Here is a 144,179-nt window from a genome sequence, read left to right as displayed (position 1 = left end):
TTGGTTTTTTGTTTGTGTTTTTTTTTTAGATTCCTCATATAAATGAGATCATACAGTATGTGTGTATTTGTCCTTTTCTGTCTTTTTTCACTTAGTATAATGTTGCAAATGACAACATTTCCTTATTTTGAATGGCTGAATAATATTCAAGCACGTGTGTGTGCGTATATATATTGTATATATCTATATATCTATATACATATGATATTTTCTTTACCTAGTCATCCATTGATAGACGTTTATGTTATTTCCATATCTTGACTACTGCAAATACTGCTGCAATGAACATAGGGGTGCAAATATCTTTTTGAGTTTTTGTTTTCTTTGGATAAATACTCAGAAGTGAAAGTGCTGGATCATATGGTAGTTTCATTTTCAATTTTTTGAGGAAACCCCATACTGTTTCCCATAGCAATTTTTATTGGTAATTATTCTAAATAGTCATTCACATGAGTAAAGAATTTCAAGTAGAATGCTATATTCTGATGATATTGTATTTCCTAGATATAAAACACAAATTGACTTAAATAATATTGTGAAAATTAATCACCATAAATAGTACTGTGTTTTTATGTTAATTACCTTTTACATCTGAGTAACATTGTACTCTTGGTTCTGCCTTACAGTTTTTCAACTGCAGAGGGGAATTTTATCCTCAAACCTAACATATAACAAGAGAAGTTCTCATATCAGTACATGCTGAAACATATGCTGGTCACTACATATATTGGAGATTTAGAAACAATAATTTTAGATCACTTGGAAGTATTTTAAATTTAAAATTATAATGCATCTGTAATTAAAATGTATTTGTTGAATTAAAAAGCTAACTTAGTTATTGTCAAATTATTATATTATTTTTAATGACATAAGAATCATGATTCAGTAATTTCTAAAACTAGAATTGTTTTAGCTAATGTGTTTTTCCTCAGTTCTATTTTTTTATTAATATAAGTTACTGTGGCAAAACACTGTTGATTTTTAAGTAATAGTTTACATAGATTAAGATATGCCTCATTTATCTGTAATATGCTAAAAAAAATTTGCAAGGATTGTATAATTATAATAGGCAACCTTGGTTTTCCAGTTTATTTTCCTGAGAAGTCTATAAGGTTGGTACTCTTATTATTAAACTCATTTTAAAGATTAGGTATCTGTGACCCAGAGAGTTTAAATCAATTGTCAGTTTAAATCAAGCAAGCAAGTTGTGAAGCGGGGATTTGAATCCATGCTGTGCGTTTGCTAGTACAACACCAACCAGTTAAAATTCATATGCTTTCCCTTTATTCTTTATTTTTTATTATTTTTTTAATATCTTATTATTATTTTAAAATATAGAAAGTAGAAAAATAATATAATAGCCACCCATTTTATCTACAATTCTGATTTCACAGATAATGATATTTTGTTTCAGACCCTTATTTTTTGTATTGTTCTTATTTTGTTGTGTTCCTTTTGGAAGCAGAATATAATAAATGGAGCTAAATCAAGCAGCAAGAGGACTTGCCTACTTCTTGCTTTTCTATCCCCACAGCCTCAATCCTCTGCTATTTCCTCAGACCCTCTCTCCTGGACTACATCAACAAACTCACAGGCCTCTCCTTTGCTCTAGTCTGTCTTTGATCCAGTTGATTGCTTATACAATTGGCATGATAATGTTCTCCAAACATTGCATTTTTCCTGTCATCCTCCTTTTCAAGAATATACAGAGCCTCGTTATCTATTTTAACAAAAACGTAGCACTCAGAGCCCTATGTCACTGGGGCCTTTTTTAACCATTCTCCCAGATAAACTTCTTTCCTGTACATTCTAGTGTCATCTTACACCTTACAACTTCCCATGGCTTCATCTGGTTTTGTTTTTGTTGTGGTGGTTTTGACAAACCCCTGCTCTTAACTTTTTTTTGCCAACTTTATTACAAATCTTCCTCTTCCAGGTGGTATAACCCATTTAATTACATTGCTTCTCTTCTGGGTACAGCTTTACTATTCAGGATTTCATTTCCAAAAATACCATTTAATATTTTTATTGGTTCTGATACCTCTTGGTTCAAGATGGTGGACTAAGAACATTCATATGTTTTCTGGTCCTTACAAAACACCATTGAAATGAAAACAAAAGTGTATACATGTGAACAAACGCACAATAACAATGAAATATAAGTGAAGGCCAACACTGGACTATGGTATTAATATAATTCTGAAAGACAAAAAACAGACATAAGTGTGGTGACAGATGAAACAAAGCAGAAATAACATAGGACAGAATAAGCAGAGAATCAGTTTAAAAAGCAATATCCAGGGCTATTTTACTGGGAGCTCCCTGAAGAGCCTCCAAACAGAGCCAGCAGGTATGCACACAGCGCACTACCCAATGAGGCAAAAAAAATCTTGTCATTGTTTGACAACATCCATGATGTGTCAGTACAACCCAAGGCCTCATAAATGTAGCATGACTGTGAGCTTGAAATTTGCACCATAAGAAGAAAACCGAAGGACCGCACTCTAAAACTATTTAACTAATCTTCCTAGAGGTACTTAGGGTCCTAGCGTGACTTTATAAAAATGGAACATGCCACAGAGTAAAGGCCTTTTTGTTCCGATTTGAGGTGTCCCTGCTTGCTGTCATATAATAAAGTAAAATAAGCAATTCATGGAGTCATCCATGTGCCCAAAGAGTCAAAGATTTTGTAGCCATAAAATGAAAACAGACTTTTATGAAAAAATAAATAAATAAATAAATAAATAAATAAATAAAAATTTAATTATAAGAAAAAATTCTTAGAAATTAAAATATGACTGCCAAGAATGAAAAATGGCATAGTACTGATCAGAGATATAAATGAAACTATCTCCCAGATTTTAAAACCAAAAATTCAGACTGAAAATATAAAAGGCATAATATCCAAACACTGTGCTTGCCTCATCATGTGAACAAATCAAAATTACAACTAAATTATAAAACAATCAACCTGGAGAACCATCTGAAGTCCAGCTGAACAGAAGTTTTACAACTAAAGTTATAAAGAAGAAGCCATGTTGAGACTGGTAGAAGGAGTGGAGACGCGAAATGGGCTGGTCCCACACCCATGGGTAGTGGTTGAAAATCGGGAGAAATAACTCGGCCACAGAGGTTCCCCCTGAAGGAGATAGGGGCCCCAGCCCACCTACCAGGTTCCCCAGCCTGTGATACTAGTGCCAGGAACAGGAACCCCCCACAAATTTTGCCTATGAAAAATAGTGGGGATTCCAACCGTCCAAATGGGATGGAAGGTTGTGGGAAACCCAAATATATATATTTTTAATTTTATTGGGGAATATTGGGGAACAGTGTGTTTCTCCCGGGTCCATCAGCTCCAAGTCGTTGTTCTTCAATCTAGTTGTGGAGGGCACAGCTCAGCTCCAAGTCCAGTCACTGTTTTCAATCTTTAGTTGCAGGGGGCACAGCCCACCATCCCATGTGGAAATTGAACCAGCAACCATGTTGTTGAGAGCTCATGCTCTAACCAACTAAGCCATCTGACCGTCCTTTTGGCAATTTAGTGGCAGCTTGTTGTCTTTAATCTAGTTGTGGAGGATGCGGCTCACTGGCCCATGTGGGAATCAACCAGCAGCCCAGTTGTTCAGAGCTTGTGCTTGAATAACAGGCATCTTTTAAAAAGGCCCATGCAGGCACTTACCCTAAGCTCCGGCAGAGGGAGGGTGACTCTGGAGGCATTAGCCACTTATGGAGACTGAGTTGTGTAACTTCAGTGTGACTGGAGAGACAATCCCAATTTTCCTTGTGTGTGAGGCCCTTCTTTCATGCAGTTGGCAGACAGACACCATCTTTTCTGTGTTGAGCCCATCCCCACAGGCCAAATCTAAATATGATTGGCCCAGTGAACTCCGCTGTTCCACCCTGCTGACTCATTGAGATGTTGCCTCACCCAACTTGCCTACTGCAGGAGGCTTTGTCAGTGGCTGAACCTTAAGGCAGCCAGCAGGTGGTAATAGGCCTCAGAGTGTCTTGTTTTTTTACAGAGCTACCCCAGACCCAGTACTGGTGGTAGCCATCTTCATTTGGCAGCATGGCCTCTCCCATGCACTTCAAAGTAGAACACAGACAGCGACCAACCATGGTCACTTTGTAGCTGCTACCAGGGACTCCCCAGCTGGTCTCAAGCAGTGGCTGACCTGGGCCTGAACCAGAGCCCCACCCAAGAGACCCCAGAACTAACATACTTGGAGGTCAGCTTCAGATCATAGCAGAGCACCACCCAATTAGCCCTATAAGCAGCACACACAAAGGGCAGTCTTCACAGGCACCACAGCCAACTGGAGCCAATCCTGCACCATGGAGAAAGCCCTCTGCACAGCAGTCCATAAGCTGTGGATGTGACCAAATCCCACAGTCAGCCTGAGGATCAATACTACCCACTGATATGCCAACAGCAATCAAGACTCAACTATAACAGGAGGGCATACACAATCCACACAAGGTGGCACCCAGAGCAGGTGGCCAGGATACTGTGCCACTGGGCTCCACAGGACCCCTACTACATAAGGCTACCTGGCAATACTGGGAGACAGAGCAGCCCTACCTAATACATAGAAACAAGCACAGAGAGGCAGCCAAAATGAAAAAACAGAAAAATATATCCCAAATGAAAGAACAGGAGAAAACTCCAGAAAAAGAACTAAACAAAATAGAGGTAAGCAAACTACCAGATACAGAGTTCAAAACAATGGTTATAAGGATGCTCAAGGAACTTAGTGAGAACTTCAACATATGAACCAGTCAGAAGTGAAGAATACAATCACTGAAATGAAGAATGCACTTGAAGGAATCACCAACAGACTAGATGAAGTAGAGTATTGAATGCAAGACATAGCAGCAGAAAATACCCAATCAGAACAGCAAAAAAATCCAAATAAATGAGGATATTTTAAGAGATCTCTGAGACAACATCAAGTGTAACAACATTTGCATCGTAGGGATACCAGAAGGAGAAGAGAGAAAGCAAGGAATTGAAAACCTATTTGAAGAAATAATGACTGAAAACTTCCCTAACCTGGTGAAGGAAATCGACATACAAGTCCAGGAAGTGCAGAGAGTCCCAAACAAGATGAACCCAAACAGGCCCACACCAAGACACATTATAATTAAAATAGCAAAGGTTAAAGACAAAGAGAGACTCCTAAAAACAGAAAGAGAAACGCAACAAGTAACTTATAAAGAAGCTCCCATAAGACTGTCAACTGATTTCTCAACAGAAACTTTGCAGTCCAGAAGGGATTGGCAGGAAATATTCAAAGTGATGAAAAGCAATGACATACAACCAAGACTACTCTACCTAGGAAGGCTATCATTTAAAAATTGAAGGATAGATAAAGACCTTCCTAGACAAGAAAAAGCTATGGGAGTTCATCACCACCAAACCAGTGTTAAAGGAATGTTAGAGTATCTTCTTTAAGATGGGGGAAAAAGATAAAAAATATGAATAATAAAATGGCAATAACTACATATATATCAACAATTGCTTTCATGTAAGTGGATTAAATGCTTCAATCAAAAATATACGGTGGCTGAATGGATAAGAAAACAAAGCCCCTTACATATGCTGCCTACAAGAGACTCACTTCAGATTAAAAGACACATAAACTGAAAATAAAGTGGTGGAAAAGTTATTTCATGAAAATGAAAACAAAAACAAACTGCTGGGTAGCAATACTTATATTAGACAAAATTATCTTTAAAACAAAGGCTATAACAAGAAAGAAAGAAGGATCCAGTAATCCTACTTCCTGGCATTTATTCAAAGAAACCCAAAACACTACTTAGAGGGTATGTGTGGTTCCTATGTTCATTGCAGCATTGTTTACAATGGGCAAGATATGGAAGCAGTTTGGGTGTTTGTCAATAGAAGAATGGGTAAAGAGGAGGCAGTATGTATATACAATGGAATATTACTTTGCCATCTGCGTCAGCATGGATGGACCTGGAGGGTATTGTGCTGAGAGGAGTATGTCAGACTGTGAAAGACAGATGCAATATGATTTCGCTTATATGTGAAATCTAAAGAACAAAATAAACAAACAAAACAGAAACATATATAATCTGAGTGCTGTGAGTAAAGGTCTTCAGATTAAGAGGCTGCTAGACAGCTAAACGAATTATAAACAAACAACAATTTTTAGAATTATTTTTATGAAATTTCATATCTCCAAGGATAAAGAAAAGATTCTAAAATCCTTCTGTACTTAAAATATAACTAAGTAAAAGTTTTTTAGGCAGAATATTTAAATAGGTAACTAAGTGCTCATCAGCCACACTTGTTGGTAACAAAGTAATGCTTCCATGGAAAGAGAAGATTCTGCTATGTCCTCTTCACCTGAGTCCCCAGTTTTAGTTGTTTATATAGTTTATGGGACCATATAAGTGGTTGATATTTGCTGACATGCCCAAAGGATATGAAGATGAATGAGAATTCCCTCCAGCCAGAGGGAACCCTTTAGCTCTTCTACTGATTATATCATTGTTAGTTATTTTGTCTAATATAAGTATTGCTACCAAATTGTTAGTAGGATCTGGAATAGTCCTCTATTAGAATTACCAATTTCCTTCCAACTGACAATTTAGCAATGCATCTTGGGTATCTTTCTCTTTCAGCACATAGAGATTAATCTCATTCTTTTTTAACAGCTTTTTTGGGGATATAATTTCTATATCCTATATTTTACCCATTTAAAATGTACAATTCAATGATTTTTAGTGTAATCAATCACAATATGTACAACCATCACCAGTCAGTTTCAGAACATTTTTGCCATCTCAAAAAGAAACCCTGAACCATTTTGGCCTGATATATTTAGATGGCCATTATTCAGCCTACCACAGAGTCCAATTCTAAGGTTTTTTTGTTCAGACCTATTATCTTGCACCTACTTTTCCTTACCCCAACCTTAAGCAAACACTACCTATATTCTGTCTCTTTAGATTTCCCTATTTTGGACTTCCATATGCATGGGATCATATAATATGTGGACTTTTGTGACTGGCTTCTTTCACTAAGTGTAATGTTTCCAAGGTTGATTCCAGTTGTAGCATGTATCAATACTTCATTCCTTTTTATAACTACATAATACATTACATGAAATGCCATATTTTGTTTACCCATTCATCTGTTGATAAACATTTGGATTACTTCCACCTTGTGGATGTTATGGATAATGCTGCTATAAACATTCATGTACAAGTTTTGTATGGACATATGGTTTCATTTTTCTTTGTATATATCTAAGAATGGAATTGCTGGGGCATGTGGTAACTCTATGTTTAATTATTTGAGGAAATGTCAGTCTGTTTGCTAAAACAGTTGTGCCTTTTTACATTCCCACCATCAGGTCAGAGTTTGGGGGTTTCTATTTCTCCACATCTTTGTCAACAGTTGATTTTATCTGACTTTTTGGTTCTAGCCATCCTATTGAGTGTCAAATGGTACTCATTGTGGTTTTGGTTTGCGTCTTCCTAATAACTAATGATGTCAAGTGCCTTTCATATGTTTATTGGTCATTTGTACTTATTCCTTGGAGATATGTCTATTTTTATCTTTTCCCATTTTTAAAATCGGGTTATTTATATTTTTATTATTGAGTTGCAAAAGCTTGTATATTCTGACCTAATAACATTAGGTGGACATTATACAGCTTAAGGAGGACTAGAGAGTATAATAATGAGGCAGTTTGTGCAAAAAAGGCATTTATATCCTTTGCTTTCAGTTAACAATGTGTGTATAACTGAAAAAATCTCTAATGTTAACCTATTTCATAAGAAGTTATGTAGACCTTTGATATTCATGAAAGACATATCTTGAGACTTTCTTGAATCTGTAAGTTTCTATATGCAGAGTTGTTCAATTCTCTTGAGTCTTTCCCAAATCACATTTCAACATGGAATCTTCCATTTGTTGAACATATAATTAGCTCTGAAGCTAATTATCTGTCAACAAATAGATATTCATACTAGAAGAGAAAATTTATACTAGTGGGATAATCACTGACATTTTTATTAATTATCTTAAAATTTACGTAAACATATTTGGGACTCACTCATGTCATACATCAGATTAAATTAAAGAATGAATTATCAAAATATTTTCTTGTGGCTATCATCATGACATACTTAGACCTTTTAGTGTTACTTTACTTCCAGTAGCACACTGGCAGTTGACTTAATTTTGTGTTCACTTTTCACTGACATACACGTACATACACACACATACTATAACAAAAGTTACCTTGCATCTGCACACTGAGGATTATAGAATCAAAAGGCTACATGGAGATATGGATGTTGGCTGCTCAGGTTTACTTACTCACTCCTACCCATTAACTGATTTGCATCTGTATGGCAGTCTTAGAATGCGCAAAATTCAAAATTTTCAATTAACAAAACTACAAATCACTTCACATCAAAGGCCTTTGAATTTTCTTTAAAATAGTCAAAATTATGGATGTTAAATCTTCAACCTAAGGAGCTTCTGAGTAAAAAAGTCAGGAATTGTGAGTAATAACACTGTCTTACTTTACACGATTCAGAGACATTTAGTAAGTAGAGCTTTTCCAAGGGAGAGTAATTAAGATGGTGAGGGTCTCAAGATCAAGAGAAATGGTTGAAGGATCTGGGATAAAACGATGAAAGAAATTTGATAACCGTCTTCCAATAATAAAAGTACTTCCATATGGATAAAGGATTATAGCTTGTTAGTTTAACTGCAGAGGGTAGAACTAGGACAAATTAATACAACTTTTAGAGAACTCGGTTCAAAGAAGTACTTTCTAAGAATTAGAACTGAATATTTTTAGAATGGGATCTCATAATAGGTAGTGAATTCTATAAACTGGGACATATTCAAGTCAAGCTTGGTCAATCCCTTCATCAGATAATGGTGGTGCTGATGAAGTGTTAGAATAGATATCTTTCCAGGTTTTCCTCATAGCACTGATTCTATTCTGAGTTTATACAGGCTATGAAACATTTAGGGCTCAATTTAATAATTACCAGAGGGCTGAATGTTATTCTTTTGTAATGACATTAAAATATTACTGTAGCAAGAAATATTAAAATTTTTAATCTAATCTTGTGGCCCTTTCTGACTTGATGTTATTGGTTTGGGGGAGGGGGCAGTTCTGCTATTTGTCATTTGAGAGAAGCAAAATTGAGCTATAATTGTCTTAAAGTGTTTCTGCAAAATATAATTTTCTCATGATGTTCATCATATAATTAAATTGGTTTTATAAAATATATAGTGTATGCTAGCAGTATCAACAAATGAAATGGCATTCTAGTCTGACATGAAGTCTTGCATATAAATACACACTTCGAACTTCCAAACTCTTTTAAAATGTGGTAAATACTGTAATTCACTAAAAACCATCTTATAAAAATTTAAAATTTATTTCAAATGATGCTTTTATAACATAATTACTCTTATTTTATATTATTTTGTTTGCCGTGTACTACATATACAGATTACTACATTACTAACAAATATTAAAGGACTGATTTTTGCTGGGGAGGTCTTAGAATTTTCACATATATACAGTGAATAATTTAAAAACAATAACGGTCTTTTAAAAGTTTTCATTTAGAAAGCAATTCTTATACTCATAGAAACAGACAATAGATATTATATTGGTACTTTCAAGAATGTGGATACCATATTTCCAGAAAACTAAGTCTCCCTATTGATCTATCTACAAATTATGTGTAATGGATGGTGAAGAAGAAGAGACGAAAGAAGATGAATTTTTACATTCAAATCCTTGGTACAACACTTATGTAATTGTAGAAACTCAGACAAGTCACATAATACCTCTGAGGTTCAGTTTCCTGAACTCTAATATAAATATAATAGTATTCACCATATAAGATTGTTTTAATTATCATAGATTGTCTATAAGATAAATATAGAATGTAAGACTAACATATAATAAGAATAGAACTCTTAAGAGTGTTAGACGAAATTGCAGGAACTTGATCAGTGGTTGCTATTACTGTAGTAGCTGTCATTATTACTAGTATGATTACTTTTTTTTTTTTATGATTACTTTTTAAAGAAACTTTGCAATGGGTGTTGGTTTTCCCTATCAACTGCCCTATCTCAGCCCACTACACTTCAATAAGATATTAAAGTATCAGAGAAAATCCATATTGATTATCCCTTTTCTTTATCTTGTAAATAAGATTGTTTGAAAAATGAATACTGATAAAATAAAAAATGGCAGCCTTGTTACTTAGGGCCAGCTCTTGAAAGTTAACACCAATATTGAAAGAAGTAAAATGTCTCAAAGTCCATATTTCTTTAAGAAACTAAGTGATTCTCCTACCCCAAATTCTGGTATTAGTTCTCAACTAACAAAAAGCTCAAATCTCTAATATATAAGAAATAATACTACATTATTTTTAATATGCTATTTTTGCCAATAAAAATTAATATATAAAATCACTGTTTTGTACATATAATATGCAATACTTTATGATGCTTATTCTTAAGAATCTTGTAAACTATTATGAAGAAAAACACACTTATAATTCCATTTAGTTCACTGCTAGAAGTAGAGAGGAACTGTGTTTGTTTGTTTTTAAATTAGGGTTTAGCTATGCCAGTTAAATTTTTTATATTTAACTTACTTTTTCTTACAATTCTTATTTTCTTTATGTTTCTTATATACCAGCTAACCCCACGTTTTTTGCTTTTTTGTGAAGTTTTTGTCTTACAGTTATATCTGTAGTTCATGTGTTGTTTTATAATATATATTCATACTGTATCATGTATACCTCACAGAGAAACTGGGTTAGTTATGTGGCAACAAACTAACACATCACTCTTGGGCAGAGTTTTCATGCTAGGCATATCTCACAGTTTCACCCATTATCAGTTGTCTTTGGGTGCCTATTCCTGATTTAATGGTGCCTGGATGATAGGGTTAGCATGACATAAAATATGGCAATTCATGGCTGCATTTTCCTAAAAGAGCACCATGGATATAGCAGGTATCTGGTACACCTATCCAGCCTAGATATCAGTTAGTGTAGATTTCAAACCCTCTATAGTATAGATCTAGCTCTTCTCAGGCACATCTTCCCTGCAAATACTACACCAGTTTACTCAAATAAACATGCATAAAGAGAAATGAGGGCAATACTGTTATTTTTTACAACAAATAAAGGTAAAAAAGGAGATGGCAACTAATAATAATATTTATTATAAAAATAGCAAACATTTGTCAATTACTTTCCAGAATTATGCTGCATATTGATAGCCATTATTTTATTTAATCCTCAAAACAGCGATAAGACATAGGTGTTATCATTTGTCACATTCTGCAGGTGAGGCTTAGAGAAGTTAAGAACTATGTTCCTTGTCCCCAGAACTAATAAGAAGCAGATCAGGGATTCAAACAATCTGTTTGATGTCAGACTGTAATACCAACCACCACACAGTAGTTTTCAAGGTATCGTCCACAAATCATGTGCATCAGAATGATATGAACTCTTACCAGGAATCTGCATTTTAAGGAAAGAATCTGGTTATCCTTAAAGTGTTACACATCATGTTATACTTCCAGTGTACAGGGAGAGAAATAAGTAAAGGCACGGTGAAGACATAATATAGTACCTCTATTTAAAGACTCAGAATGTGGACAACCTAGAGCAGTCTTTTGTTTAAAAAGTGCATGATGACATATTTCAGTTACCAGAAAGATGAATCAAATAAAGAACCCAAGACAGAAAATGGTATGAATATTGGTGGCTATGGAAATGAGCCTGCTCTTCGTGGGCAAGTTACTTAACCTCTCTGTCCTCAGGTTTCTCATCTGCAAAATGGGAATAATCACAGCTTCTCTGCCATGGAGTTGTCATGAGGTTTAAGTAAGATCATTCACAATATGCCTAGCAAAATAAAGGGCACTCTAAAAACGAAAGCTTTATCATATAGGCACGTCTTTTAAAATGTAAAAGAATGTATTCCAAAGGAAACCAAATTTTATGGAGGTGCAGTACTTGAGAGAACAGTCACCTGTGCAAAGAGAGAATTCAGCATGATGATTCACATCAGACCTGGAGTTTAGATAGGAGTGTTTGCACCGAATTGAGCAATTATTACTCAAATTTCTCTCAACAAATATGTGTCTTGGGAAAACCAAAGGCTGAATTATAGCTTGAATAGTGGTCTCATTGATTCCCCAGTAGCACACCTTCATAAGAGAACCCCTCTAAAACATTTACCTTCTGATTTCACAGAAGACAGCCTCACTGTTATGGCACCATGAGGACTGAATGTCTCTGGCCTGGAGGCCAATCATACGAGTTCTGACAATTAGGTTCATGAACTCACCCTAGAAAAAGTGCTCCATATCTCATTGCTGAATATCACTATGGTCACCTTCAAGGTACTCCCCTTGGGAAGCTATGCACTGATGCCAGTCAGTGCCCAGTCTACCATTCAAAGCAATTTTAGAACTTTTTTTCTGGAATGTCAATCAGAGCTGTTGTCATATTACCCTGATGTCCTGAATGTCATCAAAATGCCTTCCTTTCAATATTTCCTTTATCTTCAGGTAAAGAAAGAAGTCATTGGGGCCAGATCAGGTGAGTAGGGAGGGTGTTCCAATATAGTTATTTGTCTACTGGCTAAAAACTCCCTCACAGACAGTGCCGTGTGAGCTGGTACATTGTCATGATGCAAGAGCCATGAATTGTTGGTGAAAAATTCAGGTTATTTTTATCTAATTTTTTCATATAGCCTTTTCAGCACTTCCAAATAGTAAACTTGGTTAACTGTTTGTCCAGTAGGTACAAATTCATAATGAATAATCCCTATGATATCAAAAAAGTTTAGAAACATCGTTTGACTTTGATTTGTACTGATGGAACATTTTTAGTCATGGAGAATTGGCTGACTGTCATTGTGCACTTTGACACTTTGTTTCAGGGTCGTTTTGGTATCATGTTTCATCACCAGTGATAACACGACCCAAAACATCGCCTTGCCTCTCCAAAAGGTCTTGGCAAACGTTGACTCTCCTTTGCTTTTGTTCATCGGTGAGCTCCTTCAGGACTATTTCCGCTCACACCGTACTCATGCCAAAATTTTCAGTTAAGATTTTCCTTACTATTTGTCTATCAATGTTTACTTGGTCTGCTATGCTTCTCACAGTCAGCTGATGATTTTGACGCACAATTCAATAATTTTGCAATGTTTCTGTCAATTCTGCTTGTTATTGGCCATCCTGACCTCTCTTCATCAGTGACACATTCTCTTCTCTCAGAAAAATGTTTAATCCATTTGCAAACTGGAGTTTTCTTCGTGGCATTATCCCTATAAATTTGGACTAACATGTCCCTGATTTCACTTCCACTCTTGCCAAGTATAATAAGAAATTTAATATTTGTTCATTGCTCTAATTCAAGTTCAGACATTCTCACAACAGCACATAAAAACACGCAACAATAATGAATGCCACTCAGCAAGACACCAACACACGTCGACACGAACACAGCTGTGAGACAGATATAACAAGGTTATAAAGCTTTACTGAGCTGTTTGTACAATGCTACGAAGGTAAGTGCACGGTGGCAAGTTCGGGAACTTAAATGTCAGACCTCGTACATAGCAGCAGCAGCAGCAGCAGCAGCAACAGCAGCAAGAAAAGCTAACAAAAGCCCAGAGTCTGTCTTCAAAGACATCCAGTAGCTAGGAAGAGTAGATTACATTTTCAGAGTACATGTCAGATACTGCCTAGAGACTTCCTAAGTAGAGGTCAAGGTCCTACTGTTATACAGGTAGGGGTTAATGAGCTAGCAAATTAGTATATTAATATTAATGGAGCATCCTTAGTACCCACAGGCTAATGGAGTCTGGGGTCATTTGGGTTATATTAACATCAAACAAAGGGGAATTTTAGGCGAAAGGCATTTACCAGGATGAAGAGAGCAATTTTACTGATTAAAGAAAATAAAATATATAGTTATTACCTGAGGTGAATAACATAATATCAAAAATATAAAACTAAACACTACTAAAAATTAAGGAACAATTCATAACACAAGAAGAGTGTTTCTCAGTCTTTGACAGATGAATAGGGAAAAATATTAAATCACTTTATAGATTCTAAATAATATAATTAATGAAATCATATTCAAAGTAGATGTTTATAAATTTAGGTACTTAAAAAAAAAAACCTCAAATTTCAACAAAAGATAAATTCTCTAAGGCAGAAAAGATATAGTCTATGTTCTATGAGAAAGTTAATTGCAGGTCAAACTTTGAGGGATTTTAGGAAAGTCTGCAGCCTGAGCTGAGAGAGGTCATTTGTATGGAGGGGACACTGGAGGCAGCTCGAGTGGGCCAGCTAGTTGGGTGGGGTGGGCTCTTGGGAATTCAAGGGACAGAAGTAGGAGGATGGTGTTGGTCAAGTTGATGGAGACTTGGGCTTGGTGCCTGCCTATTCTTGCAGGCTGGGTGGTGGGAGAGCTGAACAAAGGAGCAGTGACATCTGCCAGCACTTCTGTCTGGGAAAAGGCTGCCCCTCCAGCACTTGCCCTGAAGCCAGGCAGTTCAGTTCCTCCCCAGGTGTCCCTGGCATCTTTCAAGCTGCTGGGTAGGTGAGTCCCTCAGAGACCTGACGATCTCTGCAGAGTGCCCAATGCAACCTGAGGACTTTCTGATGGATGCCCGTGCTTGCCCCCTGAAATTTGGCAACTATGTGTACCCTAATTCCGAAGTCATCTATGTTTGGACCAATGGCACCATGAAGTTGGTGGTGGTAGCAGAAGACGGCTCCAGGCTGAACCAGAACCACCCAATGGGGCAGACGGTGGGCACGGAGAACACCAGCTCCAGCACAGATGAATAAACCATCATGACAGTTCATTTTCACCTGAAGAGGAAGATTGGGTACTCTGTCATCCAACCTGCCTTCCCTGCATAATGACCACGATCTCCGTCTCAGCCAGGACAGTGTTTGGGGAGACCACAGGGCTGACCATGACAACCCTCAGCATCAGTGCCCAGAATTCTCTGCCGAAAGTGGCTTATACAACGACCATGGACTGGTTCATTGCTGTGTGCTATGCTTTTGTATTCTCCGTGCTGATAGTTTGCCACAGTCAACTATTTCACAAAGAAAGGCTGGGCCTGGGGTGGAAAGAAACCCTTGGAAGGTTCCAAGATCAAGAAAAAGGAGTATAAACTCATACTAAATAAGTCAACAAATGCTTATACTACCAGGAAGATGACCTATCACCCCAACATCCCAAAGGAGCAGCCCTGGCAGGGGTCTCCAATGCATTCTTAGTCTCAGTAAAACCTTCGGAAGAGAAGACCCCTGAAAACAAAAAGACTTAAAGCAGAATCAGCAGTATTGACAAAGTGTCCCAAATTGTATTCCCAGTCTTGTTGTGCACTTTCAACTTAGTTTACTGACAACATATTTGAATAAGGAACCAGTAATTAAAAAGGGGCTGCCTCTCTGAAATGACCTGACATGCTCTGAAACTCCAAGAGAGCCATACTTCCCATGGAATGGTACTCAGGAGAGGTTGAGCTCAGAAGGATTTTCCATATTTGGGCACTATCGTTCATGAAATTTTTGCATGTTTAATAATATGTACAAATAATATTGCCTTGATGCTTCTACATATAACATCAGATGTTTCAAAGATGTCACAGAAACAATGGCTCTGACACTCAGATACTCAATATCTTCCACTGATAGTTTACAAACAAAATAAGTATATTTTTCACTGTTCCAAGCATTACCTAACAATGTTTTTATACTTCAAATGTCATTTCATACAAAATTTCCCAGCAAATAAATATTTTAGGAAATGCTCCATGATTATTTCTTGACCAAATCTCACAAGAAACAAAGATCACAAAGAGCACATTTTTTATTAAAAAGAAACTGTGGGTATTTATGTACAAAATTAATTGCCTTTGATAATCCTTAGTGTTCAGAAATTAGAAAGTCTTGCATGACCTTACTTTAAGAAATATAATAGGCAAATACATATGGAGACAAATTTAATAATAAAAACATATGGTATGTTAGATTAAAGATAAAATATTTCCCCAAGGAAAAAAATTAATTGCTTAAAAATATCTTTTTTTTTTTTGGTGGTGGGGAGCATAAACTTATCCCCCTCCCCTCCAACCCTCACAACAAACATAACAATGACCAAGAAAAAAACATAACAAAAAGCGGTGTGACCACAATCTTGGCATTTGGCCCATGTGTTCACCATCTGCAACCTTGACCTCCTCTTGTTGCAGCCCGTGTGTAGTGCTTTAGTGGAGACAAATTGTAACTGAGTTATTTTCCATTTCATTTTCTTGTACACACTTCATGACTGACTTACTGCTCTGTTAGCTTTTGTAAATGAGTCTTAAATGTTCATTAAAAATTATAAAAATAAACTGAAAATAATTAATTACATATAAAATGAATAACAAATGACTAAGCATTCCCTAACCCCTTGGAAATAGAGTATTAGAAAGTAACAGTAATGAGAAAAGTATATATTAAAAACCTAAGAGAAACATATGCACTGATAAGAAAATAACCTCAAAGCTTTTTAGTATTTAGATAATTAGAAAAGAAAATATTTAGTTAACTTAATAAATTAAGAAGGGAATCATAAAATAAATCAAAATGTTGGAAAAGAAGCAATTAGTAGTGGTAAAAGAATTAATGATTTAGAACAAGGAGAATAACTGATATATAAGTCCTGGAGTATACTTTTTGAAAACAACAAAAACTAAACAGATAAGGTAAATGTGTGATATTATAAGAAACAGAGAAAACACATATAGAAAAATATGAATTACTAAATAAGAGTGTTTTTTCATTATGAAAGATAAATATATGACACTCTGTTCTAATAAATAAGAGAGTTTTCATGAAATGGATTATATCATATCAATCTATTATTTTAATTCTTCTAAGAAATCAACTAAGATTGAGAAAAAGTTTAATGAAACATTACTATATTTTTACTTCAAAAAATAAATCTTGTTTTAGGATTATCTTTAAAAGATGTTGAACTGAAATTGCCTTATCAATTTCAACGTGTTTTCAATTAATACTCTAATGTGTTCTAGTATATACTATTTATAAAACTATTTGAATATAAACATTTATAGTTCTTATTTATTTTTCATTTATGAGAACTTTCAGAACAATGTTACAATGTTAAGTGCAGGCCAGTTTCATTTATAAAAATATGCACAAAAACTTAAGTAGAAAATTGAACTCATCACTATGTTAAAAAAAACCTAATAATAATAAGTCATGACTAAGTAGGGTTTGTGATGAGTACAAGGGGACATTATATTAAGAAATCTAATGATATAATCATTTAATGGTTTAATATAATAAACTGTCTTGTTAGAATATCATATTTCCTTAATACATTGAATAATACATTTCAAATTGAGTCTATTATAGAGTTATATTTAGATGTATTCCCATTAAATTTAGAGGGTAACAAGTTTTTGATACTGTCTTTAAAATAATTTGAAAATAAAATGCAGATATAAGATGTAAAAATAAAATGTGAAATTATATAAATGAAAAAATATAGCATGAGAAATTATAAAATTGGGAAAAAACTATGTATGGTAGAGGCTTTCCAAGCAAACAAGAATTGTCAGGCTCCAAAAAAAGAAAAAAAATAGAGTTGATTATTTACAAATGGGCAAACACTATGAACAGGCAATTCACAAAAGAAACACAAACATTAAGTAGACATTTGTAAAAATGTTCAACCTACCTAGTGATCAAAAACAAATAAAATCTATAGGCAGACATTTTTATTTATCAAGTAGAAAATGTTTGAAAATGTGGGAAACCTGGTATAAGAAAATAGGTGTTCATGTACGCTGCTGATGGGAGCAAGAACAGTCAAGTTCATTTCGAGGGACAATTTCAATATGAATCAAAGTCTCAAAACATGAGTTTGAATTTAGAAGCTCTCCTATAGCCTAGTAATTTAGTTTCTAAGAATTTACTCTAAGGAAAAACTCATGGATGTAGGCAAACATTAGTCAAGAGTCATTTTCTTAATTAGTTATGATGTAGGGAGATTTCCCACCTACTACACAGGTAGGGTTTGGTTCGGTTGGCCACAGTGTTCTAACCTACAGCCCTTTCTGAATACACCACACTGCTTCACTGAGGACCAATCTGACTTGACCTTACATTCCATCATCCAATGGGAATGATGCTATTTACCACAGCCCTCCTTCTGCTCCATTCAGTTGATAGGAATTCATTTTCTTGCTCCATTGCTGGTGGGTGGCATTCCTGTGGAAGAGTGTATCATTTGTACAAATAATGATTGCTAGTGTTTTCTTGAGTGATACTGTGTCCTGGACATTGTTCTGATGTGCCTTTTGTATATTATCTTACTTACACTAAAAACAATCATAGGTGGTAGATATTTCCATAATCTTTGTTGAAAGATGAGGAACCTAAGACATAACTAAGTCAGGAACTGGCCCAAGATCATCCAGCGGCTATAACATGTCGCTCATTGCTGGTCCTCACAACACTGGCAAAGTGCTATCACTACTTGTATACACAGAGTTTGTTAAGAGATTAAATTTTTCCAAGGTCAGTGCTCCCAGTATGTTCTAAATTTAACCTAGAGCCCTCAAGAAAACTCTTTTGAAGCACATGTCCCCAACTAGTTCCAAATAGAATTCAAACATGTGCTTAAGGAGTGGAAGAGGATGAAAAGGAAACAATAATCTGGGAAGGCTGAGTAGAGAAAACAAAATTGAACAGCAGAGGGAGAAATCGAAAGACAGAGGTGTGAAAGAAACAAGAGAGGGTCTTCCTCTGGGTTGACTGTAGGTTCCCAAACTCTAGATGAAGTGTTAAAAATCGTTTCACTACTCTCAGGTCTCCAAGTGGGGAGGGAAGGAAGTGTCAGTTTTCTGCTCTCACGTTTCTGATCTCCATTAATGTTCTCAGTATTTGTAATTACAAAGAAGAATGAGTCTTCCTATAGTTCTTGCACATAAGAGGATTTAGGTTGACCCCCTAAGCATGAAACTTTAAATCACCATAACATGGATGAGAACGGAAGTACACAAATTCACCATAAAGAAACTGACTAGGCCAGCAAGATTTTGCAGATGCATTTCCTAAAGTGTATTTCTTGGAACATGGGTCCTATAAAAAGTCCTTCCGAAGAAAATCAAAGCTTTCCACATCCGTAATGTGGGGAGTCACAGGGCGCCTCAGTATACTAAAGGCTCTGAGGACTAACATAATTGATTCAGTGTTTTCTGCATTTATTTCTTAATATTTTTGCTTTTAGGACCTAGGAAGACTTGATAAATTATGCTCGCAGAAATAAGAAATTGTAGAGGCTGGATTATATTTAATACTCTAAAGTAAGCTAATCTTGCCCTAGATGTCATTATATTGTAGAATGAACATGGATTCTAGAATCGCTAAAACAGGATTCCTGATCTTGGTTCTGCCATATACTAAGTTCTTTAATCTTTGTGATTTTTCCTTTACTAACCTGTAAATTGGCATAAAAATACTATTTGTGCCTTTGTAAATCCTGTACTTATATTAAAGTCACTAGTGTCATATGAGTCAGGTATAAACTATTTTGCTGATTTTGTGGTATCTGGCAAGTTATTTTTGGAATCTAACAATTGATTTGCCTGTTACGGTTGAGCCCTGGTCTGGATGCATGTGTGTAAGGACGGGGAGTGGTTTTGTCTATGCCAGGTTTTTATGACCTTTTTCAGGCCAGTACTTCCCCAAACCTGTATTTTTATAATGTGCGTATTACCGACTACACACAGGGCCAGATTCCAATCTCTCCTTTGTAAATCAAGCCAAGTATAGGGCAGGAGGTTGGGGGTTGTACAGGGAAGTTTGTTTATTTTTTCCTTGTGATTTTAATTTTGATCTGTGCATGAACGCCAGATTTAATTTTTAGGTCTAGCTCTCTGTTTCTTCTTTAACTACTACTTCCATAAAACATTTTTTTTATTTTCTCGTGATAGCTTTGGACACATAAAGCCACTTGAGCCTGATTCTATACTTTATTTGGTTGACTATAGTACAAGATGGTAGAAGAGGTAAATTAACAAATACATATACTGGGAAAACACTAAAGCAAGATCACATAACTTTGAATGCAGCTTTTCATCTCTCTATCCATTACTGTAATGGAAATTCCTTTAGAGATGTTAGTTTAGTTTATTTAGATTATGTCATTTAAGAGTTTGAAGATAGTTCTAGTTTCACTTAAACATACAGCAATGTTTATAAAACTTCTTTAGGCCTTAAAGAAACAGCTGATGCATTTCCAGGACAACCAATTTGGAATTAAAGGCAGACCAAACTCCTCACAGCATTCAAGTGGATGGTTCTCCTGGTGGACAAGTTGACCAGTGAGAATAAGACAGTCAGTTTGGTGCTTTTTTTTTGAACTCTGATAGTCAAAAATAGTAGTTTTTTTAGATCACAGAGTGTGTCTAAGACAAACAATTGATTTAACCCCCTTAAATCCTTCTTGGAACAATAAACAAAGGGTCTTAGCCATATCCTGGTGGGAAGTCAATTTCTTTTTGAGAGTAAGTTAGTCTTTTGTAAGGAATGAGAACTTTTTAAGGTCCCGAAGATACCACTTAGCAAATTATGGTAGCAGTTTCCTTACTGATACCCGAGGGCTCAGAAAGATTTAATGAGCCTTCCAAAGTGCCAAAGTTACTTTTAGGGAGTAACTTATAATGGCAGGAATTTAGCTAACCGTGCTGGAAATTTTTTTTTGGATGGCTTTGTAGATCAAGGGCAGATAAAAAATGATGGATTCTAAATGGACAAAAGACTTCTCCTCCATGAGATAAGCTTTATTTTATCCTATCAGGCAGCATTACTAACAAAATGATATTTCCGATATAATATAATAGATGCCTTTGACATGTTGATTGCATGCCTGTATTTATTCTGTTGTCTTAAGATCGATAAGAATATAAATAGCATCTTTCAGGATTTGAGAGATGCTTTGGATATAATTATGTTAGTTTCTGTTAAGAGTGTTTAAGTCAGAATAAAGTAGTTTGGGTCATTTTATTCTTATACCACTGTGGTTTGGTTTGACAGCAAAGGTGAAACTGAATTACAAATAGTGTCTCAGGACTACAGGTATATTGGGAAATACAGAGGACTTTCTTTGTTTTTCCACATTTCAAAATAGAATTTAAGTAACTCAGAATAATTGTCAGCACCACAGGCAAAAAACAGTAAGTGTTTTAAACAGAGGGTCAGAAATTTCAGCCTCCTTAAGATCACACTGAAGTCACTGGCATTAGACGTAAATGCAGAAAAACATACGTATGTATTATATTTAAAGATATAGATATCCTCAAAGGAAGAATGCCTTAAAATCACTCTAATTAGATAATAACAGTAGATGTTTAAGCCCTTTTGGCCTCTTGAGAAAAGGGTAACCTCAAGCACCTTGAAAGAAAATCTGATCAGGTATATTCTATTGTAGGTATTCTATCTATTCAATCTTTGTTTATTCATGATTGCTACCTCAGTTTAGAAACTTCTTAAAATACAGTTTGCAGAAAGGTGCTAGTTATTTTCCAAAGATTTCCTTTTCAGACAAGATAATCTTGAATCACATATTAGAGGTAACTATAGGTACTCCGTGATTACTTTGGCACGCCATCAGCCAATCATCTCAGGCACTTCAACTTCCTTCAGCAAACAAAAATCTGATGGTAAGAAAATGTTAACAATATTTATTATTTCCATCGCTTTTCTTTTGATTCCAATGCCTCGTTTTTATCTTTTGGGGAATAAATTCACAGAGTTAAGAGACTGAATGCAGTCATGAAGGGAGCAAGACATCATGTGACTCTGATGGAACTAGTACCCTGCTCAGTAGCTTTGTGCTGACCTAGTTCAAGGTCTAGGCTTAGTTTGATCAGAGCCTGCAGTATGAAGATTTTATATGATGCCAGTAAAAAATCTGTGACAGAGCAGAATTGGACTAACAAACCCATTTTTCTGTTAAGAGGGATACTAGACTTATTGGGATAATCCACTTCATAAGTTAGATAAGTGTCTAATCACCATGCTTGTACACCTGAAACTAATATAATATTGCATGTCAACTGTAATTGGAAAATTAATAAATTTAAAAAGACACTTCTAAACATTAATTTCCAGAGATTCAAGTAAGCATCTGAAGGCTGCTATTTTCCCAAAACGTGAATTTAAAAATAGTCTTCAAGGGTATAACTCTTAATTTTAAAATTTCTTTTCTCTTTTCTCAGAATTTCTCTAATCTGATGGTTCTCACTCTTTATTGCCCATTAGAATCATCTGGAGGACTTTTAAACATCCTGAAGTCCAGGTTGTATTCCAAAGCAACTAAGCCAGAATGTCCAGAAGTGGAAGCTAGGCCTTAGTACTTTGTAAAACACTTTCCCATCATCCCAAACTGAAGTTCTGTACCTATCAAACAATAATTCCCCATCCCCTCTCCCCCTCAGTCCCTGGTATCACCATTGTACTTTATCCCTATGAATTTGACTACTCTAGATACCTCACAGAAGTGAGGTCATACAATATTTATCCTTCTGTGTCTAGTTTATTTTACTTAGCACAAGGTTTTCCATGTTGTAGCATGTGTCAGAATTTCTTTCCTTTCTATGGCTGAATAATATTCCATTGTATGTATACACTACATTTTCTTTATTTTTTCATCCATCAGTGGACACTTGTTTGTTCCCACTGTCATGCAGGGTGGCATGCGGGGTCTCTGGTCCTGCTCCCCACATAAGAATGCAGGACATGGTGAGGCCAAAAAGGAACACCCATGGAACCATAGGTAGGGGAGTCACACCACTATATTTTCGCTGGCGTCTGGGTTGGAGACACAGGAAGCAGGAGCCACGTGATCCGCAATCCACACTCCACGCTTGCTAGCCCCCATTTTGCTGCTAGCGTAGCCACATCAGTTATATTAGTGGCCAATGGCTCACTGGTTAAAGCTGACGGCCATCCAATCACAGTTGATGGCCATTTACTACCTGAGCCAGCACCTTTCTATGTGAGGCCAAGAGACTGGAAACTACTCTCTGGGGCTTTGTCCCCACACCCACCTTTGGCTATTATGAATAATGCTGCTATGAACATGTATGTAACACATATCTTTTTGACTTCTTACTTTCAGTTACCTTGAGTATATAGCTAGAAGTCGAATTGCTAGATCATTTGGTAATTCTTTAATTTTGAACTACCATATTGTTTTTCATAGCAGCTACACCATTTTACATCCCCAACCAGGATTGCACAAAAGTTCGAATTTCTCCATCTCGTTGCCAATATTTGTTTTTTGTTTCCTTGTTTTTAGTAATAGCCATCCTAATGGGTATAATGTGGCATAATGACTTGTTGACATTCAGTGTGTTTATCTCTTCCTTTTTTTCCCCAGGCCATCACCACTTTGGGTTTCAGTTCTTCCCTTATTATATAGCTTAGAACCTTGTGATTCAAAGTGTGGCTTATGGAACTCCAGAATAAACATCATCTGAGAGCCTGTTAGAAATGAAGACTTGGGGTCACTACTCCAAACTCACAGAATCAGAATCTGCATTTAATAAGGTCTCCAGGTGACTCATGAACACATGATAATTTAAGAAGCACTTCATTAATTCTTGACTTCATCTTCAAGATCTTTCCACCTTTGTCTTTCTACTGCACTCACACCACAACCCTGGGCTTTCAATTAATTCAAGCATCCACAATCTGGGGAGCTTTTGTTGTTACAAAGTCACGATTTTTACCCACACATGGACCCTCACCGCCTTCTTTGTAATGTCCCTTATAAATTCCATGCCATAGTTAAAAAAAAAAAAATTCTGATTTGCAATTCTCTCCTCTTCTGTTTCTCAGACTACCTTACTCTTTTCTGGAAGGACTTGCATTCAGTTATAATCCTGACTACATGGTTCTGAAAAGACTTCAGATAATCCATAAACAAATGGTTTTGTCCTTCTGGAATTCAACTATACTCCCCTTCAGATCTGAATGGACACCTGATTCTGACCCTTTCTCAGATGTTATTGCTGACCATGCTTTCTCTCCTCAAGTCAGTTTAGGGCTTCATCTTCTTAGCCCCATAACAGTAGTGCATGTTGTTATTACAGCACTTAGCAAGCTGCATTGTCATTATTCCCATGCCCATCTCCAAAATCTAGACAGTGAACAAATTGAAAGTAAGTATTCCTAGCACCTAACCCCATTTCTGGTGTATGTAGATGCTCCATAATATTTGAATGGCTGAATCAAGAAAATCCAAGATCTGAAATGCTCCAACATTCTGGCCACTGGCCCAACACCGGTAGCTGCAGTTCCCTTCTTGATGTGTGTTACCTTATAGGTAGTTCTTGGATCTTGCAACATGCTACATTCCCGTGTAACTGGAGGGTGTGTTTTCTGTGGCAGAGAAGAATCGTATAAGCTTTAACTTCCTAAAACCATGGTTTTCCTTCATGTGTATTAATTTCAAGCTTATTTTAAATGAAGGAGAAAAGTCTAACTTATTTGTAATTTTAATTAGCATGTCAAATATTTGGGAGATTTATAGTTACCAAGTAAAATTGGTTCTCTAATCTGAATTTGAAGCAATGTCTTTAGTATTTCCAAGACCAATGCTTCTTAGACCTTAATATGCAACAAAATTACCTGGGGATCTTGTTAAAACAAAAATTCTGATTTAAATTCTGCATCTATAGGACTGGGCTGGTTATAAGTTTCTGCTTTTCTAACATATTGTCAAGGGGTACCAATCAGCTGGGCTGGGGGCCACCCTTTGATTAGCAATCTTCAAGATCATCCCCTCAGTTGTAAAATCTCTGATTTTTACTGTGCAATGTATATCATTTCATGGTTAAACACAGGAAGTTATATGAAGTATCAATGATGATTGTTTACAATTAAAGATCAATTCTCAAATTGATTGTTCTTTCCTTTTCTGATACATTAGTATTTACCACTAGTTAGAGGAGATTGGTAAAAGAATGCCAAAGATAATCTTTTTCTGTTTCTTTTAATACTAAAAGCAATTTCAAACTATGAAAGATTAGTTTGGAGTGATTTATGACTTTGAACTTGAAGCAGTAAAATACAACTTTAGGAAGAGGAGAATGTGTCATCAGACACAGAACAAGGTCTTACTTTATGTCTTGCAGCCTGAGTTAAAATGTAAAGCATGACTATAGAGTTGCTTATCTCATTGGGCATCATGCATGAGTGCGTATTCAAAGCATCCTGGAGCAGGGGCAGGGTGAAATACAAGAGCAAGAGCATGTACAAGCACTTCACTTCTCAGGAGAGCCGCCTCAGGCCGCACACAGTAGGACATCTTGGGCCATATGGAAGGTGCCCTTGGTATTGAGCTGTGCCGTGACCTTGCCATTAAGTGAGGGTAACTGGGCCTGGCTCCAGGAGTGTGGCTAGGTAAACTGGTCCCGATTTTAAGCAACAGTACAGGTAATCCTAGAAATGGAGGCACAATGATATTTACTGAGCTGGACAATGGAAGATCCCGAGGGGAGGTCAGGATACCCCTAAATCAGCAGTTCTCAGAGTTATCTGGGCTACGTTTAAAGCGCTTTACAGCCAGTGTCACACCCTCACAGGTTCTGATGTGATTGGTCTGTGGTAAGGCTTGGGCATCAGTAGTTTTAAGTGTTCCAGGTGGTTATAACGTGCGCCATGGGTGGAAACCATAGCTGTAAGCACTCCCAGGATAAAAACCCTCCTTCCCAGATGTGGCAGAACGTCTTTCTCCATAGCTGGACCCCTTAATTCCAGTTGGCAGGCTTAGACTCATTCCATTCTCCAGCACAGTAGTCATCAAACTTCAGCAGGCATCAGAATGACCTAAGGAGCTTGTAAAACATGAATTGCTGGGGCCTCATCCCCGCAGTTTCCAATGCCTTAGCTCTGGGGCAGGGCTGAAATTTACATTTATTTTTTAATTTATTTTTTAAATTTATTGGGGTGACAATTGTTAGTAAAATTACATAGATTTCAGGTGTACAATTCTGTATTACATCATCTATAAATCCCATTGTGTGTTTACCACCCAGAGTCAGTTCTCCTTCCATCACCATACATTTGATTCCCCTTACCTTCATCTCCCACCCCCCACCCCCCTTACTAACAAGCTCCTTGGTGGTATCGATGCTGCTGATCTGGGTACCCCATTTTGAAGATCTAGGACAAGGCCTGGTTTTCTAATCTTACTTCCAGCATGAAACCCACATTGGTGTTATTTCAAAATCTTACCGATCCCAAATCTGGACTTAGGTTTTATTGCTATAACTCAGTCCTCATCCTATGTGCTCATTTAGAGGTCTGGCTTTTTACTAGTTTCTCATTTTTTTCCTAACTTGGAAGTCCAAACATGGGACTTTCTAATTCAGAATTACAAACCTTAGGCATCCCAAAGGTGCTAAGCAATGAGTTATGATTAGATTTGTCACTTAGAAAAATTACCATTGATTTTTTGGGGGGTTTTTTTGAGGATGGATTGGAGAAGAATAGCAAGTGAGGGTGGTAACAGAAAGACTGGGGGAGAAAAAGACCAGGAAAGGGCAGTGGCACTGGGATGGAGGGAAGAGAACAATTCATGAGGTATTAAGGAAATTATTTGCTACAATTTATTGTCTGATGATTGCAGGCTAAATTACGAGAGAAGAAAGAATCAAGGACAGTTCATCACAATCCATGTAATGTAACTAACAGTAATGTAACTAACAAAATTTATCATCATTAGTTATAACTTGATATATTTTAAACAGTATAGTAATTGTCACTAAATGGTCTAATGTAAAAGTTATGTGTTCATTACATATTTTATAGAAAGAGTCAAGGTGATAGCATGATGTGTCTAAATTTGAACCTGTTCCACTTTTATCTTTTTATAAAGGAACAGCTAAAAGCATAGATGGTTATCTAAGATTCCTCAGTGTTTTTTCACCAGGAGCTGTTATCATGTTATAGTAAGTTAGATTTCTTGGGAGAAGTACATTAATTCTTCCATGACATGAAGGGACTTCTATGTAGCTGAGATTAGAAACCGATCAGACCTCAGAGGAGAAAAGCTCAGAATTTCAGCAGTGCTCACCAGAAGAGTAGGAGCATTTTTCTGGACAATGTGATTTCTCATTTTTAGTACTCCCTTCTAGCACAATTTCATATTGTCTCATTCTACTTCATAGAAATGAACCCAATAAAATGGCAAATATGCTTAGTGAGCCAAAGAAAACATTTAAAGTTCAATTTTATGTCTTTGATTTTCCCCCTTTGTTTTAATTGCTAAATGACTTCTTTGTCTTTGAACATGAGGTTGGCATTAAATTAATAGAATGATCTAATCAAGTCCCCTTGGTTTACTGGTTCAGAGAATGCTAAGAAATGAATACGCAGTGTTATAGCTAAATTTTCACATGGCACGAATCATTGCAATTTCCTTTGCATTTTCTGGCTAGAAAAATAATACAGAACCAATAACAACCAAAGATGAAGTGTCAAAGAAAACAGGAGCTATGAAGTATGTAAGGCTTTATGGAGCTGCCTGGAAATCAAAGTTGTTTGTATAACTCAGAAGTAACCTGATCTGGTGTTCCCCAAATTCCTTAAAATATTCATCTAGAAAACAGAAGATGAACTCTGCATCTTGAAACACTTTCTGTCTTATAAGACTACATCTCCTCCAAACTGTAATATAGGATAAAGCTACATGAGAGCAAAAGGAATAACAGTTGGTGGAAATATAACAAGATAAAATGTACAAGACAGAAATATCCACTGTAAAATCCCAGATGTACAGAAGTGAGATGTAATTTCAGCAGTCATTGTTACATCTTGAGTTTTAATTTTGCATATTTCCTCAGAATTACAAATTACAGAATGTTATAAAAACACTGTTAATATTAGGAAAATTCATGTTTTTTTAATTTTTTATTTTATTTTAAGTGCATACTAAGTGGGAGCATACTGAAAGGAGAGAGGAAGATTTCTATATACCCACTTCCATTTTTCCCCGAATTAGTGGATACTATTTTTAAGATAATTCCATAAAACCTGGAAATTCAATTATCAATATAAAAGATCTATACGGCTTTCGAACCGAGGTTTCTCTAATTTAAAAAGTTCTTTTTGTGGTCCTATCAGAGATGTTCATGATAAACAACAAATTCCATTTACACAGCAGTCTCACTATAAGAATTCTAAACTTTTACAGAAAAATCTAATATACAAACAATAAGCTTCAAATGATTTTACCTGGGGAACATTTGTTCAGCTTTTCTTTTAATGGAGTATTTGCAAAAGAAAATAGAGAATAACTAAAATCAGAGCAAGCCAAGAAGAGGTAGTCTCATTAGTTTTACTTGCAATAAGGGCATAATAACCAGAAAGACCAACAAATAAACCTCAGATTATAACAAGGCTGGTATCTTTAACTTGCAGGTCCTAAATGGCACAGTTTTGCTTTGAAGTTGAACATTGCAAGTTCTGACGATGTTTGAAAGTCTTGAAGGAACTTCTGTGGTTGAGAATTGCCGAAAATGAATTAATGCAACTCTGATCATTCTATCTTGTCTTTTAGAATAATTTAATTGATAACTCTCTTCAGTAAACAGGTTTTAAGAAAACCCGAGCAATAATTATAGACTTGCCAAAGTACAGAATTAGACCTGGGTGTTTCCAGGTGGGTTTATGATATACTAAGTGTAGATGTTTCACAAGGCAAAACAGATGGACACGGCTGGAGGTCAGAAGACAAACTATGGCATTAATACAAATTTAGAATAATAATGAAGGTGGGACATTCAAGTGTGTTATGGAGCAAGGCTATCCCTGTGAAATAATTATGATGGTTCATCAGAAGATACTTAAATATTTAGGGTAGCAAAGTACAAAACGGATTATCATTTGATTTATAAGTTTCCTTTAAAGTGAGCTGCCCCTTATGCAACAAGATGAACTATTCTATGGAATAATACCAAGTCAGACTCGTACTGGACACATCTTGAATTACCCCATTACTCATTTGTAGCATTTTTGCTTCTGACTACCAGCAAAATGCGGCTTATCCTCACATTTTTTAGCACAATGTCTCCCTTAACATTTTCTTTCAGTTTTCATTCATTTCTTACAATAACACTATCATAATTCTTCCATGGCTGAAGGTCACTTCAGCTGCATTTCTGCTGAGTGTTTTTTATTTTCAAGTTTCATAGGATTTCACAGGTCCACAAGGGCCAAGCATTATGAACTCCACAGGATGTACTATTATCTGTATAATTAGACAAAGAGGTATCAGCTGACAGATAATAATAATGATGATGATCATTGTAATTATTTAGCTTCATATTTATATAATTATATTTTTAATTCTATATGCTTTTCTGTCTCTCACCTCTTTCAGACCTTATTAATATCCTGTAATATAAACACAGATATATATTGTTATCTCCATCTTCTCTTAAATGAGAATATTGAAGTTTTGTGAGTTTCAGTGGCCCACACTAAGTTAGTGGTACAGCTGGGACTAGCACCAATGTAATAGAAGTTGCAAAGTAACGAAATTTTCCAGACAAGAAAGATATGCACAAATTCACATGGTCTTCTGCATTCTCTCGATTACTGTGTGGGACTTGTAGAGGTGTGTTGGGGCAGGGTGTTGGATTTGAATTATCAAGCTGCCTCAGGTTTCATGCCATGGGCTGCATAATTTTGGCATGTACCTACAGGTCTTGTGCCCCTATAGAATAAAATACTCAGGGCAGTGGAAATGAAGATCTCATAGTGGGGAGCTATGAAGAAAAAAAGAATATGGAGTAGAATCTGCTTTACAATAATTTTGGTACATTTTAAGGATATTTTTATAATCGATAAAAAAAAGAAGTCAAGTATAAGACTTAAACTCTTAGAGAATAATTTTAGAAATAAAACCATAACATACTCTGCCCCTTTGCACACAGTATTCTGAAGTATTAAAACTAGATACTTGCTGCTCTGTTAAGATTGATTTTTTTTTTTTTTTTACAACTAAACAAAATATGCTGTAGAATTAGAATTAGTGCTCTTTAGATACTAAATAATGAACATCCCAGCAGAGCAGTTTCGTGAGTTACATATGATGGCATAACCATACATCAAAGCAATTCAAGTTAAGAAACAAGTATTACTTCTTGGGACAGAATACTCTCTTAAGATTATAGATAAAGAACATTCTCTTAAGAAAGGAATAAAAGCTAACTTGACTTTGAACAACAGTAGAAATTCTCTTTTGAGGATTTAAACACACCCTTTCTTTCTCTTCTCAGGGCTTTGATGATTCCTTCATTATTATTTTAATGTCTCTGAGTATCTGTGTATAGATTTTAAGTTTCTCAACTTGTTTTTGGAAGGAGCTTGCTACAGATGTTTTTTATTAATAGATGAGATAAATATTCTAAAAAATATATATGGTATTTGTCATTATCAGAAGGGTACAGAACAGAGGAACTATTGAAAGAGAGAGAAAAAGAGGACCACTTGAGCATTTAGATTTTGTTTTTTAGGCTAAATTGATGGGTATTATTTTTCTCTAAGCGGATGATACACCTATCTGAAAAAGTGGCCATTCCTGGTAATAAGCTTATTGGTAAGTGTTTGCTAGAGAGAGAGCAGAGTGTTCCAATGACGGCTTCATTTAATGACTGGATGGTGTTTGAATAGGAATAGGATGCCACTGACCATAAAATAGGCCCCTTGATTTGCTTTCAGGAGTAGTGTTGGGGTTATATGTAATGAGCAAAGTAACATGCACTTTGAAAGTCTCGTTTACTATTTTTGCTTGCTATTTAAGTTGCTAAAAATCATAATCCAGAACTGGTTTCCTAAAAGAATTAGTATAATATGAGCAAAATGTAAGAGGATGTCAGATCCACAGTTCTCTTTTCTCATTCTGGAGCTGCTCCTGATGGAAGGCATACTGAAAATGCTCTCTTCTTTGTTTCTTCTCACCCCTCACCCTAGCAGCCAGACCAAAAGGGACAATTTCCTCTTACCTGTGTGGCCTGAGAAGCTGAGGATAGAGGACGAGTGCTGCCTACCCCACAGGACAGTATTATCAGATTCAAATATACTAACTATGCCACAGGCCCAAATTTACCTCAACAACATGTGAGAAAAACTTGCCTATTACCTGTTCACAGAAGGAAACTAAAGCTGAGAGGGTTAAGTGACCCAAAACTCCTGTTTGTACATCTATATGGCCTCAGCGGATCACACCCACTTAAAACAATAATAATAATAAAAGCATAGAAGTATTAAGGAGCAAATCAGCAATAAATGGAAGAAAGATACACTTATAAAATTCTAAAACCTTTTACTTTGTCTTTGAATGCCAATTTAACAGGTGTTAGTGTGGCCAGGTACGGCCCTAAATTTCTTAGTGCAATTAACTTAAACTCTAATCTGACTAGATATAAAGTATTCCACTAAGATGGCAAACACGGGTGGGGGACAAATGGATGTGTATACACGAAAGGTTTATCACTGAAAATTCTTCCAGTACCCTTTATGCTTTTTGGTAAAACTGCCAGTGAACTCACAATCGTACATATCTTTGAAACTATTGAGGGCTTTCTTTTTGCTGCATATAAGCAGGGCCCAAAGCTATAATGTCTGACGCAATTTTCTGCAGTCTATTCATGAATACCCAACATGACTGCAATAAATTATAAAGCGTCCAGGTTCCTGTGAATGCCTGCATCTTAGGGTACCTTTTCTTCCAGGCAAAATCCATGGTAGGTCGGTATTGAAGTACATTCTCTGTAATGTGTTTTCATTGAAAGTGAAAGAAAAGCTTGCATAAGATGTAAAACTGTACATAATGATTGGCACAGATACCTTAAATCGGTGAACTATATTCATTACATGGTGTGTACGTATGCTATGTAGTTTGGTGCCGTTGTGTATTATTACTATATGCTTTCTTGTCAAACTAGCCACATTCACAGTGTTCATTTCAGATCCTGCTCCATTAACATCCCTAGCTTTGGTCATACCTTCAAAAATTGTCTTTAAAAAGTTAATTTAGAATACTTCTGGCCATAAACTTTAAATATTTCCCCCCAAGACTATTTGAGAAGCAAATGTGGTTTTAATTTTCTATAACTATTTATCTTTTAGTTGTGCAAAGTATTTCCTGTGGGTAGTTTATACGCCTATCCAGGTGAAGGGGGGTTGCCAGTGTTATGTCAAAAAATAAACTTTAAAAGGGCTCTCCCAAACTAGTGTTTGGAAACTATTCATTTGACCTTCAGTGACAAAGCTTATGCCTTGCAAATTGATTAATACAGATACAATATCAAATCATTTTTCATACAATTTTTTAATGTTTGTTAAGTGCTGGAGCAGTATGTAAACAGAGTATTTGGCATTTTTATTAGGCTGCGGAACTCAGTCATTTCCTTTGCAACAACATCTCATAAACTATTTTGACAGTCTAATAAACTATAAAAAGCTGTGGTAAAAACTGGCTCTGAATGTTATAACCGTACAAAATGGAAAGAGCAAGAGAAAACATCTATCACCGGGATTATTATCACTGTTGCTATGGCAACCTGGTTGCAATGGCAATATCTCCACGGTTCTGCTGTTTGTTATCATCTTTCTTGATTTTACATCATTGAAATTGTAGTAATTACACTGTGCCTGATGAAAAATGCATGCTGTCATGGCAACTAAGTCAAATATTCTTAATCATTTCACCTCTTCAATCTAAAATGTAATTGTTTGTCAGTAAAACAGGCTATACAGAAGGCTTCTATGGACTTATGATTGCCTTAAGTGTTTTGCGAAAAATAGTGCTTTTAGACTCAAGACCCTAAGCTAAGCTAATAACCTGAGATGGTAAACAATGACTCATTATAATAAGTAAGCAGCATTAATTGTAGAGTGACTTCTCCAGTATGGCCAAATTATAAGCCATAGTGACTGTAATATAATACTTAAAATCAACGACACAAGAGAACATTTTCAGTCATCCTAATATCTTCAGTAAATTATTTGAATCAGATGTTATGTTCATTTTCGTGTGCCCCACTTGGATTTTATGAGTCAATGTCTTTTGATGAATATACTTTAGAATGTTTTCTTCGTGCTGTGTATAATTAAAGCACAAAGAGAGACTCCTCACTGCAAATATGAAAAAAGAAATAAATTAATAAGATATAAAAAGAATGCCTTTTTAAATAGAGCAGTTGGTTACAATATACGTCCATCAGCTCTTCCTTAAACTAGTATGTTTTGTGTAGTATTTTCAAAAGAACATGATTTTTTTTGGTCCTATCTACTTATGTATCAGAGTAATATGCATGTCGTTTAGAACATAATGGAAGAATCAATATATAAAGTTGCGTTATAAAATGCCAAATTTATCCTGTTATGTGGAAATCCATAACTATTAAATTTCAAAAGTAACATGGAAACTATAGTACATATTTTTATAATTACCTATTCTATTACCTCAGAAGGATAAAAATTTTCCTTGAGTAGGAAGAAAAAAATTGAGTCTAAGGAATCTTTTGTTTTGAAAACAACAGAATGTTTATAGCTCGGTTTATATTTCTCTTGTTTAATTTTTGATGTAATGGTGCTATAAATGAAAATAGGAAAATAAACTATTTTATGCTTTTTCAAGAATTTACGAATAGTATAATTATCTTTATTTAAGTATCTTTAGGTATATGTACTTTACATTTGGAAACACAGGATAAACTAAATGTTATATTGCCTAGGGTTTAGATTCATGAGGAAATTTTACTGCAAGTAGAAAATTACGTACTTCTATTTCAAATATAGCTAATCATAATTCTTCCCTCTCTATACCTATATTTTTCCTTTTTGTTAGCATGTCATTACCTTAACATGAGAAACAGGTACTAGCTAGCTGTAAGATGATTAATCCATTTCGCCAAAAGCAGAAGAAGTCTCTGCCATTGTAAAGCTCGGATTTTATCAACACTGGGGGAAGGGTGGAGAAATGAAATGCAAGTATGTATTTTCAGAGCTTGAGTACCAATGTGTTTATAACGATGATAGTAATTTGATTGTGATGGTGACTCTTTGCTTCATCTTTAATGGATTTAATCATAAAATTGCTTTATAACTTATTCATTGCTTCTACATGAAAACAAAATATTACACAAATAAAGTGAATTTTAAAAACACTGAAATGCAAAAGGATTTGTTATTAATAACTTTAGCTAAGAGTCAACTCTTTTAATGAAAATATCAGAAAAGCACAAATAGATTGAACATGTTACTCCTACCTGCTATAAGTTAAAAATTATGCAACCAGTGATATGTTGTGTTCCAAAGATAGAAAATAAGCAGTAGGCAATGACAAATTTTCAGGATGTTAAATAATTTATCATCAAAACTTTTGAAGTTGTCTAGAATTAGAGATTAATAAAAATATAATATGAATAACTCCCTTCAGACTCGAGACCCTAAAACTGCGAGATAACTAGGAAAATCTTTGTTCAAGAATCCTAGTATTGATAACATTTTTTAATACCATAATATTTCCCAAAACAATTACTTTAAACTCTAGCTTCCTCAGGAATGTGTCTGTGGGTGGAATAGAGGCTGTTACTAAAATAGCAGCCACAGTTGTAGTCCTACCTCTTCTCCACTTCCCCATCCCTCCAGGGATATGACCAATACTAGACTTAGAGATTGTAAAAAATATATGTATGAAAAGAAAAAAAAAGGAAGGCTCATGACTCTATATTAACATAGGGCCTTTTTTTTTTTTTTTTTTTTTTGCCTTTCTTTGGCTTCCCTCTTAGCTTGAGCCTGCCCCAATAACTTATTAATTCTCTATTTTCTAATTAAAATTCCTGTGAGAAATAGATTGGCTTATCTTACTCTCGTTTGGGCCAAATTTCCACTTCAACCTTTCATTAGCTGCTGGCCCAACTGAGAGAAGACTGTGGCCACTTAGCATCTCTGTTTCTGAGACACTGTTCCTCTTGGCCACTCAACTCTGGCCAGGTAGATATAGGATCAGCTGGGACAGAGGAGATGGCACAGCGCTGACCCCTCAGCAGGAAACTGAACATTTTCTATTCATCAAATACCAACTGTGCACAAATAATGTGCCAGTCACTGTTTGAGGCACTTGGGGTTTTGTTTGCTCCCAAACAGCCCCCGAACTCCTGCCCTCATGGAGCACAGCCATTTTTCTTTGAAGGAGTTGTCTCATGGCAGACACCATTTTTGATGTAACAGTACACTTCTCTACCCATAATGGTGGGAACCAACTTGGTCAAAATAAATACAATCATATTGTAAACTCTGAAGTGGTATAGAAACACAAATGATCATTGTTATTTAATCTCATTTCTCCTCCCCTTCAGGAAATTTTCTCCTCCATTCTTCCTATTGTCAGTTGTGAGCTCAGGGAATTTAAATTAATTTAAAGATTAGACACAGTAAAATATAATTAGGAAGGTAAATGTACAAGGAGAAAGGGGCAACAAAAAAATACATTCCAGACTTAAATACAAATGATGCTCATGTTATCTGCCATTTTTACATGATCTGTGTCACTGTTCCCACTCTTGGCAAGGATAATCAGAAGCTGACTAAAGTTACACAAGAAATCAAACTGCATAATTGGTAACAATAAGAAATTAGGGATATTAGAAGCAAATTCCAAAGACTTCTCTGGAAAAAGTGAATTTTAAAATACAAGTTAAATATGGTTTTTAGTTTTGTGTTAAACAGACATATTTAACTGAATACATTTTATTCTAAAATTATAGATATACCCTAAATTTCAGCTGTATCTCAGGCATGGAGTGTTTCCAAATGTTTCCTTAAAATACACAAATACAGCAATGTTATGCAGGATGGACTATTTAGGACCTAAATAATTTAAATCCTGTTGCTCAACCTGTGTGTGTGTGTGTGTGTGTGTGTGTGTGTGTGTTTGTGTGTGTGTGTTTTAACACCTTTTATATGATGATAAATTTCAGGTATATTTTATTAACTGGAAGCCTCTGATACCTAGGGAAAAGTCCTAAAGATGAAATTCTCTCTTCATAAAATCCAAGGGAGTTCCTTTAGAATTCTGATTGGTCAATATTTTTATTGCTTATTATTTTTCTGTGAAACAGACTATTATATTAGTCAGAATTAAAGATCACCACATTGGAGAGGGCTTTATATCTGGAAATCAGATTATTCACATTCTTATGGAATCATCTCAAAAAGTTAAAGATATAAAAACCTAAAAAAAGCATGTTGCCTTTGTTAACCACAGTTAAATATTAAATATTTCTTATAGCCTTCAAGGCAAAAATACTATTAAGGTATTAAAAATCTGAGTAACCTTTCTGTCCCACATTTAAACTTCATTGATGGAGCTTTTAGGTCAGAATGAAACTTCCAGATTCAGTAATGTGAATTTCTTTTCGTTATATAACCTTCTCAGAACAGCCTGAAGGCTCAGACTAATAATACTTCTAATAAACGACAAGTTTTTAAAACATACAAACTCAGTTCAGCATTTGAGCTACAAATGTTTGAGATGGCAAAATCTCGTTTTTTCTTTTATTTTTCTACCATATTTAGATATTGGAGTCTTACATTAAGAACTGAAAAACTAGTCTGTAATTTGAAAACTATGAATTTTAGAAGTTTTTAAATATTCTTTTATATGTAAGAGTTTCAAAAGCACAACTCAGAAATAAGCAAACCATATCAGTATTAGCAAGTTTAGGATCATATTTAATCAATTTCCCTGTTTTTGTCATTAAATGAAGCTAAAATTGTCAGATCATCAAGTTACATCAGTGAGACACAAAAACCATGGCTACATTCGGTAATGGTATTGGGCCAATGAGAATATCAATCTTTGTAATGTCATGGGTTCACCTCCTAACAACTGATGTGAAGGTGCTATATGAATACTCATGAAGAATCAGAGAAGGTCTTTAAAATACAAACTAAAGCTAAGAGAAACCAATCCATGTTAGCCATAGACTACTACATTTTATTTAGAAGTATATTAAAATAGTAGTGGATTTCTCATTCTCAGTGGCTACCTATTATATAAAAGATCATAGTCAGACTCTCAGACCTAGAGTGCAAATGGAGAAGACAGAGAAGTACAATCCAAAGCATTTTCTTGAAAAACGAAACAAAATCTCATTTCTCTGATACATGAAATCTCCTTCCTAAAAAAAAAAAAATATATATATATATATATACACACACACACATACGTGTGTGTGTGTATACATGATTTGAATTCTACCCAAGTCATGAGTGAATAAAATTTTATTGTGAATCAGTGATCTAATCCATAGGAAGTACAGAAGTATATATCAGATTAGGTCTTCAATCTAACTGTTAAAAAACAGAAACTCAGATAGTCATCTTGAGTGTCACCCTGAGGTCTTCAGAGGAAAACCAAAGAATGGATATGGAAGCAATGATTCTCTTGAAAGATGATGTATTCCTAAACTCTAAGGGAAATATTAGTATGTTGCTTTCTCTTCTGCAATTATTTTACAAATATCTTGAAAATGTTGCCTCAAGAAGATTTTTCAGTTTTCAGTGACTGGCAACACAGCTCAAATTAGTTTCAATGAAAAGGAAGGGATTTGTTGGCAGGTTCCAAGCACAGCTGGCTTCAGAGCTCAAGGATGTCTGCAGGGCTGGATTTCTCTCTATCTCGCCTTTCAGTTTCAGCTCGGCCTGGTGGCAAGATGGCTGCCAGCTGCAGACTCATTTCTTTTAAGTTTCAACTCCAGCTTTAACGGAAGCTAGAAATGAGCTGAGATTCATTCTATTTGTCATGCTTAAGGTGACACAATCACTTTGAGGGAAGGAATGTGTTGTACTCTGATTTAGGTAAGGCTGGATGACCTACTCTACTGCTTGTATAGCCTTATCCTGGAGATGGGCCTCAAGAGAGTAGGAAGCATAGATCTCCAGATGAAAATCAGGTATGTGGCTAGTGGAAGGAGGACGAGGAGAGGTGGAGACTATCAATATAGAGCCACTTCGTTATCAATCATTCATCTTCCATATAACTTAAAAATTATCACATTTTCTTTCCTCCTGTAGAGATTCCTTGTTTTTGGCAAAATAATAACTCTTGCCTCATGATTCTAGTCGGTGAGTGAACAATTACATGTTTGGGTGCCATAATCAGTGATTTAATGCAGCAACTTAACTGTAACAGGATGGCACGTAATAGTGATATCAGAGGAAAGAAAGGTGGCATGCTTGGCAGCCCTTGGTGTGTAGGATTCTCCAAGGTAATAATAATAGAAGGGTTGTGAGTAGCTTCAAATTACATTTTCTTGCTAATCGGCAATTAGTTCTAATTAACTTTTAATTAATATTCAATGTTTTCTTTAACAAATGGAACCCTGATGAGATCACATCTGTTAATACCACTCAGTTTCTATTTCCATTATGACTATAGCAAGTACAACTTCAGACAAAAAAGTGATCCCTTTTAGCTAGAATGGAAAGGTAGCCTAGCCTGATTTAAAGTCACTGTGCTTTAAATATGATTTTGGCAAAAACTAAGATCTATGAAATTGTATTTTGCTTTACAATCTTAAGAGATAGGATCAGGAGTTAGAAGTTACAGCTACTTTTCTGTGACCTCAGTGAAAATTATTTTCAAGAATTGCAAGCTGAATAAAAATCCCCCTTTTTAGTATGATGAACATATAGAACAGACTGTAGAATGTAGAACATAATGCCTAGAAAGATGCATACAGATTTTTTCCATCCAGTTATTTTAAAGATAAAACTGAAGTCCAGAGAGAATTTTCGGCCTGCCCATGCAATTCTATAAAACAATATTTTTAGAAGGAACAAAAAAAGAGAAATATGCAGATATCTTAACTTTATAGAAAGTTGAACCTTGCAAGAAAAAGCTGCTTTATTATCTGGCAATTAGTTCTCTTGGCTTTCCCAAGTTCTGTTGCTTTCAGACTGTTCGGTGACATCATTTCAATAATTTTTTTTTTTTTTTATCTCATTCTTTAGCTTTTTAGTCCAGCTAGTGTTTGGGTTTGTGTCTTTCTTTAGTATCTGTTAGTTTTTATTATTTGTGAGCAAGCTTTTAGTTGACATGTGGATGCATTTCTTTCAGATTATCTCAGCTTTACCTTTGCCGATTAGGATAATTTTTTAAATGCGCTCTGCAGTTGCTCAATATTAAATAAAATTGGAGCCATTGTTCATCATGATGTGTGGATTAAATAGAATACCTGGGGTCCATCAAGGAATTTCTCAATTTCAAGCAGAAATCAGAGTGAGCAAACCACAGATGCTTCTGGCTAATTTTTGGTTTGAACAACCAATTTTATTCTCCTTGATAAGAGGCCAAAATTCAAAACTTTGGTTTAGAAGAACAAATTCATGTGGGCTGACTATTCTTAATGTTGGCTGCAGAACTGAGGTTTAAGGAACTGGTTTATTTGAGAGAGATTTTGGCTCTTGTATTGTAATAGTTAAGGTGGCTATATTTGGGTAAATGGGTTATAGTTATTTTTTGGTTGAAAATGAAAAATAATTTGCCAAACCCCAAATTCCCTTTTTCACATTGATCTAGTGCCCAAGATGCTTTGGAAATGCGAACAAAGTTTTTCTTTAGCAAACCAACCACCATAATTATGATAAAAAGATGAAATCTTCTGACTTAACAAAAATAATATTTGATGATTTTTTGGGAATCGAATTTCTTTCTTGAATACATATTTTTAGAACAGTGTATTATGTAGGGGGATATATGCTAGGAGAGACTCATTTTTTATAAGATATTTGATAAAATAACAACATGTAATTATTAATAAACTGTCTTGGACTTTACTACACATTGAAATTATCTGTTTTTGTTGTAGTTTTGGACAGGGCACTTATGAAGAAATAGAAAAGAACCAATCATTTCTAATTCTAATAATGCCATTAATTTCATTCTTTTAAGCACTTATGTTCAATTTAAATCCTGAATCTTAATTTTCTGTTGATGAGAATTCTAAACATTGATGCTTCTGGCATCTTAGGATGAAAACTTCAAATAGCATTTTAAAGAAACCCTTTTTTCTTTCCTATGTAAGAAGGTAGCTGAGGTTTCCAGCATCATTCCTTTACAACAAATGGGTATGAATCTATTATTGTTAGTTACTTGACATGTATTGATTATGATTCATTTTGAGTAACCCATAAAGGGAAAGTTGACATAACTGTGTTATATTTTAAGAATAGTTTAAAAACACTTTAATGTAGTACACATAGCCTTTATTGTGAATAAACCAAAAACACAAAAATCAGGTTTTGTGAAATCTGTAAAGTAGAAAATATTTATGCTTTGCACATAGTGATTGCAAATGTTAAAATCCCCATTATTAAGTATTGGCTAAAACAAATAAGCTAGAGAAAAAATGTTTTTATTAACTGTTTAAACAAAATACAATCTAATTATGATTGAAGTGGAATTCAAAAGTCAAAAGAAAATGCAATAACAAAAGAAAAATTTTAAATTGATTTATAAAATTCAAAATAAATGTCAACAAATTTTAAGTTCTAAATAAAATAAAAATAAAAGTCAAAATTCAAAAGAAAACTCATGTGCTATCTCTTTACAATCCCACTTTTATGATTTCTCAGATGGAAATAATCAAACTGAAATAAAATCCTAGAAGGATGTTCCTGTGTTTCCCTGAAAATAAAACCTAACACGACCATCAACTCTAATGTGTCTTTTGGAGCAAAAATTAATATAAAACCTGGTTATATTATATTATATTATATTATATTATATTATATTATATTATATTATATTGTATTATATTACCAGGTCTTATATTATATTAAAATAAAACCTGGTCTTATATTAATGTTTGCTCCAAAAGACACATTATAACTGATTGTCTGGCTAGGTCTTATTTTCGGGGAAACACAGTCACTGCAGAAAAATCTACAATAGCAAAAGCAGGAAAATAGCCCAACTAACAATATCCACGTTGTTAAATTGTGACATCTGTGTAAATTATTACGAATTCAGCAAAATGTTTAAACTATTCAAAATTGCATGGTACGTACCTTATGTCATTACATATGTGGAAAAAAGATTAGGGTTGAGTAAATTAAGATGGAAATGAAATTTTTAGGAAAAATTATAGGTATATATTTCTAGTTCTAAAATAGACTTTTGTCATAAAGTCTTTACTTCTTTAAAAATGCTATCCTTGAAAAACTAATTATATTAATACTCTTCAATATGATGCAGCAAACTTTTCTAAATTATTTAGAAAGTATAGAACTTCTGAAATTCAGAATTATCTAATTTACAAGTAGATAATATTCCATTAGATCATTTATAAAGCAGTTGTTTGAAACATGCCAAAAATATATTTTCTTTGTGAAACAATATTATTAATAATTAGAAATATTGTCATTTACAAGTAATAGAAGAAACACTGTTGTAAAAGCAGTGATTAAAACAGACTTTAAAACAAGAGGGATTTTTTCCTTTAAAAGTTGAGGAATGTAAGTAATTTAATTGGTTGGTGGAAACTTCTATGACAAAATGACACCTTTGAAGGGAACTTTTGGAGTCTCTCCAGGGGGTTAAATTTTCTCTTTAAATGTTTATTTTCTCTTTAAACGTTTCTTTTCCTTTTTATTAATTCAGATATATGCTGAAGAGATATTTCACATTTCAGAATAATCATAACTAGGACATTTTTCTAGAGTGCAGTTTATAAAAGTTTTAAATGTCAAAACCTACCATGATTGGTCCTATTTTCCAGGTTGGGTGCTTCTCACATCAGCCAGTCTTATTTTGGGTGTTGGCAGAGAGGCAATGAGAGATCTATCTTTATTTGAAAGAAATGTAAAATGGAACATTTTCGATTCAAGAAAGTCCTCTCCCACCCTGGAAACCGGCCAGGAGCAAATGTCCTTGGGGCAAAGCCTAGTTAGGGATCCTATACCATCTTGCTATTTCTTTACTTACAGCTTTTCCCATTGGACATGTTTTTTGTTTTTTGTTTTTCCTTTTGCAAACAATCTCCAATTTATTGTATGTGACCAGGAAAATTGGTATTTATGTTCACATTCTCAGTACCAACTCTACTTGGTAATTGAGGGAGAACTATATTACAAGTTGTATATCCTGGATTTGTTCACATTTCGTTAGGTAAACATAGATGAGCTCTTGGTAAGATGGCATTCATAAAGTGATTTGCACTTCTTTGTGCTCTATAAATCAAAAGTATTGTATTTTTTGGATTAAAATAAAATCGTATATTATCTGCTTGATAAGCCACCTAATATAACAGAAACTTGGAAACCAGTATCCCTGGTCTTGATTGGTCACTGAGTGAATAATAAGACATCTCTTTTGAATTAGACTGATTACAAAAAATCCTTCCTTCAAATTTTACAAGTAAAATGCAGGCATGGATTTTATTTGTCTTGGCAAGACAAATAAGGAATTATAGTTATGTTCATTAAAAACACTGTGTCGCTCTGCAACATTAGTTACACTGTTTTAGAAATGCATTTTAAAAAGTGCAAACACTGGGTGACTTGTTCAACTTTTTGCAATACTGTGTTTTAGAAAATGGACTGATAATTTCAAAATTATCAAAAAAAGCACTGATTTCTAAAATACTTGACTGATAGTAGATGGCTTTAGCTATAGTAGATTTCTATTACTATCTGTTAATTTGGTGCTTCATCCTTGTCACACTAAATGGTTTTCATAATTTTCTTCACATTTCATATACACACATATGTAGATGTCACAGGTAGAGACATTCAAAATTGGAAAATCGCATGTGCTCACAAAGAAAAAGATTTTATCCAGATTACTTCTGGGCAAGGTTTCCACTCCTAATCACATTACTGCCTTCATAGATAAGACAAAATAAAATAAAACAAATAAAATAGAACAATGCAGTCCTTTAAAACTAAAAAAGGTATCAAATATACTTCAAAACTGAATTTTACCCCCTATGTTTTCATTAATTTTTAGCAAAAAACCTTGCATGAACAACAAGCAGAAAAAGAATAGAAATATATCGACATCTTATCTTCTCAATACCCAAAGTCTTTGAGAATTTTTTCAATCAGGTATTTTAATGAGCAGTCCCATACCTCTGTCTCACCAGGGCTGGTAATCGTAGGAAAACTCTGTCTCTTTATCTCACATGTAAGAGGTCCATCATTTTTTCCCCTCAAAATAAAATATCTACTCTGTGTATCGTTGCATGGGTTTGAAGCCAAGACAGAGTCAAACTGTAAAAATCAGAAAAAGAAAAAATATTTAGGACTTTTCTTTAGATGACTTTCTTGTTAAGTTAGTCTTACTTTCATTTGTCCTAAAAGAAAATAACATCAATTGGACCCATCAGATACCTAGTTCACAACCACATGCCCTAAACTTTGCCTGATGGCCTTCAATTCGTATTTTTCTATTCTTAACCCCCTACCCCCACACTTTCTGTGTGGACAAATTTTGGGTGCTGATGTTGAAGCCTGGATGGGAATCTTTGAGGCTAGATTTTTTTTTTCTCCACAGACCTATCAGCAACTGTCACCTTAACCATCCTTTGGAAATATCCCACAGCTAGCTCATAAACATGGACGAGACAAGTGCTTCAGTCAGTCTTGATTATCTACTTACGTAGGAATTAGCATGTCCCTTCCTCACAACAAGGCAAATTTATAGTCTGTTATGGACAAAATGTTTTGCTAGGTCTTTGATCAGAATATTTTGACCCACACCCTGGCATTTGGCTGTTGGCATAGCCTTGGGCTCAACTAAGGTAAACGGTCAAAGGAAAATCTTAATATCCTCCCCTACAAGCTCTGTGCGGCTACAGGATGGTTTGTTGAGACGCCCCCAATATAAATCAATGTTACCCCACTACAGTTACTGTGACAACAAAAAGAAAACATGCTATCATTATTCCACTATGCAATATTCCTTTTGTGTGTGTGTGTGTAAATTATAAATATTACTTTTCCTCCCCACCTTCAGTTTTTAAAATGTGGTTTCACATTTCATTTAATGCTAAATGGTTCATTACATAGAGTAGCAACTCAGTTCTCTTATTACGGTGTTATCTTTCACTTTGTCAAAATATGTCTACTTGATAAGAAATCTGACAGAAGTTGCTTATGATGGGATCACTAACAGCCATCAGTTTCTCTCTAGCAAATGAAACTGTAACCATGGTGACGGCCTTTTTTTGCCAGAATGAAAATGAGACAGCACTCTGCTGCAGCCATTAGCAGAATACACAAATGTCCCCCAAGGCAAACATCTAAAGCAAATGGACTGCAAAGGAAGGAGCACTAATTTCTATTTATTTAGGATTTGTAAACCTAGCAGAGCAAGATATTAACAAAGGAACAAACAAAGAAAGCTTTAAAAATCCCTGCTGTTTGTGTTTTTCTTTGGTTTATGAGACTCCTTGTTTCAAATCTAAAATACTCTGATTTTCCTACTCTAGTACTGAATAATACCCACAATGTGGTTTTTACTTTACCCCTGGATATATCACAGGTTTCACTGCCCCCCCCTCCACCCCCCATACCCGCTTGCATAAAAGGGAAAAGAGAACTTAATCAATCAAGTAGAAAAAGTACTTTAAATGATAAGGAATTTCTTTCCTCTATTTTTTAAAAATGAGCATTTTAGGGAAAACTATCAAAAACGAAATACAAGATGTCCTTTTTCATATACTTTAATTTTCCAAGAGGCATGTTCATTCTGATAAGGTGCATGGAAGCTGATAATAAGTCTATTCTAACACTATCAGCAATCAGCCACTGGCTGTCAAAGACCTTTCAAGTGTCAGGCCCTTCTCACTGTCGTCTTATTCACCATTAGACCCATCTCACCAGAAACTACTTAGTGCATGCAGATCTTCTTTTGACAGACATGCTTTAGGTAAAAATTCTTTAGGCATCTACGATATGAGAAAGTGATTTTCTTTAACTCTCTTACATCTAAACCAAAATATTAGTTGTAAATGGTTTTTAGGTCTCTGTCTCTCTCCTTCTCTTTAAATCCTTCTCTCTCCCACTCCTTCCTTCCCTCCCTCCTTTCTTCCCTCTCTAACTATTCTAATGATTAAGTAAAACTAATACTTTTTTTCCCAGGGAGTGATCTGGTTTATTTTCTATAAATGTTTACTTAATTTTAAATTTATGCCTTGATCAAAAGAGCAAATGACTTCAGTAGAATTCTACGAAACCTGCAGGGAGCCTCCTGAAGGACCATTTATGCATACATTGTTTTGGAATACTTGCTGCCACCACAGAAAGGCATAAAAATATCAGCTTCAGGCAATGACATTTTTACCCAGCACTTTCTTCAGAAAGTCTGAGTTAAGAGATTTTGAAGCCCAATAGGGAGGTCAGTCTAAAGATCTGTTGCTATTCATACAATTAAACTGGCAGTGATTACAGTGCCTCTGCACACCCATCCCTCTAATGTTTTCCTTTTTCTTTTTGTCCCCAGTTGCTTGCTTGGGCAGATATCAATGATGTGTGCATTTAGTTTTCTCAACAACTTTCAGAATCTTCCTCAAAGCACTGTGGATTGAAGCTGGGTTGGGCTGGGCATAGACACTTGCCCTTGGCCAGATATTCAACTCATTTCACTCTTAAACTGATAGACATCTAAGGAACAACATGATATCTCTAAAACTGATGGAATCAACAGGAAAGGGGTTTTGGCATTGATTTTGAATCTGGGAACCACATTCAGTTTGCAGTGTTTCCTTTTTTGGGGTCATCCTTTCAAATTTACTGAGTCAGTGTTCTTTCTGGTATAGTGAAAAAAACACTTAAGCTCACAATGATGACACTAATTTATATCTTCAGCTTGCAACTTATTTTAAGAACTTTTTCATTAAAATATGTGTCTATTAACTCACCAAATATGTATCCAGTGCCTAGTTTACATAGAACAGTCTAAATACCACAATGTGACATGAGATGTCATTTGTATGTAAAGATCTATATGTGCCATAATAACAGTCAGCATTTATTACATTGCCAGGCAATGTGAGGTGATTGGAGCACTGTCACCAAGGACCTAATAGCACTAAGCCAGAAGAGGATTAATAAAATTTGTCCTTGGATAATCACATGGGGACAGAAAAGAATTAGAGGTTAGGAATATCTGAAGAGCTAGAATAAAGACACTTTATAAGTAAGAGAAAGGAGAAGTCAGATATCTCTCTAAGCTTTTGGTATTTCCAACTAAAACATAAAATGTAATTTATCACATATAATTTGTTCCAGGAGTGTCCAATATAGTGCAATGGCAAAGTGCCTCTGTTTGAACCATTACTAGCTGTACATGTGACTAACATCCATGCTTCTCAGTTTTCTCACTTATTAAATTGTGAATATACCATGTTTCCCTGAAAATAAGACCTAGCTGGACAATCAGCTCTAATGTACCTTTTGGAGCAAAAATTAATATAAGACCTGGTCTTATTTTACCATAATATAAGATTGGGTCTTTATAATATGATATGATATGATATGATATGATATGATATGATATGATATGATATGATATGATATATGGTATATGATATGATGTGATACCAGGTCTTATATTAATTTTTGCTCCAAAGGACTCATTGGAGTTGATTGTCCGGCTAGGTCTTATTTTCGGGGAAACACAGTAGTAGTCCCTGATAATTCAGGACCATTCATTAAATGTTAGCTATTTTTTTGTTGCTGTCGTTGTTCATAAAGTGAGATGTAACCAATTTCAAAATATGCCAGTTGCATTGTGAGCTTTTCATAATGATTTATTGATTAATTTATAATTGCCCAATCAGCTCTACTCAAAGTTATGATAAGGAGATTTGTCAGAGGATATGACAACACATTGCTTCCTTCACAGACAAAGGAAATGTCAGCAGATCCTAGCAGTGAGCTAAGTGACTTACTTAGTCAATGCACATTCTTCACCTCCTTGTGGACTGGGAACAAACAGTGACATGGCCTCACCCACAGTGGAGTTTGCAAGAGCCACACTTTGCATATCGCTAATCTTCACATAGAATCAAAGGAATTAAAAGCAGAAAATTAAACAATGTCAAAAAGATGTCCCTCAGAACACAGCCTCACCACCTTAGATCTTTGACCGTCTCTTAGGAGGAGCAAAGAGAATGGCTCTGTGACCTTATCTGTTCGCCCCCAACCCCAGCCCCAGGAGCCTGACGGACTTCCTTTGTCTATTTCCTAGTTCGGTGCTTGGCCACCTAGTCTCAGTCACACCTCAGCTAGAGGATGGAAGCTTAAGCCATTCTAGTCAGCTCTGGGAGCATTTCTAGATTCTAGGTTTAGTCTGAACCAACATAGGAGGAAAATCAAATTTCTAGTAATTACTTGTGTTTTATATTATCCCAAGGATGACATTTAATTACCTGATACTCATTTAAACCTACTACTATATAGACCTCAAACTCAACTCAGGATAAAAGCTGTCTCTTCAAGATGGAAGAAAGAAGGATTTGCAGTCTGCCATTCACCGTTCTTTATTGTAGCTTGAGGGTCACTTTTGAAATTTTACTGTAATTGGTGACTTTGTAAGAAAGGTGAATATGTTCAATTTATATTAGCAATGCATAGAAAAAAATCTGGAAAAAGAATAGACACCAGATTGTTAACAATGATCATCTCGAAGGTTGGGATTCTCTTTACTTTTTAAGCAATATAGTTCTGTAAAACTTTTAATGTTTCAGTACACTGTACTTTTTTGAAATCATAAAAGCAGTGAAAATTTAAAAATTCCAATTATTCTGAAGTTCTTAATGTATGAACCTTGAGAGCATGGCCTACTTTTTTATTTGTTACTGCTCCTGTGCAAGAAGCTTCTAGAAGTTCATCTGAAGAGTTCTGCTTCCCAGGGGCAGACCCATGTAGAGTTTTCAGGCCAGCAGTCTTGTCTATCATGCTTTACAAGTCTCTTTATTTAACTTGTCCCACTTTTTTACCAACTCCATCTGCAAACACTACTTTCTCACGATACATTCTGAAAATCTAACATACAGAGGTATAACCGGCAATTCATATAATTTGTTGAACGTATTTGCTTTCTCAAAAGTGACTAAAATGAGTGGGGTAAACATGTCTCTAATGATGGTATTGCATGTACCCTCATTATGCTTTTGAGAAAATCAACTTTCCGTGTGTTTCTACAATCATGGTCCATTATGCCGAGCTGTAAGGTTGGCTTGGCAATGTACATGTTGGGATCTCTTAGCTAAGATGATGGGCACAGAGAAGATGGAAAGCAAATACCTCAACTAATTCATTCAGTGAGCACTTACTCAGATTCCTACTGTACTAAATTGATTAGCCATGCAAAAAATAGGATTAATTGTCCAATTAGGAACTCATGATTTCTTTTTTTAATCAATCGAACATGCCTATACCAGGAAGTTATTAATAAAATAAGCCATTAAATTCAAAATAGACAGTGGTTAAGTTGAGAAATTCCTTCTTTGTCAAATCACATGTCAAGTCACCCAAAAGCAGTATCAGGCTTCCAGCTTTCAAAATAAATGAAGGCTACTCAATAAATGCCTAACACACATAAAAATCCAAATCAAGTGAGTGTTATTTCAGGCTGGTATTTATACTGTATGTAAAGTTTTATGGGAAGCATATTAGAAACATGAGCATGTTTCAATACATATCATATTTATTAGAATATTTTTTAGTATTTTGAGTTTGGCTTGGCAACTTAGAAATTCATCCTTCAGATAAATTGTGCTCCAAATGTATGAAAATAATGTATATTTAGTTAATATTTCTTAGTAGTATTTTCTTCTTCCTCTTATTTCTTTGTAATGATTGACTTTTTTTCCTAATCTTGAAAGACTCACAACATTTATATTAGTACTTTGTACATTGTTTGTACATTGTTTCCCTGTACCTTTGTACATTAGTTCTTTGGTGGTAAATAGTCACAAAGATAATTTTAATGTTCTCAGTTAATACTAAGAGAGCCAAAGTTTTCAGGAAGTGGAACATGGGACAGACCTTAGAACCTACGTTCCCCCCTTTTATAACATCTTCTGAGTCACACGAAGATTGTAAACTTCAACTTTAACAGCGAAATGCCAGCCTCTTCTTAGTTATAATTTTCTATTGGCCAGACACTGCTTGCATGATTTCAACAGACTACTTCCCCTGCTTTACTTCAGATCTGTGTTCCCCTGTACACTTCTGCTGGTGCCCAAAGGCAAATCTCATTGTACCCCCAGCTCCTAGATTTCACCATTCAGCCCTACTAGCTTTAATAAGTGAGGTAGAGAACAAACATTTTTAGAAAACTTTTCATGATTAAGAAGAAATAAGTGGCCACTGCCATCTACTCTTTCTGCTCACAGATGTCCATGCCGTGACATTCAAGATGTGTACAATTAAGCTATACATAAAATATTTTATTTAAACTTGTAGTATTTCATCTAATGTTATAGGTCATATCAATGATATTGTTGAATAGAATCCATGAAATGGTTTAAATAATAAATGACAGGTTACAGTTTTAATAGATGTTGACATTTTATTAATAATTCTGTATATTTAGCCACCTAACATGGAAGACCTGGAAAGATTAGAATTATAGGTTTTGAAAATGTTCTCGTTTTTGATAACCTTAATTAGAATTCATTTGTAACTTCCAGTAGCTATGTATCTGCCTATCTGAGCACGTTACCCATTAAAGTACTTTAAATCAAGCATCTGTCTTCCACACATAGTGTTGTAAAACCTTGGAGTAGCATTTTTCTAAAGAACCAGAAAAAAGACAACTATTAATATAATAGGGGTCAGCTATTATCATGAACCTTATGAATTGTTTAGAGGTATATTAAAAGCTAGCATCAACTCACATATCAGCTTTCAAATGTTCCTATTTCCAGTTTGTAGTTCTAGATCATTCCCTATGTTTTATTTCCTTGGCTTAAAATTTAATATATTTAAAAAAAAAAAATTTAATATATTGTTACTTTCCTTAGACCAACTATCTCTGACTCTAACGTGTTCTGAAAAACCTCTGTGCTCCCTCCTGGTCCCTTAAAATAGTGTCTTACAGGAGCATTATATATTTAGTTTGACAAATTTCAGCTCATCTACAATTCAAAAATATTACTAATTCTTCGTCATTGAACATCTCCATTTCACCGGATGCCAGGGATGGTAGACTCTTGTGACAGTGTTCAGGAACACAGGAGATTGAGAAAGATCACATAGTACATGGGGGCTGGCTAACTGCCTTCCTGCAAGAACGCTGGAAATCTGTAAAATTGGACTGGAGAAGTAAAACAATAAAATACTAAATAGTAAACAAACTGGTAAGGTTACAACATAGCTTTGGTTGTACAGAAACTTCACTACCTGTGACCCCTGGAGATTTTCTGTGTTTCCCAATTTTTTTTTCCCATTTATATTCACATAGTTCCTAGAGATAGGAGATGATCACATTGTACCTGAGCTAATACATTTTGGCCCGATAAGATTGCCAGAGCACTCTTCAGAAGACTTATCAGCAATTAAGAAGGAGAAAGATTGTCTGTGTCTATGAGTTTCTGTTTCTCATTTGTTTGTCTTGTTCTTAGTTTAGTGGTTACCAGAGGGTAAGGGGGTTAGAGGGTGGGAGATGAGGGTAAGAGGGATCAAATATATGGTGATGGAAGGAGAACTGACTCTGGGTGGTGAACACAAAATGGGATTTATAGATGATGTAATACAGAATTGTACACCTGAAATCTATGTAATTTTACTAACAATTATCACCCCAATAAATTAAAAAAAAATTTTTTAAAGAAAAAAGGAGAAAGATAATGGAGAAGACTAGAGTATAAGGCTTAGTGTGAAAAATGCCAAAGAAATAATACAAATATTGTGCTTTGAGGGTTCTGAAAAATAAAAAGAGAGAATGAGCAATTCTTTCTGGAGATATAAAGGATTTGGCATTTGATATGGGATAGATAAAGCCTGAGGAAAAGAAGTAGAAGGTAAACCATTCTAGGGAGAGAAACCAGCATGAACAAAGGCATGACAGAAGAAACTCAGTGGTATGAATTTTTGAAATAGCAAAATGGTGCAAAATTGCTTTGACAATAGAGAAAGATTTGAACCTCAATTCTACCATGAACTTTGAGACTTTGAACTTGTTTTTATCTTGAGTCTTCATTTATAAGTTAGATTTAATGCCATCTTCTTCATAAAGTTGTGAAGATTAAATAGGATAGTGTTTGCATACCGCCTGGTGCATAGTAAATGCTCCACAAACCACAGCAATCCATTACGGGATTTCTATGGAAGACAATTGTCATCGAGCTACCTTTTTATTTTCCTCAGTTCAAAATCTTTCTTGAAGAAAAAAGGGAGCAGAAGACATTTTCCCCAACGTTAAACTTCATAGAAAAATATTTAATTTAGAGATTAGTGTAGTTAAAGTTGATCCCATATAATAAATGGCTCATGCATATCAGCCCAAAGACTTTAAGGATTGAAACTTCAATGATACTATTAATAAGGTGAACTTTGATTATATAACAAACAGTATTTAAAATGAGAAAAGACATGGTAAGAACGGTGTAGTTTATTCATTTAAGTTATAAATGAGGAAGAGAGAGTTCTTCCATAAAGTAGTCATAAAATTAAGTTTTGGAATCATAGTTCATCTTTTCAGTTATCTAGTCTAACGCCCTCATTTTCCAATGAGGAACGTGAAGAGCATGTAGATCAAGACAGTGCTATGTAAGTGTCATTCTAAAGAACAGTGACAATTCTTGACAAATTGTCGTTGTTCCATGGAAAAATAAAAATTGTTTTAATGGTGTGAGCTTTTATGAAGCTGAATTTATTTATTTAAAATTTTCATATTATTTTATGTTAAAGTGTTCACATTAAATAAAATAATAGTGAAGTAAATGATGGTTTTTTCCCTACTATTCTTATTGAGCAACACATAAAATAATCAATCACTTGTTTGTTACCTCATTCCATGTAAAAACACTTAACAGCCCATGAAATCAAACATCTGGGAACCACTGAGTTAAGCGACTTGAGAATGAAATTTTCTAGACCAATTAGCATCTAGACTAGAGTAGTAACACAGGTTTCCTAGCTCTTGATTCAGTATTCTCTCCAATACATCTTGAAGTAATATTTTTTAAGAATCTTATTTATAGGATTGAGGAATATAAATCCAATCTTTCTGTGTTCTCTCTAGTCACTTTTTAGGCATTTTCTTTTTTAACAATTTTCCCAAGTTAAGGAGAATAAAAGAAAACTAATTTTAAAACTTTAAGTGCATGAATATACTACATGATAGAAATTCTTAGAATATTTTGTAGAGAGAGCAGTGAATGTAATGACAAACAAACAAACAAACAAAAAACCAAGAAACAAACAAAAATTATCTCTGTATTTCATTTATCCCTTTACCTCTGGATGACCTAAGTTATAAGCCATGGATTTTTTTGGCCAAATATGTGTTTCATGGATATACGTTATTACACACACACACACACACACACACACACACACACACACACAATGAATAATGAATATTTTTAGTCCAAAATTTAGTTTCTCATTTAATTGTTTAAAACATGGAACATATTTTTATGAAGAAATAATGTTATTACTAATGGTTTAGTTCTAAGACTTGTTTACAAAAAGCTGATTTTAATCCATGATGTAACTGGATCATATGATCCTAGGTTCTGGTACTATGTAAAGAGAGGCATCGTTCTTGAGAGGAAAACAGAGAAAAATGCTTTTGTGAAAATGACTTCTAAGGCCCTCAGAAGTCAAAAAAGAGAAAATAAGGATTTTTAAACTTTCAAATTTCAAAGATTTAACATATATATATGTATACACACATATACATAGATATTATATTCTTTATGAAATATATTGGTAGACATTTCTTTCTTTCTGTGCAATCATGAGCTCCTTGTGGAATGTAGTAATCAGGCTGAGGTATGAATTGGAAAATCTACTTTGGTACAGGATTGATTCCATATGCCCCTTCTTTTGGAAGACAGGAAGTACAGTCGCTTCTTTCACCCTCAAGAGAATATTCCAGTTTGATGGAACTGACATGATGATGGAGTCATGAAGTAGTTTTCTTCGCTTCCTTAACTTTTCCCCTTACCCTTTCCACTGACAGAGGGTCGTATTCAATGACTGTTGCCACCACTCTTAGGTGATGAACGTACTGCTTCCCCTCCCCGCAAAAAATGACACACTTGTCCTCATACTTTCTGGTTCTCCCCTCCCTGATAGTCAATGGGTCCCTTATTCTTCAGGGTAGGTTGCCAATTTTTCTCAGTCATTTCTGGTTCTTCTGCTGCATAGGAGTGGGGCTGGGGGGTCTGACCCAGAATGGAGAGGAAACGAGACATTACAATGATGTCACAGGATTACAAGAGACAACTATGAACAAAAACATGCCCCAAATTGGATAACCTAAAGAAACAGAAAAATTCCCAGAAACATACACCCTACCAAGCCTGAATTGTGAAGAAATAGAAAACCTGGCTGCTACAATTCCTCCGTAGCCTCTGCCTTCCTAGCTTTGAGTGACATTATAAATGCGCATTTAATTGCCTTAACCTCAGTGAGTGCCTGGTATTAGGAAAAGGTTATGTTTCAATAGCATGTTCAATCAGTGTGAAAGTTAATCATGAAGTAACCTAGGAATATTTTTTTTTTGAAAATTGAAGAAATGGTTAATTTATGGTGTAAAAGTATATGAAAAAATAAACACAATCTTTGGCAGAAAATGTAATCTTATCAAATGTTAGGCACCCCTTCAAAATTTACATAAAACAGGCACCAGTATGACCACTGGTGAAAATGAATTAACTTTCATTTTGAGGGTTTTAAGATGCATTTTTATTTTCATAACGTGAAGTTTAAATGGCTAGAATAGTTTATAGACAAGAAAGGTTTTCGATAAGAAAACTCTTTGAATGTAGATGAAATCTATGGAAAATGCTTTCATAGTCATACATATCTAAGGAAAACTGAGAGGGGTAGTCCAAGTCTTCTGATTTCTGACAAAGTAGCTAGCTTGCTGATTAAGTTTGATTTATGCTCCTGTTCTACAAATCCCAGGTCACAAAAAGTTATTCAGTTGAAAGTTTTAGTCATGGTACTGGCTTGCTTACCAGTTTCATGAGGACTTTATGTTAGAGTGTCATTTGAGGGCTTACAAAAGTCTCAGATCATATTCCTCACAAATGTCATAGGTCTGCTCTATGTGGAGACAATGGGGAGGTGCCACGTAAGAACCTGGAAATCAGAAAACAAGTTGCTTTCTCAAATTAGATAGGGCCCTAGCCTAATAGATTGCAACAGAAATATTAAAAAGTCAACCGTAGCATATAAAGTTTGATAATAAGAAAAAGAGATCTTTAATGAAAACATAGAAAATCAAGAATCAGATAAATAGACATAGACCATGCAGACAAACCTTGTCTGGGGACGGTAGCCTGCCAAACTGACGTTCCATTTCATTATTGTGTAAACAGATGCATTTGACCTGTGGTTTTCCAAAATTTAGCAGGCATTAAAATCTTGTGGGAGGGTGGTTAAAACACAGGCCCCACCATGAGCGTTCCTGATTCAGAGGATCTGGATTGAGACTGGAGAATTTACGTTTTTAACCATTTTCCAGGGGATGTTCATGCATGCTCTTGGTCCTCGAAGTGCACTTTCATAACCATTACGTGAAACTAGCAGAGCCTGCTATTAGTAAACATTTCAATCAAATGACTATATCTTCACTCTTTTATTTCTTGTTCTGTGCAAACCTGAAGAATACATCTTGCCCAAAAGGAAGAAAGTATGCTAAACAGTTCAATGTAAGTCTTCACTCAGCTTATGTTTAGTATTGTAAATTGATAATTTGTTTTTCTGGATTTATACACAAGTCTTCTGTGAGCAGGTGCATATCTATGTTTTATTTGGCCTTGATTTATACAATTTTGGGGGGAAGATTCTTTAAGGAAAAAAATATTAAAATTTGAATAAAATCTTTGGTATGAAGGTGAATATCTAGAAAATAAATCACAATAAATTATAAAATAATAAAAGCTTACAAATACCACAAACATCACAACATCCAGGAAATGAATGCCTAGCATCTGCCTCTGTGCACTTGGGATCTTGCCCTTCTCCATAAGCCACACACTACTGTGTGGGCGCCATAGCACAAGTTTACATGGGGCTATGATCTCTGGCCCTGCACTTTCATGATGAAGCCATGTGAGACAATACAGGTGGTGGTTAGAGTATCAGAAGTTATTCCTACTTGGACAGCTAGCAGGAACAGCACAGAAGTGATAAGCCATCAGATATAATCTACTCTATCCAAATTAAATATATCCTCAACTCAGCTTTTCATTAGCATAATCCCCAAAATGCCCAGACCAATGAATGCCGCTGTACTGACACTGGGGAAGTTTAAATGGAAGACACAGTAGTCTTAACCAATTACAAGTAAAATAGCTTATTTTTGTCACGTTTACTAAAACGAGTGTTTGTGTGAACCCATGATCAGGTGCTCGCCCATAGGCTTAGAAGGATTCATGTTACCTAGGGATCCTGAAGCTTGAGCTTGTTTAGACCCACAGCAAATCCACAGGAAGAAAGAGAGGGAATGTCAGACTCTGATCTGATCTAGAACCCCAATGATTTCCAGGGGCTGAGTTTATAGAACTGAGGATTAAAGATTAACCAGGGTGGATTCAACAAGATAAAAGCCATATTTGCAACCCATCGGTAGCACAGCTGCACCACCAACCACCACGTGCCTAGATTTACAGAAATTCCACCAGCCTTTGATATTTGTAACTGGGACGCATTGCAGTTTTTCCTTTTTCTTCTACACTTGTCTGTCTTCTCCTCAGCAAGGGTGCGAGGAAGTGATAGGCAAGTGGGGGATTGGACAACCTGGGTCTGGATTTCTGCCCTTCATTACCTACAAGACGTTGGTCATGTTATCAATCCTTCCACAGCTGAGTTTACTCAATTGTAAACTAGGAATAATAATAGCGCCTCCCTCTAGGGTTGCCATAGGATTACATGAGTGAATATTAAAGCATGTTGCATAATGCCTGGCACACAGTAACCATTCAGCAAAAGTTAGCTGCTATTATTTGGAAAGTAAAAGGCATTTTAAAATGTGATTTCCAAAGCAATGGCAGAGACTTTGGGATTTATTTCCACTCTCCTCTTTTAACACTAAAATTAGCATCCTTCCAAGTCCAGTTCCTGGGTAACTGCTGCTGCTATTCTAGGCCATCTGTGATCTGCAGTAGCACCAAGCTTGGGTTTCCAACCCACGGCTAGATCGCGTCACAACTCCTAGTGATCTGTAGTCTGTTTATTTGCAGAACTGGTCACAATTTGGTCTTTTTGTATAAAGTGTCTACATTAGCTCCTAAAACTCTGCAATCCTCGACTGAGGTGCCAGCGTTTGGATGGGTGTTATAACACTACATTTTCTCTTCATTATAAGTCCTAAAAATAGGGTGCAACTGACTAACGTTTTCAGCCTTCACAGCAAGATTTGGTTTGTCAGGAAATGGTGTGGGAGTAGTTCTCATATGCACTGAAGGTGCAAAGTGCAAAACAAAAATAACTCAACAAGAGTTTAACAGCCCTTCTTTATGTACGTTATTTATAAAGGCCACAATCTGGAGTTCTAGGCGGAGCTTCAGGAAGCTCAGGAGACCCTTCTGGAATGGGGGAAAAATGCCAATATGGATTACACAATAGGGAACAGGGGACAAATAAAGAGGATGCTTAATCCTCTAGCTCCGCCCTCTCCATCAATATTCTTGTCTGCTCAAGCATCAATAGGGCTTTGAATTTAGTCAAACTTGGAAGAACTCTTCAATAATATAATGCATAAAAACATATGGAGAAACTTCTAAACCACTGCTGCTTTCATTTTATATGTAAAATTTTCCCCATCCTCTCTACTAGGTGACTACTTTTCTTTCAACTATCTTGTTTTTTTTACATGAAATAAGACATGTTGCATTAGTGAATTTTAATTGCATTTCACTTTCTGTGCCTTCATAATGTTTAGTAGCAAATATTTTACAAACATTGAGACATTTCAGAATTATTATTCTTCCCTTTCAATAGGAATTCTAAATATTGTCAGAAAACAGTTGTCATCATTAATATCACCACAATACAGAGAAAATAAAAGCCATGATTTTGGTGCATTTTTTTTATTCCAGCTCTAATAACCATCATCTTCTTGCTAAAAATGTCTCAGATGCACATGGTTAAATAATTCTGCTGAATTTTTTAAATTAAAGAACAATGTTGTTGTGTAGCTTGCTGTTAGTCTTTCCATTACCAGCTTAGAAGAAAATTGTTACATGTCTCAATGCATTGGGGATGAATTCTTTATTTTCACACCAATGAAATATTGTCACAAACACCACCTTGTTCAGGCAAAAAAGATTTAGCATAGCTTTGCTTTATCACTGCTTGCAATGTACTTTTGGAGTTAATAGACTCACAAATGAAGTAACCAAAGAGATTTTCCTCTTTGCATTTTTTGAGTTACTTTCTCATCAAAAGTTTTCCAGTTTTACAGTATAGAAAACTTTCTCTTAGTACTTAAAAATCAGAGAGAGAAAAACACACACCATTTTATTTGAGGAGCAAAGAAGATGATGGATTAAAGCAGATGTAGAGTGTTTGCAGTTATATAAGACTATTAGGAACACTGTTTGTTCTGGTTCTTGTAATTTGTCCATGTCCTGCTTTATATAACTCAATCCATTGTGAGCCAAACATGAAATAAGTGTATACAGTATTCCATATTTCACTTTGTCAGCAAATTTCAAAAAGTGTAGAACAAACATAATAGTCATCACGGTTCTTGAATAGAGAACGAAGCATTTTTCAAATCCTAGGGATCTGTAAGAAACAGAAGGTTAAGGAGATTTTTTTTTTTTTTTTTTTTTAACAATGAGCAGATGTGTTTGTTACTGGTGATGGACAAGCTTATCCATTTACTTCAATTAATAACAAGAGTGAGCACATCAATACGTAAGCTTGTCCTGATGCCTTGATTTTTTTCCAATTTGACAGGTAATAGTGGAGCTGGGAAAATGTCACAACAATTTAGTCCTGCCTGACTGGCTTTAACTAGTTTGATGACAATGGGAATGCATCTTGCTAAGATTCCTTATGATTCATAATAACACTACATTCGTTGACTCATAGAGAGTTTAAAATCTGTGACAATTAATGATTTACAGTTAAATTCTTTCATAGGTTATTCATCTGGGCACTGGTAAAAACAGTTAAAATATTTATGAACAGTATGAAAATGTGGAAACTTTCTTTAGGAACCTGTCTTTTCATATTGAGTCATAAATGAAACCAACTGTGTTTGACAAAGAACGGCTATTTCATCATACGGCTGAGCTACTAACCCCTACCCATTTTCTAAAAGATCTTTTCTACAATCAAACAGATTTTGTCAGAGAAACTCTAGTGATTTTTAAAATCCCAGGACCTCACAAATTTTAGCATATGAGAGCAAATTATGCCTCCAGCAAACTTGACAATGGCTATCAAATGTAATAGTATCAGTTAATCTCTTCAGTGCTCACTGACCCAGTAAATAAATGCTTTCCTTTTAACAGGGAAGTTTGGATGATTAATACCTGTATGAGAGGGGAGGGGGAAACTGGCAATTTCTTTTTTAGAGAAAAAATAAAAGCCAATTTCTACTGTTCCAGTGACAACAGAGTTAGTTGTAGGTAGCAGCCTTACACACTCCGCAGATGTGGGTCACATCTGAGAATGCTCAGGGTATGTGGACACATTGCATGCTTCTTCAGGACAAGAAAACCATTCAAATTGAAGTCAGGGAGAGTGATTCCTCCAGTCTTGTTCTTTTTTCATAGGATTGCTTTGGCTATTTGGGGTCTTTTGTGATTCCATACAAATCTGATTATTTTTTGTTCTTTTTCTAGAAAAAATGCCATTGGGTCTTTGATGGGAATCGCATTAAATCTGTATATTGCTTTGGGTAATCTGGCCATTTTAACTATGTTGATTCTTCCAATCCATGAACACAAAATATCTTTCCATTTCTTTGTGTCTTCCTCAATTTCTTTTAAAAATGTCTTATTGTTTTCAGTGTATAGTTCCTTCACAACCTTTGTTAAGTTTATTTCTAGGTATTTTATTCTTTCTGTTGCAAATGCAAAATGAATTTTTTTTTTCATTTATTTCTCTGAAATTTCATTGTTAGTGTATAGGAATGCAATGGATTTTTGTACAATGATTTTATAGCCAGTACAGTGATTTTTTTGTGTTCTCTTATTATTTCTAATAGTTTTTGGTGGCGTCTTCAGGGTTTTCTATGTAAAGAATCATGTCTTCTGCAAAAAGTGACAATTTAATTTCTTTATTCCCAATTTGGATGCCTTTTATCTCCTTCTCTTGTCTGATTGCTCTGGCGAGGACTTCCAACACTATGTTGAATAACAGTGGTGACAGGGGAAATCCTGTCTTATTCCTGATTTTAACGGAATGGCTTTCAGTTTTTCACCATTAATTATGATATTAGCTGAGGATTTGTCATATATGGCCTTTATTATATTAAGGCATTTTCCTTCTATACCCATTTTATTAAGTGTTTTAATCATAAATTGATGTTGTATCTTGTCAAATGCTTTTTCTGCATCTATTGATATAATCATATGATTTTAATCTTTTATTTTGTTTATGTGATGTATCACATTGATTGATTTGCATTTGTTGAACTATCCTTGTGCCCCTGGAATGAACCCCAATTGATCCTGTTGTACAATCTTTTTAATGTATTGTAGTATTTGATTTGCTAGCATTTTTAAAAGCAATTTTGCATCTATATTCATCAGAAATATTAGTCTGTAGTTTTCTTTTTTAGTGTTATCCTTACTAGATTTTGGTATCAAGGTAATGCTGATCTCATAGAATGGAAGAGAATTGAAATCCCAGAAAGAAACCCACATATATATGGGCAGATAATTTTCAATAAAGGAGTGAAAAACATACAAAGGAGAAAAGAAAGCCTCTTCAGTTAATGGTGCTGGGAAAATTGGAAAGCCATGTGCAAAAGAATGAAACTAGACTGCTATCTGTCACCATGTACTAAATTAACTCAAAATGGATCAAAGACCTAAACATAAGGCCTGAAACAATAAGTTGCATAGAAGAAAGTATAGGTACTAAACTTACAGACTTTGAGTTCAAAGAGGATTTTATGAATTTGACCTCAAAGGCAAGGGAAATAAAAGCAAAAACAAATGAATGGGACTATATTAAACTAAAAGACTTCTGTACACAGAAAAAAAAAAAAAAAGAACCTTGACAAAACAGAGGCATCCAACTGAATGGGAGAAGATATTTGCAAACAACATCTCTGATAAGGGGCTGATATCCAAAATATATAAAGAACTCATACAGCTCAACCACAAAAAAGAATCCAATTAAAAAATGGGCAGAGGACCTGTACAGTCACTTCTCCCAAGACATACAAATGGCCAACAGATATACGAAAAAATGCACAACTTCACTAGCTATTAGAGAAAGCAAATCGAAACCACAATGAGGTACAATCTCATACCAATTAGAATGGCTGTTATCAACACGACACGTAATAATAAGTGTTGGAGAGGCTGTACATTCCTCATACACTGCTGGTGGGGATGTAAATTGGTGCAGCTGCTATGGAAAACAGTATGGAGGTTCCTCAAAGAATTAAGAATAGATTTACCATATGACCCAGCAATCCCTCTTCTGGGTATCTACCCCCAAAATCTGAAAACATTTATCCGTAAAGATATGTGTACTCCTACATTCATTGTAGCATTATTCATAGTGGCCAAGACATGGAAACAACCAAAGTATCCTTCAATAGATAATTGAATAAAGAAGATGTGATATATATACAAAATGGAATACGACACGGCCATAAGAAAAGACGAAATACTGCCATTTGCAACAACATGAATGGATCTTGAGATCATTGTGCTAAGCAAAATATGTCAGACAGAAAAAGTCGAGAACCATACGACTTCGTTCATATGTGGGATGTAAAACTGAAAGCAGCAAAGGAACAAGACAAAGACCCATAGACACAGACAACAGTTTAGTGGTTACCAGAGGGTAAGGGGGGATGGGTTTGAAGAGGGGAAAAAAGAGTTAAATATATAGTGATGTATTTTAGAAATGTACGCTTGAAACCTATATAATTTTACTAACCAATAAATTTAATAAAAACTAAAAAGAAAAGAAAAACATTCAATTCATCTCTGTATCTCTGCAACATCTAAGACAACCTTTCTCACACACAAGGAACTCAGCAAATGTTTTCTAGCAAGTAACATTCTTCTAGACTACTCCCTATACAGTAGACAGAGCCACGTGTCTTAAAACTATGCGTATAAAACTTAAAGTTTATAGGAGGCTTGGAGGACAGTCTTACATAGCTCTTCCCAAAACTTGTCTGTTCACTATTGTGCAGTCAGTCCTTGCTTTATTCTGCATATTATCACCTCTGTGAGGACCCCGTAAAACCTGAACACCCCAAAAATGAATCATACATTCTCTCTTCTCCTTGACCATAATATTTTTATATAACTTTAGCATAGCACTTATTATCTTATACTTTAATATTTTTTTGTTTGTCTCTGCAACCATATTTGAGATCTGCAGATACTTTTTTCTTATTTACACTTGAATTATCTGATTCTAGAGAGTATCATGTCTCTTGCCCTAAGTAAACGCTCAATAAATGTTTGAATTGCATTGAGTTATTGGTGCCAATTTAAATCCTTTGGACAATCCAATCACCCACAGTATAACTACCATTTAGTTACAAAGAGAAAGGACAAAGTAGAGTGAAAACAAATGTTATAGGTTGAATTGTATCCCCCCAATAAAAATCTCATATATTGAAGTCCTGACCCCTATTACCTCAGAATGCGACCTTATTTGAGTCTTTACATGGGTAATCAAGTTAAAATGAAGTCATTAGAGTGGGCCGTAGTCTAATATGTCCTTATAAGAAGGGAAGAATTGGACACTGACAACTATAGAAGGAAGATGATGTGAAGACCCATGGAGGAGATGGTCATCTCTAAGACCAGAAGAGGCCTGGAGCAAATTCTTCCATCACAGCTCACAGAAACCAACCCTGTCAAAACCTTGATCTGAGACTACTAGCTTCCAGAACTGTGCAACAATAAATTTATGTTATTGAAACTACTCAGATTGTGGTACTTTGTTTTAGCAGTCCTAGCAAATTAATCCAAGTATCCAATTTCCTTTGCCCATTGAAAAGGAGAGCTAGATAGAAAGTAGTTCGTAATGGCATTGTGGTATTGTTGGTGAAGTAGATAATACGACTCATACATGACCTCTACAAAATATCATAAAACAGAAAAGCTTGCATTCTTCCCTCTTATAGAAAAACATTATCTCCATGCTATTACTATCCTGCACTAACTCAGTGTTCAAATGCTTCGTGTAATATGAAAATGGATCTTCAAGTAGGATGGAAATTACATTTGCTATAATCAATCAGCCTGCTCTGAAAAATAGTTTATTAAAAATGTCTTCATTTGATTACCTGGGTGAAAATATAAATGGAAAATAACAATTCTAAATGCAGTGTAAGTATTGATAGTGTGATGACTAGAGGAGCTGAATTCATTCCTAACATTAATAAATTTTTAAGTTTTATTAAAGCTTACCGTAATACAGGTTTGTTATATTAACTATAACTTATTTAAGCTTATCAACACAATGACCATAAATTAAACTCAAGGGGCTGCCATTTTCTGAAATGAAAATACAGACAAAGAAACAAAGAGAGGTATCTTTTCTGAGATGGCGTCTGAAGTGAGGGTGGGGAAAACAAAGTACACAAAAATTATTCATTTAAAGAAATTGAGGTAATATACTTCAGAAGGCAAGCTTAGTCTCTGATCAGTTATATAGTTTTGTTTTTCAAGGTTTCAACTTGATTCCAGCCTCAGAGAGTTGAAATTTGTTCTTTCAGACAAAAATCCAACTCCCTTTTATGGAAAAAACACAAGAGTAAGAAAATACAGTGAGCTGTATCGGGGACACAATAAGATTCTTGGCTTTAAAATAGCTCATACAAACCTATAATTATAAACCGAAAGAATCACTAGAATCCAGATCATATTTCACCAAAAGAAAAATCCTTGAATTGTAAGCCATGGTTGCATTACCAAATAAGGACCCAATATGCCAAGATGTGCTTTTCAATCATTCATTACAGTTGTTTTGTTACTGCCAGATGAGCCATTGCTCAGCAAACATAAAGTAGAAAAATTAAAAATCATTAAGAAAGACCTCTGTGAATGGCTGTAACAGCCAGAGATTCAAATGTAAAAATATTTAAAGTATTCACTCAATGAAAAAGTAATATAGTCAAACATTATGTTGTTATCTAGCTGTCTGTTTCCAAAAATATATTCTCATTAATTCAGCAAGTAATTATTGACCATTAAATTATTTTAGTATATGTTTGGTCATATGTTGTGCTTACATATGTATGTAAACATACTACATAAACTCTTATTCTGAAATGGATCCAAATTCCTATTTTCCTTTCATCAATATACTTTTCCTTAAATATCAGTATTATTTCAAACTACTTTTGTATATTTCAGAAGTCAATTTAAATCTATTTCGAATAAATAAATAATGAATGGTTCCTATTTCTCATAACTTAATTCTAAATAAGAGATAAAAGAATGCCAGAAACTAACTTGGAAAGAGTACTAGTATCATTAAGATAGTCTGTTATCATTAAGAGTTTTCTTTAAGAGCTTTCCAAATCTGCCTTAAGTGATTTTTCTTGCCTAAGTCGCCATGTCTATAAAGAGGATAATAATACTACACAACAATGACTATAGATTGAACTAACAGTAGCTGTGGTAATTAAATGATGACTTAGAGAAATAGCTCAACAAGATATCATCAATGTTTATTTACTCCTTTTCTTTTTGTCACACCTTCCTCTCCACAATACCTCAGCATTGGATTGGTCCAAACATTGTCACTTCCTCACTCATATACCATATGACAGTGTAGACAGAGGTCTCTGACTTCAGCCTCTATATTGCTAGGAAACCTTTCTTATAAGACCTCTATCAGTGACCTCTTCTCTGATCCTATGGTTTCCCAAGCATATGCATCTCCTCTCAAAACTATATTTTCCTCTATCCCTCACTCTCCTTTCTACTTACATGAGAAAAATCAAGACCTCTAGGGAATAAGTTTAAATTTATTTACCCAGCTCCTACAAGGAAACATACAGCCACATGCATTTTTTCCTCTGTGTCAAGAGCTTCCCAGACAAACTCGTCTTACACCTGATGATTTGCTAAAGGATTTGGAGGACTTGGAAAAGCTGTTATACTCATGGTTACAGTTTATTACGGTGAAATGATACAGAGTAAAATCAGCATAGGGAAAAAACACATATGGTGAAGTTCAGGAGAAACCAGGCACAAGCTTCCAGTTGTCCCTTTCCAGTGGATTCACACAGAGACACTCTTAATTCGACCAGAAATTATGTGTGACAACACATGAAAAATACTGCCAAACAGGGAAGTTTACCTATGCCTCAGAGTCCAGAGTTTTTGTCGTGGGTCCGTCACGTAAGCACGCAGCACTTGTGTGCCTGACCTCAGCTACTCAGATGCCAGTCCCTCCCATCCAAGAGCAAAAGCAGGTGTTTGCTTAAATTATATTGTCAGGATAAACTTACCTTCTCAAACTGGTACAGCATAGCTCAGGTCCTCAAATATACAAGAACACTCTTAAAAGGCAGAACATTCTAAGATCTTAGCGATTCTCTTCCAGGAGCTGGCCATGGGCCAGTGCTGAAGAAGGTCTTTATTTTGAATGTGCAGGGCTTGAGCAACCCAGGTCTGCTGAGTTACCCTTTCCTTCCAATCTTCCGTATCTCTTGTTTCAACCCCTCAGTTGTCACTTCTCTGTTCAAGTATAATATTTCTTCTTGTGTCTTGAAATCCTAATCCCTTGTATCTACTCATGTACTTTATTCCATCATTCTTTATTCTCTTCTTTTCAATCTCTATTTTTATCAAGTCTAAATATGCTTAATCTTTCCTATTTAAAACATAATTGCAGACTTCCAGTTTTGCCAAGATACGGTAATTTCATTCTTCCCAGGCAGGGTGAAAGTAAAGTATGGGAAAAGATAAATCATGCAAACACTAATTTAAAAAAAAAATACCAGGAGTAGCTATTACCTAAACATGCATCATATGACCCAGCAATTTCATTTTGGGACATTGATCCCAGAGAAATAAAAATTTAGGTACACGCACGCGCGCATACACACACCTCTGCAAGAATGTTTATAGCAGCTTAATTTATAATAGCCAAAAACTTAAAAAACCTCAGATATGGACGAATTGGTTATACAAACTGTGCTGCAGTCAGACCAAGAAATACTAATCACCAATGAAAAACAATGATCTATTTATACATCTAACCCCTTGATGAATATCCAGACAGTTATGCTGAGTGATTAAAAAGCCAATCCCAAAAGATTTCATACTGTATGATATTATTTATGTTACAATTTTGGAATGACAAATTTGTAGAAATGGATAACAGACAGACTAGTGGCTGTCAGGGGTGGTGGTGTGGAAATTAGGTGTGATTATTAAAGGGTAACATCAGCAATCCTGTGATGGAACTGTTCTATATCTTGACTATGTCAAAATCCTGGTTGTAAAACTAGACTAGAAGACTACAGGGTTCAAAGATGTTTCCAGTGGAGGAACGGGGTAAAAAATGCACAAGATCTCTGTTTTATTTCTTACAATTATATATGAATGTACAATTTGCTCAGATAAACTTTGGTTAAAAATCAGTGACTGTAAAATACATCTTCATTGATCTCCTATTTCCCTCTAGATACTGTACTGAGTGTACATTTATTGTTACTGCTTACCCCATGCCTGTTCATCCCTTGACCCACTAACTCACTGAAACTACTCTCACTAATATTACCAGTGACCTCCATATTGTCAAATCAAATACACTCATCAGTCCTTAGACGCCTGGACCCCTTACTTCATTATCGACCACTCCAGAGGAAAATTTTCCTATCTTTTGATTTCTAGGACCTTATATATACTTTTTTCTATGTACTTCTCTTAAAATCTCAGCATTCCATATGGTTCCATCCTCTTTGCCCTGAGTGTCACAACCTCTACATGATTTGTGAATGACCTCACCTATAGTCACGACTTTAACTACTATTTCCAGATTCATATCACAGATTCACATCTTTTCCAGAAGTTTGTTGAGCCGCCCAGCAGACAGTTCCACTTCTCAGTCCTCTGCATCTCAATTGCATCACGGTTCACCTAATCTTGTCTTCTTTTCATATTCCAAGCAGCCACCCAGTTCACCCCTAAATCCAGTCATCCCTAATCCAACTCCCTGTCATTAGGTGTCATGCCCACCTAAAATCAATCCACACTTTCCATATATTTTAACTCCCTGGTACCTTTGGAATCCATATCTTTCTTTCATTTACCTCGGCTGGTGCCTTTGTTCTAGTGCTCAGAATTTATTGCCTGGATCATTTAATAGCCTCTTACATAACCTCCCTGGAACAAATCTGGTTTTCTCAAATATTTCCTCTAAGCTGCAAACAAAGATTTTACAAAAACACAAATTTGATCACATCATACCATTGCCTTAAACATTTCAATAATTTCTTTTGCTTCAAGATAAATTTCATACTCCTTAGCTCATATCCTCACTCAATTTCCTGTCATTCATTGTTCCCGACTGACTTGTGAGATGTCTGGCTGCCGTGTCCTCCTGAATAAGGCCTATGGTATTGGACTCCTGATAATGAATTTCCTGTACCAGGCTTGGGCTCCAGTGTAATACTACAAACATGGAACCATGCACTGCCTCCTTGCCCATACTAGACTGCTGTGTTTAAGAAAGTTGAGAACTGAGAGCTTTAACGCCCCACACAACAGCTCTCCACAAGCTCCTCCAGGCACCAGCAGCCCACAGCACCAACCTAAGCTCTCTCAAATCACAATTTTTAACATTAATGGCCCTCAAATTACACATCTGCAAATGGAGGGTGTAGATCTATTGATCCCTAAGAGCTCTCTTGTCTCACGATAGGATAGTTTTTATATAACAGTGACAAGAAGTAAAATGTGTAATATATAACATGTTTTTATTCAATACTGAGTTGCTATTACCTCTATGCATGTCTGGCATCATTCACATATATGCACACATGCACACATGTATACATACATGTATATAATTTTATCTATTTGAAAGGCTATAAATTATTTGTGTTTTTTTATGAATGATAATTGCTAAATATAGCACATCGTATATCTTTTCATTAAAATTAATAGCATTTGGGAGAACTAAAGAAGAATTTTACCTTAAAGATTGGTATGCAGATTAGTTTTAAAAATTCTTTTTTCCTCAGTCTTTCAGAAATCATTTACGTAAGTTAAAAATTAAATATGTTATTTTTGAAATATTTGTTTTCTGTTTGCACCATTTTCCACATATGATTATATCTGAACTGATGTTTTATCTTACCCATTAAAGCACATGTAGAAAAAAATGTCAGTTACCTAAAAAGCACTGATGTATTTCTCCAATTTGATGTAGGAGTAAAATTGACAAAATACATATTTTTCCAAAGGAAATTTTGATAATTATTGAAAAATATATACTCACAAAAATTAATTTGTATTGAATGTGAGTTTATAGAGAAGAAATGTATTTACATTCTTATTATAAAAGTATTCATCATATTTTGATACTTTTATTAAAATTTATGAAATGTGACCTAGATCTTAAATAAGGCTATTATTTCTAAGAACATAATTTTAATACAATAATAGCTGTGCTTCTTTCTCTGGGGTACATTGAGCAAGTTATTTTGTATAGAAAATTGATGAGGACATTAAAGAAATATTTTAACTCTGATTTTTATATAATTTTAATAATAATAGTGTGGCAAGTTATAGTGTAAGTGGAAAAACAAAAGAAAACAAAATAAAAACAGTTTTAAAAATATATTTTGCTACAGTTCCACCCAAGGTAATGCAATAGCATACATATGTATTAATGCTATGGCAGAACGAAGAGGCTAAAGACACAGGGTGATAAAAACTCACTTAATTTTATAGGGCTTAGTCTTTACCAAATTAAATCAGATTCATTGACTTTAGGAGACTTATTAATGCTAAGTAATAGTTTTAAGAATGTAAAAGGCAGAGAAATTTAACATTTAGTCATGCATTTAATTTCCCATTCATGCACATATTTTCTATTATTTGCAAATTAGGTTAAGAGGTAAAAATAGATAAGGAAAGATATAGAAATGAAAAAATGAGGCGAGATAAGTTTCTATAGCACAAGACCGGCTCTCTAGGAAATAAGCCTAAGAATTAGTGAGAAGCAATAAAAAGATGCTTAATTTTGGAGCCCTGCTGAGGTTGCTATGGTTCTGGATAATCAAATGATTATTAATGGGTAATCAATGCTGCTCATCCTTAGTTTCTTTTTCTGACTTTCTCTAGAGCTTATCCTTGTACCTTATTAAGATCACTACTGAGATTCATTAAATACTTGTTATATTACTGGATGTTGGTTGTACAAATGTCAACTGACTGCATGTTCCCTGTAGTTTGCCTTGACTGCCAAGATTATAAAATCTCTAAAGTATATTTAACTGATTTTTATCATCCTTGAAAGTGACCTTTTAGACATTTTGCTCTATTGATATCTGAACTTCAGTTGAGGCTTTTTTTGAAGAGGGTGTTTGGGTTCAGTGAGCAATGGCAAAGCCACAGTTACTACACATAGAAGTAGCTCCACATTCCTTTTCTTTCCAAATCTTCCGGTTTGTGATTGCAGAAGATTTAGTAGTAGCAAGAGAGTTAAATATATATCTGTAACCAAATAGGGGATGGGTTTAAGGCCACATGTCAATAAATCATCTGTTTTAAAAATGCTGATAAAAGGAAATCCCCCCACCCCTTATTTTTGGATATGTTTAAAAATAAGAGACGTTCCCATTGATTTACAATAGGTTAAGTTTGAATGCAAAGGTATAGATTAATCAATTATGATCCTCTAACTATTAAGATATATTCTGGGCCAAGAATTAAACTGCATGAAGTACACACACACACACACACACACACACACACACACACACACACTACACATTAGATCCCATCCTGGGATCCCCCAAAAATAACTTGGATGGAACAGGCATAATTTTTGCACTTCGTGACTACAATTTCTGAAAGTTGTAGGCCTATAACTTTCCAACTTCTAAAACTAATGACTAGATCTTGGAGCACTGCTTTTTAAGTGCAGACTGCAAATAAAATCCTTTAAGAGAGTACTAATTAATATATAAATTAAAATGTTATTTGTTTTCAAAAAAAATCACAAAATAACCAAACCAATAGCCACAGTACTCAAAACAAGTACACACAAATGAGAAATAATAATTGAAAAACAGATACTAAAATTTCATAGAAGTTGGCCTTGGACAATATTATGCAAATAAATTTCAGAACCTGGTAGAAATAATGTCTTAGAAAAGTAAAGTTTACTAAAATTGACCTCATTAAAGACAGAACAATTAAACAGACCAATGTTGACAGAAGAAATAAAGAAAATTACCAAAGAAATACTTAATACCCTTCCCCCAATAAAAACAAAACCAAACAAAACAAAAACAAGGCCCAGGTGGTTGTATAGGAGAATTCTAATAATCCTCCATAGAACAGATAACAATGATATTTAAATTGTTCCAGATCATAGGAATAAGAGGGGAGGCTTTCAAATTCTTTACATGAGCAAGTATTGATATAACACTGATTTTTAAAAGCTGATAAATACGAGGTCTGAGAATTAAGTTTGCAGATTCATCCTAGAAAAAGTGCTACATACCTCATTGCTGAATATCACTACAGTCACCTTCGAAGTACTCCCCTTGGGAAGCTATGCACCAATGCCAGTGCCTAGTCCACCCTTCAAAGCAATTTTGGAACTATTTTTCTGGAATGGCCATCAGAGCTGTCATCCTATTACCCTTGATGTCCTCAATGTCATCCCAATGTCTTCCTTTCAATATTTCCTTTATCTTCTGGTAAAGAAAGAAGCCATTGGGAGCCAGATCAGGTGAGTAGGGAGGGTGTTCCAATACAGTTATTTGTTTACTGGCTAAAAGCTCCCTCACAGACAGTGCCATGTGAGCTGGCACATTGTCACGATGCAAGAGGAATGAATTGTTGGTGAAAAGTTCAGGTTGTTTTTATCGTTTTCAGGCAGACTTTTCAGCATTTCCAAATAGTAAACTTGATTAACTGTTTCTCCAGTTGGTACAAATTCATAATGAATAATCCCTCTGATATAAAAAAAAAGGCTTAACAACATCAGTGCAACAAGTTCGCGAACTTAATTGTCAGACCTCATATAGCACAAAAGGGATAATTATACACCAATTTTATTCATGAATGTTAAAGTAAAAATCCTATATAAAATATTAACAAAGAGCAGATTGAAAAATAACCCTGTGCGATTTACCTTGTTTCCCCAAAAATAAGACCTAGTCGGATAATCAGCTCTAATGCTTCTTTTGGAGCAAAAATTAATGTAAGACCCGGTCTTATACTATGTTATATTACATAAGACTCTGTCTTACATTATAATAAAATAAGACCAGGTCTTATATTAATTTTCGCTCCAAAAGACACATTCGAGCTGATTGTCTGGCTAGGTCTTATTTTGGGGGAAACACGGTATTCCAGAAATGCAAAGATGGTTTAATATTATGAAATCAATAACCAAATTTACAGTATTAAAAGGTTCAAGTTTTCTTAGAGAAATGGCTGATACCAGGGCTGAGGTGGAACAAATGCAAAGTGAAGTAGAATAGAAAGTATTCCAAGATTAATGGGAACAGGTCAAAAGGACATAGGAGATGGTTTGTCCGAACTCCCACTGGTCAAATCGTGAACAATATGAGAAGCAAAATAATCATAGTGATGTACTGAAACATATTGAATAAAAATGAATCCATGAGGTTATAGTGATATTTATAGAATGTGTATTTGAGTGGTGAGAGAGATGATAAATCTTTTCTATACCAGAGAATGTCAGATAATAAACATAGAAGTAATGATAGGATTGATGGAGCACCAGTTTGCAACACGCAGTATAAATGGTTTAGGAAAAGGTTATTGACAAATGTTAAAACCACAGGGTAAAGATTGTTGGGACCAGAATATGCACACTATTTCAGTGTAACCCTCCACAGACTACTTATTTATTACAAAAAGAAAAATGTATCATTACAATGGGAAGATCTGGTATTCATCATCTTAAACAAGAGATCGGATTTAATCTCACCAATAATGGACACACTAATATTATGTTTGCAATGGGAAGTATACAGCATTGCCTATGCAGTATTTGTGCCACAGTGATTGGTTCTGAGGGGCCCAAGGTAGACAATGAAAGGTAGGAAGGACAATGAAACAACAAACTTCCAAACAACCTTCTTACAAGGATTGCACCCAGCTTTTCTCCAAAGGAAAAACAGTTTGAAATGAGAAATCATGACTGACCTAAGAATTAGAAACTTGCATGGAACGGGGTAACTTAGAACTTCTCCAGCATATAGCATTTGAGCATTCTTCATGAATAGATTAACGCTTGACCACCCTCCCAGCCCCTCAAGAGCTGACATAGTCAAAATCACTTTGGCATCGAGACTCAAATGTGACACTTGCGTTTTCACTCCTCTCAGTCATGTGTCCAGCCTTTTCAAAAAAGGAGAGGTTTTCTGAGGCTTCCTGCTGACAGACAATGGGAGGAGCACACTATTCACCGACTAATTTGAGGGGAAGTCTCTGTTACAATATTTAAATGAGACAACATATATCAAATGTCTGGGATACCAACTGCCATCTAGAAAAGGACGAAACGATAATTTCTTGCCTCTAATGAGTGTCAATATTTCTTCTTGTTGATACGTTATTTCATTTTGAAGAATTATCTTGCTTCCTTCTAGAATTACTTCAGGATGAGCTGAGTAAATAAAAATATATCTTCTGGGGAGAAGTCAATCGTTTCAGAAAGAAAAAATTGTTATTAACGTTTTGGTGGAATTATCCCATTCTTCACTGTGAGGATAAAATCATCTCTCTCGTCTTTTTCTTTCCCTACTATAGAAATAGTTTTAAAAGAAAGATAAATAGAGAACCAAAAATAGAAAGAACCCTGCATGTCTTTGCTAGAATCCTCTCCTGTGACTTTATGCTAAGCTGGATGTCAATTACAAGTTGCTTTCTTCCCTGTTTCCATAGTATGTTGTGTATAATGTTGTAGCATTTATTTCCATTGCCTTGTAACTATTTGTTCACATGTTGGCCTGTATTACTGGTCTGCAAGTTTCTTGAAAGCAGGAAGCATGCCTTATTTATGGTTGTGCTGGCACCCAGCATGATGGTTACCCTAGTGTAAGCCCTCAATAACTCTCCACAGAGAAGATACCAACTTCTTTTTCCTTTCTCCCTGTTCCTTCCCAGCTTCTGCCTCTCCTTTTCTCTGTCTCAGATTTATTTATGTTTTCACTGTCCTATGAGGCCACTGCTATCAAAGATAGGTCTATCTTGTATACGATTTTTTTTTCTTTTCAATTTCCTGTGACTTTGTAGAAGAAATGGTTCATAATGTGTCTGCTTTATATTTGCCAAGTTATGTCACCTTTAAAATTTTACTGCTACACACAAAGGGTCTCAGTCATTAATGACTGAGGTTCTTTGTCAGGAGACAATAATAAATTGTGTCTTTCTAGGTTTGTGGGACTTAGTAAGTTACATACAAAGCACTACAAGCTCTGTTTAATGCTGAGTTATTGAAATTTGATTATTAATTTTAAAGAAATAATATTTCATGATTTCCAAATGTTCATCTAAATATTTGACTTCTTTTGGTTGCTTTGGAAGACTATTTATATATCCCCAAAGTATCACATATACATAGCCTTTTAGATGAACTCTCTGGAACTCTTACAGAGGAATGAGTTTGAAAGAATTATTTGCCAGGACATAGATACAATGTAAAACTTATTTTTTTGTGTGAAGATTATGATCAAAATATATTAGCTGAATTGATATCTCTGTCCTATTTATTCACATACAAAATTATGGAGACTTGATTTTCTTTCTTTTGCAGAAGTTAGAAAATGCTAAATCTAAGTCAATTTTTTCTTGAATCCTTTTCAAGTTATTATTATATATCATTGATTTTTCTTTTTCTTTTAGAGCTAAGACATAGAGAACATATAGATACCCAGAAACCCATACAAAGGGTTTCTAAAACATTTTGCTTTCTAAAACATCCAGTTACTTTAACAAAAAGAGACATTTAGAAGACTACAATTCTAAAATGCCCTACTTTTTCTTTGTCGTATTTTAAAATCGCTATCATTTTTATAGATCAAAAGATTGGTGTTCAGAAAGTTTTAAGATGCTCAGAACAGCATAAAACATACAAAGTGAAGTCCATGGCTATGAAACAAATAGTTTTAATTGCTGAAATAGAGGTTTTAATTACAGTCTATAAAAATTTTATATGTCTGAGATTTATTCTCAATAGCATGATTCGATTGCTGTGAGGATTCAAAGATTAATTCTTTCATATTTCTGTAAATGGGACAACTTCTTTCTACCGTTTTCCCTGAAAATAAGACCTAACTGGAAAATAAGTCCTAGCATGATTTTTCAGCATGACATCCCCTGAACATAAATCCTAATGTGTCTTTTGGAGCAAAAATTAATATAAGACCTGGTCTTATTTTCGGGGAAGCACGGTATGTATAATGCAATCACTGATCTTAACTCATGCTAACTTAGTAACTAGATTAAACCCTTTTAGACTTGCCCAGTTAAATATTTCTAACAACTCACAGCAAGGGTGGTACTAAAATATGATTGCAACATGCAGAAAATAGTTATGTGCTAGATTGCTGCAGCCTCAGATACACCACATATTAAGTTTACGAAGACCTAGAAGTCAGGATAGGGAGATCCAAGATGGTGGAATAGATGAACGCTAAGCTTGCCTTCTCTTGTGACTGCATTAAAATTACAACTAAATTATAGAACAAACTGGAGAACCATCCGAACACTAGCTGAACAGAAGTTTTATAACTGAGATATAAAGAAGAAGCCAGGTGGAGACTGGTAGAAGGGGCGGAGATGAGAAACAGGCTGACCCCAAACCTCCATGTGACAGTTGAGAATCGGGAGGAATATCTCAGCCACAAAGTTGCCCACGGAGGAGCAAGGGACCTCAGCCCCACACCAGTGCCAGGAAGAGGAGCCTCCACATCGGGCTGTGAAAAACAATGGGGATTCTGACTATCTGGGTGGGAGGGAGGCTGCAGGAAACACAGAGTTCAAAACAGTTGTTTATAAGGATACTCAAGGAACTTAGTGAGAACTTCAACAAAGGGACAGCAAGCATAAAAAGGGACATAGAAACCATAAAAAAGAACCAGTCAGAAGTGAAAGATACAATAACTGAAATGATAAAGCACTAGAAGGAATCACAAGCAGACTACACGAAGCAGAGGCTTGAATCAGTGATTTGGAAAATAAGGTAGCAGAAAATGTCCAATAGGAACAGCAAAAAGAAAAAAGAATTAAAAATTTAAAAATGAGGATAGTTTAAGAGGCCTCTGGGACAACATCAAGCATAACGACATTCACATTATAGGGGTACCAGAAGGAGAAGAGTAAGCACAAGAGATTGAGAACCTATTTGAAGAAATAATGACTGAAAATCTTCCTAACCTGGTGAAGGAAAAAGACATACAAACCCAGGAAATGCAGAGAGTCCCAAACAATCCCAAACATTATAATTAAAATGGCAAAGGTTAAAGACAGAGAGAGAATCCTAAAAGCAGCAAGAGAAAAGCAATTAGTTACCTGCAAGGGAGCTCCCATAAGATTGGCAGCTGATTTCTCAACAGAAACTTTGCAGGCCAGAAGAGATTGGCACGAATGTTCAAAGTGATGAAAAGAAACAATCTACAACCAAGAGAGTACTCTACCCAGCAAGGTTATCATTTAAAATAGGACTGTTAAAGAGCTTCCCAGACAAGTAAAAGCTATAGGAGTTCATCACCACCAAACTAGTATTACAAGAAATCTTACTGAGACTTCTTTAAAATGAAAAAAAAAAAAAAAAAAAAGATATAAAGTATGAATAATAAAATGGCAATAACTGTATATCTATTAACAATTACTTTCAATGTAAATGGATTAAACGCTCCAATCAAAAGATAGGCTGGCTGAATGGATAAGAAAACAAGACCCTTACCTATGCTGCCTATAAGAGACGCACTTCAGATCAAAAAACACACAGACTGAAAGTAAAGGGATGGAAAAAGATATTTTATAAAAATGGAAATAAAAAAATCTGGGGTAGCAATACTTATACCAGACAAAATAGACTTTAAAATAAAGGCTATAACAAGAGAGAAAGAACCAAGAGAAAAAGTAGCCTCACTCCTGGATATTTATCCAAAGAAACCCAAAACGCCACTTTGAGGGGATGTGGGAATCCATATGTTCATTGAAGCATTGTTTACAATGGTCAAGATATGGAGGCAGCCTGCATGTCCATTGATGAATGAATGGATAAAGAGGAGGGGGTACATACATACATTGCTCTGCTGTGGAAGGAAATGGGTCCTTCCTAGATGCAGTGGCATGAATGGACCTTGAGGGTATTGTGCTGAGAGAAACATGTCAGACAGAAAGACAGATTCAATGTAATTTCACTTACATGTGGAAACTAAAGAACAAAATAAATAAACAAAACAGAAACAAACTCATAGATACAGAGAACATTTTAATGTTTGCCCGATGGGAGGGGGTTTGGGCAATGGGTTAAAAGGGAGAAGGTATTAAGAAGTTCAAATTGGTTGTTACAAAGCAGTCATAGGGATGTAGAGTATAGCATGAGGAATATAGTCAATAATATTGTAATAACTACGTATGGTATAAGATGGGTACGAGATTTATCAGGGTGATAGATGGGAAGGCAGTTGGGGGACTGGGTAAAAAAAAGTTAAAGGATTAAGAAGTACAAATTGGTAGATACAAAATAGTCATGCAGATGTAAAGTATAGGGAATATAGTCAACAACATGGTAATAACTATTTATACTTCTAGGTGGGTACTAGACTAGTTGGGGGAATCACTTCTTAAATTATACAAATGTCTAACCACTATACTGTACACATGAAATTAATATAAAATAACAGTGAATGTCAACTGTAATTGACAAATTAAAAAAGGGGGGAAGGTGAAGGGGAATACGACATTCAAATTTCCAAGTATAAACAAATAAGTCATGGGTATATAATGTACAGCATGGGGAACATAGTCAATAATATTGTGATAGCACGGTACGGTGTCAGATGGTTGCTGGACTTATCATGGTGATCATTTCTTTAGGTATACAAATGTTGAATAACTATTGTGTATACCTGAAATTAATATAATACTGTATGTTAGCTATATTTTTAATAAAAATGGTTAGAAAAAGTTAGGAAGTCTTTACATAATGAAAAAAATTATATCTCACAAAAAGTCAATAAAGATGATGTATTACTTTACTTTTCCATGTGTTTAAATTTTCTTTCTTTACATATTTAATCATCCTAGAGGAAAATTTCTATATTTATACACATTGGTATGAAATTACACACCCCTTATGACATACATAATAAACTATACAATTTTGCCATATGTTGGTGGATGAGGTAATTATTATTACTTTGCCAATTCACTCTAAAAATAAGGTGTCTAAATTTTAAAACAAAAGACTTCCAACTGGCAAAAATGCATCATTAAAATCTTCCTTTAATACCCTTGTTCACAGGGCTCTGCTACGTGTCATATAAAGGAGGTTGAAAGGACATGACAACTCCCCTCCAGGAGGCTGACAGTCTGCATAATACAAAGTTGGTATAAACAACCTAAGAGTTACACATGCATTATCCTCCCTATTACTATCTTTTGAGCAGCACCATAAGGCCCATACCACCTGAAAATATCATCTCAGTCCCTGGAAATTTAATTTTGGGTTAAGGCATTATGCCCAAAGATCAATATTAAAATGATCATGTTTCCTTGTGTAAAAGTAAAGGAAGAAAAGATATAGAGTTGAAAGTTACCGCCCCAAAATATGTCTCTTTGGCATTAAATTATTTTTAACCTGAAGACCATTGAGCGGCAGGAACGCTGGAAAAACAGGGCACAGGTCTTCTTTTTGTAAAAGAAATTTCCATTTGTATAGATGTCTCCATCTCCCCTACCAGGAAGAGGAGAAGTCTTACCAGGGGAGAAGGCACCTATTTAAACCCTCATAAGAAACTTTACTAAACAACCTTTGTTTACCGTATGTTTTCTGGTCACCTTCCAATAACTTGACCCTCTCCCAAAAGCCCAAGGCCCTTTTTCCTTTTTTTTTCCCCAGCTTAAGCAGATACACAAGTATAAACCCAAGTTTTAATCACCCATTTGAGTTACTCATCTCTTAGTATTTCCATGTGCAAGGGAGATACACAAGTGAATCAGAATTAATTTTCTCTCCTGTGAACCTAAAACTGGAGACATCAAAATTATCATAAGGAGTCTACAAATCTGAACACGAACTATATATGGCTCTGTAGCCGAATAAACGATAGACATCCAAGTACATTTTATGGAGATACGTGGTTAACAGAATCAACTTTATGTACAATGCCACTGAATTAATAGTATCTTTCAGGTTTTATATATTTTTAAGAGTCAATACTGGTGAATGGGTTCAGAACAGGTGTCTTCATGATGTGCTACTTTGGCCCGTGGATTATTTTGAACTGAAGGCAATTGAGACTCTGCAGACCCATGACAAACTTTTGCCTCTGTCTTAAAGCATTTAAATTTGGGGACTTGCCCATAATGAGTTCTTACCAGAAATAACTTTTTATATAGGGCAGGGAAACTTCTTTTGGTGAATATCTGCTCTTCTTATTGTCCTGTGAATGACCTTCCTCCCCTCTGAAGCCCCAGGTACCTTACCTCATCCTTAGCTCAGAATGTCATATATACCTCATTTTAACTTTCTTTTTCTGAATCTCACATGTACGTGCAGCCTCTGACACTCCCGTGTATGTGTGGGGTTCCCATACATATGTATATAATTAAATATGGTTATTTACACTTGTTAATCTGTCTCATGTCTACTTAATTGTTAGACCAGCTTAAAGAACCCAGAAGGTTAAAGGAAAATATTTTCCCCCCGACATGGAAACACAAATACTTTCATGTGCAAGTATAGAAAAGTTTTGAGGTGAAAAAGAAGTCTTCATTCTCACAAATGTTATGATGTATATAAACTACCTAAGACAACAATTTCCCAGGGCTAGACTGTTGGGGAAAAAAGAAATCATGAAAACTGATGGTAAATAACCCAAACTGCTGGGGTCTGCTATAGACAGGTAGAAAATATTACTTTTTAAAAATTGTTCCCATTTACTTAGACTATTGATATGAAAGAAAGTACTCATTTGACCTTCACCACTGTCTAAAACTTTTACTGGGGAAGTGTAAAAAAATATCTAATTTCAAATTACTTCTATTTGTTTGTGTTACTAGAGCTGTGTAGACTCAGGATAGACAACTGTCATACAGCAACATCTTGTGAGACTTTAAAAGTGTTTAGTGAAGTCCCTGGTTAGGTTAGATCAGTAATTATACTGATGAAGAGAATAAAATAATATAACAGGAATTTTTGCATTTTCTTGAACCTGGGAGATGAGAAAAATGCCAGAGTATGGAAGTCAGCCTCAGTTACAATGAAAGATTGGGTGTGAAAGTTTTAATAAAAGTTTACTTGTGGAATGAGTTGTCAGGAAAAGTTATGTCAAATATTCAACTGGAATTTGTTTGGTCTTCTGTTCTAGAATAATCTTTAGTTATTTTCATATGTGTAGTAAAAACCTGTTATCCAAATAACTTTCTATCAGTGGTACTTTGGGGAATGAAGAGAAATGTGAGTGTCCACCCTTGAAACAATGTGGGGTAGAGTCAGGAAAACAGCTGCAGGAGGTGAGACAGCAAGTGGGTTTGATAACTGAATGAGGAGTAAAAATTGATTGTAAAAGGTGATGGCAGGGCATAAATCACCCTCAAAGTGTTTAGAAATATGACGGTCTTCCCTCGGTGGATGCAATGAAACCTTGAGTAGTTTGTCTAGACATTTAAGGATAAGGTGAGCTCTGTGTGCTAGAAAATTGAAGACAAGTGAGTTTAAAATGTGTTATGCAATTTGCTTGAATACTTGCATTACATAGCCAGGGGAGGATGTGTGTGGGGGATGGGTGGGGTGTGTGGGGGATGGGTGGGGTGGGGTGGGGGGCACAAGGCAGAAAGGGAGAGTAGAATGAGACTGTAGACGAAGAGAAAAATAAAGTTATATTCATGTGTACAGTTGAAGAAAAGATGAAGTTTCTACTTCCTCCCCAAGTCCTCAAAAATATCTCTGGCAAGTTTTGTCAAAACTTTTTTTCATAGAATTGATTTCTTTCTCCCATCTAAGATGAAAAGCTTGGATACTTACACAAAGAAAAATTCATAAGTCAGGTGAACTTGGGCCACTACTCCTGCTCCCAGGTCCAAAGGGCAAAGGGTATGTGGGGTTCCCATACATAAAAAGCAAGAATAATTAGGAAAAAATTTTTCATTCATTCTTATTGTAATTGAGTCTTCGTTCTAGTAAAATCATATTAAAATGTGGCCTGTGCTTCTCAAAGTAAATTTAAATGAATAATTCTTGAATAAATACTTCTTGACTATAAATAAACAAAATTCAAAGAAATAGAAACTTGGTTTTTGACAGATAGCTATGTTTATCGGAAATCATGCTCTTTCATAGAGAACACAAAAAGGACCAATGTTTACACATATTAAATGACATGACAGTTGTAGTTGAATCTAGAGTATTAAAATGAATATTTACTTCAACCAAGGAATAGTACAAATTAGAAGGTGCCTGTGCAGAACAAAGGTTGAGGTATGATTTTTAAAAGATTAAGCCCATTTTGAAACAAAAATCTCTCTCAACATGGGATGTTTTCCTACTGTTATAGTGGATCAATATGGATATAGTGTTGAATATTTTAGTATTGAAATTTAAAATATACTATTCATATCTAGAAACTCTTTGCTTCCTCAGGTACTTAAGACTTAGTGATAATTTAAGAGTATTACTCAAATTCTTACAAAGATGCATTTAGCATCAATCAATGAAATTTTCAAGGTATGCTCAGATGTGTTCAACATTCTTATAAAAATGGAAACCATCCACTTCTGATCACACCATAGCCCTCTTCCATGCCACCCCTTCTCTGAGCCAAAAGAGATATACCTGTTAAGTTCCCATGTCACTGAGTATGTCTTTATGCATGCCTGCTCTAAACCTTTTAAATACAAATAAACAGAAAATACAGGCATATTTCTCATTATGCAAGCAGACTTCCACATACAAATTCTAAAGGAAAGCACAGAACAACTGCATTCCATTTTTTTTTTCTTTTGGCATGAATAGGGCCTTTAATATCAATACTGAAATGGAAGTGATTAGTACTATTTACCAAATTTTAAAGCACCTTAGGATGTTCAGCCAGACAATTTATTTGATTGGATGAACAGGTGGACACCTCATATTAGGAAAAATATGTTGGCTCAGGCAAAGAAACAGCTATCTGGCTGTTTCATGGATGTTTTCAGAGGATTTGAACCAATAATTCTGCTTTTACAAACGACGCTCATAAAGAGTACCATGTTCTTTTTAGAGCATGATATGGTCTTCTTAGGAGATAATCACACCGCTTACTCTGAAACTACTGGCATTGAGTATGAGCATTTAGACTTGTTCCAGGTTACAATAAACTTTTATTAATGATGTTTTAAAGTTAGTATTCAATACAGAAATTATCCATTTAAATTGTAGTACAGGATCGATATACAAAACATGTTGCATTCCTGTACATTAGAGAAGAAGAATCTGACACAAGTTAATAAAATAATTTCATTTAAAATTGTACCCAGAACAAAATAGTTAAGAATAAATTTAACAAAAGAAGGACAAGACTTATATACTGAAAAATACAAAACATTATGGAAAGATAATAAAGAAGACCTAAATAAACTCAAAGACCTCCCACGTTCATGGGTTGAAAGACCTAATATTGATAAATTGAAATTATTCCCCCCAACTGATCTACAAATTCAAGACAATCCTTATCAAAATACCAATTTGTTTTGGTGCAGAAGTTCACAAACTGATTCTCTAATTTAAACATGAATACAAGGAACCCAGAATAGCCAAAATAATCTTGTTAAAAAAAAGACAAAAAGAATATTTTGGGAGAACTTACACTGCTACATTACTACCGTAATGAAGATGGATCTCAGTTAAGACAGTGGTGCTGGTATAAGGATAGATATTTAAATCAAAATGGATTAGAATTGAGAATCCAGAAATAAATCCTTACATTTATTGTCAATTAATTTTTACAAGGGTGTCAAGACAACTTAATGGAGAAAGAAGTCATTTCATTGAATGGTCCCAGGAAAATTAGATATTAACATGCGAAAGAATGAAATTGAACCAGTACCTCAGACCATATACAAAAAATTAACTCAGAATGGATCAAAGAACTAAATGTAAGAGATAAAACTAAAAAATTCTTAGAAGAAAATATAAGCAAAAGTATTCATGACCACGATCATGGTTTCTTAGATATGATATAAATACCAGAAGCAACAAAAGAAAAAACATAGAAAAATTATAGTTTGTAAAATATTTCAAATCATGCTTCAAAGTAGATTATCATGAAAGACAACCAACATAATGGGAGAAATAGTTGAAAATCATACATGTAATAGGGAACTTGTATCAACAATATATAAAGAATTCTTACAACTCAACAATAAAAAGAAAATAATTCAATTAAAAATCAGCAAGTATTTAAATAAATATTTCCCCAGAAGTAATATACAAGAGCCAACAAGCACATGAAGAGATATTCAATGTTATTAATCATTGGAGAAATACAAATCAAACCTAAAATGTGGTATTATTTAACAACCACTAAGCAATTATTGCTGAGGATGCAGAGAATTCTTTTTTTTTTTTTTTAGGAGGGCGCAGCTCACAGTGGCCCATGTGGGGATCGAACCAGCAAACTTGGTTCTACCAGCACCACACTCTAACCAACTGAGCTAACTAATCAGCCACTCCTGGAATTTTAAACCCTCATATCTTCCTAGTGGGAATAAAATAGTGCAGGGATTTTAGAAATCAGTTTGGCAGTTGCTCAAAAAATAGTAAAACGTAAAATTACTGTATGGCTCAGGAATTTAATTTACAAGTATATATCTAGGAAGTTGAAAACATATCTTCATAGAAAATTTTTATACACAAATGTTCATAGCAACATTATGTATAAGAGCCCAAAAATGTAAACAATCCAAATCAGATAAATGAAGTGTGTATATGTATACAATGGGATGTTGTTTTTCCATAAAAATGAGTGAAGTACTGATACATGCTGCAACATGTATACACTTTGAGAATATCATCCTAAGTGTAAAAAGATACAAAAGGCCACATATTGTGTAATTTAATTCATATGAAATATCCAGAATACTCCATAGAAACAGAAATCAAATTAATTGTTGCCATGAACTGGAGGTACAGAAAATAAAGACAACTAGTAGATGTAAAGTTACTTTTGAGGGTGATGAAACGTTATGTTATGTAATTAGATAGTGGTGATGGTTACACCTTTGTAAGTATACTAAAAAGCCACTGAGTTTCATACTTTAAAAGAGTGAATTTCAGTTATGTGAATTATTTCATAAATAAGTAAACATTTAAAGTAAAGTTTTTAAAAAGAGCACAAAATTTGATAGTTTTTATGAAATTATTTAAGTGATAAATGGAAAACTATTTTTGTATTATGAGAAAATGGTAATGTTAAAATTATGTGCCAAAAAAAACCCCTAAAAAGATGGGAAGAGAATAGGTTGATGTACATTGGGTGATTATGTTAATATCTTTGTTGTGCACTTTATAAATACAGATTTTATTATAAAAATTTATAATTGAACAATATAGACCAAACTTTAGCTCCCAAATAAGCATAGGCTAAAAATACACTGAACACAAGGCAAGAAAAATAGAAAAATGAAGAGATAACTTAAGAAGGTATTATAGAAATGTTTCAAAATATAATAGCAATCCTAATAAATCTAATATTTAAACTTACCTATAAAAATGCAAAGACTGTCAAATAAGAATTTTTTAATCTAAAATTATGTGAAACATAACACACACAAAAAATTTTAAAAGATAAATCAGGCAAAAACTGATTAAAACAAAGCCAGTTTAGTAATGTAAATTTCAGATAATATAGAAATTGAGGCAAAAAATAACAAGAGGTCGAAAAATAACAAAAAAAAGTATCAAAAATACAAATAAGAATTTTATAAACTTCACAACATAGCCTTGAAGTATAGAAAATAAAAACAATTATAGAGAGGAATTGGCAAATCCTCTATCATTTAAGATATTTTAGCATACATTTGTCAAACACTAACAGTAAACAGAAAAAAATAGTAAGAAGCAATACTTTGAAAGACACAAATTATCAAAATTCACACAAGAAGAAGTATAAAATCTGAATAAGTCTATATCTATTACAGAAATTCAATCAATAATTAACAACCTTCCACAACAGCAAGCACCAGTCCCAGATGAGTTCACTGGTGAATTCTACCAAATATTTAAGGAAGAAATTATACCAGTTCTCTACAATATCTTTCAGAAGACAGAAACAAGTGAAAATTCCCAACTTATTTTATGAGGCCTAGATTACCCTAAGATCTAAAAGAGCAAAGATATTGCATGAAAAGAAAACTACAAATCAATATCTCTCATGAAAAAATATCCACAACAAAATACTAGCAAAATGAATTTTTAAATATATAAAAATAATTATATATCACGAGCAAGTGGAATTTATTCCAGGTATGCAAGTCTGTTTCAATATTTGAAAAGTAATTAATGTAGCCCATAGCCTCAGCAGGCTTAAAAAGAAAAATTATATAATCATATCTTTAGATGCAGAAAAATCGTTTGATGAAATTCAATACTCACTCATGAATTTAAAACAAAAGTGAAAACAAACAACAAGAAAACTCTCATTCAAAAAACTAGAAACAGGGAATTTCTTTAACTTTATAAAAAAAAGTATCTACCAAAAATCTATAGCTAACATTATACTTAATGCTTAAAAACTAGATGTTTTTCCATTATGATCAAGAAACAAGGGGCAAGGGTGTTCCTTCTTATTACTGCAACTAAACATCATACTGGAAGTCCTAGTTACTACAATAAGACAGAAAAGGAAAGTAAAAGGTACAAAGATTGGGAAGGAAGAAATAAAATTGTGTTCTTAGATGATATAACACAATTATATCATCAGGTCAGACAACTGAGTTCATGAACTCATCCTAGAAAAAGTGCTACATACCTCATTGCTGAATATCACTATGGTCCCCTTCGAAGTACTCCCCTTGGGAAGCTGACACCAGTGCCTAGTCCACCCTTCAAAGTAATTTTGGAACTCTTTTTCTGGAATGGCCATCAGAGCTGTCGTCATATTACCCTTGATGTCCTGAATGTCTTGAAAATGACTTCTTTTCAATATTTCCTTTATCTTCAGGTGAAGAAAGAAGTCATTGGGGGCCAGATCAGGAATATTGGGGAACAGTGTGTTTCTCCAGGGCCCATCAGCTCCAAGTCGTTGTCCTTTAATCTAGTTGTGGAGGGCGCCACTCAGCTCCAAGTCCAGGTGCCATTTTCAAACTTAATTGCACTGGTCTGGCAACTTTGTTGTTGAGAGCTCGCACTCTAACCAACTGAGCCATCCAGCCACCCCTCTGGCAGCTCAGTGGCAGCTTGTTGCCTTCAATCCAGTTGTGGAGGATGCAGCTCACTGGCCAATGTGGGAATTGAACTGGCAACCCTGCTGTTCAGAGCTCAAGCTCTAACCAACTGAGCCATCCGGCCAACCCCTATTAATTTTTCAAAAGAAAAAAAAGCAAATTGAAAAAGATGATATAGTACCATTTATGTATAGATTGATAGCTTAGGGAAAATCCTATATATTTTATGGGTACATAAATACATAGGAATAGTATGAAAATGTACTTGCAAGTGATAAACTCATGTTGGATGTTCAAGTACCATTGAATGGTGAGGAGTACACAGGTACCTTTAGCTGTGTCTGTTGTTTTTAATCATAAGATACATGGAGCAAACTTGACATTAAATACCTGAGTGTTTGTTTTATTAATCTCTATCTCCATTGTAGTTTTAATTATTTCGTTAAAAGAGAGTTACTTTAAATTTTATTCAGTTCTACATGTGATGATTGATAGTATCAATTTACTAAAGTATTATATTTTAGGGTGTTCCAATACAGTTATTTGTTTACTGGCTCAAAACTCCCTCACAGAGAGTGAGTGCCTTGTAAGTCAGTGCATTGTCATGTGCCAAGAGCCATGAATTGTTGGCAAAAAGCTCAGGTCATCTAACTTTCATGCAGCCTTTTCAGCACTTCCAAATAGTAAACTTGGTGAACTGTTTGTCCAGTTGGTACAAATTCCTAATGAATAATCCCTCTGATATCGAAAAAGGTTAGCAATAGTGTTGCAACAAGTTCGTGAACTTAATTGTCAGATCTCATATTCTCTGCAGAAAAATCCCAAAGAATCAAACAAAAACTGGGACTACTAAGCAAATATAACAAGTTTGCAAAATACAAGATCAATACACAAAAGTCAATTGCTTTCCTCTGTCCTAGCAATGACCAATTGGAATGTGAAATTAAAAACACAATACCATTTACATGAGCACTCAAAACCTGAAATACTTAGGTATAAATCTAACAAATTATGTGTAAGTTCTACAGGAGGAAAACTTTGATAGAAGCAATCAAAGAATATTTAAATACATGGAGAGAGATTCATGTTCAAGAATAGGAAGACTACATATTGTCAAGATGTCAGTCTTTCTAACTTGATCTACAAATTCAATACATTGTCCATTAAAATTGCAGCAAGTTGTTTTGTGGCTATTGACAATTGTATCCTCAAGTTTATATGGAGGGGCAAAAGGTAGAGAGTAGCCAACACAATGTTGAACAAGAACAAAGGCAGAAGACTGATACTACCCACCTTCAAAACTTATTGTTAGTCTATAGTCATCACAATAGTACAGAAGAAATGAAAGAATAAGCAAGTAGATAAGAAGAATGGGTAGTCTTTTCAACAAACAGTCCTGAAACAACTGGGCATCCATATTAAAAAAATAAATCCAGACACAGATATGATACCTTTCAAAAAAATAAGTCAAAATGGGTCAAAACTATACAACTCGTAGATAATAACATAGGAGTAAATCTAGGTGAATTTGGATTTGGCAGTGAGATTTTTTAGATACAACACCAAAATCATGATCGATGACCAAAAATAAGTAAATGAGACTTCATTAAAATTAAAAACTTCTGTTCTGTAAAAGACACTGTTAGGAAGATGAAATGGCAGGCCACAGACTGGGAGGAAAAGTTTGCAAAACACATCTCTGATAAAAAATTTGTCTTCAAAATATGCAAAGAACTCTTAAAACTCAAAAATAAGAAAAAACAAACCCAATTAAAGATTGAGCAAAAGGTCTGAACAGATACCTCAACAAAGAAGATACACAGGTGACAAATATGAATATGAAAAGATGATCAACAAAATATGTCATCAGGGAATTAAAACAAGAAGCTACTAATGTACATTTATGAGAATTACCAAAATCCAAAACACTGTCAAACACCAAATGCTGTCAAGAATGTGGAGAAATTGGAACTCTCATACATCAGTGGTGGGAACAAAAAATGGCACAGCCACTTTAGAAGACAGTTTGGTCATTTCTCATAAAATTAAACATACTCTTATCATACAGTCCAACAATTGCACTCTCTGATATTTACCCAAAGAAGGTTAAAACTTTGTCCACACAAAAACTTGCATGTGAATGATTATGTCAGCTTTCTTCATAATTGCCAGAACTTGGAAGCAACCAAGATGCCCTTCAGTAAGTGAATGGATAAACAAACTGTAATACATCCAGACGACAGAATGTTATTCAGTGGTAAAAAGAAGTGAGCTATGAAGCCACAAATAGCACAGAAGAAAGTTAATTGTATATTACTAAGTGAAAGAAGCCAACCTGGATGATTACAACCTGAATGAAGCCAACCTGTATGACTGCAACTCTATTATGACATTTAAGAAAAGCAAACCTATAGAGACAGTAACAAGTTTAATGGTTGCTAGATATTTGGAGGAAGAAGAGAGGGATAAATAAGTGGAGCATAGGGGATTTTTTAGGGTACTAAAACTATTCTATGTGATACCATAATGGTGGATACATGTTTTTATGTATTTGTCAGAATCCATAGAATGTACAACACAAAGAATGAGCAGCCAATGTAATCTATGGACTTTAGATAATGTATCAGTACTGGTTCATCAATGGTAACAAATGTGCCACACTAATGTGAGGTGTTAAGGAGGGAATGTTGGGTGGGGATGGAGAGGGTAGACGAGAACGTTCTATATTTCCTGCTTAATTTTTCTATAAACCTAAACTCCTCTAAAAAATAGTCTATTAATTTTTTTATTGGGGAATACTGGGGAGCAGTGTGCTTCTCCAAGGCCCATCAGCTCCAAGTCATTGTCCTTCAATCTAGTGGAGGGTGCAGCTCAGCTCCAAGTCCAGTCGCCATTTTCAATTTTAGTTTAAGGGGGCGCAGCCCACCATCCCATGAGGGAATTGAACCGGCAACCTTGTTGAGAGTTCACGCTCTAATCAACTGAGACATCCAGCCACCCCTCCATCAGCTCAGTGGCAGCTTGTTGCCTTCAATCTAGTTGTGGAGGGCATAGCTCACTGGCCCATGTGGGAATCGAACTGGTAACCCTGCTGTTCAGAGCTCGCGCTCTAACCAACTGAGCCATCTGACCATGCCCTATTAATTTTAAATCATAAGATTCATGGAGCAAACTTGACATTAAATACCTGAGTGTTTGTTTTATTAATCTCTATTCTCCATTGTATTTTTAATTATTTCGTTAAAAGAGAGTTACTTTAAATGTTACTCAGTTTTAAGTGTGATGATTAATAGTATCAATTTACTAAAATATTTTATTTTTAAGTTATAGTTTACTGTCCAACATGTCATAGGGCGGTACAATAAATTTACCTAAGCAGTTACCTACAATGAAAATTCCTTTCTTAAATGTACAGGGAAAGATACCTAAAACATTTTTCTTTGAATTCAGAAAAGGAACTGAAAAAGGTTCAATGGAAAAGATCAAATCTCCTGAGCTAAATTTCCCTTGAAATTAGACTCTTTAGAAAACTATTCAATTCACTACTACATTTATAGATGAGAAGGATCAATAGTTTTTCTAAGGGAAAATCTTACCTTTTTTAAAATTACCAAATCCACATTTTTTATCCTAATTCCATGCAACATAAATTTATGAAAAATTTTATCTAATTTTATGTTTATGAAATACTTATTTTTGCTTTGAAGACACAATCCATTTACTCCATATTTAGTTTAGTCTATGGCATGGATGTGAATGTATTAGAAATGTTGTATTTTTGGCAAAAAAAAGAGAGGAAAATTAAATTTCACAAATATATGTGCTTATTTCTATATGTATCTATATCAATTTGCCAATAAATACAATAGCATAATATAAAATTAACATCTTTAATGCATATTGAATATACTAAAGTAAGTAAAAGCCACAAATACAGGACACAAAATAGTCGGTTTTTTACCGACTATGCCACAGTTAGGAACATAACATTTTTTTCTTAGGAAAACTACATAGATTAAAAATTGATTCTGACTCTGGAGAATAATATTGCCACCTAAACCAAACAATAAATATCTGTGTGGTTCAACACATTAGAACAATTAGGCTTGAAAAAAACTGATATACCATAAAATATTGTAATTATATTTGTATTACAGGTGATAGTGAAAGAAACCACTACCTGTAGATTCTTTCTAATCATTGCTTCTTAGATGTGCTTAGTGCAGAGAAAATTTAAGATTGTATAACATGAAATTTCATAAGCAGATATAATAATAAAAACAAGAGAGCTATAGATCGGAGCACATCTCACTTTTAGAGATAAAATTACTTTGTATTTTCAGGTATGGAATGATATTTACAGTGGTATAATAAATAAGATTCTAAAATGTATATATTTTGTCCATTAGTTCTCCTTTCAATAATAATATGACATAACTGGTCAAAGGAAGTTTTTGTATTATAGTTGAAGATTAGTCAAAAATATCTCCTCTCTCCCAAATCTACTAAAATGCTAGAAAAATATAAATATTGGCTGCCTAAATGATCCCAACCCCAAAAACAGGATTTAAATTCTCCCCCTAAATCAAGGACATCTTACTCAAAGTATATTCTAGAAAAATAAGGGTTTTCTCATGTCATTCCTTGAAACAATCTATGCTGAAATCTGTATACTCTACTTCCAAACCAAAATGTTGGCCTTTACTCACATTAGGGCATAGAATTCTCACCCTATGTCTATCCCAGAAAATGAGGTAAGTGCAAATCAAACTCATGATACCGCTTTCTTTAAAATCTGACCATACTTGTTATAAGCAAATTCTCACTGGCCATATCTCTTCAGGTTCTAGGATGCCACCATTTTGCTATGCTTCATGAGAGTTGTAGCAAATATTCACTGCCTTCTTTGTGATAACTGCCATTATGTGCTGGGGGCAGAAGGGGAGTGGAGGAAGTAGATGTATAATCTGCGCTGGACAATCAGAGCATCCTGTCTCCCTGTATTCAATTACATGCTGGGAATGGACATGTGAGCCAAGCAAGACCAGTCACTGTTCTTCTGGGGAATTTATAGAGAACCTGGAAAAGAGACTCTAAGCTGTAATCTATATGCTGTCATGCTCAATGATCTTGTATTTACATTTATGTATTTACTTTATATTTCACAATAATCCTAAATTATAAAATCGCCAATTTGTGATTTAAAAACTACATATTAAAATATTTTTCTATCCACATTGATTAACAGGGACTAGAACTACTAAGTCTAGCCTGTGCCAGCTCACCTTTCTGTGCCATGGACCAATCGCAAATTTACTTTACTAGTTAAACAGTAGGAAATGGGATGGCTCAGGAGATCTGTGGTGGATTGTGCAGCCATTATTATCTAACATGTTTATTTGAACTAAATGTTACTATCTGATAGAAATTCTGTGAATCATAGGAGGTAAGTTAATAGTTTCTGCCCTTGTTTTATAGCCAGATAACCACAATGCAATCATCACCACATACACTCCTAACCCCTCAAATGATGCAGTGATAGGTGCACTGGGAATATTTCCATAGAATGAACAGTTTCAGTTGAGAGGCCCAGGATTAAATGGACATGAAAATGAACAAACGTTTAGAAGTCCTAGAGAGAAGATGTGGCTCTGAGAAGTGAGCAATGTCCTGGATACTCCTTATAGACATAGATTTCTAATCTTAGACATATCATTAGCTATTTACCTAATAGAAACATGCAGAGATAAATTGCTAATTAAATTAGGATTGCTCTAATTACCAATCACCAGATATTCTTAAGTGAAAATTTAAGGTAGGTTTTATGTGTGTGTGTGTGAATCTTAGTACACATTGCTTATGCGTACCAAGTAACTTGTTATAATAATTCTTACTATTTGAAATAATTGTGTCCTTGTGGTTCTAACTAAGGCTGCAATTGATTCATTGATCTCTGTATTCAACCTGTGCACTGAACCAGCAATAACACCAGTACTTCAAACACAAAGGCAGATATTGTATCCAAGTGGGAACACACTGTCAGCACTGAAGATTGTGGTTCATACGCCTATTTGACAACTAGAACCTTTTCTGACAATATATAGATAACCTCTAATTTAGGGGGATTTAAGATGCTGGTGTTCCAAACATTAAGACATCACAGAACTAGCCTTAGAAATTAGATAGTAGAGGGAAGGCGGAAAGATAGGCAATTATAACCTCCATAAGCCTCTGATATAGAATGACACTGGAAAGATGGCTGAAGAAAAATTGACTGAATACTTTGAAGTAAAGCAAATAGTATGAGGAGAGTTCATTTTTCTAACCCCAGCAAAGATCCTTAGGCTCCCTTTCTTACCACACTGCTTGGTATTAGTCCTTCTTTAGACTCTATAAATATCAGCTTCCCTCTGCTGATGTAACTTTTTAAAAACCCATTTGCAGTGTGTATACTGCATTGACTTAATATAAATGCATAAAGAATAAATAAAATATTTTATTTTTCTTTGAAAAAAGTGTAAATAATCTTACTGTACATGTCATGAGCTTACATTCTGAACACCAAAGAAAAACTGAGTGAAAAGATATTCTCTAACTCATCACCTCTAGAATTCATTTTACTCTTCTTACAGTAGTAGTTTGATATCTGTCCACTTGTCTTTGGAGTCTGGTAGAGGGGTCTGTAATATGGGCTATTTTGTACATATTGCATTATGGGATAAAACTGTCAATTTGTAGTACACAAAATACACATATGAGTACACAGACACATACATGTACATTTATATAAGTGTGTGTCTCATAACTGGATGACATTACACACATACAAACACACACACACACACACACACACACACACACACACCTTGGCACTCATTACAATCACTACAGGCACATTAAAACCCAAGAAATTTAAGTAACATGTGCAGTATTTATTTTAAAAGTCAACTATACTAACTTAAATTTAATCAACACTCTCCACTCCTCCTTCAAATTTATCTGTCAGGGTTCAATAGGTGGGAAAAAAGAGTAAATATTAGTTTTCAAAATCCTGTTTTGAATTAACCTCTACAATATTAAACCGTATTTAAGGATATATGTTTAATAATTTGTGTGTACAGAAGTATATGCTGTGTCCAAAACCTTATAATAGGCATACGAGTTCTGACAATCGAGTTCAGGAACTCATCCTAGAAAAAGTGCTACATACCTCATTGCTGAATATCACTATGGTCACCTTTGAAGTGCTCCCCTTGGGAAGCTATGCACCGATGCCAGTGTCTAGTCCACCCTTAAAGCAATTTTGGAACTCTCTTTCTGGAGTGGCCATCAGAGCTGTCGTGCTATTACCCTTGACGTCCTGAATGTCATCAAAATGTATTCCTTTCAATATTTCCTTTATCTTCAGGTAAAGAAATAAGTCATTGGGGGCCAGATCAGGTGAATAGGGAGGGTTAGCCAATACAGTTATTAGTTTACTGGCTAAAAACTGCTTCACAGACAGTGCCGTGTGAGCTGGTGCATTGTCGTGATGCAAGAGCCATGAATTGTTGGCGTAAAGTTCAGGTCATTTAACTTTTTCACACAGCCTTTTCAGCACTTGCAAATAGTAAACTTGGTTAACTGTTTGTCCAGTTGGTACAAATTTATAATGAATAATCCCTCTGATATCAAAAATGGTTAGCAACATTGTTTTGACTCTTAATTTGGAGTGACGGAATTTTTTGGTTGTGGAGAATTGGCTGACTTCCATTGTGAACTTTGACACTTTGTTTCAGGGTCGTATTGGTACACCCATGTTTCATCACCAGTGATAATATGCCCAGTATGTCAGCTTGCCTCTCCAAAAGTTCTTGGCACACTTCAACTCTCCTTTTCTTTTGTTCATCTCCTTTTCTTTTGTTCATTGGTGAGCTCTTTCGGGACCATTTTTGCACACACATTTCTCATGCCAAGATTTTCGGTTAAGATTTTCCTGTTTCTCTATCAATGCTTACTTGCTCAACTATGCTTCTTTCAGTCTGCGATGATTTTCATGCATAATTCAATGAATTTTTGCAATGTTTTCATCAGTTCTGCTCATTACTGGCTGCCTTGACCTCTCTTCATCAGTGACACATTCTCTCCCCTCAGAAAAAACATTTAACCCATTTGTACACTGCCATTTTCTTGACGGCATTATCCCCATAAACTTGGACTAACATGTCCCTGATTTCATTTGCACTCTTGCCAAGTTTAACAAGAATTTTAATGTTTGTTTGTGCTCTAATTCAAGCTCAGACATTCAAGCACACAAAAACATGCAAGAACACAATGAACGTCACTCTACAAGACACCGTCACACATCCACATGAACAATGGGATAAGTGTGTTTGAAAGGAGAGAGAGTATTTTGAAGGGAATTAATGTCAATGTGTCTTTCACTGTAATAATTTTTTTTTATTTAAACATTCACCATATCTTTTGATCACATCTCATATGCTGTGTTTCCGTCTCTTCGGCAGTCAACATCAATATCTCATGAGTATTTTCCAAGTATATGTATCAAATCATTGATCACTTTATGTTTCTCTTTTTCCCATAGTTAGATTACATGGGTATTACTTTTACAAAAACTAATTTTTTAATACAAATTCAACTATACTAACTTAAAGTTAACTATCCGGCAGAGAGAGAGTATAAGTCAGATTTAATAGGCATTTTGGAGGTAAAAGCAGCAACAGTGATGCCGTATCAAACATGGGTACTATGAGACTAGATGTTCCACAGGACTTCCAAGGATTCTGCTTTGGGTGAGTAAAGCCTTCAGGGAATTCAGGAGAAAATAGGTGGTGTCGTGAGTCAGATGGGATGGAAGAAATGGAGAGAAGGATGAACGTGAAATGTCCAAAGAACTCTTCCAATTGGATACAGGGGTCCCCCCTAATCCATGGTTTCACTTGCACAGTTTCAGTTACCTGTGGTCAATCACAGTGTGAAAATATTAAATGGAAAATTCTGGAAATAAGCAATTCGTAAGTTTCAAATTGTACACAGTTCTGAGTAGAGTGATGAAATCTCATGCCACCCCTCTCTGTCGTGCCCAGAACTTGAATAATCCCTTTTTCCAGCTTATCCACACTGTATACACTACCTGCCCATTAGTCCCTTAGTAGCTGTCTCAGTTATCAGGTAGGCTGTCAGGATATTGCAGTGCTTGTGTTTAAGTAATCCTTTTACATAATAATGGCCCCAAAGCACAAAAGTAGTAATGCTGGCAATTCAAATATGCCCAACAGAAGCCTTAAGTGTTTTCTTTAAGTAAAAATGTTAAATTTCTCAACTTACTAAAGCATTTTATAGTCTCACATCATCACAAGAAAAAGAAGGGTGAGTACAGTACAATAAGATATTTTGAGAGAGAGACCACATTCACGTAACTTTTATTAGAGTATATTGTTATAATTGTTTTATTTTATCATTAGTTATTGATGTTATTCTGTTACTGTGCATAACTTATAAATTAAACTTTATCATAGTTGCTCATGTAAAGGAAAAAACAGTATATAGTATATGCTTGGGTACTATCAGCAGTTTCAGGCATCCACTGGTGTTCTTGGAAAGTATCTCCTGCAGATATGGGGAGACTACTCTGTTTAGATCTGGAGGTAAGAGTAGAGTATGAAGCTAGAGATATAATTTAGAAAAACATTAAAATATATTAATTTGTATAATTTTCACCAACAGGACTATCACATGTATTTTATTATTTGAATTTTTTGTCTCTAAAGTCAAGTAATTTTACTAGGTGTTATGGACTAAATTGCATACTCCATCCTCAATTCACATGTTGAAGCTCTAACCCACAGAACCTCAGACTGTGACTGTTTTGGAGGTAGGGTCTTTAAGAAAGTAATTAAGGTTAAATGCAGTCAAGAGGGAGAGCGTCCTAATGCAACAGGATTGGTGTCTTAATAAGACGAGGAAGAGACACCATTTTCTTGCTCTCACTGGCACGTGTTTTCTCTCTCTCTCTCTCTCTCTCTCTCTCTCTCTCTCTCTCTCTCTCTCTCTCCCCCACACACACACAGAGAGAGAAAAGGCCATGTGCCAATCAGGGAGAGAGGCCTCACCAGAATTCACATGGATTTTAGAAATCCAGCCTCCAGAACTATGCAAAAATTAATTCCTGTTATTTAAGCCATCAGTTTGTAGCATCTTGTTATGACAGCTTGAGCTGACTAATACAGTAGGATATTATCTGACACTTATCTGACTTCATGTGAAGTCTGCCAGGTTTACTGTGGGTCTTTCCAATACATAGTTTTAAGTGTTCACTTATTTCTCAGAAGCAGAAACTGAGGCAGAAGGGTTAAATAACATGGCCACAGCCACACAAATAGTAAGAAGTGAAGGACAGGACATTTGGTTCCATCCTAAATCAGAAATACTTCCTTTTAGCCTCACCAAATAAGGGTGATCGGTAATATTACAGTGAGGAGGGACTGGATATTACTATTATAACTGCTATAGCTTCTGTATAGTTAAATTTATGCAAGTACAAAAATACCCTGTACATTGTTCAAATAATTAAATCCACATATAAATAATATTTGCATAAATAAAATGACGCTGTATACGTGTGTACTCCTTGGCAATAAGAAGGTGAGAAAAAATAAAGGTTCAATTGGAAACCTAGCTATGAAAAAGATTGCCAAGAAGAAACTATAAAATGAGATGAGGACAGTGAATAGAGACATGGGCTGTATCCAATTCAGTAGGTAAAGAGAGGAATGGGATCCAGATAGAAGAGAAAACCAGAAGGAGGAGAGAATTGGAAGATAATTTGTGAGAGGTGAGAAGAAAGTTTCTATGGGGAAGGAGGGGTAATTTTTCTTTCTTTGTCTACCAATTGAATTGGGAAAACACATAAGTAGATGTTGGTACATTCCTTTTTGTTTGGGGGTTTGAACAGATTCAGATGTGTGTGTGTTTTATCCTATTTTGGTCCAATTTTGCTGCTGCTAGATGAGTTAAGGAAGGAGTAAATGATATTGGATGAATCTCAGTCCTCAGTGTGACATGGAAGACCTCTGCAACAGCTCTGGCATCATGACACCACACAGGGGGAGAGGAACAGTACTGCACTATTTATGGAGATATCGTGTTTCTCTGACTGCCCTTTATTATACTGCAAGTACAGTAGTTTTCACTTTCTCAAACTGGGAATAGATCCAGAGGAATGCATCTGGATAGCATTTGCCCATTACCCTCCCCAGAAAAGAATTAGTCGGCAAGGACCCTATTCATAAAAGACAAATTCCATCCATTTCTACTTGAATGTCACATCTTTATGTGGAAAAGTGTGGAGTGAGCCCCTTTTTCTACATAAAGAATGTTTTTCTGTGATTAACAGACCTCCCTCCCCCAATATGTAAGTAGACACCTCCTGACTATATACCTGAGGGAACTCAAAGACTGCAGACATGGGGAGAAGGGTTTGAAGTGATGTTTCTGGACTGCACTGTATCCTTTCCAAAAATGAATAACATAGAAAGTACTGATTTCAAGAGAAATGCATGCTTTGTAAACCGTAAAAGAAATATAACAGGACATTTTGAACATAAAACGTGAAAACTTGAACTCATTTTCCTGAATTAGGTGAAAGTTTTAAGAATCATTTCTGTTAACAATCTGTAGTTCCCAGGTCCCAGACTCTCGATCTGGTGTTTTACTTCACAAAATTCTAATTCCCAGAAGTGAAAAGTTAATCTTAACGAGTGATATAGTTTTAATCAGCCCATAAGGTTGATAAATTGGGTTGATTGGAATCACATCATTAGACAGTGAATTTTTGCAGATTTTTAATAGTCACTGAGGGTGCCTGAGATTTATGGTCTAGCCAGTTTCTTATTTTCTTTTGCCTGAATGATCATTTTAATGTTCTGTGACACACAGTATACCTTGCCTACTGTGGAATTTGTTCAATGACAAAAGTTTTTAGCATATTGTAAGTCCAGATCATTACATTTCAACTAAGGAGCAGCATAGAACTTAAATGTATGTTTTACTTCAGGCACTTCAGGGAGATGAGGTAGTATTTTATTGGAGATACTTACTGCAGTTCCCAGTGGTTGCTACAAGGCCCCGTCCAAAGGAGGTTCATGCAAAAGTGAATATCACTAAACAAAGCATCACCTTTAGAGAAACTGGAATTTTAAAAAATGCTCTGCCAGAATAGCATCATAGGCTATTCATGTCGTTGTCACTGCCATGTTTATTATAGACACAGCTGACTCTTTACACAGCTTCACACAACTGCAATAAACAGACATATGCCTGCACATAGAACATAGGCAAACAACCTTTACATTTCCATTCACCGAATTACGATTTACTTTATGCAATTACTATACGTACATATACTTGAAGAAAATTTTAGAGTCAAATTTTCTCCATGTCTTCCTTCCCATTATTACAGCTAGGTAGAGTGGAATTCTGATCTCAGAAAGGCAAGTACAACTGTCCCTTCTCACCCCCAAAGTGAGTCCGCTTTGCAAGGTTCCTGTGAATACTTCTGCTTGAACAGAAATACGGAGATTTAAAAGAAATGGAAGCTATGTCACTATAAAAACCCATCTGTCAACCCCAGATATAATATTACTGGGCAGGTATATAAAGGATAATTCTTAGGATTAAATGAGACCCCAAATGTGAAAATGTAATGGGAAAAATATAAAATAAGAATCATCTCATCTTTCATATGTCAGACACCTTAATAATCACTTTGTTTACATCAATTTATTTTTTCTCACTGTAACTCCCTATCACGCCCACTTTTTAGATAGAGAAATTTAAGCTTAAAGAGGTTAAGTCACTGTGTAAGATCACTCGGTTGGTTGGTAAGTGTGACATCCAGGACTCAGTGCCAGGTGCATCTGACACCAAGGCAATGATCCTCAAAGCACATTATGTTGCCTCAGAAGTAATCACAACACCATCAAGCTTCATAGCTGGTAGTGACATGAAGCTGTTGGCAGTTACGCTTTCCTTCCTTTTGGCCATTGAAAGCCTAATTTGATTGACAACTATTAGTATGTCATATGATTAGCTCCACTCAGACAAAAAATAAATCTGGGACCCAGGTCTATGGAACATGGACCTTGTCTCAAGAACACTTTATAGAAGATTAAGGCGTAATCTGCCTACCTTCTTGATTGACTCAAGAGGCTCCAGTATTTGAAAACTCCATGTAAAATCCTTCTAGGGGTTTTTAATATGGGCAAATAATATTGAAAAATAATATTTACTCCTGTATTACCTCAGAAGTTCCTTTCAATAGCAACTCATCTCCCCAGTATTATTTTCTCTCTCATTCTCCCCAGACCATAGACCTTCCATGGGCTGATGAAATGATCTTGTCTACTAATCCAACTACTAACCTAGAGCCTCAGGAGAAATGCCCAAAAGTTATCGGCTAATGTCTAACAGTATAATGAGCATACTCTCTTCTGCATGACTGATAAGTAAGGAATGAAGTGTTACCATTATTGTTATAAAATGTAAGGTCTTTGCATAAAGTAATATGATTTAAATATGTAACAAAAAATCCAAAACAAGTAAACAAAATTCTAACTCTCTCAGTCTCCACTAAACAAAGCAACTGGCATTTTTATTTTAAAATGTCTTGTGAGGACAGCTCATTTGCTACATAAATATAAGTGCACATATCTGAAATTCAAATATCTGATTTCAAATAACCAGTCATAGGCCAAAAATGTTGGCGAGATCACTCACAGATGTTTCACAGAAATGGGGAGAAGAGAGGTCAACATACTGTAAATACATGTAGTTGCCCAATGCTTCTCTGGTCAATTTCCTCCTCAGCAGAATACATTTAGTGTAATAAATGTTTCATCCGGGAAGCTTTCCAGATTCATCATTAAAATAAAAAAGTAAGCACAGTTGTTCTTAGTGGATCTTTTTTCCATCACAGTATCAGTCACATCTCAGAGGCATGCTGAAATGTGTTGTAAGTACAAAAAGGTCAGAAAAGAAATGAGAATGCAAAAGAAAGAGAAATAAAAAATGAGAGGGGGATGGATTTTACAAGGAAAAGCCTTCACTTCTGGAATAAATTTCAGCTTTATGCCTCCTTGTCATCTGCTGGATGATAGCACAACATATTAGGAATAAAAATTTAATCTTGCAATTCCTTTTTTGGTTTGGCCTAGGACAAAATGATCTTGCTTTTTTCAATTTCTTTAATATTTGAGGACTATCCTATCCTCCCTAGTATTGTTAGTTATTGTACCTTGTCTTGCTTGTATTGTTAGTTATTTTAAATTATTGAAGGCAGGAACCGTGCCTTACATTCTATGGGTTCCTCATTGTTTTAGGCAGCTCTAGCTGCTGTTAGAAAATACCATAGACTGGGTGGTTAAGCAATAAAGGTTTGTTTTCTCAGAGTTCTGGAGGCTAGAAGCCCATGAACAGGGTGTCAATATGGTTGGTGTCTAGTGACAGCTGTCTTCTTGTCTTGTAAATAGCCACCATCTTACTCACATGACCTCTTCTGTGGGCATTCCTGGAGAGAGAGACAAAGAGATAGAGAGATGCAGAGATAGAGATGATAATAGAGACAGAGATAGAGGTGATGATAGATATAGACATGGTGATAGAGATAGACATAGACATAGAGAGAAATAGTGGTAGAGGCAGAGATATAGAGATAGGCAGGGAGAAAAAGCCTAACAGCTCTGGGGGCTCTTCTTATAAAAGCGCTAATCCCATCATGAAGGCGCCACCCACATAATCTCATCTAAACCTAATTATCTCCCAAAGGCCCCATTGCCAAATATCATCACATTACGAATTAGGATTTCAATATATGAATTTTGGATGAACAGATTCAGTCCATAACACTCATTTCACAGTTCAGTACCTTGCACACTAAAAATAGTTTATAAACATTAGTTCATTGCTTGAATCAAGGAATTATTTGGCATGATTTTTATAACCAGAACTAAAAGTTTTCTGTTCATTTATCAGAACTTTTTAATACCAGGATATAAGAGTCTTGAGTGATGATAAGAGAGGGGAACTTTTGGTAAGAATTGAATTAATTAGAAGAAAGACAAATTTAATTTTTTTTTTAAAAAAAGGAAACTCAAAGGGAAAGGCAGAAGAAAGCCTTATTTTATCCATCCTATTATTTTGACTAAAGAATCACAACAATTAGAAAGCCCAGAAAATTTAGATTATTTCCCTAATTATCTGAAGCAATGGTTTTAAAAGTGAAATGTACTCATTTAGAATACAAGATAATCTACTGGACAGAGGAAGAAAATAGTAAAATTTTTACTTACATTTTTATCTAAAAAATGTAAGGAAGCAATTAAACTCCTACATTAGAAGAGATGTCTTAAGGGGAGCATCCTACTGTGTCTTTTTATAAACATTTTGTGAGGTCTTGCAGTTTATGTAGGCCTGGTTTTGTCTAGTTTTCATGAAATAAAATCTCTCCAAACAGACTAGTGGCTTTAAATAATCCCAGGTTAAATCAGGAAAATAAAAATCATTCTATTGCAAACAAAAATTGACTCGGGGAATGAGGTCAAAATGGACTTAATTCAGGGAATGAGGTCATTACAATTCTATTGGAAGCGCTGAAAGAGTAAATTCAAGGAGCTCATCACCAATTCTCAGCTGCTGATGCAGAAAATTATAATAGGAAGTGGTGCTACCAAATAAAGGTCAAGAAGTTCAGGACTCTGTGACCAAGGTCACAGTCACCACTGCCAATGGCCATGAAAGGATGATGATGGTAAGAGGATGGCATTTGACCAGCTGTTGTCACTACTCTCAGCTGCCAAAGCCCAAGCACCTTCTACTATTGGAGAAGATTAAATGACTTGGAGAATCCTTCTACCTGAAGCTGGCAAAGGAGTCTGGGAAAAATTTTCAGACCCTACAGTACACAGGAAGGCCCAGTAGAGAATGCTATGATTGCTGAGTGCCAATCTATAATTTCTAACCAAGAAGAAAATGCTAATAATACCAACACTGAAATACAAGAAAATTGCAGACTTGACACTTTACTTATGGTATAAACTTTCAGACATACTACAAAATTGCTGTTTAAAAAAATAATTGCTTGTATAAAAGCACATATACATATATAGTAATGTGATGATATACAAGGTCTGACAATTAAGTTCGCGAACTTCTTTGCAATGATGTTGCTAAACTTTCTTGACATCAGAGGGATTATTCATTATGAACTTGTACCAGCTGGACAGTTAACCAAGTTTACTATTTGGAAGTGCTGAAAAGGCTGCGTGAAAAAGTTAGAGGACCTGAACTTTTCACCAACAATTCATGGCTCTTGCATCATGACAATGCACCAGCTCACATGGCACTGTGAGGGAGTTTTTAGCCAGTAAACAACTGTGTTGGAACACCTTCCCTACTCACCTGATCTGGCCCCCAATGACTTCTTTCTTTACCGAAAGATAAAGGAAATATTGAAAGGAAGACATTTTGATGGCATTCAGGTTATCAAGGGTAATACGATGACAGCTCTGATGGCCATTCCAGAAAAAGAGTTCCAAAATTACTCTGAAAAGTGGACTAAGTGCTGACGTCAGTGCATAGTTTCCCAAGGGGAGTACTTTGAAGGTGACTATAGTGATATTCAGCAATGAGGTATGTAGCACTTTTTCTAGGATGAGTTCGCAAACTTAATTGTCCGACCTCGTATATGATACATATAAATATTCTAATTGAATATATATGTGTGTGTATGTATGTTCTAATTAGATGAAAAATGTTCTAAAAATATCCTTTAAAAAAGTGTTTTAAATATGGATTTATATACTCTATTATTAAGTATGACTTCCACCTTGAGTTGCAGATTGTGATATTAGCTGATAATAATAGGAACCCATTATGCATTACAAAACATTTAAAATGTTATATCCCAAACATAAAAACAGTGATTATGTTGTTTTAAGTGATATTTAAGTAATGCAAGCCTTGGTCCAGTATTTGCAGAATCTCACTAAGCTTAATGGTAAATATTTGGAAACCCCTGTTGAAGTTTTTAAATAAATAATGAAAGGGGAAAGAAAAGTACACATCATTGAGGAACCAATTGTTCTTTCTGTCATGGTAAAAGTATTTGAAATAATAAATAGAAAATATGACAAGAAACTAACCACATTCTTTAGTCAGTAAATACTGTTGGATGATGTATATAGTACGTTTCTGAACACTTGTAAAAAATAAATATAAAAATGTATGCAGCTTGAAAGGTGTGCTATACAGTTCAATAAAAGTACAGATGCTTCTAACATGTATCATGTTATGTTTTACAATCTATGCCAATAATGAATACACATTGAAGTAATTATTTTAAGTAACTAAAGAAAAAAGGTCCTGGAAAAATGGAGTCTGAACATTAAAACTTTCATTAATGAAACAATATTTGAAGGAGAAAAATGTGTAAATATAGAGAAACTACTCTGGCAAAAATACAAATATTGATATTATTTAAAGGTGTCTAGACTAAGTTTACAAAGATAGTACCAGACGTGAAATTACTCACAGTATCACTCACAGAGATGTTATTGCTACAAAGGGATGTAAAGTGGTATAGAGGATCAATGTGCTTCATTTAATAGAATTTGGAGCTCCAAAATACACTTTGGAATGTACTTATTGCTGCTGAATTATACACTTAAAATGGCTAAAGTGGTAAATTTTGTTATCTATATTTACCACAATAAAAAAGTGTTTAGATAACTATTTTTAAGGAATTAACTTTCAAATTTTTTTCAAGTGATCTACATACAGAAGGTAGTGATAAGAGATCTGATTCTTTTTTAAAAATTACAAAATGTTAAATAATTGGCACAATATGGGGTTTGCAAACAAAATATTGGTTGAAACTTACAATTTATTTTTATTTCTCTGAAAGAAGATACTAGAGAGGAGTGACAAACAGATAAGAGCTGGGATGGATCTTTGATTTGTTTATCTTTTCCTAAGATGTCTTATGAAGCCTGAATTCAAGAGGTAAGTGAATTTTAGTATATGATTCTAAAGCAGAAGCTTAAATTGAAATCGATATCAACTTATCAACCATTCCTATCCCGCTCCAATACAAACATTTCCTATTCTATTTTTCTCTTGAAAACTGTCATGAGTCATCCAAAATGGAAGTCTCAACATTATCCTTAATTCCTCATTCTCCACATCCCATTGGCTACCAGGGTTTGTCAATCTTGCCTCTAAATATTTCTAAAATCTATGCTTTTAAAAAGATTTTAGTCTGTTGATGTGATGGATTACAGTAATATACTTCAAATATTGAACCAGCCTTGAATACCTGGGATAAATCCCACTTAATCGAGGTGAATAATTCTTTTTATACTTCTTTGGATTTGATTGGATAATAATTCATTGAGGACTTTTGCATTTATGTTCATGAAATATGTTGTTCTGTAGTTTTCTTGAATGTCTTTTTCTGATTTTGGTATTGAGGGTAAAGCTGGACTCATGGAATGAGTTAGGAAGTGTTTCCTCTGCTTCTATCCTCTGAAAGGGATTGTAGAGAATTGGTATAATTGCTTCCTAAAATGTTTGCTGGAAGTCACCAGTGAACCCATTGGGTCTGGTGCTTTCTGTTTTGAAATGTTAGTAATTATTCATTCTAATTCTTTATTAGATATAGGCTTATTCAGATTGTATATTTCTTCTTGTGTAAATTTGGCAAATTGTGTCTTTTAAGGAATTGTTCCATTTTATCTCAGTTACTAAATTTGTTGGTATAGAGTTCATAATACTTCTTTATCCTTTTAATTTCCATGATACCTGTAGTGATGTTCCCTCTTTCATTTCTAATATTAGTAATTTGTGTCTCTTTTTTTCTTAGTTAGATTTGCTGGGGACTTATTAATTTAATAATCTTTTCAAAGAACCAATTTTGGGTTTCGTTGATTTCCTCTGTTAGTTTTCTGTTTTCAATTCCATTTATTTTTGCTCTAATTCTTATTAGTTCTTTTCTTCTGCTTACTTTGAATTTAATTTTCTCTTCTTTTTCTGGTTTCCTAGGTTAAAATTCTCACTGCATCCCACAATGAGCTTTCTTTTATTCCTGGATTAGTAAATATATAATGACTGAATTTTCCACATCTCATTTTATCTCCCTCTACTAGTCATTCTTCACACTATTACAGAGTAAATTTTCTATTCTCAAATATGACCTGGTTGCTTACTTTCCTAAAATCCTTTATTAGCATGTTTATAGGTAAACACTGGAACTCTTTGTATAACATGCAAGAGCCTTCATGATCTGAGTCTGCCCTCCTTCCCAGACTAATCATACTCTAATCCCAGCCATGCCCTACCTTCCTTCAACCACACTACATTTCCCTTCCTTCTCTCTCTCTCTCTGTTGGTTTTCTTTTGCATTAATGTCATCACATGATGAGTATGTGTATTTATGTCTGTCTTTTCTACTTGTCCAGGACATTTGAAAGACTTACTTGTCTTTGATCCTCAGGGCTTAGACCCCGTTCTAGTTCCTTGCATATAATTATAGTCAATGATTTTTGTGTCATTTGCAAGAGAATTAATTAAATACTTATGTAATAAAAAGATATGTGCATCATATAGGATCTTATATTAAATAACTTCCAAAGTCATTTCAATCCCTTTTATCCTATGATTATTCTGATTTCATCTTTTAGTGATAATGTGTGGGAAATAGATGGATCAATGTTGTGTGGAAAGCATATTAAAATAGGATTTAAGGGAACTTATTTTGTTATTAATACTGTAGTTACTACTTTTTAAATTAGCTTCTCTCTCTCTCTCTCTCTCTCTCTCTCGCTTGTAAATGTATTTTAGTAATTATTTTCTGTTGACCTTATGACAATTTTATCAGCTATATCAGAGAGCGTGTTCTTGATCTGGACCAGCTTTTGCCTGTAACTTTGAAAGAGTCACTTTGAAAAGTAAAGATGATTATGTTAATTTGAAATATTATTGTTATGCAATTACGAAATTTCTTCAACTCTGCATCCACATTTTATTGAGACTTACCAGTTAATAGTGGAACAAATATTCTATGAGCTCTATATTGTAATTTTTTACTGTCCTAAACAACACAAATTTATTCATCATGGTTTATCACATTTGATTTCATTTATAAAGGTTTATAACTTTAAAAATTAAAAACATAATAATCTATGTTGTCAGCCTTATAGTTTTTTGTTTCTTCAGATCTTTATTGAAGTGAGATTGTGAGTTTAATGAATAATGTATTTCACTTGAGAGTATTATTGCTTTCTTGAATGGGTAAATTTAAGTAAATATTCAGTGTCATTATGGACTGGGTAAATTTAAGTAAATATTCAGTGTCATTATGGACTCTGCTGTGTGGACATGGGTCCTTTCTATCCACTGCTCTGACACTGGTGATTTAGAAAGATCTTCACATGGCATCTAGTCCATGCATCTGCCTAGAAAATTCTTTGCTTTTAAATAGGTCTTTAAAAATTCTATAATCTAGCCAAATAGAATTCAAAAAGATATTTAGTACTGCCAAAACCGTGGAATATTCTTTCAATTTTCTGTAATGCTTAATTTCTTAACAAATATCACTAAGTAATTATGTTGTCAAATACAATATATTACAAAAACAGATGACCACAAGTCTAAGACACACTTAGGTGCTAATTTTCTCCCCTTAAATCATGTAGAAAAATCCTCCACTGGTCAGAAGAGTTCAATAAATTCTGAAAAATGAAGTCACATTTCTTAGTTAAATAATAAACTAATATTATTAGGAGAAATAGTATTCTTATTTGGAGAGCTTTTTTTTAATTCAATTTCCCTGATGATTATGGTGTGGAGCACCATTTTATATACCTGTTGACCATTTGTACATTATTTTTAGAGAAATGTCTATTCAGTTTCTTTGCCTATTTTTAAATTGGGCTATTTGTGTGTGTTTTTGCTAATTGAAATATATTATAGAAGTTCCTTATATATTTTGGATATTTACCTTTGATCAAATACATAGTTTGCTAATATTTCCTCCCATTCTCTAGGTTTCCTTTCATTTTGTTGATTGCTTCCTTTGCTCTGCGGGTTTTTATTCTGATGTAATCTCACTCATTAATTTTTGCTTTTGTTGTCAGCGAAATGCAAATCCAAACCACAATGAAATTTTACATCACACCTGTGAGGATGGCTATTATCAAAAACAACAAAGGATATTGGCAAAGAAGTGGAGAAAAGGGAATCTTTGTGCACTGTTGGCTGGAATGTAAATTGGTGCACTGTAGAAAACAGTATGAAGGTTCCTCAAGAAATTAAAAATAGAACTGACATTTGTTCCAGCAATCATACTTATGATTATATCCAAAGGAATTAGGATTTTTGAAAAGATGCCTACCTTCCCATGTTCATTGCAGCATCATTCACGACAGCCAAGACCTGGAAGAAACCTAAATGCCCATCAGTGGATGAATGAATAAAGAAAATGTAGTATATAAATACAATGGAATATTATTCAAACTTAAATGAAAATAAGGAAATTCTGCCATCTGCAACAACATGGGTGAACCCAAAAGACATTATATTAAGTGAAATAAACAAGACATAGAAGGATATAAACTACATCGATAGCATTGAAAAGAAGAATCTAAAGTAATCAAATGCAGAAAAGCAGAGAGTAGAATAGTGTATGCCAGTGGGAAGGGGAGGAGAAATCAGGGAGATACTAGTCACAGGATACAAAATTTTAGTTATACAAGATGAATAAATCCTGTAGTGCTACTGTAGGTCACAGTGCCTATAGTAAACAATACTGTATAGAACACTTAAAAATTTGCTAAGAAGATAGCTTTATGTTAAGTGTTTTCATCACAAAATAAAAATTATGATGATAATAATAGTAAATAAAGAGGGTGGAAAGAAATGTTTGGAGGTGATGAATATATTTATGGCAGATATTGTGGTTACGTCTTCATGGGTGTATACTTATCTCCAAACTCATCAAGTTGTATACCTTAATTATATACAGCCTTTTGAATGTCAATTGTACCTTAATAAAGAGACTGTAAAAAAATAATTTCCAAATTTGAGAATCATAATGAGGTTGCTAGTTCCCCAAACTGTATTCTGCTGAACTTCTATTTCTAAGAGCAGGGGCTGTCCTTACTGAAGAGCATGTTTACGGATCAGTTTGTAATATTATAAAGGCATCAGAAACTCAGAAATAAATGGAGCATCCCTGAACTGATTAGATTAGCCTGAGCTCTTTCCACATGTGATTGGAGATGATCTAATTGGCTTATGCAGTAAGTAAGTTATCCTGAGTGTTTGAATATAATGCATGTATGTTTACAATACCAAAACACATTAGAAATAGTTTCATTTACTCTCTTTCTCTTGGCATTACTCCTACTAGGGAAAGCTTTCCACAGTGCTTCCAATAAAGAGGGGGGGGGCATTTGGGGTTTGTCACAACCTCCTAAGGATTTTCCCCTATCTGAATCACCAGCTGTCTTTGAATGCCATTTTAAGAAAAGAAGGGTGCTTTCTGAATCTATCTTTACATAAACTGTTTTCCATGATTGGTCTCCCACATGAAAGAAAATGGAGCCCATTCTAAACAGTTTATTCAATTGTGTTGAAAACTATATCATATTCGATTTTACCTAGTCTTACTTTCTGTCTTAATATAAACAATTGAGATTATAAAAAGAAAAGGATTCAGATCTGAGGAAAAGAACATTTTATTTTCATTATTCACGTCAAGATACTGTTTCTAGCCATTAAATTCTTCAATTCTCTGAACACATAGAATATATATCGCTAGAAATAGAATGTAATTACATGAATGTTACATCAATTAATGGCATCCTTCATTGAGATTTTATATTCTGAGGATTGTATATAGGAATGAGTAGCAAGATGGCTAAGTGGATCATTTGGGCCACAAAAGAACTGTTCCTAATTGCTCAATAATGTTTTTAGTATTCATGGAGTTAACAAATGGAGGCAAAGTCATGGAATTAAATTGACAATAGATAAGGATATCTACGTGCAATAAAAATTAAAGTGCAATCAATGTGTATGTATTAAATGTAGTGACACATCCAAGGTCCCGAGTCACTTTTGTTTTTTTTTCATCTAAAATATAATAGCTCTCATTGTACTTCACTCACCAGGCAATCTTTATTTATTCAGTAACCATTTGGAGAGTACCTAGCATGTTTCCCTGAAAATAAGACTGGATCTTATATTAATTTTTGCTCCAAGAAACACATTAGGGCTCACAGGATGTCATCCTAAAAAATTGTTCTAGGGCTTATTTTCTGGTTATGTCTTATTTTCGGGGAAACACGGTACTTCACGTTGGACACATATGTTGCTGTCCACCATCTCATGATGTTAGTAACTGGGTAAATCTAACACCTGCACTAATTTTTAACATTTCTTTCCTTTTGAGCACTGATTAGCATTGTTTCATGACATTGAATAGGCAACCTTTTTTAAAATGTAAAACACACACAAGCACACACACATACACACACACACACACACACACACTAGGTTTTAATAGTCCATTACACAACTGTGCAAGGCAATACATTGGAAAGAATTGAAGAAACAAAATGCTCTTGTTTACAATGGAATTTACACTATTTCATTGTCACAAAAAGAGGGGTGGGCTTCAAAGCTGCAAGATTGTGTTCATTTGAGTTCTTCATTCTCAGTCAACTTAAAAGCAGGGAATTGTGTGACCACATTACTGGTCTCTTCTGAGAATTCTGGAAAGGTATTCCTTTTTAGTGTTAATAGATTTACTATGAATTCAGTCCTGTAATTTTACTGAGGCCGAGAGAACTGAAATGTCCTACCCAAGGTCATGTAGTTCATTTCAATTCAGTGAATATGGTAACCCTTACTGTGTGGTGCCTACTTGTTATGGACTGAACTGTGCATATGTTGAAGCCCTAACCCCCATTGTGACTATATTTGGAGATGGGCTCTTTACCGAGGTTCTTAAGGTTAAATGGGGTCATAAAGCTGTGGTCCTAATTCTATAGGACTGGTGTCCTTCTAAGAAGAAATACCAGAGCTCTCACTCTTTGCATGTGTGCACAGAGGAAAATGTCACTTAAGGACAGTGAGAAAGCACCATCTGCAAGCTAAGAGGAGAGATCTCAGAAGAAACCACTTCTGCTGGCATCTCATCTCAATCTTGGACTTTCAATCTCTGGAACTGAGAGAATAAATTTCTGTTGTTTAAACCACCCAGTGTGTGGTATTTTGTTATGGCAGTTCAAGCACACTAAAACACTACCCAGGGTCCTTGATCTCAAGGAGCCCCGAGAGAACCGTAAAAACCTTGAGTGATGTGGAGCGGAGTCAACAAGAGGGCTCAGCCAATGGTAACTGGAGGAGTGTATCAGTTCAGGTCCTCCAAAAAGCAGACCTCAAGTCAGAATTAGATGTACAAGAGATGCATTGAGAGAAAAACCCATGAAAGATAAAGGGGGAGGAAGCAGGAGCAGATGGCAGAGCCTTCAAGTTGAAATCCAGATCTGACACATGTGAAGAGAGAAAGGGATGGAAGAAGGAATAGGTAAGACAGTTCCAAAGTGAAAGAGTAGCCCCAATACATTCTTGGCTAGGCTAATGGGGAGACCTGGAGAAAGACCGCCAGCCTGAGGAGTCCTCCATCAGGGTGCATTGGCCAAGTCTAGGACCCCAGTGTGCTGATTCCCTGGAGTGAATGTGACACTCGCATGAACACTGAGATGGCTCGGAAGGTGCCGCAGCAGGAGGCTATCCACCAACTGTCCTGTTCCCATCATGTTCCCTTGAAGCATAGTCTGAACAGCCTACCTCCAGGTCAGGGAGTCCGTGGATCGGGTTTTGAACTTGGATGACCTTGTTCTTTTCCAGTTGTAACACATTACAAAGATTTAAGGCCAAGGAATTTAATAAAAGTTAGGTGTTCTACGCAGAGAGTTATAAAGCCTGGGCCTGAGTGGACAAGTTGCTTAGCACATGTTTTTGGTGCCTGATGTTTCTAGTGATTTAAAAAGTCAATAATAATGCCTGCTTTTTCTTCTACTTATTGTAATAAAGACAAAAACCCAAGTAATGTGATTCATTCTGCCATGTTAACAATTATAGGTCTAATATTTGCAAGTAAAGTGATAACACATCTCTTAGGGTGTGGAGCCAACTGTCATCATCACAAAACTTGTCCTTGCCAAGTTGTCGAACTGTCACGTTCAATTTTAAAGACCTTTCAGTGTCCGTGCTCACCTGATTCCAACATCTGATCAGAATCCTCTCATTCTATGAAATGAAATACAGTTTTATCCCTGTGATAGACATAAAATTAGTCTTATACTCTTCAGAAAGGGAGCTAGTAACATCAGCTTAACAGAAATCTTCTGTAAAATGCTCACTTTTTGTAGCTACCCAGAATCCCAGTGCCTGGCTAAGTGGAATGAAATGTGTTAGTGGCGGTGGGAAGAGGTATACCTGCAAGGAGGCACCTGTGGCAGAGAAGGTCCCTCTGTGGAACAAAGCTCACCTCACCTGTTGTGGACTGAATCCTGTCCCCACAAGTTTCAAATTTTGAAGCCTTAATCCCCAATGTGATGGTATTTGGAAATTGGGGCCTTTGATAGATAATTAAGTATAGAGGAGGTGATGAGGGCGAAGACCCCAAGATGGGATGAGTGCCCTTATAAGAAGATAAAGAGACAGGAGAGTGCATTCTCTCTCTCTCTCTCTCTCTCTCTCTCTCTCTCTCTCTCTCTCTCTCTCTCTCTCCCCCCACCCTCAACCCCATCCCCCCCCCCCACTCACAAAGAAGAGGTCATATGAGAACAGAGAGTTGGTAGTACTCTGCCAGCCTTCACCAAGAATCTGCCGGCACCTTGATGAGACTTCCCAGGCTCCAGAACTGTGAGAAATAAATGTCTGCTATTTAAGCCCCTCAAGTCAGTCTTTAGTATTTTATGATAGCACTCTGAGCTAAGACACCCGCTTAGCTCAGCTAAAGCAGATTCCACAAAGAAGCTCTTCCTTTGTGATATTGGAGTTTTCTCTGCAAGAGGCAGAATGGAGCACCCTCAGAACAAGTAGAAGCTGTTCCTTTCAGAAAGTGTTTTCCTTATTGCAGAAAGACCTCCCCTAAGAATGCACTGTCATGTCAAGGTGCCTAGATACTCTGTGTTCGGCAGAGTTAATTACAGCATTTGCAGCCTCATCATTTGTTTTTAATGCTATTTCATTTGCACCTCCGTTATCCTCCAACTGGATGGGGCTTCCATGGGCCCATCCCATTACAGCCTGCCACAATTCTAAGTCAGCTCTGAGATAGGCTGGGATAATGATGAGAGTCGTTAACAAAGACAACAGGAAATGAAAATGCATGTGCCCGGGGTATTATATAATCTCTATATTTGTGAACAGATTATTATAAATGTTTCCTTCCATGGATGACCCTGGAGGCCTTTAACTACCACCACCAAAGAGTCACTGCAATGACTGGAAAGATATTTTGACCTGAACAAAGATACCAGTTCTACTGGGTGGTCAGGAACTTCCTGGGGATGATGGCCCCCCTGACATCTCACAACAGTCTTGCAAATACTTATCTGATACAGAGAGGAAGCAAACATCTCTGGTGGTTGCTCAAGGTCAGAAATGGCAGAGTGGACTTACGCTGTTTAAATATGCTATAGGTCTTAAATATGCAGTTTATGCTGGTCTGCAAAAGTTCAAAGGAAGGAATGTAATGACTTGGAAGTGCTGAACATCCCAAATCACAAAGGTTTTGCTAAGCTCTTTACTTTCTAAGTTGTACTAGAATATGTGTTTATAGTTCCATGCCAGAAAAAGAATAGAAAACAAATTCTCTCTTTTGTATTAGACTAATATACTCATTACTGAGAGGTGGGGGGAAAAAAAACCCCAACATATTATTATGCCCAGCGTTATTTCCTTATTAGGGTGGAACAACAGTTTATAGGCAACGAAAAAGGCTATTGTGCGTGGTGACAAGGCTCAAATATGACTGGCTTGATGGAATGTTTCACATATTTTATGCATTTCAAAAGCTCAGCTAATACTTCCTATATTTATGTGAAATATTTTGTTCTTTCCACAAAAATATGTTTCTCTGTACTTTTGGTTGTTTAAATAATTCACAACAGCCCAGGCTTTGGGAGCCAATGTTCAAACACAATTCAATTACATAATTGAAGAAAGAAATATCACCATTGTTTTGTTTTATAATTGTATTTAAATGACAACCATTTTGGGGTATTTCTGAGTTTTTCTGACCTGATGCTGAAATCCTAGACCTGGGCAAATAGCTTCTAAACATATATATATGCACACACCTCTCAATCTCATTCTTCATATTAATGTAATCACTTGTAAAGCATTATTGCAATATATTGCAGTAGTTAAAAAATTGTTGCTTTCTAACTGACATTATATATTTTTGGCTTCTTTGGTGAGTCAAAGTAAATACCTTATTTTGCCTTGTATAATGCACATTTTTTTGCCCAAATTTGTGAGGGGAAAAAAAAGGTGTGCATTATACATGGGTAGTACTAACTCCACATCTATATAAATATTTTATTTATACTTATGAGTTAAAAGTGTAACTCTAGAAATCAATAACGATATCCGTATGCAAAATAATACCCTGGAATACGATAATCGGTTTTGTTGAACTTACGATGAACTTGCAACGACGAAGAGTTCTTGGCCTTCTATGATGTGTAAATATCATACATTTGTTACTGATACATAAAATTTCTTGTACCTTGTACCTGTTCTTGTGTTTTGCAATTATTTGTTACATAAAATTCCTTGTACCATAATGTGTTAAAAAATAAATGCTAAAATCCCTAAATGTAAAATAAAAATAAAAATTTGAATTAAAAAATTAAGACTTAAGACTTTTTTCCTGAAAGTTTGGACCAAAAATGTGGGTGTACATTATACACTGGAGAGCATTATACACGCAAAATGCAGTAACTCTGGCTTATGGCATAGTATCATAAGAAAAGGGCTGGCTCTGGAATAAGCAGGCCATTTCTTGTTTGACTCTGCCTTAACTGAGAAAATTACATTTTCTCCTAGCTGCAAAATGAGGCAAGATGGGCAGTGGTATCTTACTTTATGGGGAGGGTTTGCATAGATTTAAATGCAATAACAAGTATGAAACAATCAAAATATGGCTAGACACATGATAGGAAGAATCGATGATTTCCCATGACGTAAGTCCTCCTGCACGTTTAACACTTACGGAGGACCTGACTGATGGCAGAGAGAAGGTTGCCCATCTGTCCTTAGATGTTCACCGACATTCTTACCACCCATTCCGAATCTCATTTTATTTTGCTAGACAAAACTAATTCTCTCGCAGGAAAGCAGTTTTCTGGGAGAAGATACACCACCAAACAGATACACCAGCACAGCTGAAGGGAAATCATCCCATGAATCCACATACAAAGGTAGAGGCTCCAAGGAGCCAATTAGTTCTTTGAGAAAAACTCACACAGGTCCAGACCGCGGCCCCGCCAGACCTCGAAGATGCAGGTCAACCCGTCAACACAGCACCAGTCTTTCCCAGCTTCACCCTCACTGCAAATTCCTTCCGAGAACCAAACTGACTTTTTGTTTTTTCCTGAGATTTGTTGCTTCTAGGAATGAGATGAGACATTCAAACCCATTTCCCTAGAGGCCTAAACCAAATTTGAAACTAGAAGAGAAACAGTGAAAGACCAATAATTCCACCAGCTGGCTCTCCCACAACAATCTAACGTTGTATGAGGAGTTGTAATATGTTGTGTGATTACTTCCTCTCTTTTATTTGTTTGCTTTTCTCCCTCTATTTCTGAGTTATCTTTCTTCATTTCGTGAAGAACAATATAAATATATAATGTTTCCAGGTTGGAAACAAGTTTGATCAAAGCTGCTGGATTACTTTTATTTCTGAATACTTTGAACAGAAAGTTATATTTTCATTTCTCCCACGTAAAAGGTAAAGAAAGAGTAACCACAGAGCCAAGTACATAACAATTATTACAAGGAATTATTTTCTTGGAATCCTACATGCTCTTGGTTATTAGGTTACTAATTTTCTGTACAATCAACTCATTTCGAATTGTGAAATTTGCTCAATTTTTATTGGAAACATGATGGTAGTTCAGCCAGAGTTTAATCTTTTACTCAAATAGTTATATTTCTCTAGCCCAAAATTCAGTAAAGAATGAATGCATACATGAATGTATAATGAATGCATAATGAATGAAATTGTCTCCTTTCCAATATTACATACATATATATATGTAAGATATATATACACATATACGTGCATAAAAGCTTATCTTGAGGGTACAACCCCATAATGACACACATATCTTGGGTTTCTGAAGAAAATTTTCATATTCTTTGACATGCACAGTGCAAATTTCATAGAAATACACAAACAGATTTGATGTTTAAGTGACTTCTTTCCTGGGAGGTATTTGGATATTAGTTATATAGGTAAGAATCTGCATATTGTTGCTAAACTAAATGGAAATTTAATTTATAGTTTTATTTATTTCCATCTAGTCCTCCCTGATTTCTAAAGAAATATTACAAAGTGTTCTGCACCCATGCTATCGTATTACTAATTCCTTCACTCAGTACTTGGGGCTGCTGTGTGCTATGCCAGGTTCTCTTGTGGTTTTACAATAGTAACCACAAGAGATATAGGCCTCCAAGGACCCTATGACTTAGGCAAGTACCCAGATATTGTAGGAAGGAATTTCAATAAGCAAGAAGTATAATTTTTTCCATAATAGTTTCTCTTTAATCCCCATTATATTAGTTAATAGAAATCTAATCAATTTTGCAGCAAGCCCTTCTTGCTTTTCCTGCGGCTGTGTCTATGTTCTCAGGAGTTCATGTGGTGCCCAGGGAGTGATTGCTGGCTCTCTCTGGCCTGAGCCATCCCATACATAGCAGTGTTACCTGAGATGTCAAGCATTCCCTCACTCATGCCCACCTTTCACTCTGAGAGCTTTGTTCCAGCCACAAAGCACTGTCAGGTTCTCTGTCCTTTGCTATCTCCCTCAGGTACACAGGACCACCTTGTTGCTTCTATGCCACTTGGGAGCTAAAGGCTACTTAGTGGAGTCATCCCAGGCTTCTCATTCATTCCGTCTGTCTCTGACACTCAGAAATTACTCAAGTCTTCTCACTGTGTGAGGGTATCCAGGTCTCTTTGTCTCGGCACATCATACAGCCATTTCTGCTCCCCTACTCCCACACCCACATGTGGAGAAACAAGGGTCTTGTCATTAATCCCAGGTCTGCCAGGCAAGGTCTCTCTTCTCCCAGACCCATGTGAGAGAATGTGGGTCCTCCATTTGCAGGCACACCCATCAGCACACACCCTCTCCAGCTTCCCCTGCAACTCTCCACTCACCCCAATCCAGGGGCTCATTTCTGGACTGCAGTCGGCAGCTACCCAAAGCCTTGCTCTAACTCTGTGTCTTCTGAGTTCCCTTGGGCCTCAGTTGTTGACATTCAAAAGACTTTCCTCTGCAGTAACACCCCTTCCCTGACACAAACTCCTTACTGACAAAACATGAAGGGGATCACAAGCTCAAAGGAAGTGTGAGGGAAGAAAAGGGACTTAGCAGTTACATCAAAATATTTACATAGACAATATAGTCTAGCAAGATTTGTGACTGGGATAATTACTAGTTACAATGAAAGTCACTTCACATCATGTGGGCAGACAATATTGTGACAGAGCAAACAATGTCATAGCTGAGACTTGAAAGATTAATAGACATTAGCTGGGCAGAGGGAAAGACTGTTCTAGACATAGAGCACTGCAAGGCATGGATGCCAAAAGCACATGGAACATTCTGGAAACTTAAAGAAGTTTAGAGTAACTAGAACACAGAATGGGAGTAGAGGGAGGCCAGGGGATGGGGAGCATGGTGAGGAATACTGCAGCAGCAGGAGGAAAACTGCAGAGATAAACTTGTCTCAGCAGACATCATTCGTTGTTTACTCACAGCCATTCCTTCTTCCTTGTTAAAAAATCCCACATTTGTCAAACCTGACTGTGCTTAGACTTAGTGGGTGAATCATGATTAAAATGAGCCAATCACTGCAGTCTTACAGAAGTGATTGGTTTAAGGGTGGGCAAAATAGAAAGTTCTGGTCAACAAGCCACAAGAGAAAATCAGCTAAAGACACAGGGGATTTTTCTCCATGGTAAGAGAAAGGTGCATGAGGTGACTAGCATTCGCTTTCTCATGCTTGTCCTTCTTGCTTTTGAATGTGATGGTTCATTGTTTTGATGTCAGAGAATAAGGCATATAACGCATGAACACAGGACAACACATTTCAGGATGAAGGACAATATGCTAATGATGTGAAAAGATAGAAAGGTAGGGCTGCGGTTCTTGGTTGAGGCAGAAACCCAAGCTGGAACTGTTTACCTTGAGATATTCTAGTATCCTTATAGCATAAACCATTATTTGTTAAATATCCTTATAGCATAAACCATTATTTGTTAGGTATTCAGTGACTTGCAACTAAATTCTTCCCAACATGGGAAGATATTTTAGGATTTTACAAGGAGAGCATTCAGTGTTGGGGCCATGTGTGGAAGGGATTTTTTTTAGACAAATGTGAAGGCCCACACTAAAGAGAAAACATAGCAGTACATATCTGGCATGGTCACTGGTGGAAATATTATCTGAATCCTTCACCTCCATCAAAATTAAACTTATATATGAATTTAACAGCTAGGTTTTTAAACACTGTGAAGATGAATGGCTACATTAAAGACAGAAAAGTTTTAGCTCAAAAGATTGCGTTGATAAAATACCTGCTCACCAAAACTTAATTAAATATTTTTAATTGGTCTTTCCTGCTAAAGATATTAGCCCATATTTGTTTTTAGCCATAACAGCTTTGTGGATGGGATAAAGGAGCTTTAATAGGATTAATTATGAAGGAAAGCGAGAAAAATTGCAGCATTAAACCAGTGCTGCTTAGCCATTTCTATTACTGCTTTGCCATTAACTTAAAATTATAATTGTGTTTTTAGTGAATTATACTTTTATACTTAGAATGGTATGATAATTTCCGAAAATCAAAGGGAGTAATGGCAACAAAAGATTTCTTAATTTGATTTGGGTTTTGAAGAGCATTTTATACGTAGTGGATACTCTGGATTGAGTGTCATCTCATTTCACTCTAGGACTCAAGACCCACCAGATGTGTGGAGAACCCAGCTCATGGGTCAGCGAGGGCTCTGTTTATACAAAGATTGAGACACTGCCTGAGTAAGCATGTGTCTTAGAGCGATGAAGCCAGGGAATTCAATTTGGGTCCAAAAAGAAAAAGAGAGCAATTTGGAAATATGGCATTATGTCTGTTCCGTATTGCTCTCTGATCAAGTTTGTAGGGACTTATGCCTGTGTGATAAAGCAAGGGAATTTACTGAACTGAAATTTAATTTTTTTCACCAAAACCTACAAGGAACAATGACAGAAGGCATTATATTGCAGTGATCAGAAGTGCTACTTTTAATACAAATGACAAAGTTTTTGATGTCAGATATAATAGACTTCAGGGAACAGTGGTGTTGAGTCTGTAGCAACAGGTATATCCTCACCAATTAAAGACATTTAACATCCTTATGTTTGTCACAGACATCTGAATCCTCATTATCAAGCACCTATAGTCTTGAGAAAAATGTTAAGAGACAACAGAAAGTGCCCTAGTGGTGTCCTTAGCAGGTCTTGGCAATACAACAGTGTCATCGGCCCTCAGAAGGGACAAAAGATATTTTCAGGGTAACTTGAAATAGGACACAATTTAAACATAGGAAGTCATGTTAGAATTCTAATAGAGCAGGTGAAGGCAAGGCCAGAGAAATATAACTTTTACTACTAATACGTATATAAAGATGAGAAGGAAATGGGGATTAAAGACACATAAAGTTCAATAAAGGATTTAGGAACTAAGAATTCATAGCACAACAAAGATTAACCAATTAGCTTTCTTGTTATACCTTAGAAATCTTGTGTATTATCCAAATTAGTCTTTTAATAAACTCTTGGTTGGTTTTGCAATATGCCACTCAATATTACAATTAACTGTTCCCCTCAACTTTCAATATTTATGTTTTACACTCTTCCCCAGGTTAGGGAGGGTACTTACATATAATAGCATAACTTTGCTATAACACTATAATAATCTCTTGATTATTGATACAAAAAAATCAGCAATACCACTAGTAACATTAAAAACACATTACTGAGATTTATTATTTGATTTTTAATTATCATTCATTCATTTTAATTATTTATTGAGAACTTGTTATTTGAAAGAAATATGTTAGAGCTTTTTTCATTTTATTAACATTTAAGTTTATTTATATTTTCAGTAACTGAAGGATGAAAAAAGGATAGGAGGAAAGAAGAAAGAAGTCCAGTATTTGACATAGGCAGATTTGAACATTTGCTATAGATAAACACCAGTGAGTAATATAATTTATTAGTTATAATTGATTTGGTTTCTTACAGAATGTCAAATAATGCTGAAACTGCTTCACTGACTTTGGTTTTGTGCTTTTTAAAAAATAGTTAATGTCTAAGGTAGCTGATGACTAAAAATATATATTTGAAATAAATTATATGTGAATAATAAAATAGCTCTATTCAGTAATATAAAGATGTTACTTTTACCTACCTCTGATAACATTACAGGTCTACTAATGCATTTTCAATATGAAAATACGTATCATCTCTAGGGGATACCAACATAAACTGAAGCTACTAACATTTTCCCTGTGGTCGTATTTCTTGCAACTCGTTTTTCTTGTGTACGTCCTATGCTTTCCATTTTAGAAATTTATAACACCGAGTGATGAGAAAAATAATCACAGTCATAAGATTTTATTTCTATATGCCAAGTTGACACTTAGATTCTAACATTAAAACCAATTTGTTAGAACAATTCCGGAAGAGACAACATGTAGTTTAAGTCATATATGCAAAAAGTGAGTATTTATGTCTATTTTATTCACCTTTAAATATATTTTTCCATCCTAAGATTTTGTTTCAAGCATTAGAGATGGAAAGGATTTATGTAATGAGATAATATGATATTATAAACAGTGTACATTCGTGATCTTGGCTATGGTAAAACATCTCATCTCCGTACCTTTAGTGCCATTTTATAACAAATTTAATACCATAGTTTTTACCAGGTTCAGAGAGTGATAATGTGGTTTACTGGATGGGAACTTTAAGTTGTTGCTGTTCATCACTTACACAAAATCCATTGATAGCCAGTCCTAAGGAAAACACAAAGAAAATATTTGGATTCATTTAATAGAATTCTTCAGTCCATGTGAAAGAATACTTGTGTTGTTTTAGACATTTATATAAAATGATTAAACATAGCTTTTATTATGAAATGACTAACTGCATAATATTTATCTTTGCCTAATGGGCAATAAGCTCATTGATTAAGAATTTAATCTTCCAATTTTTTCAACTTTACCAAGGATAACTTCACACCCCAAGGGTTTTAATGTGTTAGTGATTAAACTGATCTAAATAGTAAACTTTTTATTCATTAATATGTATGACTATAAAAATGTGATATTATCATCTATGAGTAATATCAAAAATAATATTAGAGTTTCAGATTAATTGGCTATACCTTATTTCTACTGGGCATGGAAAAGCATTTTTCATATGAATAAATCCTCCTAGTTTTCATGTCATATTCCTACAGTTGTTAGTTTCATAGTTGACATTTAGTAAGTGAGCTGCACCCAAAAGGATGTAATAAAGTCAGTTTAGGTATAGTATAATACCTTAAGATGTGAAGATAAACCATTTGGGGGTGGGGGCGGTATTTTCATCAGATTGACAGAAAAGAGTACAAGGCCAAATGAAACAAACAAATTAAAAAACCTAGAAAAGAAAATCATTTCTATTCCCTATAATTCTACTCTACCCTGTGAACACTGGTCAATTTTATTTGTGAAACATTTGTTCTGTTAGTTCTGGGTGAGAAGTATCATCTTCATGTATGATAAGTCACTTGTAAAAACTGTATTTCTATAATCATTGTATCCTGGTCCTAAAACACTTTCATCACAATTACCCACAACTTTCTGTGTTCATTTGAAAACATTATTCTTTTGACTCCATCTGAATGTACTGCTTTGGAACAAAAATTAAGATTTAAGGCAATTAGGTATGGAGCTAAACCTCCAGTTCCCAGAACATGCCTTCCTTTCCGCCCATGGAAGATCTCTTTAATTCAGGGAGTTGAAGTGGTAAGCAACATCCCCAACAATGGGATCCATTTTGTCTTCCAAATTCTAAAATTTGGAAATTTTACACAGCCTTAGGTCAGTAACTCCTTTGCTGATAATTCTGCTCTGAAATTAGACTTTAGGCTCAGTAATTCCCTGTCTAAATACCACAAATTCAAAATTTCCTCCAAACCCTAGTCCTAACAGGTAATCTGCAAAAGAAGATGATCAAAGAATCTTGATAAATGCAGTGTGTTCTATCCATCTCTTGGAGATTTACAAAGAAATCAATACATTAAAATCTGAAAAATTCTACGGAAAACTGTTGAACGATATTTTACCCATCATTGGCCAAATATTTTTGACCAGAAAGTCATGTCATGTTGCCAAACCAAGCAAACTAATTCAAAGTACATATCATTACTGGGCTATCTGCATAAGAATTACAAACTGCAAGCTCCCCCAGACATCAGAATCTCATTCTTTGTGGCCTAGAACCCAGGAATGTGAACTTTCGAGCAATTTGCATGAAATTTCTATAGTAGCCAAATTTCAGAACTTTGGACCTATACTCTCTTCACTGTACCTGCCTGCAATGTTACAACAATAGCAAACTCTCATCTAGTTGGGTACCACTTTAAAGTTCACATACTTATTTGACCAATTTCCCAAGATGCTCCACATTGTCCATCAACATCCTCTGCTAATACGATGGCTACTCTCATAGAGAGGAAAAATGTTTTAAAGTTATATTATACGCTAATTCAGTCAAACATTTGTGGAGCATCTACTTCTGTCAGATCTTCTGGCAGCTCCCGAAGGAAATGAAACTAAGTAAGAGAAGACTCGTGTTCTTTAATAGTTAACATTCCAGGAGATAGAATCCTAGATGATGGAGAGTAAAATCCAAAATACTTTATTTAATGGCTTTAGGGAAAACCATCGGCTTTGGTGCTGATTACAAATACTCAAGCAGCAAATAAGGGGATAGCAAAGTATTTCTTTCAATGGTCTTCTAAGCTTCAAACTGTTTTTCTAGTTATTTGTTGAATACATCATTTATCTTTTGATAATTACCAAAAACTTAACTGGTTTTCTGCCCAACCTCTCCTAGTTCAGTCTTGATTAATGGCCTTGCCATTCACTTAGTCATGCTAACTGGACATTTCAAAGACTCCTTTATTTCTCCTTCTGCCTTATGAATTACACGGAATTCATTGCCAAGCCTTATTGACTATAACAGAATTGAATCTCAGATCCAGCTTCTTGCTCTTTCTCTTATTGTTCTGCCGCTACACTCACAGATTTTGCCTTAATTCAGATCCTCAAAGGTTTGCTCCAGGATTTGAATAGAAAAGCTCCTAACTGGTGTCCTGGCCTCCATCACATTCTCTGGCTCTCCCTTCCCCCATCCAGTTACTATACAACATCTATAGTTGCTATACTAAACAAAAATAAGATAAACAGCAACAACAAATGCTGCATTTGTTGCCTTCCTCCTATCATAAAACTCAAACTCCTTAGTATTCCAAAGAAAAATTGATAATACAATCCCAAGATACCTCTGAACTACATCGTCTACCAGGGAAACCAACAAATCATCTTTCCCCAAATACATTATGTTCCTTTACTCTTCTGCTTCTAAATAGATTTTTCTTTGCTTTGCCTTGAGAGATGTTCCTGATCTGTTTATATACAGAGGGAGTCAAAAAAATGTAATCACATTTTAAGAAAGGGAAAAAACTGTATTAAAATTACGCTGATGGTAACAACTTTGAGCACCTCTTGTAATTGCAGAAGTCAAACGTGACCTGTATTCATCTTTTGTTATTGGTATATATTGAGTATTACAATTTTAATAGCTTTTTCCTTTCTTAAAATGTGTATACATTTTTTTGGCACCCTCTGTATTTGGTGAGCCTATCTTTATTCTTAAATATCTAGCTCACATGGCTTCATCTTTGTGAATCTATGCCTATTGAAAGCTGGCAGGAATAGAACATTTTTCTCTTCTGTATTCTTAGCAGTCTACTTATGTTTCCATCACAGTGCAATCTCATTGCATTTGTATAGGATATTGTCTTCCTTCAAAGATTCTCTGTATCATAGAACTATAGCATTAATATTTGTATCTCTGGACTTTAGCAGACAATTGTTCAATAAACATTTTTTTAATAAAAGCATTTATGACTGAATAAATTAAAGTTATGATTTAAGTGTTTATTAAAATTACCTTTTATGCCTAATGAGTATGCAGCAAAAGAACATATCAATCAAAATCTGCTAGAACTACTTGTTTTACATTGTGTTTGAATATACCAGGAAACTCTGTATGCCTATGACTGCACTAGGGGTTTTCATGGGGCAATATTGTCTAGTCAAACAATGAAAAAAAGGCATAATTCATATTTTTCCCATAATGGAAAGGAAGCTCTTAAATAATTTTAAATATTGAAAAATCAAGAATTCTATATAAGCAATACAGGCATGTATTTTAGAGATGTGGAGATAATTATCAAAACTATATATGTACATAAATTTAGAAAATTAAAAAGAAACATAAACTTAGATTCCAAGTATTATAACATACATTTATTGAATTTCTGCTTTGTGACAGTTTCCATGTAAGTACTTCAAATGCATACCTGATTTAATTTAAAGGTTTAGGAAGAATTTTTAGCACTTTATGTCTAAGGAATGTAACACAATTTATTTATCTAGAGTGCTGCAGACTATTTCTGCTGTCTTGAAAAGAAGAAAAACTTGTATCTGTAACACATAAAAATGCGAATAATGGAGCGAGTCCTATTTTCCAAGACTTCCATGCAATTTCAGTTTGTGTTTTAACTATTACAAGTGTGTTTTTCTTTGGCCTCTTTTCAAAGCAGATGGGCTCAGAAGACAGGTGGGTGTGTTACTATGATACTTGTGAGGAAATTGATTTTTCTTCTTTTCTATAGGAATGAGATTAAAATCAGTACTTGAGGATGCCTTGCTCTTGATTTCCCCAAATAAAATAATTCACTTTACTGAAAGGTTTTGGTGAATTTCAAGTCTCTGTATAGGTTACACTGAGTAAAATGTCATTTATATCGAATAGGCAAAGTAATGAAATTAAATGCACATCTGAGGTGTGCAGAAATGGTGTGCCACTTTCCTCTTTTTCTCACCATGGTAATTGAAAAAAAAAACAACAGTATTGTTTATAGCTCCTCATTCCTTCATTATTGCGGATGTGAGCTTCATTATAACTAGCTGGACTTTTCTGAAGAAATGCTTTCTTTTTAATCAAGAGAAATTTGATCAATTCTTAATCCATAGCTAGCCACAAATGTTTAGTTCTGAGCAAGACCACTTACAGTGAAACCAAAGATCACAGACTCATTATAAAGTTCCTTTTTCCCTAGTTTCCTTTCTTTTGACATCGCCAATTCTACCTTATTTCTTCCTTTTCCTAATGTGAAATGCCTCTGCTTTATATGTCACCAATAACTGTTACTGAGTTCTAAGGCATTAATGACTTTTACCAATTTAAAAATAATTTAGATCGCCAGCTGTTAGATATTTACACTTTAAATTATTTTCTATGCAACTACTTCCCGAGAGACTTGTTTCTATTCAAAATAAATAATTTTTTACTTTGTGGGAATGTGAATTAAAGCTCATACTTTTGAAAATAATTTGTTTTCCAAGTAATTTAATGTATCCATTGTTTGGTAATAAAGATCCGTTCTAGAAAAAGCTAATAATAATTCTCCCTGAAACACTATCACTGCCTATGCCCAATAATTTTTCAGAATAATAAATGGAAAAGGTCTGAGCTCAAAAGACGTTTGGCTCAAGTAAAGTCAGCTTTCATTGAATGAACAAAAAACTCAGCAGATTTTTTAAAGCAGCTTATACTAAGTTTGGATTATAACTGAAATTTGATTTCAGAAAGGAAATTTCAGTACATTAAATTACTTCCCAATGACTAAAACAGAATTATAAACTCTCTTTACTGAAATTGTACTGCTTTCTATAATGTAATTTTGGCATACTATGATCCATTAAAAATCTAAGCTATAACAAAAATTGGATACATTTATATTTTATTACTCGTTTATTTTGAAAACTTATCTAGACTACTATTTCATATAATTTGGAAAACTCTCCCCAAGTATTTTTCAAAAATAGTTCTTTTCCTCCACTCAAAACAGAAAAACAAATCAATTTCTGATTTTAAAGAATTAAAAGTCTTATAGTATGCTTCTATTTTCCCACCTGAATGTAAAGGCTTCTTGGCAAGTGTTTTCATTTATGTTTGTAAGTTAACATTCATCCCAAAATAAAGCATTATTCATTATTATTCAATGTCATCTTAGTTCTATTTTGTCATCTGGGTCTCCACATGTGACTAAAACTTTGAAAGAAATATTTCAGAAATTAGAAAATGGATGTTGCAAGGGTTATTATAGAAGACTGTGAAGTTACATTTACTTTAGTATTTCAAAAGGTGCTTCAGTTAATTTTAACTGTATGCATAGTTTTCTGAAAATCGTCTGTAAGAATCATATAAGATTCCTCACAATGTCTACTTATATCCACAAACACTGAACAAATTTCATGATATTAAATTCAGATTCTAGAGGACAGGAAACAATGTGTCTTTCTGCCACTTCTCATTCTTCTGCATTCATGGTCCATTGACCACATGTTTGCATATTATCGTTTCTTAAGACGAGTCTAAGTCTTGAGGTGAGGCAAAATCACACACAGCAGTTACTCAGCATGTATAACATGTTGCTCTTTTGGATAAAATTAATTCTGACACAACCTCAGTGTTGACTTACAATATTTACTTTCAGATGCAACTTTAAAATCTACAAACAAAAATTGATAAACTTAGCTAGTGCTTACATATTTTAATTAAAAAATAAATACAAACAAATTTATGAAATCAAAATGCTCCAAAATGAAAACATTAAGGTAGTGGATGATATTTTACTATTGAACATCCATTACCTATGTTAGGTTTAATAACAGAGAGTTTAATTTTACATGTTGTATGCTTTATTTTCTGTCTTCCCACCATTTTCTCTACTCAGGTAACTGAAAAAATTTGTGTTATATAGCACCATGACATCTTGTGGTCTTCCTTTGGCACAGGCTAGATGGCGAAAACAGTGCTACCAGAGACACTGAAATAATATACCACTATTCTGTTATAAAGTTAATTTCAAATAACTCAGAATATATGTATATTTTTAGATTATCATTAAAATAAAAACATAAAATATTTAAAATCCTATAGAAATCAAGATACCCAGATAGTATGCCCTAGGGACACATCAGGGGTTTAAGGCCTAAATTGTTTTGAAAACCATGATTGTTTCCTACACATTTGTTTGAAAGAAAGTGAGCAGATGCAGAAAACAGAAAAGATGTTGAGACTAGGCATGGGCAAGAAACTGTTTCAGAAAAATAGATGTGTTGAAAACAGGCCAGAATGAATTCAAATGAATTAGAAGTCAGACCACTGGAGGCAATTAGGCATTTTCCCATTTGGGCTGATACTGGCGTGGCCCAAACATATCTGCATCTAATCCTCATTTCATGTTGTCAATGCATTTAAAAATAAAATTACTTAATCATAACATTTCAATGAGGTGTCAATGTAGATAAATTTCTGTTTGGGGGCTAAGCTGCTGCCAGAACTATGCCCTATTTTGTGTGTCTGGGAGGGAATGTGATGGCAGAGAAAAATATGCAACTTTCCTTTTTTTAATTTTGTTTCTTTCTACAACTGTAAAGTAAGCAAAAAATAATGAAAACACTGAAACTAAGAAAAATGCAACTTAGTAGCTCTGTTATAGAAGTATGAGTCCTGACAAATGTGTGTCAAATTCACTTATTTATCAGCCTTGCTCTATTCCTGCATCTTCTTTAGGATAGTTGCTTGGAAGCTCAGAGAAATTCAACCTTCCGTACCTTTCGAATGAGATGGTAATGCACTCCATTGCACAGGGCCAGGAAGACTGGAGATTAGTCTAGCCTGTCATTAAGAAGAAACGTGTATATCTATATTTTGAAACTACATCTATGCAAGCATATAAACACAAGATATGTTGCTATATATATATTAAGTTCGCAAACTTGTTGCAACAGTGTTGCTAACCTTTTATTGATATCAGAGGGATTATTCATTATGAATTTGTACCAATTGGACAAACAGTTCACCAAGTTTACTATTTGGAAGTGCTGAAAAGGCTACAGAAAAAATTTAAACGAGCTGAACTTTCCCCCAACAATCTATGGCTCTTGCATCACAACAATGCACCAGCTCACACGGCACTGTCTGTGAGGGAGTTTTTAGCCAGGAAACAAATAACTGTATTGGAACCCCCTCCCTACTCACTTGATCTGGTCCTCAGTGACTTCTTTACCTGAAGATAAAGGAACTATTGAAAGAAAGACATTTTGATGACAGTCAGGACAACAAGGGTAATACAACGACGACTCTGATGGCCATTCCAGAAAAAGAGTTCCAAAATTGCTTTAAAGGGTGGACCAGGCACTGGCATCAGTGCATAGCTTCCCAAGGGGAATACTTCAAAGGTGACCATAGTGATATTCAGCAATGAGATATGTAGCACTGTTTCTAGGATGAGTTCGTGAACTTAATTGTCCGACCTCCTAGTGACACAAGGGTCTTAGGAAGGCTGTGATACCAGGACAGGACAGACAGTTTAGGATGTGGACGCCTTAGTGGGAAAGTGAAGCAGGAATGGCTCTGCATCCTATTTCTAAGCACAACCAATACTGTTATTCTCTGGTTTTATTTCTCTACACCAAACACTCCTCTGTTCATATAAAGAAACATATTTTTCTATCTTTGTTGATACAAAAACATTTGGGTGTAATGTGATTGCATGTGTAGCATATTTAAGTGTATGTAGCTATATAGAGATAATAACCTGTATCTCCCAAATTAAACTCTTGATTAAAATCACTTTAATTTGTTATCTAAGAGCATTGCTGTTCTGAAGCTGTCAGGTTTTCCAAGAGGAATATTTTTCTTTCTATATTTCATTCTTTCTCTCTACCTTCTTGCACCTTTTTTTTTGCTTTTTTCCCCATATTTGCCTGACAGTCAACCCTAACATTGCCTCTTATACACCTTAATTTTTAAAAGTTATTCTATTATAAAATTATTTACTCTTTTGTAGGTTAAATTTAAATTAAATACAGCTGGGTCTTCTATAACTCAAGACATATCTATACCTGACTAAATTTAATATAAATTCATCTACCACAAACTGTCAACACTTCAGTCAATGTTAGACATGAGATGCATGTGTTTCTACTCTTTGCACACACTATCTTCCATTGCTAGCCTTGCAAAAGCCTCTAGAGACCAAGGACTGAGAAAGAAGAAAACTGAAAAGATTCTTTATAAGAATATTTTTTAAAAAGAAATAAAGCTAAGGCAAGTAAATTGATTTATATTTCTAGAATGTAGACAAGTTTGGGAAATGGAAGAGCTGAATCTATTCATGAAGACATGACTCTAAAAAAGAACTTAAATTTATTAGTAGAGAACGGGACTATCAGATTATCCTCCAAAATAGCTCATCGTAGAAGACAAACAAGAACAATCTCCCAAACCATTCTCAAAGTGCAATTTTATCAGGAATAAGTAAGAATTTTAAGATACTGTAAATTAAAAAAAAAAAGTAGGAACCACAGGTAACATTAGATTTCAGCCACCAGTTTGATATAATCTAGAAATTAAAGATGGCCTGTATATTCTTAAAGGGCAGGACAGCCATGTTATCATAGAGAACCCAAGTGATTTTTATTGTTATATAATATTCATACTGTATGACAGAATTTTAATTGAATCCTTAATAGCTTTTGGAACAGAGAACTCAAACTGTGCTGGTCAATATGAAATGCAGAATTTAGCAGAAGAGTCTAATGTTCATTAATGAATAACTGAGCCACCAAGTATGTAAATATGGCAGGGCTTAAGAGATCTTGTTTTAAGAGGGCTGCCTAATCATGTCCAACATCAGCAGTCTCACCTCTTGCACCAAATCCTATAAAATTTTAACATATATATAATATATACACTTATATATGATGAAATAAACATTATTTATCTCTGATTTTTTTTTCACAAAATCCCTTAAAAATAGAAAAAAATAATAAAATAGGAATAACAAAGAGAACAGTGGGTAAAGAAGGCATCAACAAATTTTTGGAAGGGAGAAAGAGATTTTGGAAGAATTTAAAAGAGTGAACACCAGGTGTGGTTAGAGGGTAGGGCTAATGACTAGCCAACTGAGATAGAATAACACCCAAAAAAGCTCAGGAATTGGAAGCAAGAGAAAGTGTAAGGCAGGACTGGAAACAAGGAGATTAACAGAAAACTGAAAAGGAGAAGTATAAGAAGTCTAACAACCACAAAAATTTTTCAGAACTGATGAAAATTATCAATCCATACAGGGTAAACGCAGCCATCTCTTGGAGAAATTTTATTCCTCCCTTTACTTCCTGAAGTAAAGCCACTGGCTCAATGAAGTCCTTGTTCACAGAGTTCCCCCTAAATGCTCAGGCCTGGTGCTAAAATTTCAGCTTGGCTAAAATCCAATGGTGTCCAGTGGACTTCAACGCCCTATGGGAATTGGGGTTCAGAGGAACAGCACAATAAAATTCTGATAATCTACTGATTGTTATTGCTGTGGGTAAAAGTATATATCTCTGAGTCAGGAATATTGTGTCTTCTACCTACACCCATGAAACTATGCCAGCCTAACGTGTTAGCCTGCAAGAAGGGCAAAATCTCAGATCCTTCTCAGTTCTTGACAGCTGTTAGCAAACAACATAGACTTGAAGGCAAAAAACATTACAGGAGATGATGATGAAAAAAGACATTTTATAAATGAGTCATCCTCACAGGAAGACATCAAAATCCTAAATCCACATGCATACCAAACCAAACCAAACCAAACAAAAACCCACATTTAGCAAACTTGACCTAATTAACCTAGACAGAACACTGTATCTAACCATAATATAATCCACATTTTCCTGAGCACACAGGGGCATTTAACAAAGTATACCATAAACTTAGTCATAAAGAAAGCCTCAACGAATCTGAAAATATTAAAAAAATTTAGATTATGTATTTGGATCAGATTGAAATTAAGCGAGAAATCAATAACAAAAGATGAGTAGGAAAAAAACAAACACATGCCTGGAAATTAAGGATATATTTCCAAATAAACCATAAATCAAAAAAAGCAGTAAACTGGAACTTAGAAAATATTTTTAAATGAATAGTTATAAATATACCAAAATTTATGCAATGCAGCTAAGGCAATATTTTCAAGCTATTTCGGCTTTAAATATATGTACTTATATATTTGTAAAAGAGATAAGCTGAAAAGCAATATTTTCAAATTTAATTTAGGATGCTACAGAAATAACAAATCAAAATCTAAGGAAATAGAAAGAATCAATATGATAACATAAATATATGGTATAGACAAAGTAAAGAGAATAAACAGTAAAGAGAATAAACAAAGCCAAAAATTGTTTCTGTGTAAAAGACTAACAAAATTGATAAAACCCTTAGTAAGACTAATCTATAAAAAAAGAGAAAACACAAACTATCAATATTACAAGTGAAAAGTAGACATTATATATAGATTCTCCAGACTTTTAAAGAAAATAAGACTATATTATGAACACCAATAAAGTTGACAATTTGTAAGAAATAAATAAAATCTTCACTAAAAAAAATAACTTACCAAGATGATAGATAAAATAGAAAATCTGAATAATCTTATACATACTAAAAAAAAACTGAATCTATCATTAAAATCCTCATCAATAAAAAAATAAATTCAAGAGTACTTGGCTTCACCAGTTGATTTACTCCATGGATTTGAGGAAGAAATAACATGTCTTAAATTCTTCTAGTGAATAGAAAAATAAGAACACTTCGTAACTCTAAGAGATTAACAAAACCTTCTTCCATAAACTAACCAAAACTATACAACAAAGGAACATTACAGACTAATTTCTTAGTTAACACTGATGCAAAAACTTTTAACCAGGTGTATAAAAAAAAATTCAGTAAGTGATGTATACAAAGTCCTATGTATTTCAGCTAATTAATGTTTATCTCAAGATTACAAATATGATTTAATGATAGAAAACAACCTAATTTACTGCATTAAAACAGAAGAGAAATTGTAAATCGTCATCACAATGGATGTATAAAAAGCATTTCATAAAATTTAATATCCATTCATGATAAAAGATCTTAGCAAGGTAAGAATGAAAAAGAATGTTTTTAATGTTGATAAATAATAACTTTTAAAATCTATAGTAAGTATCATACTCAGTGGTGAAATATTGAAACCTTATTCCCTTGAATGACACAAGTATGCTTACTCTCAAAATTTCTATTCAGTGTTGTACTGAAGGTACCAGCCAGTGAAATAAGAAACAAAAAGCATAAGGTTTGTAGAAAATGTATCATTATTCACAGAAGTCATATTTGTTTACCTGGAAAACTCAAAAGAATCGACAGAGAAAATGCTAGAATTGATAAGTACAGTAAGTCACTGGATACAAGAAAAATGTTCAATATTAATTGTATTTTTATATACCAGTCATGAAAAAAAGAACACTATAGCATTTACAATGGCACCTGGAAACACAAACTACCTTTGACAAATCTAACAAAAAATATGCACATCTTTATACTGAAAATTATAAAACATTATTCAGAGAAAATTAAAAGGACCTAAATAAGTGGATCAAAAGACTCAATATTGTAACGATGTCAATTCTCCCCAAATTAAACGATAGAGTCAAAGCAATTCCAGTCTATATTTCAGCAATACATTTGACTGACCACCACGTTTGATGGTTTTATAATTCATATAGAAATACAAAAGCTGAGAATGGCCAAGGCATTTCTGAAGAAGTAGAACAAAGTTGGTCTGGTGAACTGAAATTACCCAATACCAAGACCCATTCTGATGTTATACTAAGACAACGTGGTATTAACCCAAAGATAAATGGAGGAATCCATGGAACAGAATAAAGTCTAGAAACGGACTCCCATATATTCAGTCACAGTTTTTTTATGACAAACATGACACAATAGTGTAATAAAAGGAAGTGTGATCTTATTCATAAATGGTACCAGATGGATTGGATATTTATTTTGGGGAAAAAATGAATCTTTAGCCCCATCACCTCACCCTGTATAAAAAATATATATAAATTCCAAATGGATTGAAGATCTACTTTTTGTTTGTTTGTTGTTTTTTTTTTGGTTGTTGATTGAAGATCTAAATGCGAAACATAAAACAAGAAAGTTTTCAGAGGAAAATATAGGAGAAATATATCTTGGAATAGACAAAATTTTCTTAAATGGAACTCATAAAACAGTAACAAAAAAAGAAAAAATGTTTATTGAACTATATTAAAATTAAGAACTTCAGTTCATCAAAGACATCAAGCAAGAGAAAAAAGCAACCACAGAATGCAGACAAAATATATCCACTGAAGCCTTCATATTAAAGAAAATATAAAGAAATTCTAAATTTCTAAAAAAAAAAGATAGACAAAGCAAGTTTAAAAATGGCAAAAGAATTGAACAGATATTTCACAAAAGATTATCTCAATGACAATGAAAATATGAAAAAAGAGCTCAACTTTATTAGGCATCAAATGAATGAAAATTAAAACCACAATTAGATACCACTACACAGCAACCAGAGGGAAAACTGTCAATTGTCACCTAGGATGCGAAGCAAACGGAATCCTCCTATGTTACTGATGGCAGTGTGAATAGGCTCAAGCGTTCTGCAAAACTGTGACAATGTTTACTAAAGCCAAACAGATGCATTTTCTATGACCCAGCAATTTCACTCCTAGATGCATACCTAACATGAATGTACACAAATGTTCACCAAAATTCATTGAGTAAAATAGTCAATATAGCCCTATTCACAATAAACTAAAAATACACTACCCAAATACCCTTCAGCGGTAGAATTGATGAATATATTGTCAGATATTAATAAAGTGGAATATTATTATACAGCAAGTATATGGGTTGAAATTTCTACAACTGCATGCAACAATAGGAATTAAAAACTCACATATGTATTCCTGAGTAAAAGAAGTCAGACACATAAGAGTATATTCAGTATGCTCCCGTTTATATAAATTATTAAAAGAGAATTAATCTATGCTTTAAGAAGGCAGAATAGTGATTATTCATCCCAAACGGGATATTGATTAACAGGATGTATGACTTCTGAAATGATGATAATATTCATTATCTTAATCTGGGTGCTGGTTACATGGGTACGTTTAGTTTGTAAAAATTCATCAAGCTGTATAATACTTATGGTATGCGTAATTTTCTTTATGTCTATTTTACACCAATAAATTTTTTATTTAATAGTTTTTCAGTATAGCAGTTGTATAAAAAGAAATGTTTATCAGGAAATATGCTAGACCTTTTCAGAAAAAAAAAATCTATAAAGCTTTACTTAGTAACATAAAAGAAAACTAAAATAAATGGAGAGCTGTAACATGTTAATGTTTGGGAATACTGAATACTGTAAAAATGTCTGTTTCCCTTTATTTGTCTATAATTTCAATTTATCCCAACCCAATGCACACACAAGAAAATGTTTTTTATGGCCATAGACAAGTTGATTCTTAATTTTTATGGCATCAGAATAGTCAATACAATTTTAACAAAACAAAAAAAAAGAAAAAGAGATTTTACTCTAACAAGCAGCAGAATAAAAAATTTTAAATCCTAAAATTTTGACTCCAGAATCATGCACACACAAGAATTTTGTATGCATCTCACGTCAGTAAGGAAAAGATAGACTTTCCATTAAGCGGTGGTGACAAAATGTAAAACAAAATGAAGTGAAGATAGTTCCTTACTTATACCATAAAAACATAAATTCTAAATGAATTAATGCCTCAAATACAAGAATGTAAGAAATAAAACTCTACAGGTATTAAAGGAAAAATATGAGCATATGCTTACAATCATATAGTAAAAAAGTTGAAAAGCCATGAAAGCTTTTGGACCTTGAGGGCATTATGTTAAGTGAAATAAGTCAGACAGAGAAAGACAAATAATAAATGATATCACTTATATGTGGAATAAAAAAAAACCCTAATTCATAGAAACAAAAACAGATTGGCGTTTGCCAGAGCAGGGGTGGAGGGTGGGCAAATTGGGTATAGTGATCAAAAGGTACAAACTTCCAGCTATAAGATAAATAAGTCTTGGGAATGTAACGTACAGGAAAGTGACTATAGTTAACAATACTGTATTGCATATTTGAAAGTTGCTAAGAGAGCAGATCTCAAAACTTCTTATCACAAGAAGAAAAAAAATGTTAATTATGTGAGGTAATGAGTGTTAACTAAACTTATTGTGGTAATCATTTCGCAATTTATAAATACATATGTCAAATCATTATGTTGTACATCTAAAACTAATAAAATGTTATATGTCAATTATATTTCAAATAAAAAAATTAAAAATCCATGAAGGAATAAATTGATACATTTAAAAACACAAATAATGGACTAGGTAATAGAATTTATCACTTAGATAATAAGACAAATAATTATCTTTAGAATGGATAAGAAAATTCTACAAATCAGTTAAGCAAAAACATTTATTGACAGCAAAGCATATGCATAGACAATTCATAGAAATAAAAAGCAAAACACCAATAAAACCATGAATAGATAATAGACTTCAATAACCAATAGAAAAGTTCAAATTAAAACAAAAAGTCTAATACCATTTTTTCATTCTTTAGATTAGCAAAAAAATTACAGGTTGATTATTTCATATATTGGTGAGATTGTCAAGAGTCTCACACACTGCTATAAAAGTAAATTGTAAATTGCTATGAGTATAAATTAATACAGACATTTCGAAGGAAATTTGGCATTATCTAATAATTCCACTTCTCAGTACAATATTTACCTTAAAGAAATACTTTCATATGTAAGAATAAACTCATACAAGAATGTTCATTATGGCATTGCTAATATTAAAAATGGGGGTAGAAGGCAGAGAGAGAAAAGTCCTTAATTAAATAGTAGCTAAATACACTGTAGTTCAATCTAGTTAATATACTGTGATGTATGTGTATTATATAAAATTATGCAGAAGTTGAAAAGGCAGATCTGTAGGTACTAGCTTTCTTGAGATAGCTCCCTATGTACTCACACTGTAAACATGATTAAATCTATAAGATCAATTGTCAAAAAGCAATTTAAAGAAAATGTTACTTCATTTAATGTAAAAATGCAGATTTTAAGAAAGTAAGAATAAAAATACACAGTAAAATTTTTTCCTTCATGCGTAAACATTTTATGTAAATTCACAGAAGAAATGTCTGGATGAATAGCCACAAACAAAATTGGTGACAGTGATTCTCAGGGACCTAGGAGAGGATCGGCATTTGAAAGGGGTTATCAAAGGAGAGTACAGTGAACATCTATTATTTTCAATCCCTCTCCTTGAGGTACACTGATTTCGCTTTTGGAGAAACCTCCCCTGTCAACCAATATGCTTGGCTGAAATTGAACAGTCCTTATCCAAGAATGAAACAAGTAAACAAGGCCCAAAGCAATCAGTGTTTCCCAGTTCCCTAAAAACAGTGACTGGCTCAGTACTATAAATCAAAACAAATGAAACTCAATTCTGGAAACTCTTTAAAAGCTATAATAAAATATGAAACTAAAAGGAGGAAATCTAAAGCCATTGAGCCCATCTTGCAAGCTTGGTGGGAGAGCCAGAGAACAAGCCAACGTGGTGATGGTAGTGCCAAGATGTATAATCGGAGTCTTGTCACCATTGGAGCCCTGGGGAAGACAAGGGCTTCCACCATGTAAATCAGTAAATCCTTGTAGGCGCTTAGACCATTTGTGTATATTTCTCAGTCATTTGTCACAGGAGTTTTCTCCAATAGAGATCCCTCCGGCTTATCTTTTTCATTATAATTTTCACTAAGAAAATATAACCATACACTCTGTCATTAAAATACCTGAAGAAAAACAAGTTAAGAAAAATATGATTAGACTAAAAGATTTCTAAGTTCCATTTATTCTTATGAGTTTAAGATTTTTATATGTGGTTTTATTAAAGCATTAAACATAGAGTCATAAAATATTTTTTAAAATATAAAACATCTTGGCAGACAGACTACAAGAAAGTAATCACTATAAATGTTTTTTAGAATTATGTGGATATAATACATACATAGAAAGAAAAAGTATAGGTGGAATCAAACAAAATCCTTAATCAGATTAAACAACAGAAATGTTGCCGTCACTTCCCAACCTCCTTCTCCCATAATTTTTGCTAACAGAAAATGGGGGTCCTTCTGTTAAAATGTTGCTCTCTGAAATGACAACATGGGCTGCATGAAATTTGTAGCTAAAGAGACAAACCTACTTCTTGTAACTGTTGTGCTTGTTTGAAAAGACAACTGCATCTTTGAATCGGACTTTTAAGATAAAGGCTCTCTTGTAATCTTCCTTTTTCTCCTTGTGCTTTACATTCTGGTCTCTTTTCTTCAACTCTTCAAACAGTTAAAGCACAAGAGGACCCATTCACTTCCTCTGTGCCTGTCTGCTCTTCTTACAGCCAGCTGTGTTCTTCCTAAAACATTGCAGTATTCAACTGGGCATTTTCTATTTCATTTTTCCCCTTTGCTACTCACTTTACCAATTTCTAAGACCATTGGGAACACAGTTTTCTCAATACAGAAAAAAAAAAAAAGTTTGTTTTTTAGGCCTAAATGTTAACATAAAGGGAGGTGCCTCGCTGTGAGAGCATGACATTCATCATTACAGCTCAGGCACAGAGGTGCCAATTGTAGGATGGAGACAACACATGTTTATTGCAAAATGGGCCTACTCCAGTCATTCCAGATGTGTTCTAAAAGGTCAAAGGACAATTGCAGATGGTAATAACTTTCCGTTTCTAGATACCAATCTGACTTAACAAGTTACATAAAAATTGTGGTTTATATCTTCCTTGTGTATTATTTCCATGGCTACTCAGTTCCTCAATTGTTTTGTAAAATGATGCTACTGTTTACAATGCTAGATCTGCATGACCTAAGCCAACAGGTGGTCTGTCTGCCACAAACTGGCAAGCCAGATTGTTAATTGTAAATTAATCTCAAGGAAATACCTGGTTGGGAACATAGCATCAATTTACTTAGCAAAGGAGTAATTTTGGCCTTGTTGGAAAACTATGTCATTTACTAAATTGAATTGTATATTTAATAAGACAAAACAAGTAAAAACAAAAAGAAGTGCAAGCACTTTTTTTCTTGGACTTCAAAGGCATAATGCAGATTGAAATGCAAGCCTCCCTCTATGTGTCAGTGCAAGATGCCACTGTGTCTTCCTTTTATTGTTTTTTTTTTTTAACTTTAATTTCCTATTCTCACTCTTATTTCCATTCTCTTACATACTCTAATCACTTTAATTCATGTCCCTAAAATGTATGTCTCCTTCAAAATATGAAGTTCAGTTTTATGTTTGTTTGCTTTTTAACTTAAATTGATATGTATTGCTTTGATCTTACTCTGTTGCTTACTTTTCATTTCATATCGATCTACTCATGCTATTGTATTCTTGCTACTTCTTCCTGCAGCATATTGCTCTTTTGAATGCTATTATTACATTTCACTTATGCGTTCCCTTGGGAGTGAATCCAGTGAATGCTTCTTTGCTACAGCAAGTCATACTGCAGTGAACATTCTGACACATATCCATTTGTTAACTCCTGGGTGAGACAGTTATTTCATTCAGTGAATATGTATGATGTATCTAATAAGTGTCATGCCCTGTTCTAGGCATGTAGATTATTTCAGTGAACAAAAGAAACAAAAAGCCCTGGCCTCAAGGAGTTGATTTCTAGTGGATTTTCTGTAGAGAAAATATCCAGGAAAAGGACTGTTAGATTTTTATGGCATACACATTCTTAATTTCATTGTCAGAATTCCCTTTGAAATAGTTTCATTGAAATAAAATATGAGCGATATATGAGTACCCTCCTCGCTCCCTTGCCCCAAATCTCGTTGGCTCAGGGAGTAAAATAATTCTAAGATTTGGCAACCTGACAAAAATAAAGCGGCATATTATTTCTCTGATTTCTAGAAGTTTAGTATGTCTACACAGACCTCTAAATCACATTGCTTTACCATATGTGTAAACTGCCTAGTCATAATTGTTTCTAATTTTTCTGCTTTTTTAAGATTTTAAACGTTTAACAATATTTTTATCAGAAAGTAAGGAAGATGGAGAAAGAAGCTAGAAAAAGCACAAGACATGCAAAATAAGAAGGCAGTAAATAAATATATAAACAACAGCAGGAATCAATGAAATAGAGTAAAACGACCAGAATAAAACTCAAAAGATATGACATGAAAAAAAAATGGTTCTTTGGGAAAAAGCACATAAAATATACAAACCTTTGGTAAGATATAACAAAAATAATTGAAAAAAGATACAAATAAACTAAATTCAGAGTAAGGAAAGAAAAGCAACTAGAAATATAATAGTGATTATAAAAATTATAAACTATACATCAATACATTTGGAAAACTAAGTGAAATATAAAAATTTTGGGAAAAACGTAACGTGTCAAATTGTTAAAAAATGGATAAAAACTTTAATATAAAATTTTATTAAATAGAAATTAGAATGGTGATTTAGAGCAAAAAAACAAAAACAGGTCCACATGGCTTAAGAGGTAAGTTCTAACCAGTTGTTAATGATGAGGTAAACAAGTTATTACAGAAAATATTAAAAAATAAGAAAACTTTTTGTCTATCTTTTTTGGTAAGTCTAATAAAATTATTTATTTCAAAAGCAACAAGCATAGTATAATTATAAGCTTTCCAAAAAAAACTAACAAATTCCACCTTTGCCCATGAAGGATTAACTGCTGTAGGAATTGCTTTCCCTACAAAACTACAAAACCAGCCAAACTATATGAAAACAGATAGAGCATGTCTCTAATCTCCAAGAAAAGAGAAAAATTTGCTGAGCATTATGACTGACCAAACTTACCACCTAGAGGTAGTTTCCAGCTTGGAGTGGAGAGAATAAAAACCCAAACAGCACTCAGCCATCTCCCTGTGTTGAGACAGCATTATAGTTCAAGCAAGCCAAGGATCCAAGAACTGTGGGACAGTGCGCTTGACAGGAGGGTATGCATGGAGAAATAGCTCTGCAGATCTGCAGAGGAATCCCTTTTGTACTGCTCTGTGTGTACAAGAGACCATGAGAGAACTACCAGAAAGAAGTAGGCTGAACAATGTCTTTGGCTTTACACCAAGCTGTGAACAGTCTGTGCTGCTACCAGCCTTAGTGAAGAGATCTCCTAAGAACAGGGCATTAGATAGAGTTCTCATGCATTAAGAGTCTTGCCTTACTAGCAGGACTAATTGAACATGAGGGGGAAATAATTTGATCTGGACTGGCACTAACAAAACATAAAAGAAACCCTTGAAAGAATCAAACAGATCCCAGGTAACTGCATGCCAGAACAAAGCCAAATATTCTTTAAAGGAATACAACAATGTCCAGCATGAACGAGATAATCTCAAACACAATAAAAAATTACCAAGCATGCAAAAAAGCAGCATAATTCGATCCATAACAGATTAAAGTCAATCAATAAAACAAACAGATATCAGAGAGATGACGGAATTAAGAGAGAAGGAAATTGACACCGTTATTATAAATTTGTTCCCTGTGCTCAAGAACGTAAAGGAAAATATGAACATGATGAAGGGAGGAAAAGAAGATATGCAAAAGACAAAAACAGAACTTCTAAAGTTGAAAAATAAAAAGTCTAAAATCAGACACCGCAGCAGATTAGATACTACAGGGAAATATAAGTGAACTAAAACACAAAGCAATAAAATCTACTCAAGTATTTGTTTTCCCAAGACCACTATTAAAATGTTTCACATACAGTCTTGGGCTGAGAATGTTATGAGATGGGTAGAAAAGGACACTTATTGTTTCTTTACAATACTGAATGTACTTGTCTTTTATTCTGCTGTTCTTAGGAAGTGTCTTACTCTCCTGGAAATTAGCCAGGATGGTTGAAGCCAAGGAAAAGATCAAACGAAGAAACAAAAACATCGACAAAATATTTAAAAAGCCAAACAACTAAGAAAGGGTTGAAGGAAAGAACAACTTCGTCAACCAGAGGAAACCTTAGAAAGATACATTAAGGTTCCTTCTTGGATGTTATGACACTATTATTTGGTACACAAAATTTGACGCCTTGGGTATAGAAGTTTACTGGTCTTTGTTGACAGTCATTTTAAATTAGCTATTTTACTATTAACTAAACTTACTATCTTATAAATTTTTATACTATTAGTCATTTGCCATTTGGGAAATGTACAGAAATGAAAGTATCCCATGGAGAAAAATGACTTTAGATTATGAATTCTATTCAAAATATGGCTTCAACTTGGATCCTGTTCTGGACAAAGATAATGAAGTAAAAGTCAAAACTGTCCTAACTTAGATATAAACCTTGTTTTGGCTTTAACAAGGTAGTGTATATTAATCACACTTTCTTTCATTATAATTTCTGGGAATAAAATGTTTTCTGGGTTTTAAAAAATAATAATGAATGAGCACTTCTATTTGAACACTGTTTTCCTGATTTTAATCTTTGAGATATTGTGAACATAATTATCTGTCTGACATTCTGCACTTTTGCTTACCTGCTTTTTAGAGTTCTGCATACGAGGTTGGACAATTAAGTTCACAAACTCATCCTAGAAAAAGTGCTCCATACCTCATTGCTGCATATCACTATGGTCACCTTCAAAGTACTTCCCTTGGGAAGCTATGCACTGATGCCAGCACTTAGTCCACTCTTCAGAGCAATTTTGGAACTCTTTTTCTGGAATGGCCATCAGAGCTGTCATCATACTACCCTTGATGTCCTGAATGTTATCAAAATGTCTCCTTTCAATATTTCCTTTATTTTTGGTTTAAAGAAAGAAGTCATTGGGGGCCAGATCAGATGAGTAGGGAGGGTGTTCCAATACAGTTATTTGTTTACTTGCTCAAAACTCCCTCACAGACAGTGCCATGTGAGCTGGTGCATTGTCATGTTCCAAGAGCCACAAAGTGTTGGTGAAAAGTTCAAGTCATCTAACTTTTTCACACAGCTTTTTCAGCACTTTCAAACAGTTAACTTGGTTAACTGTCCAGTTGGTACAAATTCATAATGAATGATTCCTCTGATATCAAAAAAATGTTAGTAACATCGTTGCAACAAGTTCACAAACTGAGTTGTCAGACCTTTCGTATAGAAAATTTTGCACTTATAAAACTTTTGTTTTCTTAGAGGTGACTTGTTGAGAAGAATAAAAGTGATTTGAAGGTCGCAGTAAAAATGCCAAACATTGTACTACTTTAGAACTAGATAGTTCTTATTTGTATTAAATAGAATTGTGAGATACTTTTAAAATCTTAGGTAATTTGTTAATTATAGATACCACTTTAGATTTTTTTCCACCTTGTTTTGACTCATGTGTTAGTAATGTGTACTTGTTGAGCGAACACATTCAAGATAAAAATTAAAATTTCAAGTTTCTCTTAAGGAATTCTTAAGAGTAACAGTTAAGTCATACTTCATAAGTGACAAAGAAAGAAAAAGTTTGGGAAAATTTTGTTAGGCATTGTAGCAATTGGGTAAAAATAAATAAATGGGTCAAAATAAGAATGTGTTATAATTAGAATTAAAAAGTTAACGGATATTTATCTCTTTTAGTAAGGACTGTAACTGGAATTCTTATAATTAAACATGGTTTCTATAACTGCAAGTTCCAATAATTTTATTCACTGCCACTCCTTAATAACTTATTAAGTTTGTATTCACCTGTAATATATTTTTAAATTATAACAAAATTGTCCAATAGCAAAAATTTAAAAATGAAACTAGATATTTAAATTAATTTGATAATATTTACAAAAATATTAAAGTTAAATAAAAACTTTTTCAGAGAAACTAAAGATAAGAGGAATCATTTTCAGCAGACCTACACTACAGGAATGTTAAAGGATATTTTTTAGCCTGAAGAATAAAAGACATCAGGTGAAAATTTGAATTCACACAAAGAAATGAAAAGCAACTGAAATGATAATATATGAGAAAGTGTAGACATGTTTTCCCATTTAACTTGATACAAATTGACTGATTAAAGCACAAATGATAACAATGTATTATGAGGTTTATAGCATGTGGAATTAAAATATAACAGCAAAACAGATGGAATGGGCATATAGAAACATATTGTTTGAAGTTTCTTACTCTATTATATAAGATGGTATATTATTATTTGTAGTAGTAGTAGATAAATTACGCTAAACTAAAAATATTATGAACTCATAGCAAGCACTACAAAGCAAAAAATAAAACAAAGAAGCATAGCTACAAGCCATTGATTTAGATAAAAGAAAACTCTAAAAACTATTCAATTAATTGAAAGAAGGATCCTTTTTTTAAAAGAAACTAGGATCAGATGTAAGAAATAAACAAATAGCAAGGAGTTACATTTAAGCCCAACCATATTAATAATTACATTAAATATAAATGGCTTAAATATTCCAAATATACTGTTTATCAGAAACTGATGTTCTGTGAACAGGCACAGATTGGTAAAAAGCCAAGTGAAGGAAAATTTTATTCCATATAACTACTAATCCAAAAATGTAAAAAGCTGACATGATTGTAATAATATAAAGCAAAGTAGATTTCAGAATAAGATATTACTAAAAAGAGAAAGAGGAGCATCTAATAATTATACATAAGTCAATTAATTAATACACAAAACATACTAAATGTGTATGCAGTTGATAATAAAACTTCAATATACATACAGCAAAGACACTACAGAAATAAAAGAAGAAATAAACAAACCCACATTTCTAAATTTATCTCTCAATAATTAAGAGAACAATAGCAAAATAATAATTATTAAAAATTGGACCAACACTATCAGCTAAATTGACCAATTTGATATTTATGGAATATTCCACTCAATAACACCAAAATATCCATTCTTTTCAAGTGCACATAGAACACTCACAACGGTAGACAATGTTGTGGGCTATAAAACAAGTCTCAGTAAGTTTAAGGATTAAAATTATATGTGTGCTGTCATCATCAAAAAGTGCAAATAAAAACCACAATGAGATACCACCTCACTCCTGTCAGAATGGCTATCATCAATAAACCAACAAACAACAAGTGTTGGCAAGGATGTGGAGAAAAGGGAACCATTCTGCCCTGTTGGTGGGATTGCAAATTGATGCAGCCACTATGGAAAACAGTATAGAGGTTCCTCAAAAAATTAAAAATAAAACTACCTTATAACCCAGCAATTCCAATCCTGGGTATTTATCCAAAGATATCCAAAACACTAATTTGAAAAAATATATGCACCCCTATGTTCTCTGCAGCATTATTCACAATAGCCAAGATATAGAAACAATCAAAATGCCCATTAATACATGATTAGATGAAGAAATTGTGATACATTTATACAATGGAGTACTACTCTGCCATAAAAAAGAATGAAATCTTACCATTTGCAACAACACGGATGGACCTAGAAGATACAATGCTAAGTGAAATAAGTGAGACTGAGAAAGACAAATACCATAAGATCTCCCTTACATGTAGAATCTAAAGAACAGAATAAATCAACAAACCAAACAGAAGTAGACTCATAGATACAGAGAACAAACTGATGGTTGCCAGATAGGAGGGGTTAGGAAGATGGGTGAGAAAGGTGAAGGGATTAGGCAGTATAAATGGGTAGTCTCAAAATAGTCAAGGTGATGTGAAATACATTCTGGGAAATATAGTCAATAATGTTCTAAAAACTACATATGGTGTCAGATGGGTAGTAGACTTATTGGGGGATCACTTCATAAATTATATAAATGCCAAACCACTGTGCTATACACTTAAACTAATATAAAATAATATTGAATGTTAAATATAGTGCAGCATGGGGAGTATAATCAATGGTATTATAAAGGCAAAAGATTTATGCAATCTGAAGAGAAACCAGAGTACAGTCAATGGTATTGTAATAGCTATGTATGGTATCAAATGGGTAGCAGTCTTGTTGGGGTTATTATTTTGTGAGGTGTGTAAGTGTCTGATTATTATCTTTTTTTGTATACCTGAAACCAATAAAAATAAAAATAAAAAATATGTGTGCTAACCACAATGAGATTAGTTTAGAA

At 34.6% G+C, this 144,179-nt stretch overlaps 1 long non-coding RNA gene and 1 pseudogene across 2 annotated transcripts; one reads left to right on the top strand and one right to left on the bottom strand.

Annotated features, from left to right (window-relative positions):
* Positions 1 to 11,723: 11,723 nt before the first annotated feature.
* Positions 11,724 to 15,522, top strand: LOC109461020 (gamma-aminobutyric acid receptor subunit alpha-5; annotated as a pseudogene).
* A 37,276-nt stretch (positions 15,523 to 52,798) lies between these two features.
* On the bottom strand, positions 52,799 to 140,777 carry LOC141568585 (uncharacterized). Of its 2 annotated transcripts, none has more exons than XR_012491744.1 (4): positions 140,710 to 140,777; positions 54,685 to 58,157; positions 54,380 to 54,503; positions 52,799 to 53,581 (listed from the first exon to the last, which is right to left on the bottom strand). It is a non-coding gene; the product is annotated as an uncharacterized LOC141568585 (long non-coding RNA). The 2 variants fall into 2 exon arrangements; XR_012491743.1 differs by lacking the exon at positions 140,710 to 140,777 and adding an exon at positions 70,281 to 70,405.
* Positions 140,778 to 144,179: the final 3,402 nt, after the last annotated feature.

The sequence above is a fragment of the Rhinolophus sinicus genome, linkage group LG14, assembly GCF_036562045.2.
Source record: "Rhinolophus sinicus isolate RSC01 linkage group LG14, ASM3656204v1, whole genome shotgun sequence".
NCBI classification, from domain to species: domain Eukaryota; kingdom Metazoa; phylum Chordata; class Mammalia; order Chiroptera; family Rhinolophidae; genus Rhinolophus; species Rhinolophus sinicus.
The sequence above is the reverse complement of the archived record's forward strand: the minus strand, read 5'-3'. Positions and strand labels throughout refer to the sequence as shown.